At 35.4% G+C, this 131833-nt stretch overlaps 1 protein-coding gene across 1 annotated transcript; it reads right to left on the reverse strand.

Annotated features, from left to right (window-relative positions):
- Positions 1 to 13177: 13177 nt before the first annotated feature.
- On the reverse strand, positions 13178 to 110960 carry CALCRL (calcitonin receptor like receptor). Its single transcript, XM_004601213.2, has 16 exons — positions 110793 to 110960; positions 90727 to 90794; positions 51290 to 51380; positions 51024 to 51114; positions 49858 to 49943; positions 46887 to 47022; positions 45255 to 45365; positions 45043 to 45155; positions 43475 to 43566; positions 29012 to 29138; positions 25514 to 25667; positions 24071 to 24131; positions 23920 to 23986; positions 20511 to 20729; positions 20314 to 20355; positions 13178 to 16387 (listed from the first exon to the last, which is right to left on the reverse strand). Exons 5-16 carry the CDS (start codon positions 49909 to 49911, stop codon positions 16172 to 16174), a joined length of 1392 nt encoding a protein of 463 aa, XP_004601270.1. The 5' UTR covers positions 49912 to 49943; positions 51024 to 51114; positions 51290 to 51380; positions 90727 to 90794; positions 110793 to 110960; the 3' UTR covers positions 13178 to 16171.
- Between the last annotated feature and the right edge of the window lie 20873 nt (positions 110961 to 131833).

Here is a 131833-nt window from a genome sequence, read left to right on the forward strand (position 1 = left end):
ACCCGGGTCAGCCGCATGCAAGGCAAATGCCCTACCGGCTGTGCTATCACTCCAGCCCCAAAATTCTCAGAATTTTTGAAGTTTAACATAAGAACATGCTAGTATGTGGTAGGCTGGCCAACTGACTTACAGACAATTGTTTTCTGTCTATCCCTGACTGCTTCCTGCACTATGGGATTTCTAATGATTACATAAGTGCCCATTCCAACACGTGAATCTGTATTCTGTCCACTCCTCAGTGTAAACAATTATCATCCAGTTTATACCTATAATTAGGAGTGGACATAGAAGACACATCATCCCTCATTAGAATAGGGAATCCAGAAAAGTACATGCAATTTCTGAACATGATCTGACCCACTTAGAACCACTAGTACCACTTAGACTGCTAGCTCTGGGGCCCCACCACGCTCAGGGCAGAGTTAAAGGTAAAGATTAAGCACCAATTTGACATTTTTTATCTTTATTTACTTATATTTTTGAGTCACACACCTGGCCACACTCAGAGCTTACTCCTAGCTCTGTGCTCAGCCCTTCTAGCTGTGCTCAGGAAATATTATGATGTTCCAGGGATCAAACTTGAAGTTGGTCATGTGCAAAAGCATCATTTTATTCTCTCTGGCTCCTGGATATGTTTACTTGGCATAATTAATTCCTCTTCATGTGGAAGAAGATCTGGAGTAAAATAAGAGATTTTTTTTAGAGAAAATTAGTAGAGAAAAAAAAACTGGGGCTTCAAAAGTTCGGGGCCAAGGACATAGTCCAGGGACTGGAGAGCTAGTACAGGCGCTTAGGCTCTTGCATTTGATGTGACTGATCTAGTTTCATTCCCAGCACAACAGATGGTCCCCAGAACCTCCAGGAGTGATCACTGAGCACAGAGCCAGGAGCAAGTTCTGAGCATAAGCTGGTTATGGATTCCCCCTATCCACCCACTTCACATACACAAAATAGGGTGTATATATATTTTTTGTGGATCTGAGACAAGTACAGCAGTTGCTAAGCTGTAATTGATGCCAGAAGAAACAACAAAATCTACACTCTTAAGAAAACTGAAATATATAGCTACTCTAAATTTATGGAATCTCTGTGGAATGGAAACTGCAATCTGGAGAAGTGTCCTGCATGTGTAGAGGTGTCTAAACAGATCTTTGATGAAATAGAGCTCTTTGTATGTCCTTTGAAAATATAAAAAATATAAAAAATACTATATATATGTATATTTCTCTGAGAAATATAACAAACTAAGAACACTGTAAACTTCCTGGACACATAAATAAAAGGAGAAAATGAGGGACTGCATTTGCATTTGTTACATGAACATGAAGAAATGAAAGCTTAAAGTAATCCAAATGAACTTTTAAGGGGAAGAATCTTGAAGATATATTATAATGAAAGATCAAGAAAGGTCTTAATGCTTAAGCACTAAGATAAATTGTTTTTTTTCTTGGAGGGGGAAGAAATCTTATTTTAGAAAAGCAAATATCATTCTCAGGAAAAATATAAACTTTTATTTAAAAAAATTGCCTGGGCCACATCTCACAGTACTCGGGTCTCCAGAGTCACCCAGGAAATGCTACTTGACTCACACCCCAGATTCTAAATTTCAGTGTTATTGTTTTCTTTGTCTTATTATGAAGTCATGGGTAGAGAACATGAATTTTTATTTCTAATAAAATTGTCAGGAATTATGGATTAAACATTTATGTCTTCCTCATACACAGAAATCTAATCCCTGTGCAGTGTCTGTATATAGAAATGGGGTCTCTAAGAAACTAATCAAAGTTAAAAGAGATCTTCAAGTCAGGAACTTGATTCAGTAGGATTGGTGTCCTCATAAGAAGGGGGAGCAGACAGCTTGCATACTCTCTCCCTGTGCCCAGAGAGATCACAGGAACAACAGTGAGATAGAGGTTACCTATAAGCTGAGAGAAGAGGCAGAAGAACAAATCCTCAACATTTATCTTGGACTTTTCAGCTTCCAGTCCTGTGAGAAAAAATTTTTGAGCATAAGGCCAGCCAACCTATAGAATTTTTGTTATGGAGCTTGGGTAGATTGGCATGTAATTAGCAATGTGAGAACTAGGTATTGAATATAAAAATGTGGTTCTAGAGATTTTCAGGGGAAAATGCAACGGGATACAATACTATGGGATGAAATAAAGAGGTCAAATAAAGTTAAAATTTGTTAAGGTAGATAGAAATAAAAAATACAGAAGTAACATCTTAAAATAAAATTATATGATGAAAATATAATTTCATGAGTCTTTCAGGAGGCCAGATCCTAGAGAAGAGAATATAAATGGAGTTTAGAAACAACTGAATAGCCATTCAATTTTTGTTGGAAGCATAAGCTAAGTGTTTTTACTTGGGAATTACTTACTCTGAGATCAACCACAGGTGTGGTCATTTATGAATCTGTTAAAGCACTACAATAATATACAAATGTTTATATGCATATAGTTGAAACGTTAGAAACAAAATCACTGGATTTTCCAGGCCCCTCAGGCAAAAATTATTTAGTAGAACAACTCTTTCCCACTGACTTCTATTAACTTCACATTTGACAGTGCAATATGTTACTTTTATGGCCTAGAGAGTTACATGGCTTGAAAATAAAGCCTAGAGACTTACATAGACTTGTACACCCATTTCTTTCACCTGTTATCCAGCGTTGACACAGTTTTAAAGAGATAGAGAATTGATAATGTGATGGGTGATAAAGGTATTCCACTCTGTCCTGATTACCACTTTCTGCTCTATTTATAGCAAAATACTCTAGTCAACACACTGGTTCTTCCCCTCATGGCTCTTCGTTTCTTTTTAGTTATGTGCTCTCATTTCTATCTTATTCTTTAAAAACACTGTTTTAGAGACTGGGGATGTGATTCAGCATTTGCCCTGTGTATGGGAGAGCTTAAGTTTCCTTCCTGGATCTGTAATTAATAACAATAATTTGTAAAACCTTTAATGATTGAATTAAATAACATCAGGGCTTATCCTCCACCACCTGACTTACTGAGACCCTTTATGAAAATGAATGCAAATAACTCCATATAAAATTTAGAATCAGCATATAGCTTATAATATAATTTTTTTATAAAAAATATTTTCTTGAATCACCTTGAAAAAAATTACAAAGCTTTCAGGTTTAAGCCACAGTCATATACTGATTAAACCCCCATCCCTTCACCAGTGCACATGTTCCACCACCAAGAACCCCAATACACCTCCCTCCCACCCCACCCCCCACCTAAGTAGCTAATGATATTCCCTTTATTCTCTATATACTTTGAGTACATTCCATATTTCCATACAGAACTCTATTATTGTTTGAAAATTTTCCCCAACGATCAGGACTGCTGAATAGGCATCATCTAATAATTTCTCTTCATTGCTGAGAGTGAAGACTCTGAGTCCGTCGTGGCCGCGCGGTTTTGTGCTTCTAATATTTTAGCTCAGTTCACAGTCAAAATGCATGGCTGCAAGAAGCCGCTCTGGTGCCAAAATGGGTTAGGAGACCTCAGGATCACAGACTTTAGGAGCGGAGGGTCCGTTTCTCGGGCCGCAGCTCCGGATCATTTATAATATAATTTTAACATAATTATTTACTATTATATCTGCTTTATTATCAAAAGGAATAATGACCATATTTATTATTGTTCCTGTTAAATAAAATTGTGTGTATGTTCATGGTCTGATGTCTTCTGTTGAGATTGTTTATAGTGCTATAAATATAATTCATATAGATTCCCCCTTTTTAATTAATTTATTTATTTGCTTTTTGGGTCACACCTGGCAATGCACAGGGTTACTTCTGGCTCTGCACTCAGCTATTACTCCTGACAGTGCTCGGGGGACCATATGGGATGCTGGGAATCCAATCCGGGTCGACTGTGTGCAAGGCAAACGCCCTACCTGCTGGGCTATCGCCCCAGCCACTGGATTCCTTTATTTCTTAATTCATTATCCCCAATGCCACTAAGAATGTGCCAGTACTTTTATCACTAGTCACATCTTTTACCTGATTATTATAGGCATATCGAAAGAATACTGATTTGTGTACGTTTATGTTGCCTTTTACTCTTTCTGGTTTCTCACACTGCCGAGATCAGGCTTTTAGGTGCGTTCACATCTATTATCTTATTTTCTCCTTCCCAACTTTTATAATTCTGGGATGTGAGGGCGATCTAGCTGCGACATCTGTCACCCCATTGATCGCCAGGGTTGATTCGGCTATCTGGCTGGCTAGGCCGGTGTCTCCTTCCTCATTCACAGCTCGATGTGCGTCCCTCCTGAAGCTGCGCTCTCGGTGGAAGAGGACGGCGTTCCCCAAAAAGAGATGGACCAGTCTTCGGTCGAGGGTATACGAGTAGCTGCGCTCCCCCGCCAGAACCTCCAAACAAGCTCTCAAGGTCCAACTTTTGTAACTCTAGGTTATGTTTTTTGGTGGGGGCTCTCCCAAGTGGTGCTCAGAGAATGAGTGAACCACTTCTGGTTAAAGTACCAATCAGATCAAGGTTCAAAGTTAAGGCAGAGTATGGGATGCTGCAGTGACGTTGGTACCTCCAGGGCTAAAGGTCTGGACATATTCTGCTGTACTGACTCCCTGCCCCTTTTAAAGAAAAATAAGCAAACTCTTTTTATCTAATTATATTGACAGTTTTGTCCAGTTGGATATTAAATAATGATTGTATCATGTGAGAATTTACACCTTAGTCTTGACTATAGAACAAAGCACTAGGACTTCTCTATTGACATGAAGTTAACTTTTAGGGTTGAGGTATAGCAATGTAGTATCTGCAAATTTCTTGCTTATTTTTTAAATCAATCATATAGCAGAATTAAATAAAATGTTTTTTCATTACCATTAGAGTTGACTATTTGATTTTCCCCTTAATATTATTTATATGACACATTAAGTTAATTTTCCAATTATTTCATCCTTACATTACTTACTTGACCTTACTTGATCAACAAATAGATTTAATATTCATTGAACTCTTCTATTCAATACTTTCTTTCATTTTTATGAATTTAAGAAGTAATTTAGTTTTTGGTGAATTATCAAATTTTGAATTCGATGATTTTCCCATTTTATAAAAAAATTGGATAGTTTGCTTTTCTAAACAAATGAATAATGTATTTTGGTTTCTTTTATTTTGTCATTATTGGGAATGACAGTCTTCTACTATGCTTGTGTTTTTTAATTTACATAAAAATCATAATTAGGAGAATACTCATATTTTTGGGTTTTTTTGTAACTTACACTATTCAATTTTATGTGTCAGTGTTTTATTAATTAAATTCTATACTTAATTGATTCTTCCTAAAAGGATCTTTGGGGCTGGAGTAGTAGCACAGCAGTTAGGGCTTATGCCCTGCACACAGCAAACCCAATTTGATCCCTAGCATCCTAAACAGTCTCCTGAGCCTGCCAGGAGTGATCCCTGAGTACAGAGCCAGGAGAAAACGCTGAGCACTGCCAGGTATGTACCCCTCCTCCCACACACACAAATCAGAATATTTGCTTTTTTTCATTTTTGTTGGATTTTTCAAATAAACAAAGCCTCTTACTCTTATACATCCTTATATTTCCATTTTCTGAATTACATTATTATTAGGTTTGTCTGTCGTCTATTTTGGAGAAATGGGTTTACATGTAATCTAATTATAAAACCTGCTAATATGTAAAAATTACATTCTATGCTAATGTATTCCAAAAGCTTTAATTTAATTCTGCCATATCATTTCTATGTCAGGTGGTTTTTTATGGTTATTTATATAAGTATTTCTGTTAATATGATTTCTCTAAAACCTACTCTAATCAGGATTTTGTATCAACAATTCCATGGAAACTATTTTGTCAATGTCGCTAATGACTCCCTGGTGGCCAAAAACATTGATGAAATTCTCAGCTTCATTTTGGCTGAAAACTCAGGAGCATGTGATTATTCTGTCTTTCCAGAAACGGTTTCTTGTGTTGTCGTCTGAGGAAACATTTGATGTTCTTTTTACCATGATCGATGCTCTGTCCTAACCATCTTTGCTGCATTCCCTATTATATTCTATCTAGCTGGTAATAGAGAAAACCATCCTAGAACTTAGGTCCCACATTTCTTATTTTTCAGCAAAGGGAACCATGGCTATGATCAGTAGTTCTTAGGATGCCACGTGCTGCCAAGGATTGAACCCAAGAACCTCAACATACCAGGATGTACCTTGAAGGTATCTCCCCAGGCCAGGTCCTGATTTTTTCTCCCTTCTTCACTTGGATTATCTTAGTGAATTTATGTAATTTCAATATGTTCAATGTATTAGACATGATTTCTCCATCCAACACAACCGTTTTTTACTCTTCCTTCTTTTAGTAATGTAAGTAATTTTCCTCAGTGCTCCAGAGAAATTAAGCAATAAAAACCCAAATTATCACTTAGTTGTCATCCCGTTGTTCATTTGTTTGAGCGGATGCCAGTACTGTCTCCATTCATCCCTGTTGTGTGTTAGTGTAGCCCAGTGGCGTCTGCTCACTCCAGGAACACAAAGAGCTCAAATCACTCATTCAGGGTCTTGATGAAGAAATCTGACTATCTTGTAGGAGGGCGGCCATGCCGTCTTTTGACATCCCATAATATCCAGTTGGTAACAGCTCTAGTCCAGCGGGTGTCTCTAAATCGCATTACGTGTCCGGCCCATCTGATTTTTGATGCCTTGACAAAAGAGACAGCGTCCCTGATTCTTGATCATCAACGAAGGTCGAAACTCCAGATTCCTTCTCTCACTTGAGTGAAATGTGATACTCCGAGCATAGCTCTTTTGATTCCTCTTTGGGATACCCGAGTAGCGTTCTCATCCTATTTTCTTAGGGTCCAGGTCTCTGAGGCATATGTTTAGTGTAGGAAGAACGGTGGACTAAAAAAGATGTGCCTGGAGCAGGATGTTCTTTGTCCTCTTAACCACTTCTTCAACACTCTTGAAGGCATTCCACGCTGCTCTCTTCCTCCTGCGCAGTTAAGGTCCCAGGTCATTTGTCATGTTGAGTTCTCAACTGAGGTACACATAACTGTTGCATTTGGAGATGTTCATTCCATTGAGGGCAAATGGAACATCAGGAACTCATTCATTTCTTATGACCATTGTCTTGAACATTCTCATGAACATTGTCTTTGTGAGATTCAGCTGCAGTCCGACCTTTCCACACTCACTGTTGAAATCGGCCAGCTTGGCTGATATTTGGTGTTATGAGAACAATGTCATCAGCAAGGCAGATGTGGTGTAGTTGCTGATGGTCTACCTTCACTCTCATCCCTTCCCATTCTAGTCGTCGCATGATGTTCTCGAGACTGGCACTGAAGAGTTTCGGTGAAATGGTGTCACCCTGTCAAACCCCTCTCTTTATGTCAATGATCACTTCTTTGTAGAATGGTGAGATCATGGTGGTGAATGCGTAATACAGCTCACAGAGGATCCTGATGTATTGAGTTTGCACACCCTGTTTGGCTAGGGCTTTGATGACTGCTTCAGTCTCAACAGAATCAAGTCTCAACAATTCTTTAAGTCAATGAAAGTTAGACAGAGAGGCATCTTGAATTCTCGCAAAATATCAATGAGCTTGGTCACCATGTGGTCAATCATGCTGAATCCTTTTTGGAACCTGGCTTGCTCACATGGTTGTTCTTCATTTAGTGTTCTGCCAATCCTATTCAGGATGACTTGAGTGAATAACTTGTAGACGACGGACAACAGGCAGATTGGGCAATAGTTGCTGATGTCTTGGATATCTCCCTTCTTGGTGGTCCTGCTGGTCTTCCATTGGGACGGAACCTTGCATTCAGACAGGTAGCATGTGAAGAGCTGAGCCAGTGTACTGATGAGTACTGGTGGCAGATTCTTCAGTTGTTTATTCTGATCTTGTCTGGACCAGGTGCTGTACGCTTCTTTACCGAAGAAATGGTCAGAGTTCAAAAGGGAGAACACTGGGAATGACATATTCATCCTGAAATTTGGTATGTGGGCAGGTGGACGTGGCTATCAAAGAGATCCGAGTAGAAGTCGTGGATAACCTTTTCCATTGCCCTTCTGGAAGATGTGATAGATCCATCAGGATGTTGGAGGGCAGTCATCTTGGTCTTATAGTTGGCAAAGGACAGGCGGGTGTTGCGAATGCTTTTCCTGGCTTTTGCTGCATCAGCTGACACTGCTGCTCTTCTCTCTTTGAGGTCTTCCTTTATCGCATCTGCACAGATTTGCAAGCTCGGATGTTAGCTTGTGATTGCCTGAGGCTTGTACCAGACCACATTTCTGAATGAGCTCGAGAGTTTCCAAAGACAGGCGACTTTCTGTGGCTTTCTCTATCTCTGCATTTCTCACACAATCATGGAGGTACTGAACCAGTAAAATCCTAATGCCAAACATGCATATTAATACTTCCGCTTTCCAATAATCACACAAATCCAACATGTCCATGTTCATATATCACATCATACAAGAACTCTTTCTGATTTACCTTATCTAAAATAATACCTCTATATAATAAGAATTTCCTCCTGGGGCATCATGGGGCTGTAGCTTAGTTCACAGTCTAGAGGTATTTCTGCAAGAAGCCACTGGGTTCCGAACTTGGTTTGTGTGCATCTGGGGCTCTCTCTATAATTTTGGGCATTATATTTTGCTTGGATATTCAACACCACCATTCAAGCCTGGCTTCTAGGGGCAGATGGTAGATCATCTATTTTCCATTGCTCACTTTATATATCAAGAAAGGTTGCACAGTTTGGAGAAATGACATACCGGAGTCATGCTTGTTGAAGCTCATGGTTGCCAGGATTCCATCTGGAGAAGGCTGGAATACTGCACCTCCTCCATCTGCTGCACCTCAGTGTTATTGGCTCAGTTTAGGGCCTGGAGCATTATTTGATGTTGCGTTGCCTACCAGCCAGGATTCTTCACTGCTGAGTGCAACAAGATGGTGCCAGGGGCAGGTGGGGGGCGTGACTTCTGGGGTCAGAGGCAGGCTAGAGGCCGGGATGGAACTTCCTAGTTCCACTGCCCCCGTGTGGTTCAGAGAAATAGTCCTGGTCCCCACAAACCAGAACCATGTTTGTAGAAGCTCAGGGTTGCCAGGATTCCATCTGGAAAAGGCCAGGAAACTGCACCTCTTCCATCTGGGGCACCCCGGTGTTTTCGACTCGGTTTGGGGCCTGGAGCATTCTCCGGTGTTGCATTGCCCACCTGCCAGGATTCTTCCTCAGGCAATGTTTTTATCTATCAAATCCCACTACACTTTTTTAAAAAAAGGACCACTGTCGTCCCGTCCCGTTGCTCATCGATTTGCTCAAGTAGGCACCAGTAACATCTCCATTGTGAGACTTGTTGTTACTGTTTTTGGTATATCAAATATGCCACAGGTAGCTTGCCAGGCTCTGCCATGCAGACAGTATACTCTCGGTAGCTTGCTGGGCTTTCTGAGAGGGATGGAGGAATCGAACCCAGGTCGGCCACGTGCAAGGCAAACACCCTACCTGCTCTGCTATTGCTCCAGCCTTAACTTATTTTTTGAGAGCAGCCAAATATATAGTCTGTGAAAAATCTCTGAAGTGGGCAGAGATGTAGCTCTTACTATCTAGTTGGACACACATATACAGGCATAGTATGCGCACTGTGTGAGTCTTGGATGAGATTGGTGTAAATTTCAGTAATCCTATTTATACTTTTCAAAGTTTTATTTCTTGAACAAGGAAATCTGTGTTAAATGTTTTGAGTTATTCACCATAAAGTTTATAGCAGTTTTGAGTTTGCCTAAGAAATTTTGATCCAAGGGAGGTATTGTCTGAGTCAATGCTTAAAACTTTTTGGTATAACTTCCAAAATGACACATAGAAAATGTCATTTTGCATTTAGCAGCAATGATACCAATTTGATTAAGCTCATTTAGATTCTACATCTGTTATTATGAGCTACATAAGAAAAAGTATTGGTATAGTTTGAATTACAGCTTTCATAGGTTTAAAACAAATATGTATATTGCAAAAGTTCTAGTTTTGAAATGCCTGTTAGACAGTACACAGAATTGTATGGTTAAGTGGCAAAATATTATTAAGTTTAAAAAATCTCTATGAAGAAACATTTACTAGTTCAAAATTTCTACTATTTTGATTTTTTAAACAGTAGGTGATAAGTATGTGGATTTAAGTTCATTTACTATATGTTAATATCTATCAATAGGATCTTGGCTTTAAGACAATATTAATTCAATATTTTTAATTCAATGGCAGGATTTTTTTTGTTATGTTTTGGACTCAAACCCAGCAGTGCTCAGGGCTCACTACTTGCTCTGTACTCAGGGATCACTCCTAGCTGGCTTGGAGATCTCATGGATACCAGGGATCAAACCCAGGTCTGCTGCATGTAAGGCAAATGCCCTACCCACTGTTCTATTACTAAAGCCTTCAGTGCAGTTTTTAATATATCACTTAGTGACTTTTACTATGGTGTGAACTTTGAGAACTGATGGTAAATACAGAACAGTATCTGTTCTGATATTTCAAATTTATAATCATAAATTAGATCTCACACATATATAGTTTTCTTATTTTGAAAGTGGAATATTATATATTTTTTATTTTTGTTTACTTTTGCGGCGCCTAGGATCAAATCCCAGTCAAGTGCTCTAACACTGAGTAATGTCACTGGTTCCTAGATTTATTTAAGTCCTAAAGCATAACAAACTATTTGACTAATAAATCACAATAACTACTGAAAGATAATAGGCAGAATGAATAGGAGAAATAAATATGTAAATGATAAAAGTGCTAAATATTGCAGCATCACTTTCATATCCACAGAATAGTTCCTCTTTCTTTCTGTTTATACTTTTAAGTGAAACTTGAGAAAAGTTATACAATAGTTACAAATTTGAAGATTGAGCATAATTCTTCTCGTACAACCTTCCATATTACCTCTATTTTGTTGTGCTTTTGAGGACAGAGCTGCATTAACAAGCTAAAGTCAGCTTGAAAAAGACATTTTAATACAAATAATCCTGTAAAATTGGAAGTTCCTTATGTCTAGTGGAGTGCAATCGATTACAACCTTCAAATAAAGCTCCTTTTCATCTGTTTGTGAATTCATTTCATCATTTCTTCTCTGCTAATGCATGTAAAGAATTTTGAATTTTCTTTTGAATAATTGTAACGTCATGATGGTTCTTATTAACTCAGTCAAAAGCTCTGAAATTTGTTCACCTTGTGCTTATTTAAGTCATATCATATTTCAAAAGGTTAATACTGTCCCTGTTCTCTGCCATTAAAAAAAACACAGTAAAATCTATTATACTAAAACAGGAAGGAATCCTTGTACATTTTCATGTTTCTGGGCTTTTCTTCTCTTTGTTATACAAATATTAAGAGAATTTTTATACATTGTAATTGATTTGGATTTTAAAATTTGCAGAGGTTTTTCTGAAATCCCAGTGAATTCAGCAAACTCCTTTGCCCAAGAACTATCTCTTACGAATAGGCTAAGTCATACAAGCCTGGCAGTGCTCTGGAGGCCACAGGGTACAGGAGTTCTGAGTCTGGAACATGCATTTGAGCTATCTCCCCGACTTCTTACCATGAAGTTTTAAGACAGGGAATTTAAATGGCTGGAGAATCCCCAGCACCCATAGCCAGGAGTAAGCCCTGAGCACCAGCAGTAGAATCAAAACATATAAATATATACAATAAAGATTTTGTGATATTAAGCCGAACTTAATGGTTATTGAAAAAAATTCCATTGGTCTACACATAAATCTTGTATTATTTTATAATTAAAGATATATTAAATTTGTCTAATTCTTTTGTCTAATTTGTCTGATGACTTTTTTTTTTCTCATCAGTGAAATAACATTTGCCATGTACTTTGCTGTATGAACTCTCACTAGGTGTTTTGTTTTCAGGGGAGAGTCCTGGCTCTGTTGAGGGATGTGTTCTGGCAGTGCTGGGGTGGGGGGAGCATCAGCATGAAGTTCTGGGAATGGAACCCAGGCCTCCTGCCTGTACAGCATCTGTTCAACCCACTGAATCATCTTTCTGGCTCCCATGCGGGCTTCATTTTGGAAATCACAACTTATAAACTAACCACAGCCCTTCCACATCTATATCAGGTATAAAATATGGGCCCTTGAGGAAGTTTGACTGTTCTATGGATCCAGTGTCCACAAAGCTCTCCTCTTAAGAAAACTGGCCTGGTGTTTGACTCTAGATTCCACACAAGCTTATAGGTGGCAGAGAACGCTGATTCCTGGCAGGGAACAAATCACTTTACGGCTGATGGTGGGGGCTGGCAAAACATGAGAAAAATTCTCAAAAAATTTTTATTGAATCACTGTGACATACAGTTACATAGATCTTGTGTTTGAGTTTCAGTCATACAATGATCAAACACCTACCCCTCCACCAGTGCACATTGTCCACCACCAAGTCCCCAATATCTCTCCCTCCCCCTTTCCCATTCCTCCCTCTGACTCTACGGAAGACAATTTCCCCCATATTCTCTCTCTACTTTTGGGCATTCTGGTTTGCAAAATAGATACTGAGAGGCTATCATGTTTGGTCCTTATTCTACTTTCATCACTCATCTCCCACCCCAAATGATTGCTCCAGTTATCATTGACTTGGTGATCCCCTTCTCTATTTAAGCTGCCTTCTCCCCTAGCTCATGAGGCAGGCTTCCAACTATAGAACAATCCTCCTGGCCCTTGCATCTATAGTCCTTGGGTGTCAGTCTCATATTATGTTATTTATTACATAAGTGAGTGCAGTCATTCTGTGTTTGTCCCTGTCTTTCTGACTTATTTCACTTAGTGTGATACTCTCCACGACCATCCACTTATAAGTAAATTTCATGACTTCGTCTTTCCTAACAGCTGCATCGTATTCCATTGTGTAGATGTACCAAAGTTTCTTTAACCAGTAGTCTGTGCTCAAGCACTTGGGTTGTTTCCAGATTCTGGCTATTGTGGACAGTGCTGCAATGAACATACAGGTGTAGATATCATTTCTACTGTGATTTTTTGCACCCTCATTCTGTTTATTATCTTTAAAGAATCAACTTCATTAGCATGCTAGTAAACATGAGTTAACTCATTACTAACATTTTTATAAAAATTGCTGGAAAGAGATAATAAGGAGGCAAATCAAAATCATTTTAATTGATCAGATTATTTTGGATTTTCTTTACAGATAAAAGTAATGTATTTTTAAATTATATATATTTATTTACACAAAACATCTGTAAATATTTTACATATCGATATATTTATTTTTATCAAATCATCATGAGATAGAGCATTACAAAATTGTTCATGATTGTGTTTCAATCATACAACATTTCAACACCCATCCTTCCACCAGTGTAATTTCCCAGCATCAGTGTCCCCAGTTTCCCTTCCAACCCTTCAAGTCATCCCCCACCCAGGGCTGCCTCTATGGCAGGCACCTCTCTCCCTCTTAAAGGAAATGTTTTTTCCTGTTAGCAAATTAAAATTCGGATATATTCCCATCTTAAATGTAGTGATCAAAAAACAGTTACCACTGATGCAAACTAAATTTGAACAGACAATAAGTTCCATTAGATCCTTGATGAATAGATGCAATGAAAAATCACTTTAGAAAATAACACTGGGCAGATAACATTTTTTAATTGAAAGATGGTTTTAACAAACACTTTAAGAAAAATAACACATCTACATTTTAAAGTTAGAAATTTAAAACTTAGTTTTCAGATAATAAAAGAATTTGCTTTTAAAAGTATTTATTTTATTTTTTTCTTCAGAAGTAAGATACAAACAAGATTTAATTAGTACTTCAGCTTCAGAGAAGTCTAATATTTGAAAATAGTATTCCTAAAATATAGGTACAAAATTAACACTGATAAATCATGCACTGTCTAGACCCAAAGACAGGGCAAATTATGAATTCTGGCCATACAGAGAAACTTATTAAAGCACAATAAAACATACATAAAAAGTGCAATATAATTTTCATATCATACTAGTCGTAGGACATTGTCTACTGTCAGTTATGGTTGAGACTTGACAGTCTGTGAACTGTGTCAGCAGAGGATTTGAACCTGTGTCTTTGAGTAATAAATAGCTAAAAAAGTGAGTTTATTTAAAGGGATTTTTGTATAACTTATACAATCAAATGTCCAGAACAGCCTGCGTTCCTTTTTATTTTTGCTACAAAATGAATAAATTTGAAACCAACTTAATAAAATCTATATATTTAATTTATAAATTATCCATATATTTACCAGGCCATTAAGTATGCTAATTCATATAATTTATATAAATTTCATAGATAATGTCAGATGACTCCTAAACTCATCGTCCTTTGACAACTTAGGAAATAAAATATGATGACTAAGACACAAGATTATTGAATTCTAAGCAGAAATGACACACTCTAAAAGCACATACACATAATGACTTTTACTTCCCAAATCTACTTCTACTAATTAAGGATTTTTTTTGTTTTGCAGAAATTTAAATGGAAAAATAATCAAGAAAACTAAAAATTCCATTTTATGTCCTGATATTATATCAGTAAGATTTTTTCCATCTTGATGTAATTATTTTATGAATGTTCTGAGACCATCAATGATTGATCCATATTTCATTGATTTGTATGGTCACATATTTTAGATGTATTAAAATATAAATGTACTGTGTATAACCTATAAAACATTTCTCTAGTATTTCTTAAAGAATATCCCAGCACATTTCCAAAGTCATATATCTTACTATGGTAAAAGTCAGTATAGTAGTATTTATAATGGGATTAAAAAAACTTTTTTGTAGAGGACTTCTGCCTTAATCAGAGTAGGAGTCATATGTTTTCCAGGTTTGAATATAAATTCGTCGTCAAAATTAAAAAATATGACTACCATACCTATTATTTAGGTATCAATTACCAAAACTAACATATTCAATGAATAATGGCCTTGAGTTTTTTAAAATAAATATTGTATATCATAATATTTCTGTTCTTCTAGATCTTGAACTTCTGATTTTGGCATCTGGTTGTCTTTAAAATAGTTATAAAATATAGAATTCCAGACTCTATTTTGTTATAAAAGCAGCCCAGACACAGTATCAGATATTAGTATGCATACATTGTTACCTTATGTACTTGTTCCTGTTTTTTTTTAAAAAAACTAAATTGCATGTTTTTGATTTGAGACTATATAACAGAATAGCAAAATATTTACAAGCTCATTTTTCACAATTTTTACAAACTTCCCAAAAATAAGAAATCCTTCATTGATCTCCTTCATGTAAAATAGTTGCTTATTTGTCTACACAGTAGAAATGGAAGGACAAAGTTTCTATTTATAGATACAGGAAAACCTATTCCTCCCATTTGTGTAGCAAGATGGGAAAGTAGCTGACATGGCATTTTGTAGTATCAACTAAGATGTCTCCCTAAAACTAGTAAAATAGTATTGCATATAATAGAAACTATTCAAAGGTCTCAAAAACAGATAAGGCATCAGATATAAATGAAGTTTCAGTAAATGAGGACCGAGTAGCAATGTTTATGGGTTCTTTTTCTTGGGAAGAAGTGTACAAGCCAACAAGAATAATTAAATCTAATCCGGTCCATTTTAAAAGGTAAAAAAGAAACGTGAGGGCTAAAATACTTTCTGGACAGAAATAAAAATCATCTTCATCAATGAATAAAGGTTTTAAAAACAGACCAATTAATAGCTGGTTTTTACTGTAAGTTAGTAGGCCACTGTTAGATCCATTAAGGCAAAGAAAAAAATTTTGCCTTACTCCATATGAACTTCTGCAGTTTCATGCATTTGTGAAATGATGCAGTGCTGTATTGGAGCTGGCTCATACTAGCCTATTTAAGCTGGTTGTGTTCGTCTTTTCCCAATTCCACATTCAATGATGCTAAGTTGGAGGCTTAGAATCAGTCACGGTGCATTTCTTTACATCTTAGAAACTGACAAAATTATGAATGAAATGCCTTCCACCCATGAAGCTCTTGTTAAATGTCTATCAATACACTAATGAATTCATAGAAAGGTTATTTTGTATTATTCGAGAAACTTATCTAATACTGAAGTCTTCTTATAGTAAAGTCCTTGAGTTAGGAGTGTCACAAGATACTCCCCCTTATCATTCATATATATTTTCTGGTTTTAAAACAACATTTTCTATATCATGTAGGCTTTTTCCATTTAAGTGTTCACTAGGAAAGTCATAACTATGACCTGTACCATCACTGATTGTTGACACGGTATAAGATGCACTGCGGAGTGCATCTGAATGGGAAAAGCTATTTCCAAATTGGATTCTATATTGGTTCCAGTTTCTTCTGAGAATTGCCTGAACCTACAAATAAAAAAAAGTACAAAAGCAATTCATTAATTGAAAAGAAGCTATTGTCTTTAATAGTACAATAAAATGAACTATGTATAAAAGATTTTTGGAAAATACTGAGTGAATAGTATTGTTAAATTTTTAATTAAAATATTGTTTGAATAAACCTTTATTAGGAAATTGGTCATATTTCTCAGTACTTTTTAATTCCATGGATGATTTTCTATTTATTTTCATGGATGATAGAAAATTACTATATTGTGATCAAACTGTTAATCCACCTCCAAGTTTTCATGGACATCACTGGTATCATACCAAGAGCCTTGTTAATAAGAATGAGTAGGTAATTAATGAAAGAAAATAAGAGAAGAGACAAAATTAATAAAAGAGTGATACAAAGATTATAAGTGATCATTTAAAGCAGCAGGAAACAACTTTCCATTAAGTGATTATTTTTCTAAATTTGATCTGAGGCACTGTGATTTACAATACTGTTTCCATAGGCAATTTATCATACATTGCTTCAACACCACCAGAGCCTTTTCTTCCCATCACCATGGATAGAGGAAAATATTTCATGGGTATTTATAGATGGTATGAACACTGAAAAGTCCAGAAATACCAGCACTCCAACATTTTTGCAATTGGACCTCTCTCAGTCTGAAATAATTTGACTTTTATTTCCCTCTCTTTTTTTGTTGAGGGCTAGAGACCAAAGTTATATAAGTTTTTGGTATTCAGTGAACATAGGTGATTGTCTCTGTATTGAGCCAATGGGCATAAAACTAATTTTCAAGTACCACCTACAACTTGTTCACACGGATATTTCCAGAGGTCTGATCAGGGTACACTGATATGAGGTAGTCTGCTTCTAGGCTGCATTTCCCAATGACATGACCTGTTTTACAAAGCTTGTTTAGAATATGAAATTACAATGTTACATGCCCATAAGAAACCACATTTTAATCTAAATCAATTGAGATATTTAATAGAACTTAGTGTCTAACTTCTACCTAATCATCATTACAAAATGTGGGTCCAGATTTTTTGCAATACATCTTTTTATTCACTATTAAACAGCTATTCTCAGTGATTAAATATCACTAGGGAGGGCCCTTCTGATGACTGAAGTTTATAGCTAATGCTAATGGTGCACTTTTTTTTGTCTAAGGAGATAAGTAATGAGATTTTAAAAATCTGGTCTGAGCTTTTGTTAAACCACAGTTAACCAGTGAGAAATGCAAATAGGCATGTGTTGACTAAAAATTAAAATAGGATGTGATAAAAGGAACAGACACTACTCTAATGACTAGTTACTTGATCTAATGGAAAGGCAAGTAGGAAAGAAAGCCTGAACTTCAAAAGGACATGACATAGTTGGAACTGGAGAAGTGAATTTGGCAGCCTGAATCTTCAAATAATGAGAGTGGGGAAAAACTAAGTGGCAAAAAACAGAAGAGGAGGGATCATAGTATTTTTCAAGATGAGAAATGAATCATAAGTAAACAGGGTTTTCATCTCAAGAGATAAGAAAAGGGAACAGATATTGGAAATGCTGTGAAGAACAGTACTGTTTGGCAATCAATTGGCTAAAAGATTTTTGTATTATTGAAATTTTGCAATGCCAATATTTTCCCAGTTAGGGTACATGGCAGAAGTTCAAAATCTGTGTCTCTTTTGCTTACACAGATCGAGTACAACAAGAGAGTTAGATATTAGTTTAGATAATCTTGGTCAATCTTTCTCAATATAAAGGCCAATGAGGTTGGGTTTTAATATGATTAAAGTTCACAATTGTACTTTTTTTTTTTGCTTTTTGGGTCAAACCCAGCGATGCTCAGAGGTTACTTCTGGCTTTGCACTCAGGAATTACTCCTGGCGGTGCTTGGTGGACCATATGGGATGCCGGGGATCGAACCCGGGTCGGCCGCATGCAAGGCAAACGCCCTACCCGCTGTGCTATTGCTCCGGCCCCTGTACATTTTTTTTTAAAGAATGATTCGACAAATCAAAGATTTAAAATCTAATACTGAGTATGGAGTAGAAGAATCTGCTAAAAATGTGTTTTATCTCTTGCTTACATTAATTTATGTATGTCTTGTGTAAAGAACATGCTTTTATTTAATTTCATTAACAGTACACACTAAATCACTAAACTTTTGGGGGGTCCAGAGTATTGCCCAAGGATGCTGCAGTCCAGAATAAAGTGTTATCTTTAGAATTTAAAGGTGGCATGCTGTGCCAGGACTTTATTCAATAGTTCTTTATCAAAAAATATTTTGCTAGCGATTGTGTTTTGCATATTCAAAAGTTGTCCTTTATAATGTTTCTGCAGATTCAGAGATGTATCTTTCCTATTTTGTGCTTGTTCCTAATCATTGTATTTGTAACTGTCATTATATTTAATTATAAAATCTTCTATAGACAACAGAATTGTCTGATTCAGTTTTCACAATAAATTTGTAATAAAACACTATAATTGTATTTGATTATCAGAACAAATATTTTACTCTTTGTAACTGCTTTCTTTGACTTCAGAAAAATACTTGCCCTGTCCTCTGTATGGCAAAGAATCATGAAGGTATCATTTCAGTGTACCTATAAATGCTATATAAATATTCGATTTGTCTAACACAAAGCACTCTACCATTATATCTAAGCTTCTATCCTATAATGTATTCTGTGTCAGTTCTATGTACCAATTTATATATACATGTATATTTGTTTGTTTATGCTGTTTGTCTGTTTGCTTTTGGGCCACACCAATCTGTGTTAGGGGACCATATGTGGTGCCATGGATGGAACCTGGGCACGTTGTGTGAAACGTAAGTGCCTCACATACCATACTATCTCTATGCTCCAAGTACCCATGTTTTAAAATAAAGCATATTTTTACATAAAACTAGCATTAGGACTAAGAATGTGGCTTACTGGTAAAGCATCAGTCTTGTATGTAGTAGACTTCGGTTCGATCCCCAGCAAAATAAAAGAAAATAGTAATAATAATAATACAAAAGTGTCGTAAAGAAATATTATATATGAGAAAAAATAAAATGATAACAGAAAATAGCATTTTTGTTTATTCAAGGCATGGCTGCTAATGTTGAATGGTCTTCTAGTAATGGTTCTTATTCAATTATGCCAGTTGATTCCATCTGTTTTTTCCTGATGCTTTGTGTTAAGCTTCTCAATTACTAAGTCTCAGAGATGACTGATTTGCTCTTAGGATTTATAAACATTTCTGAATCTTGTAAAAATCTTCTGACAGGTCAATATTTGTCAAATAGATTAAAAAGGAAAAAGTGAAATCAATGTAGTGCATATCATGGAACTGTAGCGTGGTTTATATGCATTATATGGAATCAATTTCTAACATGTTTGAAATTTTCCAATTAGGAAAGCCTTGGATAAAAATCTTAAAAGACAAAGAATGCTATATCTTGGAATAGAACCATCTGTTTTCCTAAATTTTTAGCTCACTAATATCCTCTTTTTATAATGGAGAATTCACTTTTGAAAAAATTTTCTTGTATCCTCCATAGTTTCCAAACATCATATTAGGTCAAACAAAAGCAAACAGAACAAAGGAAAGAAATTTAAATCAGCCTTTTCTACTTTTTATTAGTGTGCAAGTTCTATTAGATTATGATTTTTCTAATACTGTGCCTTGGACACAAATCCAGATATAGATACTTCAAAATTAATATAAAAATACCCAGTGAATATGCCACTAATGAATGCAATGTTTTTAAGCCAGATTGAATTGTCTTTCAATCTGACCCAGGCTCTTGGGAAGAATTTCATTTAAAAAAAATCCTATGATTCTTTTTCCTAATGCAGATAAAATTTGAAATGGTTACTCCTGGGGAATTTCATCTTATTAGAAAAACTATATTGCATATATAAAATAGGAAAAAGAATAAAGTCAATCACCATACCTCTCCATTAAAGAAGCAGAAAATTGTAGAGACCAAAAGACCCTGTAAAAGAAGAATAGAATGTCTCATTTCAAATGAAAAGTATACATTAACTACCACCAATCTACCATATTCAGAGTAAAAAATAAAACCACAGCCATATATGTATACTTAATACTAAATCTAGTAAGTCGCCTTATTGAGGCAGGCATACCTACCTGATAATGCATTAGGATGTGCATGATGTAGTCATACACCTCTTCTGCAATCCTTCCCTCTGGGCGCCAGGGAATCAGCACAAACTCAATGCCCAGTAATGGCACTAGGATAAGTGTAGCTCTTACAGCCTTCATATAGAGATTGGATTCCGCTTGGTGGGTAACTTTTAACTTGGTAATGAGAACGCGAACGATATTTAATAGGAAAAAAAGATTCACCTATAAGAAAAAAATTCCAAATGAATGTCATTTTGTATTGAATATTAAGGAGGATTTAAAGGACCCTTGATTTTTAAAAAAAATTTTACTTTTTTTTTTTAATTGAATCACCATGAGATACACAGTTACAAAGCTGTTCATGGCTGGGTTTCAGTCATACATTGTTCCAACACCCATTCCTCCATCACTGTGCATTTCCAACCACCAGTGTCTCCAATTTCTCTCCTTCCACCAATCTCCGCTTCCCCCAGACCTACAATACAGGTACTGAGAAGTTATCATGTTTGTTCCTTTACCTACTTTCAATACACAGTTCTTATACAGAGCGATTATTTTCAACTATCATTAAGGACCCTTGATTTTATGAATTCTTGTAAATATTATTCCTGTGTACAAGAATATTCTCTTTCCTTTTTGTTTGTTTTTCACTCTGACTTCTAGCATGTGCTTTGTTTGACAATTTAAAGCTACATGCCAATATACAATTTAAATTTGCACAATTTATGAAACACTAAAATTGGGTTGGGGATGAGAGTCAGTTGTAAAATGCATGCTTTCCTTGAATACCAGAGTTAGAGCACTGGTACAGAAAAAAATGTCTCAAACAAATGTGTTCATTTAATATAGAAATAAATGTGCTAAATTAAATATAGTACCACTTAAAAATAATGTGTTCACTTAATATAGAAAACAATAAATAACACCGATTTGCTGACTTAAGACGTGCTATCAAAAATCTGAGCATAAAATTATCACACAACTATTCTTAGATAACTCAATGGAACATATGCTTCAAAATATACAGTAGCCACAATCCTGCTGGAAGCAAATCTATGAAAAGCAACATGGTTACAGACACAGGAATGTGTCTGCTAATGACAAAACAGAATAAGTCTTTGCAACAGGTGTAAGAATGAAATGGGAAAAGTCAACAGCTGTTAGTACACCCTTATTATATTCTTACTTCAGCATTCATTGTTGTAAGTTTTGACTAAATGAAAATTACAAAGCTCATAAGGAAAATAGTTCTTGCTTCAGCAGCACAAATACTACATAAAAGGAAATATAATGCACTTTTATATGTTCATAAATTAATAATAATATTTTTATAATTCCAGTATGCCACAACTGTATCACTGCACTGTTGTCCCATTTCATCGATTTGCTCGAGCGGGCACCAGTAACACCTCCATTGTGAGACTTGTTGTTACTGTTTTTGGCATATTGAATACTCCACTTGCCAGGCTCTGCCCTGCAGGTGGGATACTCTTGGTAGCTTGCGGGGCTCTCCAAGAGGGACGGAGGAATCGAACCCGGGTCAGCCGCATGAGTGCAAGGCAAACACCCTACTTGCTGTGCTATCTCTATTTTAAAAACAGAAATGCTGCAATTTGAACCCATTATATGAACATATCTAAATCCAAAGTGTTTCTCCAAAATGACATCTGGTTCAAATTATAAAATTAGAAACTCATCCTCTCTGTTCTGCAAATACTTCTATTTTTTTAAAAAGAAAATAGAGCAAGGATTTAAAATTTCACATGAACTGTATCTTAGTTTCATCTATCCTGAGGTAAAACTGATTGAGAAGGTAAGTAATTTGTTCTGATTCCAATGCTCAGAAAATTCAGATAGATCATAGGCAGGAAAGAACATCATATGGTCTTTAAAGCATTTTTAAAATCGTAGCACTATTCTAAATGCGTCACAGAATAAATTTCACTTAATTTTTATGGTACCTCTAGAAGTTATATCTTACTTATGAGACTATTTCAATATTGACTTAACAATTCACTCGAGTTATTAATAATTTGAACCTATTCTAACATACCTGCATTGGAACTTAGAGAATAGAATAAAATACATTTAGTTCAAAATTTTTCAAAAAATTCTAAATTATAGCTTAGGAAGTCTCAGATTTTGGTTACAAAACATATGACTCCCCTCTTTTCATATTTATTTCAATAGTAGCTATAATTGCAGAATGATAGACCACAATTGCATTCAGGTCTCTAATATTCTATGAAAGAAAGAATGTTACACTGTAGCACTGTTGTCCCATTGTTCACCCATTTGCTCTCATGGGTACCAGTAATGTCTCCATTGTGAGACTTGTTACTGTTTTTGGCATATTGAATACACTACAGGCAGCTTGCCAGGCTCTGCCCTGTGGGCAGGATATCTCAGTAGCTTGCTGGGCTCTCCAAGAGGGACGGAGGGACGGAGGAATTGAACCCGGGTCAGCCATGTGCAAGGCAAACTCGCCTTACCCACTGTGCTATCGCTTCAATCCGAGAGAAAGAATGTTAACTTGAATAAATTATTTCTCCCTATCTGCATAATAAGTCCTAAGTGTGGCTTCTGTTTCCTATGCAAACATTCTTAAAGATGTCCAACTGGTATTCTTGTGTTTGGTAATAGTTGTTATAATAGTAAACAATAGTAAAGTACCAATTTTCCAACTTAAAAGTCTTTTTTATTGGAATTTTCTTTTTTCGTGTGCTTTTTTGTGTCACACCCTGTGATGCACAGGGGTTACTCCTGGCTGTGCTCAGGGGACCAAATGGGATGCTGGGAATCCAACCTGGGTTGGACAGGTGCTAGGCAAACACCCTACCCGCTGTGCCATCACTCCAGCCCCTGGAATGTTTCTTTATTACCAAGATAGGTGTGTAGGTTTTCTTGTCTGTCAATCCCATGTAGTAAATTCATTCTTTGACCATGTCTATTCTGCTTTCTGTCATCACATGATTTTATTTCCAAGGACTACATCATCACCAAAACTTCCTTATCCTTTGACTTTGTCAATGGGAGGAAGTGAGAGATCAGAGCAGGGGAAGAGAAAGGCTGATATATTTCTTAGTCCTCCTCCTTGTTTTCAGACACTTTTTTTTTTTATCAGAAATTGTGTTCTTAAGGCCAGAGTTCTTATTGGTGAGCCCCTAACACTCACCCAAATCCAACGATATTGCTTTGTGCACTCATTTGGTCTAGCCATTTCATAGTTTTCCACTACTAGTCCCTGGGGTCTCTTATAAATTGATTTCTCTGCCAATATCTCAAGAAGTAATTTCATTAATGCTTTTTGAACAAATACTGTGAGTCAGTGTCTACTGGGATCATGAAGGATACCAATAACCAGATAATTTAGCAAATAATTGAAATTTAAAAAATAACTGTAATTACATACCAATAAAGCAGCACAAATTGGACCATGGATAATGTACAGAAGATGTGTATCAGAACTGATCCAGCAGCTAAGGGAAAGAAACAGGGACATGATAGTAAATATTTTTGTTTTACATTGTTCCAGTAGAAATCAAAAAGTAAGGTTATCTTACTTGTCATTATAATATAAACTTCTGGCAACAGCATGTATACAGGCAGGAATCAGTGGAAATCCTATAGATAACAAAGAAAAAGAAAATAAATTGCAACTTACTCAATAGATGGAAACTTTAAAATAGCTCATAAAATATGAGATTTATAAATACTATGAAAACAAAAATAGCTGATAACTACATTTATTGAGTAAATATTATCTATATAATCAAGCAATTAGTGTTGGCTATTAGGTATTTATATTTTCAAGTGTGTGCATGGTCCTTCCCCCCATATAAAGCATTTAAAATCAGTTATTTTGAAGTCAAGGCCATAAACATGATGCTAATATATTTTATATGAGATAATATTTGGTAGGTAATGAGATATGAGAAAAAGTTGAGACCATTGAGAAAAATGAAGGGGTATATATGGATCCAAAGCTTTGTATGTTTTGAGATTTCTACATAAAATACTTCAAAGATAAAATAAATATTTAAAATAACTCATAAAATATGAAATTTATAAATACTATGAAAACAAAAATAGCTGATCACATTTATTGAGTAAATATTATCTATATAGTCAAACAATTAGTGTTGGCTATTAGGCATTTGTATTTTCAAGTGTGTGCATAAGCCCCTTCATTTTTCGCAATGGTCTCAACTTTTTTTCATATCTCATTACTTAACAAATATCAGCTCACATAAAATATATAGCATCACGTTTATGGCCTTGATTTCAAAATCACTGATTTTAAATGCTTTATATGGGACAGGAAGGACCATGCACGTGTGTGTTTACATATCTTTATCACAGTTGTCTTACTGGATTGTTAAAGAAATAAAGATAGATAGATAGAAATAAACAAGTATAATCTAAATTATTTTTGGAAATTAATCCTATTTAGCTCATTTAAAGCATTTTATATTTCTATTATTCTGCATATTTTTGAATATGCCAGAAGTACACTATTAGTTATTTTCTGAATAATATCATAATATTAGGAAGTCAAGAAAAATATAGAACTTTTTTAATGCCTTAATTCATTTACTTATCCTTTCACTGTTACAATACAGAGTAAACTTTTAAAAAACATTTTTAGAATAAAACTTCAAAGCTATTGAAAATGAATTCTTTTTTGTTCATGAGGAAAAGATATTCCTACTAGTGCAAGCTTCATGATTGTAACTCTATTGTTTTTGTCATTATATTTTCAGCCAGATATACACTGGAATACTCAACAGAAAAAATATTGTAATATTAATTGTTCTGTGACTACTAAGATAATGAGGCAGTGGCATTTTGTTTAAATATTCTAAATTATCACAATAAGGAAAGAATAATCATCTGATATTGTTTAAAATGATTAATAATAAGCATATTTTCTATTACAAAGGAAATCTGTTTTCTTTAAAGCTTCTTATTAAGATTAATCGCCAGATGTCTGTAATAACACTTACCCCAACCAAGAAAGTAATACCACATCAAGTGCTGTTTCTCTGCAAACACAGCTACCACAATGAGTGTGTGCAGATAAATGCCTTCACAAAGCATCCAAAAGTAGTTACAGCCCATCAGGTAAAGATGAATGAACTGTGATATTTTACAACTAACCTGTGATGAAAAGAAATGACAACCATAGTCATTGGCCTATAAATCTATATTTGAAGGAACAATTTAAAAATTAAAATATTAAATATTTTAATCTAATAGAAAAACATGTATATTCTCTCTATACATATTCTTACTATTAATGCTGATTTGTAAAATGTAACTCTTCACCCTCATCAGATGATGCCTCTCAAGTTTGCAGTCACAAATTATTAATTAAAAAATATTTGTCTCAATAGACTCCAAGTACTTATAGTGATATTCTGCTGAAGAAATGTGTAAATTTTAAATCTGCTCCAGTTTAGTAGGCATAATTTTTTCCAGCAAGTTGAGTTATTGTGTAACTCTAAGTGCAAATCTTTCACATAGCACTGACATTTTATCTATTAAAAACTATTTTTATTACTCCATTAATGCTGACTATGGAATTCTATTTTCAAGAAAAAAAATCTAAAAAATTATCTTAATAGTTTTAAAAAATATTTATTAAGAATACCTAATACTTGGAAAGTCTTGAATACTAAATGCTAAAGTAGAAATCCATACTAAATAATAATCTAATAAAAACATGTTTTATCTTATTCAAACACAGTTTCATGAAGGTAAAAATTAGAGTTATGGATTTCCTTCCTCTTTTCCAGAGTAACTACTTTCTCTTCTCTACTCTCACAGAAACTGAAAGAAGGAGAGGTATATATAGGACTAAAAAAACACACACACAAAGGAGGAAGATGTACAGTTTCCTCTCTTAATATAGGGAATTTAAACCTCTCCTGGAAATACACCAATCATAATTTCTAATCTGTAACTCCATAAATAACTAAGTAGAAATTATCCTATATTTCTACTTATAACAAAAGTAGAAATTATCACAGTTTGTATTATTTACACACATAAATGTAAATGAAGTAGATTTAAAAATACTGTTATTTTATAGTAAAATACTATTTGAATATAATTTAATTTAAATATTTTAATTTATCATTTTATTTCTTTTAAAATGTTTTCAAGAGAGACTGGAGATATAGTATAGTAGCTAGAGGGTTTGTCTTGCATGCGATCAACCTGGGTTTGATCCCCAGTATATCATATGGTTCCCTGAACCCACCAAGAGTGACTTCTGAGTGTAGAACCAGGAGTAAATCCTGAGCAGAGGTTAGTTGGCTGTAGCCCCCAAGCAAACAAGCAATAAAAATATGTTTGTGATACATAAATTATCACTAGTCATATTTTTATAGATTAAAATTCAGTACTAGAAAAGTTAATTTTTATAATTTATATTTTAATTAAAACATTTGAAACACAAGTCTTATAGTTCAAATTTTGCTTTCACTACTATATTGTTCAGCTGTTTGACTGACAATATTTATAAAACCAACCTACTCATTAACTACATTTTGTAGAATGTAGTTAAAATCAGGGAACCACATTTTAAATAACACTGTTATTATCTACGCAATAGGACACTTCTCTCAAATATAAAAGTGAGTTATCCTGTTGTAGTATCAAGAAATGACAAATCTCAACTTAAAATTTTTGTCTATTATTATATAAGTATATCTACTTTGGCTTTTAATACCTGATTTAATTTGAAATATTAATATTTAAACAAAATTAAAATGGGGCAGGAGAGACAGCACAGGGGGTAGAGCAAATGCCTTGCATGCACCTAACCCTGGTTCCATCCTCTGCACCACATATAATCCTCTGAGATCCCCAAGCAGTAATCCCTGAGTGCAGAGCCAGGAGCAATCCCTGAGCACTGCAGAGAGTGCCCCCAATAAATAAATATGAAAAAATTAAAATGTCTTTAAGCATGCTTTAATAGGCATTTTTATACACTGGTATTATTGACTATACATTTTCCAAAAAATATATTGAAATAGCCATACTTCCCTTTTCAATTTGTTTGTTAAGCAAAATATCCTAATATATAAACAAAAGATTTTGAATCTCCTATTTAGCTGCTTCATGAAAAAGCTCTGAATTTCTTTAGAGATTCACTCTAACATGATAGAACAGTGACCAATTTTCCAAATACTTCCCTTTTCAATTTGTTTGTTAAGCAAAATATCCTAACATATAAACAAAAGATTTTGAATCTCCTATTTAGCTCCTTCATGAAAAAGCTCTGAATTTCTTTAGAGATTCACTTTAACATGATAGAACAGTGACCAATTTTCCAAATAATTATTCTGTGTCCTCTCTCAGACAAAAACTTTAGGGGAGACCATATACAAGACTGAGCAACCAGGAAGCAAATGTGTAAATAATGTAACGCATTTTCAAATTGAAATTATCCTAAATGTATAGATAAAGCATAGGCTTTATTGACCCATTAAGTAAAAATTCTTTGCTTTCCCTGGTTTGTAACTAGATAATTTTGCAAGTACTTTAATTTGTATAGAACTCATATTTATATTGAGCTTTATTATATATATGAAAGAAAATTTTAGCTTAAGTTCTAGTCTTTCTTCTTAATTTTGTATACCTTCTGATACTCATCCTAAATATTGTGCTTCCAAATGGATTATAAGTAAATAATGTGAGAGAATGAGAATGAGAATATGGATTTAATGACTGTCTGCTTGTTGGGGCTGGAGAAATAGAACAGCAGGGATGGTGCCAGCCTTGCATGAGTCCAACCTGGGTTTGATCCCTGGCATTTCATATGTTCTTCCAGGAATGATCTCTGAGAGTAGAGCCAAGAGTCAGTCCTGAGCAGAACTGGGTATGGACCCGAAACAAACAATCAAAAAAACTGTATGTTTACAAAGTTTAACATTATATAGAGAGGAATGCATAAAAATCACTTCTTCCAGCACTTTTTTAAAGTTTAAGTATCAAATGATATCATACAAAAACCCTATTTTTATGTATTTTCTTTCTATAACTGACTGATTATCTGATTTGATTAAGTTTTTATTTATTTTTGTCCAAATCTGTAGTACTCGGGGATTATTCCTGATTCTGTGCTCAGGTATCACTCTTGGTGATGATGTTCAGGGGACTATATGTGATGCCAAGAAACAACCTGGGGTTGACGACATGTAAAGCAAGTGCCTTACTGACTATCTCTTTTGCTCAAGTTGATTGATTTTTAGTTCAATTGAATAAATGTTATCTAGTGATTAGCCCTTAATGTACCACCAGAAACAAAAATCTAATAATAAAATAGGCAAAAATATGTGTAAAATATAAGAATAACTGAACCAAAGATATGTATTCCTCTTTCATATATGTAATCTCTATATGTCAGTCCTTAAAATATATGTATGTCAGGACTCCCAAACCTATTTCTCCATCACTAAACTTTCAGCCCTAAGGACACGCCTGGTTTTACTTACAGGATTTGTGGCCACTAAGGCCTGGTTGTTGGCCACTGCAGTGAGATGGATGATGGTTACAAGAGAATTACAAACAAATGAGAAGAACAGGTTTTTATGCAAAGTAATCCTCTGACAACTTAGGCTCCTAAAAGGAAAGGGAAATCAGTATGCTGACATCATATTTTTGTACAAATTGATAACAATATGATATTACTTAATGTGTCCTATTAAGTATTCATTTTAAATAAAATTGTACACTTTCAGAATTGAAAACAGTGGCTAATTTTTAAGAAGTTAACTTGTTTTGTTTAAATAATATCAATACAAACATCAAGTTTATTTTCAATTTTTGGTAAAATTACCCAAATAATATGATAGATATGACAATCTACCTTTATATAAATGTTTGGGAAACCCTGACATTCAGCTTATCCAAATTGCTATAATAAATTGAACAGCTGTAAAATCATTTCACTTATTAATGTATAAATATTTCCTGCTATTTATAATATTAATTTTTGTTATTGCTTTAGTTTCTTCTTTTTCTGTCACGCCATACTGTGTAACATAGATGCAGACAATACTATCTAACATATGCTTTCTATCAATGTCTAGTGGTAAAAATGACTTATATTTTTCTAGTTACACAAATTTATTTCTAAACATATTCATTAACACATGTTAGTACATTAGTACAAATAAAATTAGCTTATAAATGAAAACCAAACATGTATGTGGTAAACATGTTGATTTGTTCAAATGAAAGCCTAACCATATTGAATATTTTTTTCCAGTGTTAACCTGCATCCAATTTTACCTACTGTAAATTATTAAATGTGTTTATTCTATTCAAAACATTAAAGCAATTATTTTATAGACAGAAAGGAAGTGTTTGTAAAGAATGTTCTGCTTTCCTTAAGTTATAATGTCTTTGTCTATGCTAGCATAAACACAGAAGAATATAAAATGTTTATCTGGGGTCTTTAATTATATAAAATTTCCATTTTATAGACTATAATTATTTTGGAACATGATTTCAACATGCAATTCTCATAAGCAGAGTTAGAAAGTCAATTGGTGATGGTGTATCAACAAAACTATTGCTTTTCATTGTTTACCATGCCTGGTCAGTAAAGCATTGTTAGCCATGCCTCGATCCTCCTATTGAACAATTAAAAGCGCATAACATCAAGGCGGTACTTGATGACTTTTGGAAGTTGTTCAAAACTAATTCTCAGTTTTTTCCTCTGTTATAAAGAAATAGTAATCAATAGTACATCGTAGAATTGTCTTGAAGGTTAAATGATATAAACCATGTCTGTGATTGCATAATATTCGATTATTCCAAACATCCAATTTTAAGTTAGATATTTCAGCCCAGGACTAGAGCGATAGCACAGTGGGTAGGGCATTTGCCTTGGGCATGGCCAACGGGGGTTCGATTCCTCCGTCCCTCTCAAAGAACCCGGCAAGCTACCGAGAGTATCCCCCCCCCCCCCCCACACACACACACAGCAGAGCCTGGCAAGCTACCTGTGGCACATTTAATATGCCCAAAATAGTAACAACAAGTCTCACAATGGAGGTATTACTGGTGCCCGCTTGAACAAATCGATGAACAATGAGGATGAAAGTGCTACAGTGCTACATTTCAGCCAATTATCATATGGCTTATTTATTTATTTGTTTGGGTTTTGGAAGCACTCAAGGTTTACTCCTGGATCTGCCCTCAGGAATCACTCCAGGAGAGTGAGGGACCACGTGGGGTGCTGTTGGGTTATAGTTACAAGAATTTAAAGTTTAACACTGGATTGTCCTTTCCCCTACTGTAGAGAGCTTGTGTGAACTGAATTGCACTAACTACAGTGCTCCTGGGGGCACACCCAATTCACAGGGCTCTCCCAATCCTCTGTGTTTATCTTTAATCTCTCCTTTCTGTTCTCTTCCTCTACCAGTTAGTCACAAATACCTTCAGATTAGATGGGGTAACTTATAAAGTCAAACCTTCTGATGGCTCTGGATTTTATATCTGTAAGTGAAATATTTTCTTTTATTTTTCATTTTTGTCCTCTGAATATTTTTATTTTAGAGTAATGTCATTTTTGTATAGACATAGGAAGACAGTTAATGCTATGCTTTTGAGTATGGAAGTTGATTGACTCCGAAAAATATTAACTACTGGGCATCTGTCATATTTACTTAACCTAAGTCTCAATTGACCTCAGTTGACTAAGATTAACCTTCATTCTTTACACCCAAAATGGTGGGCCTCACAGACGGACTTGGATGGACTCAGGCAAGCTGTAAGCTACCCTGGCTTTGACATGGAACAGCCTAACGGTCATAAGAAGTATAATAGGCAAAAAACATGGTCATGGAACAAGCTATGTCATGACTCCAAAAGAAGTAACTGATAAAAGACCCTGTTGGGGTTAGGAAAAGCTAACTTAGCCTGAAGACCATAGTATGGGAAATATAGCAAGATATCTTTGGAATAAACACCCTTTACTTTGAGTCCAAAAAGACCATTTGAAGCTTGATCTTGTTATACTAGGACAAAATACTTGCCTCTGTTTTCCACTTGACTTTAAAGTAAGATACAAAGTTCTCTAAATTACTTTTCAATGCTAATATTAAGCAAAATTGATCATTATAGGAAAACAATGATTATGATAATGTTTATAAGAAAACTATGTCGCTTTCTTAGCCTATTTTATCTAAGTCTCAGATGCTGAGATATTTTCCTAAGAAAACACTAACCATGTAATCACACAAAACTGAACACTGTCCCAAGCAACAGGTACAGATCAAAAACATACAAAAGAATAAGAAATATGACTCTCCTTTGCCTAGGGAAAGGCATCTTAAATTGATGGAATAATTTGGTTATGTGACACAGAACGTAGATAGCTCTAACAACAAATGTCTGTTGGAGGATGCTAATGATTCATAGAGTCAAATAAGAAGACTACCCCAGTATTTAAACCAAGAAGCCCAGTGAAAGTCCTATTGGAGGGGAATGCTTGCACATGTACCTCCTCCCCTGGCCTTAGCTTTCAGGGATGTTAATTTAATATAACATATTTGTATGAGCTGCATAAGATATAAATATACTCATTGTGTGTGTTTTGTTCTTGTATGTGAACTGCCCCAATACAATTACTCTTCCTCAAGACCTTATGGATAGGAAACCAAGAGAAGAAATAATGGGCTTTTTGATGATCTCTGATTATTATATTATTATTAAGATGTAAAGTTCTTAATAAGGCTACTAGCTTTTATAAGGTCTTTAAAACATTCCAGACACAGAGATATGTTATATTCATTATCTCATTAAATAGTGTCTAAGTATCATTACCCTTTAAAGAATAGAAATAAATGTCATAAGGTCATGATCTTATTAAGCATCATACTGAATTTGAATATTGAACAGTTTTCTACTTTGGAAGTTTCTGGGAGTGAAGAGTACTTATATCAGTGCTGTGCTGGGAGCAGAGAGGTTATTTCTGGTAGTGGTTGGGATCAAACTGTGTGGGAATCAAACCTGAATCATCTGCTTGCAAAGGATGAGTTCCGACCTTCTGAGCGCTCTCCTTTTGGGAACAATAAGGCTATATCTCTGTTAGTATTCATCTATTTAGTTGCAGTCTTTATACATAGCAATATACTGGGAAACAGCTGTGTATAATACACAGCAAGGTCCTGATCTTATGCACATGTGGTAGAGAATAGTAGAGTCACTTAAGTTCTGTGATGTGATTCCAGAAAGTGTTGTATATATTTTAAAAAGAAAAATAGGATTAAGAGCTAAAGACTGGTCAGAGTGAGGGAAACACTCAAGAGAGAAATGAAACAAGGGAAAACTTAAAGACATGGATATGGCTCAATAGAAATGTGATGACTTGCATCCTTAAGACCTGGGTATGAGCCCAGTGGTAAAAAAAAAAAAGAAAGAAAGAGGGAAAGAAAGAAAGAGGGAAAGAAAGAAAGAAAGAAAGAAAGAAAGAAAGAAAGAAAGAAAGAAAGAAAGAAAGAAAGAAAGAAAGAAAGAAAGAAAGAAAGAGAGAAAGAAAGAGAGAAAGAAAGAAAGAAAGAAAGAAAGAAAGAAAGAAAGAAAGAAAGAAAGAAAGAAAGAAAGAGAGAAAGAGAGAAAGAGAGAAAGAAAGAAAGAAAGAAAGAAAGAAAGAAAGAAAGAAAGAAAGAAAGAAAGAAAGAAAGAAAGAAAGAAAGAAAGAAAGAAAGAAAGAAAGAAAGAGAGAAAGAAAGAAAGAAAGGAAGGAAGGAAGGAAGGAAGGAAGGAAGGAAGGAAGGAAGGAAGGAAGGAAGGAAGGAAGGAAGGAAGGAAGGAAGGGAGGGAGGGAGGGAGGGAAGGAGGGAAGGAGGGAGGGAGGGAGGAAGGCTGGCTGTCTAAGATGAGGTATCAGCCTGAGTCTATCTCCTGAGTTTAACATTTTTGAGGAGTAAGAAGACAATAATTACAGCATAAGGAAAAGTCCATGCTGGTTTTTTCATTTCCATTCCAAATTGAAAACAATTAAATTCAAAAACCATTATTTACTGAATAATTACTGAAACACTATTAGTGAAAAACCACTATTTACCAATTTTTTTTGATTCTGTGGTTCACATTCTTTTGTGTTATGTATTAATATTTCATAAGCAAATGAAATATTATTTCAGTAGACTTTTCTCTTTATGTAATATTTTTTCTTTACTTTTTCTACTAAAAGATGTTGGTACTTTGTCCACAGATATAATTCATGACATGTGACTATAGTCTAGGAAAATAAACTATGTCTGCAAGTGTGGACACTCAATAGAAGATTATAGTATCATTTTTGGGAGAAAAATATATTACCTAGCTTCTCTTTTCAAATTACAAAGATTAACTCCATTCACATGACTATATATGTATATATACCAAACAAAAGATCATTAATACTCAAATAATTTTTCATTCTATTTTCTTGAGAATGTAGATATGCTTAATAAGCCCTTATTTGAATTTGCTAATGTAAAATAAATACACATATAAAAAGTTGCATATTTATAAAAATCATTAATATGTAAGTGGTATCCTAATATTACAGAAATATGCAATCTTTACATTAAATTATGGCTTTATATACTAAATTTAGTCTTCAGAATAACTCAAAATTATTTAATTCAGTTATTTTATGTAGCCAAAACTCAAATTGTGCTCTGTATCAGTAATAGCAATTATACTTTTGTGGAACTGCTTTGAGTCAGAATAAATTCATTATTTCTTGCACAACTCTATCCTTCCTTAAATCTAATATTCCAACGTGGTAATCCAATGCTCTTATATACTATTACAAGAGACATATTTAAAAAGATTTCCAACCATGCCTCTCATTACTGAATAAATATGTTTTCAGTTTTCACGATGTTCAGTATATGGAGAAATATTCAGTACTGTAGCACTGTAGCACTGTCGTCCCATTGTTCATTGATTTGCTAGAGCAGGCACCAGTAACGTCTCCATTGTGAGACTTGTTGTTACTGTTTTTGGCATATTGAATACACCAGGAGTAGCTTGCCAGGCTCTCCGAGAGGGACAGAGGAATCAACCCAGGTCAGCCGTGTGCAAGGCAAATGCCCTACCCGCAGTGCTATTGCTCCAGAAATATTCAGTACAGTGATTAAAATTTATTAATTCAAATGTAGAACCCAGGATTAAGATCTAATTAAACATTATAAGAAAGACTTCTGTCAAGAAAAGAATTTGGAATGTTAAGCTACGATTATCCTGGAGTAGATAGAATTATATAGCATGTATCTTGGAAACATGAAGCATAGCACATTTTCAATGAATGAAATACATCCACAGGTTTTGACAGTAAAAGGATCCTGATAAGAAGTGAGAGGTATATTAACAGAGATCAGCATGTGGTCTGTTTTTGCACTCAGCTACCTGGAAAATTTTGAACCACGTATTTAAGTTAACATTTTAATGTGCTAACAGAGCTATATCAGAATATAATTAGTAGAATAATACTCTTTATTATCTGTATTTCAATGTAGGATATCCATAAGTAAATAGCTCTGTTTACAACTGATTTAAAACTTCAGATATGAACTATTTGGGAGGAAATATATTGTTTAAAAAAGGAAATCATATTTATCCGAATTCAAGAAAAATATGAATAAGTTAAACATGAAATCAAAGTCCACAATATTGATTTAATATAGTTAGATATGAGCAAAGAAGAAAAACGAGAATTTTTCTTGTTTTTTTCCTGAAAGAAACATAAGTACTGTGGATTATTTTGAAAAACTTGAAAAAGCTTTGGTCTAATAACTGGATTATATTTATTTTGCAGGATTGAGAATGGTATACCTTTTCTCAACTACCTAGAAACAATATCATCATGTGTACCACTGAAAACGGGCAACTTGGCTTTAAAATAATTTGGAATTCATGTCTGGGAAGTCAGAGAAATTAAGGTTAAAAAATACTCCTTCCCCCCACATAAGGCAGATGTTACATATGCTCTTTTGTGTGCAAGATGAAGCCCTCTGTCTCCGTTGAAGGTAAGAATACAATTTGCTGCATTGTCATCTTTTAGACAGTGAGATTAAAATATAATTTATAACTAATTCAAGTAAAATTTATCTATTTATTTAATCAAAGTGTTTTGTTTTGTTTTTCCAAGGATCATTATGAGTAAGAGTCACTGCCTCCCAGTGCTTGGCAATCCCTGAAATTCTGGCTGTCTCTTCCCCTCCCTTTCTGTTTTCTTTCTTTTTATCTCCCTCTCTGACTCCTTCCTTTAATTGACTCTAATATAAAACTGAAGTATATCTGGTAAATAGTGTTTCATATTCTCTGTTTCTAATTTAAAGTGTAGATGAGTGGTAGACTTTTGTTTTCTCTTAAAAAAAAATGATGTATGGTACCCTAAAGCAATTTCTTTGGTGTGATTCTTGTTCTTTGCTAGGATTGATCAGTGACTCTCAATTAACAAAAAGGAGGGGCGGGTGGGGGGGGGGAACTTTCTCTACCAAGGACTTAGTAAAAAAGACTTCAGTCTGAGAAGCTGGCATAAGAAACCAAAAGGAGGTATTGATAGATTTCTTTTGTACATAATGAATTTTGGGGGTAACTTCAGATCCTCTACAAATTGTTTCCAGGTTAATTGGAAGGAAATCAAAATTCTCATCGCTGCTGACTTTATCTGAACATATTTTTATTAACCACTGTGTCCAACATTTTGTAAAGTGGCCTTGCTCTTTCTTCCATCTCACTTGAAAGCCTATTGCACTGTTTTCCACAGATGCTTCTGTTGGTCAGAATTTTGAGGAGTCCTATCTAATGCCTTTCTTTGTTGGTAAAGACAGGAACTTCAGAAAAACAAAAGTGAAAAAAAAATCAAGGGATTTGTCTAAAGCATCATGGGAAAATGGCCCTAGAAATGAGCCTTTGAATCACTTCATTCTTAAAAAATAATTTTCAGTTGTGTATTGAGAAGATACTTCAAAGTGCTTGAACACATGCCTTATGTGTACTAGAACACAAATTTAATTCCTGGCATTGCACAGCTCCCTGGATACTGACAGATATGCCCTGATGGTCCCCACGTGCCATAGGGTAGCCTAAATAGCCCCCAGCACTGCTCAGCCAAGCACCGATTGATCAGGCCTGCATAGGCAAGCCGAGAATTTCCCAGCATGGTTCCTGGTCTGATGTCTACAGCACTGCTTGAGAGGCCCCCCACAAATTATTGAGGGCCTCCAGCTCTGTAAATTTCTGTGCCAAGCCAAGGGCCTGTAAAGTAACATAGCAAAGATGATTCCTCCTCTCATAGAACTAGCTTTGTGATATTCATCCTGTTTTTGCTTCCTGTTGCAGTGGACACTGGCACTGGCACTGTCATCCCCCTGCTCATCGGTTTGTTCGAGCGGGCACCAGTAACATCTCTCATTGTGAGCCTTATTTGTTACTGTTTTTGGCATATCCAATACGCCACGGGTAGCTTGCCAGGCTCTGCCGTGGGGGAGCGATACTCTCCAGTAGCTTGCCAGGCTCTCCAAGGGGGGGCGGCAGAATCGAGCACGGGTCAGCCGCGTGAAAGGCGAATGCCCTACCGCTGTGCTATAGCTGTGCTGGAGCGATAGCACATCGGTAGTGCAGCGGACACTGTTTTTGTTATATTGTGCCATTTCCTATTGTAGTTATATAGACATCCTTATTGTTTATTTGTCTTTTCGGCCACACCTAGCAGTGCTCAGGACTTACTCCCAGCTCTGTGTTCAGGGCATCACTTCTAGCAGTGCTCGGAGGACCATATGAGATGCCAGTGTTTGAACCTGGGTTGGTCATGTTTAAGGCAAACACCCAATCCACTATGCTATCGCTCTGGCCCCTGCTTCCTGTCTTAATAATTACTGTTGGGGCACACAGTAGAAGTATCTAAAAATCAAACAAAAAACTATTTATTCTGGATTTAATTACCAAGTAAGCAATGTGACATCTTATGGGCACGGAAAACTTTTACTGGATTCAACTATAAGAAAAGAGATTAAATTATTCATCTGATTACTATGTGCTTGGAACTGGAGATTATCATGCTGAGTGAAGATAGTCAGAAAAAGAGTGGCAGATACAGAGGGTTTTTCTCACCTGTGAGATATGAAGAAAAAGAGTAAGGGGTTTTAACACCTTTCAACACTTTTTTTTTAAAGTTGTGTGTTTTTATTTACTAATTTTGCTTTTTGGGTCACACCCAGCAATGCACTGGGGATACTCCTGGATCTGCACTCAGGAATTATTCCTGGTGGTGCTCGGGAGACCATATGGGATGCTGGGAATCAAACCCCGGTTGATTGCATGCAAGGCAAATGCCCTACCCGTTGTGCTCTATCGCTCCAGCCCCTCAACAACTTTTAAAATCATTTCAACAAAATGATCAAAGGCAACAGAACAATAAAATTGATTTACAGAACTGAGCTTATCATGGCATGGGGACAGGAGTTTGAAAGTGTGTGTGTGTGTGTGTGTGTGTGTGTGTGTTTCTCTGTGCGTGTGTGTGTGTCTGTGTGTCAGGGGTGGGGGGTGTTCCTCTGAGACAATGGTCAATGGCCGAGGGTAGCAGACACTGGTGGAGGGAATGATTTGGAAAGTTGTAACATAATGAAACCCTGTCATTAACAGTATATTTTTGCTTATCTGTTTTGGGGAGTCACACCCAGTATGCTTAGGGATTATTCCTGGTTTTGCACTCAGGGATTACTCCTGACAAGGCTCAAAGTACTACATGGAGTGCCAGGGATTGAACCCAGGTCAGTCTACATGAAAGGCAAGCGGACCTGCTTTACTGTGTGTTGTTAGCCACATACAATATTGTAAGTCAAAGTGTCTCAAATAGAATATGAAATTTTATATATATACATATGTATATACACGCTGATAATGAACATTATATTGTCTATGATGAGTTGTGTTTTTTAAATGGTGAGTTAGTATGGCAAGGGTGCTCTTGACTTCAAACAAAACTTAATGGGCAGTATAGCCATTTACAGCCTGGGAAATCTTTGCCATCGCCACTTACATAGGCTGATTCTGCTTTCAGCAAGCTTCAGTTTCTTTACAATGGTCATAGTGCTCAAAGTACTAGGCAAAGGTGACTGACAATGTACCTGACACATAGGAATTTCTCAATTGTTTCAAAGAATCATGTACCATAGTCATTTAACATTACCACTATATGATAGCAACATAATAGTAATGCACAGTAAAAAGAAAGGTAACAGAACATTAAAACTCATCTACGGAACTGAGTTTATCATGGTATGGGGACAGGAGTAAAAAAGAAAACAAATTATTGTGAACCTCCAAAGAGCTTTGGGAAGTCAGAGATAGGGAACAACAAATTCTGACTCATACAAGCAGATTTCTGATGTAATGCACTCATTGAAACATGAAGTATATAGAAATAGAAATTATATTTTTTAAATTTTGTTACTAAAGCATCTACTATATAACTTGCCTATCAGGAATAAGTATTAATATAAAATCTTTACTCTTTTGTTTAGCTTTTATTGGTTTTGGTTTTAGGCCACATCAAGCAATGCTCAGGGCTCACCCCTATCTCTCAGAGAAAAAATCCCCCAACCCCACATATTTGTTCTATGCAAGTAAGAACAGTGGGATCTGAAACCAGTATACCTTTTTAAAAAATGCACCTTTTGTAATGATGTCCAGTAGTAGTCTAGATGCAATCACTAGGTTTTATTTGAAGAATATTTTTATGTTTTGCCTAAAGTCTAGAATTGTCAATAAGGAAGAAATATAGTTGCAGTTTTGTTTCATCCTGTTCAAATTTTCCATTTTTAAAAGTCAGAAATCATCATCATCATCATCATCCCGTTGATCATCCATTTTCTCAGTAAAGTCTCCATTCATCCTAACCCTGAGACTTTAGCAGCTTCTCTTTATTTGTCCTTCTTAATGGTGCAGTATTGGAGGCTCTTTCAGGGTCAGCGGTATGAGACCCATCATTGTTACTGGTTTTGGCATATGAATGGGGAGCCATGGGGAGCTTGCCAGGCTCTGCCATGTGGTCAGAAACTCTCGGTACTTGCTAGGTTCTCCAAGAGGGAGAACTAGGCTATAAGATGCCGCTTCCAGAGGCTTGGTTTTATAATCTCTGGATGTTGGCCGTTGATGGGATTATATGGCACCAGGGGCAGTTTCTGGGTGTGACCACTTAGCTACTGGAAAATGGGGGATCTGGGCGGAAGAGGTCCAGTCCTGATCTGAGCAGGCTTGGAGATCTCAGCCCCGGGTCCCGCACACCTGGGTTCCTCTACCAGTTCCTCAGCATAGTCCAATAAAAATTTACAAATATTTCCCAGTGTAATCATTTGGTTCAATGATTGACTCTGACAGATCTATATTTTTTTGATGATCCAATTCGCTATTTTGTTGTAACAAGCATTATGCAGCACATTTATTTTGTGTCTGCTAATGGAGCAGGCAGGGGGGAGTGGAAAGCTGGGGACATTGGTGGGGGAACGTTATACTGGTGGGTGGGACTGGTTGTTGGAGCACTTAATGCTTCAAATAATTGTATTATAAATAACTTTGTAAACCATGGTGTTTAAAGAAAATACATATATTAATTATATGCATTTAATATATTTGTGTATATATTTAATATATATTGTGTATGTATATATTTAATATATATTGTGTATTCTATATATGTGTATATAGAATAAATTAGGGTTGTATTTATATTTACTTATCAAATATACATTAAACCTACATGTTTATTATATATTATATAAATATATTACATGTAATATATTTGGACTGGAGCAATAGTACAGCAGATAGGGTGTTTGCCTTGCATAATACTAACTCAAATAAAAAGAAGAAAAGTCAGGAGGAATTTCACATAAATATGCTAACTACTTAGCATAAGTATGAGTACAATATTTCAAACAAACAAAATTTTACCATTTTATTGAAATAAAAATGAGTCTATAGATATTTTATTTAAAGCTAACATATTTAGCATATTATATAAAAGTTAAACTTTTTCCTTTTAAAACATTATTTTCAAAAATAAACTTTTAATAAAGAAAAATCAATTTTTAAGTTTTAAATTTTAAGTTTTCCATTTTCATTTAAAACCAGTTAGTATTTGTTGAACAACTTTTCTTTAAAAAAATAATAGGCAAAACAGAACCAGATTTTCCTTCAATTCTTAATTAACAAAATAGCTTACCTCTGTGTTTATCTTACATAATATTTTCACAACTGACAACTTCCTTGATAATAAAATATGTGCTTTGATTTAAAAACTCATTCTTTCTGATCCTCTGTACTTATTACTGCTTATTCAGAACTCTTGGACTTGGAATCAATATTAGTAATCATTAAGTCTAGCAGAAACCTTATAAAATAATTATTCAATTCAAAATTTATAATGGACTAACATCTAATTTCTGCCTGGAAACCTTGAGTAATTGAAGGCTAATGGTCAATTGTAGTCATTCCATGTTTTAAGCTGTTAGTAATTCTTTACTGAGTCAAATATTTTTTCTCTGCATGTTATTATACAATCTTTATTTTCGGCTATAGTCATTTGGTTTCTGTAATCATTTATCATTTGTCTGAAGATTGTGCCTTTATGCCTTAACATTCATGGTGCCTTTACTTCCTTGATTATTAAGCCAGTACTATGACGTTCTCTTTTTTTAAAAAAATATTTGTATTGATTGAGATTCTGTGGTTTGCAATACTGCTCTTAATGGTCCCTCATTTATTTTCTTCTTTTATAAAGTAGTTAACAGGATGAATGGTCAAGTTTGAGACTTGGAATTGCACAGTTTGCATTTCTTTGTATAATCTGGCTTTCAATATTGTTTTCACAAAGAATTGTTCAATTAGATCATGTGCATTTCACATAAAATTTTGTTAGTGACTTTATAGAAAACATAAAGTTTTCATGTAACTTTATAGAACTAATGCAAGGCTATGTTTATGTCTCTGCTAAATTTAAATTTGTTTAGAACTTGAAATTTGGGGAGGCTGGAATTCCTCTCTTTGACTAACTACTAGTTTAGCAAAGCAATATAACTGAAATACTTTCTAACTTCAGAAATTTAGTGAGGTTAAATATTCCAATTTGTTTCTTGCAAAATAAAAAAGAGCCACTAATCGAAAGAGTGCTGTTATACTAGTTTTAAATCTACAGAAAAGGGTGTCTCTTAAATATGAGTTAAAATTTTGCCCATTTTTGACTTCAAGAAGCTGTAGTTTCAGAAATACCACAAGAACCTCAATAAGGAAGAGTTCATTGAGGAAGCGAAGCTAAAGTCAACATCTAAAAAGTGAACCTGTTAACTAGAGTAGGGAAGCATGATAGAATTAAAAGGATATTTGACTATAGGAAACATTGATTGTTTTGATTTAGGATGAATTGCAATAGGAAGATAAATTCTTTAAACAAAAAGATACCATATATATACATATATATAAATTATTAAAAAATTATAGTCTGGCTGCACTATTTAAAATTGAATGGAGATTGTGAAAACATACAAAGTTTTATACACACATCTGATAATAGTGCCAGATAAGATGAAAAGAAGCAGATAGATTATAGGGGGGATTATGAACTAATATGTATAATATATAAGAAAAGGAAAATGAGATGTCAGATTACTCCTGAATTTCTGGCTAAGGAAACTAAAAAAATTGCTTGTGTCACTCCTAAGGATTGCCATTTTGGAAGAAAATCTGCTTTGGATTCAAAAAACTTAGATATTATGGATTGGGTTTGAATATGTTGATTTTAAAATACTTTTGATGTGATGTAGTTCAAGAGCCATAAAAAGATGAATACCCTTTGCCCAAGAAATCTCAAGTCTCTGGAACATTGCCTAAAAATAGTGTAAAATATGGAAAAAGCTTTGGCTGAAAAGGTCTATCACGTTGGTTTTCATAATACAAAAATTTGGGCAGTGTTGATTTTCATAAGTGGGGCTATTTGATTTTATTTGGTTTGGGGACTATACAGATATTTTGGTTTTCACTTGATGGACACTCCTGACAGTGGGGACCATATGATGCTGGAGATCAGCCCTGAGTCTCCCAAATGAAATGAATCCTTTTCAATAGCTGAGCTCTTTCTCCAGACCAAGAGGACTATTTTAATTTGAATAAACTTAAATTTTACAAAACAGATTGTTATTTAACCAATGTAGTGGCTTTTTAAAACTTCTTCAGTGACATGGGAAGTATTCATTAAATAACAATGTCATGAAAATGATACTAAGGGTCAGTAAGACACCCAACAGTCTGAGAACATGCTTTACCTATAAAAAGAACCATCCCCAGTACTATACGGTCCCCTGAACACTCAACAGTGCCCAGGATTTACCTGGTTCTGGGCTCAGGGATCACTCCTGGAGGAGATAGATAAGTTGGCTATATGAGGTGCTGGGGATCGAACTGGGTCTGACACTTGTAAAATGCTATCTGTATCCTCTGTACCCTGTCCAGCCCTTGATCATTATTTTTAATAGGTTATTTTGGATAATGTCACTAATGCACAAAATTATGCTTCTTATAATTAATCATGTGTACTGACACGAAAATCATAAAGATGTAGAAAATTCACTTGAGATCTATAATAATTAACAGTATCATGGCAAATATACATGTTTGCATATTCATTTTAGTATCCTACAGATGAACTGATTTCATTCTTATATGCTTACTAACATTGTAAAGTTAATTCAAAGGCATTTCACCACTCTCTGCTCTCTACATTTTATAAAGGCAGATGAGGTCAACATATTTCAGTTTATTTTGAGCAATACATTTATTTAAAATGTCATGAATAATCTATATTTGGTATGTTTTATCAGCATAGAATATGTACATACATATTGCACTCATCAAAGGAAAATCATAAACTTAAAAAATATTTTGTATATACTTACTTAAAGTAAAAGAATATGCCAAGTGAGATAAGCAGTGATGCAATAGATAATCCATGTCCAATTATAGTCAGGTAAAACAAATTCAGTGCAGTCTATATTTGTATAAACAGGAAATAAATTAGGCTTAAATAAATATTACAATTTTATATGTGTAGAAGCTCAAATTCAATCAAATAAATGTTATACTTAAAAATGAGCAAAAGGTTAATAAAAATAAAAACATATAACCTGACTTATCATTCAGTTGACAAACCAATGAGTACTTAAATATATTCAGAAATAAATATTTCTGAAAAAAGTACCAATTCACATCCAAATTTATAATTATATGATTTGTATTCAAGAAATTTCCAAAATAGGAATAAAAGAAAGAAGTAGAAAGATAATACAGCAGGCAAGGATTTGCTGTCCTGGCCTTAGTTATGGTCCCTTGAACATTGCCGGGTGCAACCCCTGAGAACAGTGCTAGGAGTAAGGCATTAGAGGAGGAAGCAGAGGATCACTCCTGGCAGGACTCAGAGACCACATGGGGTACTAAGGATTGAACCTGGGTCAGCATACGCAAGACAAAAGACCTACCCACTATATTATCACTCTAACCCATAAACCAGCATTTTCATTAATTTTTATTGATAATATTCACTCCGCCACTAAATACATATTCCATCAAATAATATTTGATGATCATATATATTAAATTAAATACTAGTTACACATTTCAGAATCAGAGATAAATCTTAATAATAACTGATAAGAATTAATAATCTACGCTTTCTAACTTTCTCTTGATTTGAATTTTTGTCTTTGAAATTCACTTGTATATATATTTATGGCATTTTAAATGAATTTTTACAATTGTCTTCAAATTATTTTGTGAATAAGCAAAGAACACGTGATTCAAAAACAAAATTATATCTGCCACCATTAGTTTTATAGATAGTATATTTATAATAAGTAAATTCTTATAATACATTGCTGAAAACGTGTTTATTATCACTTCATATTACAAATCAGTGGACTGAGAGAGATAAAGGTTATATTTTGCTCAGGACCACAAAGAAATAGGAAATCAAATATTAGATTCAATTTTAATCAACTGTGACAAGCTTATATACATATTAAATATATGCAGGCACTTCTTCTCAAAGATATTTTGCTGTGAAAAACTGTGTTGTTAAAAATGTTAATGTGAGTGTAAGTGATAAGTTGTTCAGAATAGTTTAACCTAGGTATTAAACACTTACCATGTTCATTGTGCACTGAAGATAACTCTAGATAGATTTGATTAAGAATTTTTTTTTATATTCTTGCACTTATAAAGTATGCTTTCCTTGGTAAACTTAACTCCAATATGAAAATACTGGCTTATAAATATACTAGTACATAATAGTTTCTTTTGATTTAATGACTGAATTAATAAATCTAAAAATACATTTTTCTTCATTGTTCTGCTCAAAGTATGTTATGAAAACACTTTACAATGAAATAGAACTCTAGGAAATTTTCAAAGAAGATTGCATAGTTTACTTGTTAATGAAAATTAAATTTTAATCTATAGTTAAACATACCTTCACTTTCTCATATGTATTGACATTGCACTGGGTATAATTTGTCCACGTTTTGTTGCTTTCTGGGTGTCTAAACCAGTTTCCATCTTGGTCACAGATTTTTGTAACTTTTTCTTAGAAAAGGAAAAAAAGAAAAGAAGTTAGTGGTTTAGTCTATCCAGCATTTATTAAATTAATATCAAAGATATCGGTATGTAAATTTCTGCTTGTACCTGAAGGATCAAAGTCCTGAAAGTAATCAGGGCAGTGCTGCATTGATTCAGTTCCAGCAGCAACATCATTCCAACATAACCATCCGTCCCAGGTTCTGTTGCAGTAAATACCTTAAAGGGAGAGAAATCATCAGGAAAAACCAGTATCATATTGTCACATGTAAAGAAATAAAGTCTTAGTTGTGGGATCAAATCAATAGTGAGTAAATTCTGTTTGCTGAAAGTGAAGACATTGTATAAAATCTCTAGCAATTACATGGAAATTCTATCAGACATAAAATAGCCCAGTTGTGTATACCTTTTTATTTTAAAAAACGGGATAGAGATAAAGATCATTCTACAGCCTGCGCCATGTAAATGGAGCAGTAACTTCATAACTTCACAATTAATCCAATGGGGCATGCCAAGCCCAGGCCATGAAACTCACAGGTACACCAGTCTTGGGGCTGAGAACTCAGGGGCTCCCATGGAAAGAGGGCAGGTCAAGTCCACGCCCTGTTGAAGCCCCAGCAGTCACACCCACACCTCACAGCCATGTAAATAGCCCAGCTTCTCTGCTACGGAACTAATCTCTGAAGAGGTGCCACTCGAAGAAACTTCCAGATACACCAGTTCTTAAATTGAAAACTCTAGGGCCTTCATGAAGTGAGGGCAGGTGGTCCTCCCTACCTCCCATTCCCCACTACTGCTGGAAGCGTTAGCCTAGCAGCCACAACCACAGCCAAATAAACAATGACCCAGCTTCACAGCCTCAAAACTAATCTCAGAAGAGATGCAAAACTAAGCCAGTGAAATTGATGGAAACACTGGTCCCTTAGACGAAAAATTGGAAGCTCCCTCAGGAGGTGGGAACTCCTGCAACAGCTCCAAATTCCACCTCTCTAACAGCCCAGTAGGAGCACAGCATATTAGATAGGAAAGTAGCACAGAAGCCCATTAAGCTCACCAGCAAAATCTATACAGACGGTGCAACTAGCAAAAAAGAAGCTGAGTAAATCCTCAAATACTTTAACAACATCATTGTGAGATATAACAAACTTCTCAAGTTGTTTTTGTTTTGGGGTGACTATTGCACCTGGTGAGGCTCAGGACTTACTCCTGGCAGTGCCTCGGGGACCAGATGGGATGCCAGAGATTGAACCCAGGTTGGCCATGCCAAGGCAAGCACCCTAGATGTTCTACTGTCATTCTGGCCCCAATTTTTACAAACTCTTTTACTGAAATATTTGTTGATAACTTCACTTACTACTTTGTTGTGATAGAAAATAAATTATTTTGTCCCTGCTAAGGGAGGAGGCTTGCAGCGTGGGTGGGAAACTGGAGGAAATGGTGGAAGGAATGCCACACGGGTGGTGGGATTGGTGCTGGAACACTGAATGCCCCAAACAACTGTATCAAAAAACTGTAGAAAACGACTCCGTGTATCACAGAGTTTAAATAAAATCAGAAAAAAATGGTAGAGTATACATTAAGATGTTCTACATCAATGGTTATTAAAATAGATGTATACCAGAAAAACTAGCAATGAGTCCCATTTTAAATAATGAACCTACAGACTGATAATGGTAATGACTGGGTGGTTTTCTTTGGAAAAGATACCAAATGCATTCAAAATAAAATAGTTCGGTTTACCTTCTGTTTGTTGAATAGGGTATTGCATAATTTTTTGATAGCACTCATATTGAGCAGTCATGATTTTATTCCTGGTAACACCCAATGGAATTAAGACACCAGAGCTCACTTCTTCCGATTCTGCTTTGACAAGATTCTAAGGGATTAAAAAGAGAAAACTTTAGGATGGTAAAAATTGCCTACTGAAGGCAATCTGTCACAGTGGAAAGCAGTAAACAATAAGTGTAGTGACGTGCTACATAGTCATCTGGCTTTGAGAGGAAATCCTTGATAGCTAACGTTTGCCAATTTCCACGGTATAAATATCCACACATGTCCATTTATGAGAGAGCAACAGAATGTTGCCAATAGCAGATTTTGGAAGCCTGTGGGAACCTGGATGTGAGATCTAAAATGCAAACAGGGATGTATTCAAAGCCCTTCTTTAATTTTGCTAGCTACCCTGTCAAATTACACAATATAACTCACCCCTTGAAGATATATTTCTGTTGTAAAAATAGAAAATAATAGTATCAAGAGCAAATGGAAGTAGCTGACTAATTTGAAATTATTGTCATTTTGTCATTTTATTTTGATAGATTATCCACAAGTTCACTTATGATGTTGGTAAATAGAATTACTACTGCATTCACATTAGCATAGTTTTCACAAAGTGTACATATATGTATATAATATGTATGTATAAATTATAAATAAATATATTTTCCCAATTTAGTGGCAATATTTTAAATTTCACTTTTATTTACATTTTGCAATATGAAGTCTCGAACATTATTTCTTTATTTTTTACATAATTTTTACTTGCTATTCTCAGAAGCAGCTATCTCTCTACTCTCATTTTGTCTCATTATTCTTGATTTTCTCTTCTCTAGCAAGACGTTGAATATACTAGAGTCTAAAGATTACCATTTCCTTAGATTGTAACATTATGACTTCCAAACAAAAATCTGTGCAGTAATTGTGGTACAAAATAAATAGATAAAAATTTTATATTTTCTCAAAGTTCACAAATGTGTTTAAATTCAAATGTTTGACGATACTTAAGAGATCTAACCCAGGTCAGCCTCGAGCAAGGCAAATGCCCTACCTGCCACTCAAGCAAATTGATGGACAACAGGACGAGAGTGCTATGCCAGTGCTACAGTGCAACTTGAGAGATCAGACTCACATTGCACTGCACTGCACTGCCATCCCATTGTTCACTGATTTGCTAGAGCGGGCATCAGTAACATCTCATCGTGAGACTTGCTGTTACTGTTTTTGGCATATTGAATACCACACGGGTAGCTTGCCAGGCTCTTCTGTGAGGGCAGGATACTCTCGGTAGCTTGCCAGGCTCTCTGACAAGGACAGAGAAAGCAAACCCGGGTTGGCCGTGTGCAAGGCAAACCCCTACCCACTGTGCTATCCTTCCAGTCCCAGACTCACATAATGTTTGAAATAAATTTAACCGAAACTGTTAAAACTCCCTAAAGTATTATAGTCAGAGAGGTGATTTACTATGGGATTACTTGTAGGGAATCAATACTTGTAGAGAACTCAGTGGAGGGTGCAAAAAGAAAACTGAAGAGACTAAAATCTGTTTACTAAAGATAACATCTAAGAAGTGCAGATTCAGGACTTGGAGACCTAAAAATGTTTTCAAACACAACTAACAAAAATGTAGCCTTGCCTTTGTTCTTACTTAACTTTTCTATATTTTTCTAGACTTTCTTAGCTTTGTGGCCTTTTCTTAGAAATAATACAGAGAAATTTTTGACACATTTTTAGACAATAGTATTCTTTCAGTTTTCATTCATACAGTGATAGTGCACTTATTGTTGTAACGCAGAGAAAATTTGAATAAAATATTTGAGTAAAAGTAAATGTATGACACATAGCACCTCCAATATAAAAATTACTATGCAGTCATCCTTAGTCTGCCTTCTACATCCAGTCTCAAATCCCCAGGGCCCAAATGTAAAGATGTGTCCAAGTAAACATACGCATTTTTTAGGTATGTCAATCCGTTGGCAGAATGAGAGAAAAATAAGAAGCTAAAACTGTCTTTTAAATAGAGCCAACACAGAATCAAGGATCATATTCTTTATATCTCCCAATTCTGATCATTATTTCCACTGCTGTGCACATTATGTCTATTGATGTTCCTCCACTGATTATCCTCCTAGTCTCTACTGCATCATTCTAGAGTATCGGTTATTAGATTAAAGTTAAAAAAGACACAGAAAATAACCATATTGACTTGGCTGGCCATTAAATTGTAATTAATGTAAACATTGGGGTAAGGAGGGAAGCTAGAGCCCATCCCCTCCTAGGGGCCCTGGGGAAGACAGCCAGGCGTGCGGGCAAGAGACTCTGCATCACTCTCTTCTGAGAGCTTGCTTTTAGGTCTCCCAGAGAAGAGCTCCCAGCAGCCGAAGACCACCAGAACCTAGCTACAGCCATGCTCGAGGCCCCTCTCCACACGTTCGGACAGGCCTCATGCATGAAGGAACCGGCAGAGGAACCCAGGTGTGTGTAATCCCATCAACCGCCAACATCCAGAGAGAGACTTAAAAGCAAGCTCCCAGAAGCGATATATTATAACCTACTTCTCCCTCTGGGGAGAAACTAGCAAGCAAACTTCTGAAAGTTTCCTGCCCACATGGGACAGCCTTGCAAGCTCCCCATGGTGTATTCATATGCTAAATCCAGTAACAAGCTGGATCTCATTCCCCTGACCCTGAAAGAGCCCCCAGTGCGACATCCTTGGGAGGGCCAAGTCCAGATAGACTTCTAAGATCTCAGGGAAAGGACGAAATGAGAGGTTACTGAGTCCACCCGAGAAATCCGTGATTAACGGGATTTAGTGATCGTGAATGTAAACATTACATAGTTGGATTTGCTATTATTAACCACTATCACTAATAGGTATGTTAAAATATAAAACAGAAGTAAGAATAAAAAGCATATTAGAAGAATTTATACTTACCATAAAAAAGGGCCAGAGAAACAGAAAACACAGGACATACTTTTTCTCCATCATTAATGCCAAAATGAGATATTATATAAAACCAACTGCAATAGAAAATTATAAAATAAAGATAATTTTTAATAAGCTATTTTAAAACCTTCTTAAAACTGCACGGCATATTTTTCTTTAAGGATCTGATTAATAGTTTTATGTGTAACAAATGTCAAGACATTAAAGAATAAAATTATATATCAAAATTAAGATTTTCCCAAGAAGATAGAATCAAATATTTTGGTAGTATATTTCATTATAAAATGTTTCTTTACTGTTATTAATATTGACTTTATTTTAAATTTGCAAACTCCAATATTTGAGAGGAAAATTGTTCCTGATCAATTTCTTGAGAATCACTGTTGAATAGACTGTTACTTAAAATGATCTTATAATTTAGTAAAAAAGTTATTCTCTGCAGAATTCAACTGTTATTTTTAATCAAGAAATTAGAGACTTCATTGTCAATCATTGTCATTGGAGTAATAGTACAGGAGATAGACAATATTAAATAAAAGTATCTCTTGAAATATTTCTGTAGATACTGAGCTAACTGCCTCAAATATCACCCACTTTCTTTTTAGCACTAATAGATCATTATTGCTAGTGTACAATAAGTAACACATTTTATAACATTCATGAGCAAACAAATCTTACTATACACATATAATATAAATTATTATGGCTATGATAAAGTACAGTTAATTGTAAGTGCAAAAAATATCCCTCAAAGGAGTTAAAAATTCAATGGGTATATTTTTTCCAGTGAACTATGAATTTTGATTTCAGTTTACTAGGAAACTTGGAATGATTGTTATCATAGGAAAAATATTAGATTGAAATAAAATCTTTGGGCTGGAGAAATAATACAGGGAGTAATATGCCTGATTTGTGATGCATCTGAACCTGGTTCAATCCCTGGCAGTACATTTAGTCATCCAAGCGCCGCCAGAAGTCACTCTTGAGCAGAAGTTCACACTGGTTCTTGGGCAATGCTGGATATGGTTAACCCTCCACACCCTAACTATAAAATTTTGTCCATGCATTCTGCTTATTGTTTACATTATTCAATGAAATGAAAACATGTTATTAATTAGAACATAGAAGCTATGCCATTGCTTGCCTAAACTCACCTAGAAGCAGCTTTGCTTTGTAAGGGTAGTAATTGTCTGTGTAATGTTTTGACTTCTATCAGCTTTACAGGATTTTTTATTATTAGTTGATCTGAAAGAAAAATAAAACCAAAATCAGTAAATATTATATTAATTCTAGACATATAAAAATGTGTTGTAACAGAAGAAAGTAATGAGTCAGTGTTTATTCAATGTAGTAATTAACAAGTTAATATTTTAGTTTTATTACATTTAATCACAAGAAAATCTAATTTTCCAATACTTACATACACAGTTGTCTCCAGATGCCAAATCACATTTTCTCTTGTATCATACTGACATTGTCTTGAAGAATTTCTTAAAACCAGGGGTCATGACCTAAAACATTGATTGTTATATAATTTAAAATGCTTTTTTAAGTCAGTGTCATTATCAGGACATATTCAGAAAACTTTCCTCCGAAATACTGCTATTAAAATTATATCTTTACTAAGTATTTTTAGTTTTTAACAATTCTATTGCTTATGACATAACATACAAGTGTTATTTTTATCATACCAGAAAACTTTGCATAAATTTATGCAAAAATTGTATATATCAATTTTCATTTTTACAAGTTATCTGGAACCTGAGCAAAACATACTATTGTACTTGAGTAAATGAAAAAGAAATAGAAAACAGGAAAGTACTTTAAATTAAACTCTAGTTTAACTTTCTCTAATTTACTTAAATAGAGTAAATTAGAGAAAATTAAACTTGAAATGTGTTATCGTTTAGTTTTACATTCCTATTTGCCTAACTTGAACAGTTTCTCAAAGCTTAAACCATATCTGATTGATCTTTGTATCCCTTATTACTGGTAATTAATTTACAATTGCTAAATATATGAGTGAATATACCAATTAAACATTAAGCTATTTTAGAATCTTATTCAAAAATGCTAATTCTATTAAAAACTTTTTTATTAGAAGTTTATAGTGTTCAAATTTGAACTAAAAGCAATTGGAAAAAATCTTATACCAGTTGGTTTACATTCTTACAAAATAAAGTTCTGAAAAATGGTTCAGTTTTAAAATTCCGTGGTCTTTTGACAGTAATTTATTTATACATTCACTTTGCAAGCCAGAAAGGTTAAGCCAAATGTAAAACATTAACTCATATTTAAAACTTTGATGGTTCTCATTCTTCTGAATTAAATAAACTGATGTACATTTATATCAGTACATATTTATACCAGTATAAAATAAAATGTATGTAAATGTGAATCTATTTGGAAATCAGACACAATTTTACAAATATATGATGATTTTTATGAGTCCTGATTAAAATACCTTTTAAAAAAATGTAGTTATTTTCAGGTTTTGGGGCCACACTCTGCTGTGTGCTTGGGGCTTACTCCTGGTTCTATGCTTAGGAATCACTCTTGGGTCACTCTGGGGACAATATGGAACACCAGGGATGAAACCCAGGTGTGTCATGTGCAAGGCAAATGTCTTTCTGTTGTATTATCACTTAGGCCCAAAACTGCATTTAATAAATATAGGCTTAACATTCTAAGGGGAAACTCTTTTCAAACTAGAGTTTTACCAAATCTAGTTTTAAAACTTTTCACCCAATTCTATTCTAGAGATTATTTTATTTCTTATCAAATAAATTTTATAATTTAGTAGATTTCAAAAAGTATGCTCACTAGATAATACGATCACTAACGATTCAGAAGGAGCAAGAGTACAGGGAGTAGATCATTTGCCTTGTGCACAGCCAATCGGGGTACAATTTCCGGCACCCCATATGTTCTCTTGAGCCCCGCCAGGATTGACCTTTGAGCACAGAACCAAGAATAAGCCTTGATCACCTCTGGTTATGACCCCCAACCGCCTGCCAAAAATGAACACTAACAATGCAAATAATAACATGTTTATTGTTTTCCTATTTCACCATTCCCTACGGCATTGGAAAAATGAGCTACAATTTTTCACTGGGTAATAACTGCACCCATAATAAAGGAGATAGTTGTTTTGTCACCGAATTTATCCAGGACTTAGCAAAAGATGTGCATTTTTTTGGTAGGTCACATTCAGCTGTCCTCAAGGATGACCCTTTTCTCTGAGGGTATTTTAGGAAAATAATGGAGAGAACAAGACTGATCATATAAATATTGCTCTTTGGATCCATCTGAGAGTAAGTTTATATCAGTTCTCTTAATGTTATATGTATCAGCAAGATAGCCCTCGGAAGTAGGTGAATTTTTTCTAGACGTTTTTATTGGTTCTTTGCATCATGCCATTTCTAATATATGTTTCTCTCAATCTCTCATAGATTTAGCTTAGCTATATACCAAACACAGAGGTGCTCAAAACTTAATCTTGGCTCTGTGCTCTGGGATCCAACAAGGCCAGCAATCAACCTGCTAGTACTCTCTTTCTGCCTCCTGTTTTGCCATGTTTCTTCTTTTATAGTTTCTACATTTTTATAAAAATGTCTATTCTTTTCAAGATTTGTTTTTTCTTTTGAAAAACTTATTTCTAATTGATTGAGAAAAATGATTTAATTTAACTAATACTATTAGTGATGGTTCCCCATATACAATTTCTCAAAAACCACACCATCACCCACATGCCCACCTCCTTCCCTCAATGTTCACAATGCCCACCAAAACTCAGTTTGGTGAACCAGTTCTCCCACTGTGTTGCCGTTTGCTTCTGTTGCTATGCTGCTATGCATCTTCAAGTCCCACATATTTATCTTTGCTAAAATGTATTTTATATTAACCGACCAAATCTATAATTATGAAAGATATTCCTATTCAATTTTCAAAAGACAGTGAGTTAAGTAACTCAGATTTGCCAGTGGATTCCTCCAAGAATATTCAAGCTTGTTCGTTAGGAAATGGATTGTTCAAAACAGAAAAAGCTCTAATTTAGACTTAGTAAATTTGCAATCCCTGTCACTGTCACTGTCATCTCATTGATCATCCATTAGTTCGAGCGGGCACCAGTAACGTCTCTCATTGTTAGACTTATTGTTACTGTTTTTGGCATATCCAATACACCATGGGTAGCTAGCCAGGCTCTTCCATGCGGGCACAATACTCTTGGTAGCTTGCCGGGCTCTCTGAGAGGAGCGAAGGAATTGAACACAGGTCGGCCGTGTGAAAGGTGAATGCCCTACCACTGTGCTATCGCTCTAGCCCTGTAATTAATCCCTGTAGTGCATAATAGGATAATTTTCTTTTTCTAACTCATGGATCCTTTAACTACTTTATTTTTACTTCTCAAAATTATACAAACTAAATTGGTTCTATTAGAAATTAAACAATTTTCTTTAGTGTACTAACAGAATAAAACAGTACCTTATTTCAAAATAGGTTTGAAGCTTCTTTGCCAGAAACTCTGACAATGTGGGGCTGGAGCAATAGTACAATGGGGAGGGCATTTGCCTTGCATGCAGCCAACCTGGGTTCGATTCCCAGCATCTCCTATGGTCCCCTGAGCACCACCAGGAGTAATTCCTGAGTGCATCACTGGGTGTGACCCAAAAAGCAAAAAACAACCAAAAAAAACCCTCTGACAATGTAAAAATATTTGTTGAATCACAGAAAGAATCTGAAAAAAGTATAAAAAGTGCTAAGACCGCAATTAATCTAAATATAGCTTTCTTGAGATCTATGAATTTATATTCCATTATTTTGGTTTCATTCCTTAAACTCACCATAGATTTGAATCACAAGATAATTTTTCTTTTTTTGCATTTTAAATTCATAAATTTAAAGAGATACAACTTTTGGTGTAGGTCAGTGAGAAAGCATATTCTATGCTATATAAAAATTCTGGATTAGAGCAAGAGAGAAACTCACTGGTTGAAGCACATGTTTTGCATGCAGGAGACGCAGGTCCATGCCTGGTACCCCAAGAGCCCTTGAGCAACACCAGGTGTGACTCCTCTCCCACCCAAGCACAAAGCCACAAATAATACCAGAGTATTGCTGTTGTGGCTCAGAAACAAACTATACAGTAATATGACACACTCAAGACTAATTAGAGCATAAATCAAGTTTTGTAAATGCATATAAATGTTTTGCAAACCTTGTATTTATTTGCCCAATTTTTTAAATTATTTTGAAGCACACTTTCCATTCATTTTATTTTCTATATTACTCTTAATTTTGCTTGATTCACCTATCCTAATAAGAAAAATGTGTTTTTGCAAGAGTAAGGGGGGAAAGTAAACAACTTTCATCTTCTACTCCACTTCCAAAGGATCTTGGATTTTAAAGGTCCTAACCCATATTATTTTCTTCATTTATTTATCCAGGCACTATAAAGTTGGCTAACAGAAGCATTTCCCACAGATATCTAATTTGCCATTAAGTATCCTGAACCTTTGTGTAAGCAAAGTCAGGCTATTTCCTCTTTAGTACATGACTTCCCTTATGGCATATTCTACAGGCTACATTTGGCTTGAATTGGACAAGGAATAAGCATCCTGCTCCAATCTCAATAGTCTTCATTTGTGTGGCAAATTCTCTCATTCTACACTACATAAAATAGATCGAGCTACTGAGGAATGACAATGTATAAGGGGGCTGGTTACCTTATCATGACACAACTTTTGACAGAATCTGCCTTTACTGTTTCAACAGAATCTTTAAGAAAAAAAAATTCTTGAGTGAAGTTGTAATTTTCCATCCTCACCTTGATCTGAGATTTCCCCAAGGCTTTCAGTCCACAAAGAGGTCAGAACCTTAAAACACAGGGTTCAGGGATAGCTCATGGTAGAGTAGCTGCCTTGCAAACCAGAGGCTGAAGAAGCTGCACATTCAACCTCTAGCACCAAGTAGCTGGCCCTGGTGTAATTCCTGTGGCTGTACTCTTTGGACTTCCTGGGGCCACAACCTAAGTACAAGATTTCTAGAACACTGCAGTGAGACATGTGTTGGTTCAGTAGCTAACATGTAGGGACCCCACATCAATGACAAAAGGAAGGAAGAAATTAAGAAAGTTAAAATATAAGGAGACTTCTCTTCATTAAAGATCTGTTATTGCTTCAAGTATCTCAAACTATAATATCATCTAGGATTTGCATTATTATTACTATTATCATTATTATTGTTATTATTATTATTATTATTATTATTATTATTATTATTTTGGTGTTTTGGGTCACACCCGGCAATGCTCAGGGTTTACTCCTGGCTCTGCACCCAGGAATTGCTCCTGATGGTTCTCGGGAAGGCAAACACCCTACCCACTGTACTATCACTCCAGCCCCCTACTTTTTAAAGTTACTGAGTGGACAGGTACCAAATCACTAATGCAACATAAACCACTGTACCTCAAAATGTATCAGAATTACCATCAGAAAATTGTTGAACATGTTTGGACATCTAGGTTCTACAACAGATGCTCTAAATCAGAAACTGGGAGATAGAATAGAGAGAAAGAATAGTAGGTAAGATACTTGTTATTCACACAGCCAACTTGGGTTTGAGCCCCAGTATCATCAAAGATCGCCCAAGTCCTGTAAGGAGTAAGCTACAAGCACTGCTGGGAGTGTTCCAAAATTCTTTTAAAAATTTAGAAAGGAAACTTGGAGAATAATTTACATTTGTAGGAGTCACTGTGGGAATTCTTGGCCTGTTACTTTTGGGGAAGTACAATACAAATACCCTCACTAAGTCATGCTGAAAATTGGAGATAAATATCTCTCTGTCTCTACTGGCAAGGCTATTTTAAAACCATCAAGTATAAATCAAGAAATATATTCTTCCATTTTCCCAGTACAATTAGTGTTTCAGAACTCCCAGAGCAAATTATTCGAAAATCTATTTTAAAAATACCATGTAGTATTGTAATTATTTCTGTTTATCAGTGCTACTGGATGATCAGAATAGTAAGAAAATGACCTGAATTATATCCATCTCTGTGAGTGCAAACTGTTGCAAAATGGGGGCATAAAGAGGGTTTGCAGAAAGTGTGCTTTCAGTGTAATTTTACTAAATAAATGTAATCAAGTTGAACAAACGTGGGATTTGGGAGGGTACTTAAATCCCTGTAGAGATTATTACAATTTTCTGAGAACCTTAAAACAACAACAATAAAATCATTGTTGGATGCAAATTAAAAAAAAAATCTGAGTGAGTTCATCTTGACTCGGACCCACATAAGAAGGCTTTGAAACATTTATGTGATTCTAAAATATACAAAATTGTTAAAAACCAGTAGTACCTGTGGATGGATACTGTCATAGGATGAATAATGAATCACCAAGTTCTTATGACCAAATTACTATAAGTTGTGATTTCAAAGATATGGACCTCAGAATAGAAAGATTATACTATAATATGCTAAATTACTTAGGTAGGCCCAAACTAATCACTTGAACATTTTAAAGTGGAAGCAGGTGGTTGAAGATTCTGTTGGAGAGATGGAAACAGAAAAGAGGACCCAGAAGAGGTATGACAACAAATAGCTGAAGCCTGTGGCTGGATTTCCCAGTTTAGGGACAACAAAACCAGGAAGAAATTTCCAGGAAATAGATATAGCCCTCCAAGAGAATGTCACAGGAAATGGGATCAATTTTACAAACAGAGACTTAGATTATTTTTTGTTCTTTTGTTTTGGGGCTACACTCAGCGATACTCAGGGCTTACTCCTGTCTCTGCACTTAGGCTTTACACCTGGTTGTGCTCAGGGGACCATACGGAATGCCAGGAATTGAATCTGGGGCAGCTCAAAAAAGGACTAATACCCTACCCACTGTATTATTGTTCAAGCCCTCAAGGACTTGAATTCTTCCAGAAACCCAAAGGAGTCGAGAAGTTGATCCTCTCCAGGAAATCCAGAAGATTGCACAACTCTACCTAAATATTGGCCTTATGAGATTTGAAATAAAGAAGCTAAAGAAGTCCACAGAAATTCTGACCTATAGAACTGTCAAATAATAGATGCATGGTGTTGCAAACTACTAAATATATGGAATTTACAAATCGCTGTGATGGAAAACTAATAGAAAATCTTTACCTGATAAAAGTTTTTCATTTTCCTATCAAATTTACATGGTTACTAAATGTTTCCCAATCAACCAATTTTTTCCTCCCAACTACAATACACAATTCTCACTACAATACATTAACCAGAAAACTTCCCTCCAGCTGCTCTTAAATTGCTGTGTGTGTGTTTAAAGAAAATCGATTCAACACTTTTATGCTTTGTTTATCTAAGTAGAAGATGAATACTGAGTTTGATCTTTAGTTCCCTAGTCTTTACTCCAAATTTGTTAGATGCATATTGGAGTTAAAAACATAGCTACAAATTACAGTCCTTCCAATGCTTAAACTCATAAGTCACCCTTCTCCCAGAAAAAAAAATAATACATATATATATATTATGCACATACACACAAATAACTCAATGCTGCTAGAATTTTTATCATAATTTAGTTTATCTTTTGCAATATGTTATGTGATGAATACAAATAACTTATAGTAAATACCCAATAATCATCAAATATTGCTATTATTTTTAGCACTCTACGATTACAATTAGTTGCAATAATAATAACCTCAACTGAATGATTCAGTGAAGCTGTGCATACATAGTTTTGTGATTTGGCAATGATTTCATAGATTATTTAGAGCTTAAGTTATTTAGAGTCAAGTTAAGGACTCAAATTATTTATCGCTAAATCCATGACCCACTGCCCTACGCCACACTCAGTTCAGAGACTCAGGTGATTTATTTGAATAATTAAAGTCTAAAAACTGCAAGATTCTTTTCTGTTTGTTATTTAATTGTCTTACCTAACCATCAATTTTTGCCATTAATTTTTTTTTTGTCAAACATATTATTTTTTTCTTTCACACTTTCTTTTCTGATTCCTATTGTTAGTGATGTGTAGCATTTGATTTTATTTTAAAGTCACATAAATTAAAAACTTGAATACTTAAACTTGCTAATTTGGTAAGACATCAAAATAAAATACTCACACGTGCTGTCTCACATATAAAAACTTTTAAATACATTTAAAATTAATAAATGCATCTATAAATTAAATTATTTTGTGACCCTATTCACTGATTACTTTCATTTAGTTCTATAGACATGTAAAAATGAATGTAAGTTATCTTTCTGCCTACAGCAAAAATATTTTAAAATTGAAAAGGAATAATCTGACAATGATTGCAAAGACTCAATTAGTTTTTAGCACGCCATGGGACTCATTTCATGAGGCATTCACAGATATGATTTTCACCAAGATTTAAGGTAGATAGTGTTTGGCTATAGTCAATATGCTGTTGTACAATGAGATTGAGCCAATTACATGCCTTCTCAGGTGTCTTGTTTCTAAAGCAAAGGAGTGTGATAAGATAAATTTCAGTCTTGTGCAGAGGCTCAAATTTACATAAAAAGAAAAAAATAGATGATTAGTATTTAGGTACAGTTTTGTTTAAAGTGACCCAAAGCCAAAATATCCTTAAAACCTAGTCTTTTCTGATACTCTATTCTGGCTATGGAAGGCATTCTTTATGTCTCCTAATACCAATAGTCCATAGGATTTGAAGTTGGATTTTTAAGACAAAGAAAGAGAACTTTTTGGCTAGATGATTTTTATTTTTTTATATGGTCATTCAGGGAAAAGGTATCAAGTTGCAGAAAAGCACATTTTGGATTCTACCTCTATATATGGACTGGAGTGATAGCACTACAGGTAGGGCTTTTGTCTTGTACACAGTCAACCTGGGTTTGATTCCTCCATTTCTCTCAGAGAGCCTGGCAAGCTACCCATGGCATATTTGATATGCCAAAAATAGTAACAATGGAGACTTACTGGTGCCCGCTCAAGCAAATCGATGAACAACAGGAAAACAGTGCTACCTCTATATTTACCACTTTTTTTTTACTGTTCTTACTTTCAGACCATTTTGGGAGAGTCTAGTTCTCTTCTTTACTGCAGAAAATGTAAATGGGAAGAACAATCATACGTCTTCAAACTCATGCTAGACTTCTTAGGACAGAATCTGATTATTTTATCTATTCAAGCTAAACATCGCTAACTTTGGGCAAATAGGCCTAATTCTCCTCAGACTGAAAAACAAGAATTTTGGTTATGTTGAATGTATATCTTTTTGTACCTTACAGAAGATGATCAACACAAAAATTGAAAAATTATAGTAAGAAATATAGAATTTGTTAAGGAATGATTTAATAATGCTTAAGATACTCTGCAAGGTAAGCAATAAACAACAAATTATGTTTATAAAAAATCTTATGAATAATCTAATATGTAAAGTCATAACTAAAAGACAATTTATTTATTTTGATTTGGGGGGACACCTGGTGATGCTCAGGGGTTACTCCTGACTTTGTGCTCAGAAATTAATCTTGTTGGTGCTCGGGGACCATATGATACTGGGAATTGAACCTGGGTCAGCACCTTGCAAGGCAAGTAGCCTACCTGCTGTACACTTTAGCCCCACTCTGAGCTAATTAAAAAAGTCAGTTAAATTCTCCAGAAAATATTTTGCTTTTGAAGGAACACTTGAGTTTAATTATAATTATTAATCTTTGCAAACTATGTAAATATCACTGTCATCATTGTCATCCCATTGTTCATCGATTTACTCGAGCGGGCACCAGAAATGTCTACATTCTTTCTAGCCCTGAGATTTTAGCAGTCTCTCCTTACTCATCTTTCCCAATGATTGGAGATTCTTTCAGGGTCAAAGGAATGAGACCTGTTATTGTTACTGTATTTGGCATATTGAATACGCCAGGAGGGGCTTGCCAGGCTCTTCCATGTGAGCGAAGATACTCTTGGTAGCTTGTCGGGCTCTCAACATGAGTTTATTTGGGGGCTTTCTCTTCCATTGGTTTATTGTGGTTATGACAGTACTACACTATTATAATGCCTAAGGCTCAAAACTATAAAAATTCTGAAAGAAACAGAGGGAAATCTTCATGGTTCTGGTCTTCACAATGACTTGTTGGATATAAAAGTCAAAAAAGAAAAAAATAGACATATGGGACTATAATGAACTTAAAAATCTTGTGCCAGGAGTAAGCCCTAAGCACTGTTGGGTGTGACCCAAAAACATAAACAAAAAATTCCTTTGGGTTAGAGAGACAGTATAATCAAATTCGATCCACAGCCATCACATATGGTCCCCAAAGCACCAGTAGGGATCATTTGGAAGCACAGAAGCAGGAATATCCTTGTTATTAGCACCACCAGGGTATGGCCCCACACCCCAAAAGCTTGAAAGCTGTTGTGCACTACAAGACAACATTTTTTCAAAAATAATATAAGAAAGCCAAAAAGAATATGAAAATTTGATTTGCTCAACGTCACTCATCATCAAAAAAATGCAAAGTCAGAGAAATAGTACATCCAGTAGGGCAGTTGAATTGTGGTTGCCTTGTATGTAGCCAACCTGGGTTCGATCCTTGGCATCCCATATAATCCAGAACATGGCCAGGAGTGATTCCTGAATGCAGAGCCAGGACTAAGCCCTGAGCAACACCCAGTGTGGCCCAAAAAACAAATAAAAGAAGCAAATGAAAACCATAATGATACCTACCCATAGATACCAGAAAAACAAAACCAGCATGGGGGTGAAAGAGAGTACAGCAGGTAGCCAGCTTGACTTTCATGTAAGAAATCTGGGTTTAGAGCTAGAAGCCCTGAACACTACCAAGTGAGACCCCAAAAAACACAAATAATTTAAATTTTCATAATTCAAAGTTGAGGAGCTTGAGTGATAAAAGTTTGATAATTATTCAAGTTTAGGGGAAGAGTGCTTTCTCTTGCACACCACTAATCTGGGTTCTATTCTGAGCATCCCTTATGGTCCCCAGAGCCCTGCTAGGAATATTTTCATGTCATTTTCTGGACACTAGAGACATCAGATCTGCACTAGCATACATACTGCAGCATGGTAGCACTGTCGCCCCATTGTTCATTGATTTGTTCAAGCAGGCACCAGTAACGTCTCCATTGTGAGACTTGTTATTTTTTTTGGCATATCAAATATGCCACAGGCAGCCAGGCTCTGCCATGTGGGCAGGATATTCTTGGTAGCTTGCTGGGCTCTCCGAGAGGGACGGAGGAATCGAACCTGGGTCGGCCACATGCAAGGCAAACACCCTACCCGCTGTGCTATCGCTCCAGTCCAGCATACATACACAGCACTGAAATCTTTTCCAGCCTATGGCCATACCACCCTGAACGCGCCTGATCTTGTCTGAAATGTTTTTCATTCTGTTCAGTTTGCTTGTGAGGATTAGGAAATCTGAAGAAGTTAGGTGTGGCATTGAATGGAGTGTTTCTCATTTTACATCTGAAGCAATTTTGTATGTGATTTTTTTTCATTTTTAAGTTTTCAAAGTATTTTATTTTGCATATATGTTATATGTACCTTCTTAAGTTACTTCTAAAAATGGAAGGTTTTTTTTGTTTTGTTTTGGATCACACCCAGAGATGCTCATGGCTTACTTTGTAAATATACTTGTAATATTGTACCACAGCGGTAGGGTGTCTGCCTTGCACACAGCTGACCCAGGTTCAATTCCTCTGTCCCTCTCAGAGAGCCCAATAAGCTACCGAGAGTATCTTGCCTGCACAGCAGAGCCTGGCAAGCTACCTGTGGCGTACTCAATATGCCAAAACCAGTAACAACAAATCTCACAATGGAGATGTTACTGGTGTCTGCTCAAGCAAATTGATGAGCAATGGGATGACAGTGATAGTGACAGAAATATTGTCTGATTGACTAATAATATAAATTCTGGCTTCCAAAGAAATATTTGAATAAGAATCAATTTCTATTTAAAAATTAGCAAGTACAATAACAATAATGGCAACAAGCAGTAGTCAAAATGGTTGTAAATATCAGTTAAACTAACTATGTTAAATTGCAACTCCACTTTGTCCTTGTAAGTTAAAACTTTAGTAACACATGCTAGAGAGATAACACAGCAAGCGAGGCACTTGCTTTGCAAGCAGGCAACCTTTATTCTGCACCCGGCACATTTCATGGTCCCCTGAGCACCACCAGAAGTGATCCCTGAGCACCTAGCCAGAAGTAAGCCCTGAGCACTTTTGGGTGTGGCCCCCAAACCAATAAACTAATCCAACCAAGAATCTCATTTGCAGAACAGTACTAAAACAGAAGGCTATTATGACATGAAGTTTTTAGAACTCAGATAAATTTTAGTTATTAACAATACTATGTCAAATTTTAAGTCAGACACAAAAATATCCAATAAAGTCAATTATAAGTACATTCCCAAATATTATGTCAGTGAATTATAACTATATTTTCTAGTGCTGAGTTAACATAATCTAGAACTAAAGCAAGTTGTTGATAATATTACAATTCAATGGTGATGTTTAAAGTATGCTGCATGCTAATCAACAAACAACATATAAAACCTCACAAACTTGACTTTAATTTTAGGTAATTTCAATGGCCTTTATTATCACTTTGTGGGGACAAAAAAAATATATTGACTCTATGCCTACTTGCTTATCTAATGAACATTCCAGGTTGAATAGCTGAATAACTATTAAAGAGATAATATAGTGATTAAATTTGGGACTTTTATTTTACTCTCTGAAGTACTTACTCACGGGAATAATTTTCCCATTGTGGGCATAATTAGCCTTTTTCCGGTGATTTTGACCACCCTCTTTTTATTTGAAAGAGGCAAGTGGCCAAATCTTAGTCCAATTACTAAAAGGTGGGAGGGACCCTGAATAAAAATGCTTTGTAGTTGGTAGAATACCTTCTCTTCAGTAGAGCTAATGTGGAAAGAATTGCTTGTTTAAAGATCATAGGCACAAACCACATCTTTCCAGCAATTTGGCTTGCAATCTTTATACCTATTTCCCTCCCACAAAATCAGGAGTCAAATTCTACTGAAAACATGTTTTCATCCAAAAGAAATATTCAATTCTGCTAGAAATTTAATTTAGTTCATGTAGTAGTCTCTCAATAAAGATGTGTATTTTTGTTTTCCAGAGTTTTCAATCTTTCTAAATTTTTTTTCTGCATCTACTGACTTGTTTCAGCATTTGGGAAGCATAAAGACACTTTGATAATATCAGTGTAACATATCTTCCCACCATCTAACACACCCCAAACATCATAAAATAAATTTCCTTTCCAATAGAGAATCTATTCTCTCTGATTCATGTGAAGCTACTTTCCTGGTTACCTAGGAAGAATAGGAGGAAAGTTTGGTCAGAAAAACATCCTCTGATTTAGTTTGGTTTAGATTTGAAAATGTGAACACAGCCATTGATGTATTCATGAATACTCACTGGTGTGCTCATGAATATTCATGATGTACTTGTTGCTGCACTTATTCAAGCCTTTAATTAAAATTTTTAGCTATTCCAAAGCTTTGAAATTGATAGCTCCTCAAGGGGCTGAGAGCATGCTCCGAATTCTGAAGGACTGGATTCAAACCTTACCTAAGTACTTCCAGAAATTCAGAATACAGAGCTGGGAGTAAACACTAAGCACTGCTGCATGTGGCCCTCAAAATTCATTAATTTATTAGCCAATTAAAGGCAATTAGAGGCCGCCCCAAAAACCTCCGTCCCTCTCAGAGAGGCTGGCAAGCTACCAAGAGTACCCCCACACACACAGCAGAGCCTGGCAAGCTACCTGTGGTGTACTCGATATGCCAAAAACAGTAACAAAGACGGTCCTCATTCCTCATTCCCCTGATCCTGAAAGAGCCCCCAATCATCACTGGGCTACACTAGCACGCGATACGGATGAATGGTGACATCACTGGCGCCCGCTTGAGCAAGTCCATGAACAATGGGATGACATGATGCAGTGATACAGTGATTAGCCTGTAATCAAATTATTGATTAGAATCAATAATTTGGATGTGTTAGGAGCTTGAAAGTTGCAGGTATTCAATATAGTTAAAGTCATCTACCACAAACCCACGGCAAGCATCATTCTCAATGGGAATAAACTAAAAGATTTCCCTCTAAGATCAGGAACAAGACAAAGTTGCCACTCTCACCACTCCTGTTAAATATAGTACTGGAAGGTCTTGCCATAGCAGTTAGGCAAGAAAAAGCTATCAAAGGCATATAGATAGGAAAGGAAGAGATCAGTCATTATTTACAGATAATATGATACTAAGAATATACTAAAGAAAATCCTCTACAAAAAAGCTCCTAGAAACAGTAAGTTTCTATAATAAAGTGGCAGACTAAAAAATGAATACCCCAAAGTCCATGACTTTCCTATATCGAAATAATTAAAGAGAAGAAATAACACTGTCCTCCTGTTGTTCATCAATTTGCTCGAGTGGGCACCAGTAATGTCTCCATTATGAGACTTGTAGTTACTGTTTTTGGCATATCGAATATACCACGGGAAGCTTGCCAGGCTCTGCCATGTGGGTGGGGTACTCTCAGTAGCTTGCCAGGCTCTCTTCTGTGTGAGCTCATTATTATTATCATTATTATTATTTTAAAAATAATGGGTTGGTCCAATTTATTTTTAACCCTTTCTTGTTTTCTGGCCACATCCAACAGCACTCTGGTGGTGCTTCCAGCCTGTGCTGGGGGTGGGGGGTGACTTGACACTGAGTGGGGGACTAGGCAGTGCTGGGATCGAACCTGGGACTCTGGCATGCAGAATACTCACTGGGCTCTAAACTAATTTCTTAACAATGCAAACTGGCAGGTCTGCCCAGAGTGAAACACAGGAGCATGCGCAGGGCTGAAGGACTCTTCCTGCTGCTGGGACATCTTCAGGATAGAGTGAGGGAGGTGCAGACTCGCACCCGCACCCCGTAGTGAGTATACAATCTCTCAGACACAGAGGGGGGAATGACAAATGCACATTTACGTTAGCATGAAGGAACATAGCAAAGAGACTAAAGTGATGAACTCTAGGGGAAGCACAGGACAAGGAAGATCAAAGGACTGGGGACGACCTCGGTACTGTGTTGCCACACTTCTAAAGAGGAGGCACTTTCTGCAGAGGTCTGTACCTTAGGAAGTCCAAAGAAAAGGAGAAGAAATAGATATTTTAAAATATTCCATTCACAATAGTGTCTCAGAAAATCAAGTACCTCTCAATCAGCTTAACTAAAGAGGTGAGGGACCGATACAAAGGAAATTACAAAACACTACTTCAAGAAATAAGAGAGGGCACTAGGAAATGGAGATACATCCCTTGCTCAGGGATAGGGAGGATTAACATTATTAAAATGGCAATATACCCTGAAGCACTATACAGATTCAATGAGGTCCCTGTAAAAGTCCTCATGACATTCTTCAAAGAAGAAATTTATATGGAACAATAAACATAGCTAAAGCAATCCTTAGGAAAAAGACGGTGGGTAGCATCACCTTCCCTAACTTCAAACTGTACTACAAAGCAGTAGTAATTAAAACAGCATGGTATTGGGTTAGAAATAGACCCACAGACCAATGGGACAGAGTTGAATATTTTGTCACAGACTCTCAAATAATGGTCACTTAATCTTTGATAAAGGAGCAAAAAATGTGAAGTGGAAGAAGTAAAACCTCTTCAATAAGTGGTGCTGGTAAAACTGGACAGCTACCTGTAAAAAAAAAAAAAAAAGAACCCTGACCTCTGTATAACACCAGGCACAAAAGTCAGATCAAAGTGGATTAAAGACCTCCATATAAGACCTGAATCCATAAGGTCCATGTAGGTAGAAACTTCCTTGATATAGAAGCTAAAAGCATCTTTAAGAATAAAACACCACTGACCAAGCAAGTGGAAACAAACATAAACAAATGTGTCTACATTAAACTAAGAAGCTTCTGCATCTCAAAAGAAACAGTGACCAAAATACAGAGAGAGCCCACAGAATGGGCAAGAATATTTACTTAATACCCATCGGATAAGGGGTTAATATCCAGGATATACAAGACACTAGTAGAATTGTACAAGAAAAAAACGCTCCAACCCCATCAAAAAATGTGAAAAAATGCTCTACATCATTAGTCACCAGGGAGATGGAAATCAAAACAACAATGAGTATCATCTCATATCACAGAGACTGGTACACATCAAAAAGAATAAGAAAAATCAGTGCTGGTTCCGATGGAGGAATAGAGGAACTCTCCTTGATTGTTGGTGGGAATGCCGACTGGTCCAGCCTTTTTGGAAAACAAAATGGGCATTCTTTCAAAAACAATAAAATGAGCTTCCATATGACCCAGAAATACTATTGCTGGAAATACATCCCAAAGGTGCAAAAAAGCACAGTAGAAATGACATCTGCACCTATATTTTCATTGCAGCACTGTTCACAATAGCCAGAATCTGGAAACTACCTAAGTATCCGAGAACAGATAACTGGTTAAAGAAATTTTGGTACATCTGCACAATGGAATACTATGCAGCTGTTAGAAAAGATGAAGTCATGAAATTTGCTTATAAGTGGATGGTCATGGAGCCATGACCAGTCATGAACAGTGGATGGTCATTTCATGCTAAGTGAAATGAGTCAGAAAGAGAGGGACAGATATAGAAGGACTGCACTCATTTATGGAGTATAGAATAATATAAAACAAGACTGATACCCAAGGACAGTAGATATAAGGCTCAGGAAGACTGCTCCCATAGTTGGAAGATTGCCTCATGAGCAGGCAAGGAGAAGACAGCTGGAATAGAGAAGGTATCACTAAGAAAATAATGGTTGGAGGAATCAGTCGGGATGGGAAATGTGTGCCGAAAGTAGATAAAGAGGGATACTGAGATCACTGGTGGTGGAGAACGGGCACTGGTGGAGGGATGGATACTCAAACACTGTATGACCGAAACGCAAATACAAAAGTTTGTAAGTATGTAACTGTACCTCACAGTGATTCACTATTAAAAAAATAAATAAATTTTTTAAAAAAGAAAAAGGACCAAACGTGATAGCCTGTCAGTATCTGTATTGCAAAGCATAATGCCCAAAGTAGAGAGAGAGTATGGGGGAAATTGTCTGCCAAAGAGATAGGGGGAGGAGTGGGAAGGGGGGACACTGGGGACATTGGTGGTGGAAAATATACGTTAGTGGTGGGATGGGTGTTCATGACTGAAACTCATACATGAAAACCATAACTGTAATTCATGGTGATTTTACTTTTTTTTTTAAAAAAAGTTGCAAGTATATAAGAGATGAAAATTTCCAGGTAGAAAAAGATATTAATGATGGAAAATCATTAAATATATCATTAAATATCATTAAAGATGTCATATTTAAAAGTTGTGATTCAATGCTCTAGCCTACAGATTTTTATTTGGTGTGTGGGGGGGTGCACAACCAGCCTATGTTCAAGGCTTAGTCCTGGCTCTTCACTCAGGGAACACTCTTGGCAGTGATCAGGAGTCAAGCCAGATTGGCTGCATTCAAGGCAAGCTCCCTACTCTATACCATCTCCCTAGCCTCAGAGGCTAGAGGGTTTTATGCAGATTTCTAATTCTGGATTACAAGTGGTGGCTAATAAACTGCTGTGTGGAGCAGTGTAAAAGTTAAGTCTAGGTTAAGAGTTATGACTCATTGGTGGTCTGTGAGAACTATGTTAAGAAGTAATGATGTAGTCTAAATATTTCTATCTTTCTGCACAAGAGAATTGATAGTCATAAGGAACAATCATTAGAACCACTATGGTAAGATTCTCACTTTAGGAAGTGGGAGATTTAATTCAAATATTCAAAGACAAAGACACCCATAGAGACACAGAACAGAATACTGCAGTCACTTCTAAGAGACGCAAAAATGAAATAAAATGAAAGCTGGAGTTCAGAATAATAAAAATGATGTACATGGAAAGGAATATTTAAAAGTCAAGCATACTAAAATGTTTAGTCTTTAGTCTACAAGCATATGAGATCTTAGTAGAAGAAACTAACCAAATTCCCCAAATTCTGACACAAGTATTTGGGTCAATTCCAGTTACTAAAACACCAGAGGCGGCAGAAGAAAGTGGGGAGTGAGAAAATACCTGAATATGATGAAACTCTGAAGAAGTGTCTGGACTGTTTGTCTAAATATTTCTAGAAACCAAGCGCAGAGGGTTTGTAATATAAAGTGTCTGCCCAACATCAGTAATAGTAGGTCATTATAGTAGGTCATACTGACCTTTTGTACAGAGAGGCTACATAATGAAAGACCAGAAAGTATATTCTAAGAAAATTGTTTCTGAATTATCCTATAGCACATTACAAAACGTGAATGTTTAAGGAATTCAAAATAAGAGCGAATGTGTGTTGATAGAGGACAGAGGTAGTGCTTTCTAGGGAACAAGCTGCCAGAAATAGAAAGGCATGAGGACAAAGTGAGCAAGGCTTTTGTGAGTAAAGGTAAAGATGCAGGCCTGCAAGTAACTTGAGCTTCTTTGGGGGGTTTAATGAGTTGCAAACTTGATATGTGACATGAGACATTTGCTAGGCATGTAACCCCATGATGCACTAAATGACTGGGATTGTGCACACAGCAAACACAACTTATTTTTAATTATTTGCTCCTATGACTAAGTCTAGGTTGCAATTTAAAAATAGATTTTCCAGTGCAAAAGAAGTTGCACAGGAAGAAGCTCCTTGCTGAATTAAGCTACGCTTAAGTGAGAACTGCTGCTTAAGAACAACACGTTCCCTGTGAAAAAAAGATGGCAAATCCATTTCGGTGAGTCTAACCTTTGCAGAGCGCTATTATCAACTCAATTGTATGTTTTTTCCTGTTTCACAAACATGTTCCCCAAAGACTTTTAAAATAGCTTTCTTTCCTGCTAAATTGTTGTGCCAAGCACTTTTTCTGAATCTCTGCCCTAACTGGACCAGGATGCATTAAAGAAAAAAAATGCCCTGTCACGATTGACATGGTGTAAAGGGCCTTTACAACAGTAAAACATTTTCCTCACCTAATTGCCCTCTCTCACTTGAGATAGTGCCTTCCCTGTAAATGTCAACTACCTTGAAGAAACGGAAGATACTTCCAAAAGCCACCATTCTAAATTAAGCAAGAAATCTGTTCACTAAAGTGGGCTTTTTATCTCCCTATAATGTCAGTAGAGAAGATGCCAAGAGAGAAAATCATGACTTTTTTAAAAGCTAGCTTAAAAGAAAATAAAAAAGAAATTAGTCATATGAAGTGATTTTTAAGGTACCTAATACGTAGATTGTTTGTTGTTGTTGCTTTTAAAAAGAATCACAAACACAACAGGGGCCAAAGAAACAGTTTAAAGGGCTAATGCTCGTGCTTCCCATAAGGAAGGGTTGAGCTTGGGCCCTAACACTGCATGATAGAACCCCCAGAACATAGCTGGTCCTCACCCCCCCAAACCAGTGCAGGGTGTGGCTTCAAACAAAACAAAACCAAAATGAAATAGCAATAACCACAACAACATTCTGTGGTCTGATTTGGTCACTTCAAAATGAATCCCACACAGTATCTAGACATGTTTTTCAAATTAAAATTGAGGTTGTGGTCCTCAATACATTTGTCCAGAGGGAAGCAGATAAGATTTCCTCACCAGAAGCCTTTGTGGGCAATAGACATTTGCCCCCATCCTTCAGCCCCACAAAATAAAAAATAAGAAATAAAAAAGAAGATAAAAGATAAACACTCTGACTAGCATCGATGAAGAAACACATTCAGCTTTCTGGGCAAGAATGAATACCTCATTTTAATTGGCAGGCTGCTTTTTGTAATAGAAAACAATTTTTTTTAATTTTTATTCTTGTTATTATATTATGGAAAAATTATTTGGGAACCACACCAAAAATACTCAGGGGCTACTCTTGAATCCTTGCTCAGGCTTTGCTGCCAGTGGTGCTCCAGTATCAGTACTCAAACTAGATCTCCTATATCCAAAGCATGTGTTTCAGCCCTGACAATCTTATTTTTTTTTTATTATTACAGAAGACTTGTGTTGAAGAAAAAATTAAAACAGAAAAACAGTGGTAATAAAGATCACTGTTTAATCTTTCATTTTTTAAACAAAATGCAGGGCAGAGAATGCTCTGGTTCAGATATCAGATATTACTCTGGTATTTACTAACTGCGAAGGTTCACAGAATCATATACTGCAGGCTTTACCTGGGTTTCTATAGCTCTTAGATAGGATAGATGTAACAAACCACATCATCACATAGCACAGTGTCTGTGAAGTGACATATACTCTTAAAGTCCTAGCAGCAGAAAGGGAAGAACTTGGTTTGCTTTAATGGGTCCCAAGTGCAAGAATGAAATTTTGAGTATAATTATATGTAAACATTTAAGAGAGGCAACTCTGTCAACCTTCAGTAAAGGAAGATTTTGTCAGCTACAAAGACAGTGGGATTTAACATGGATACTGTCTCCAGACTAACTTGTTTTATCCAACAACTTTTCTCTCTGTAAAATTTTTCTACTGCTTACAGTGTCTGAATTGGTACACATACATATGCATTAAGCTTTTCTGTTGAGTGGTAATAAAGATCAGGATTTAATCTTTGATCTTTTCTTTAAATCTTAAGGACATTATTATTATTATTATTATTATTATCATTATTATTATTATTTGCTTTTTGTGTCACACCTGGCAATGCACAGGGGTTATCCTGGCTGTGCACTCAAGAATTTCTCCTGGTGGTGCTCAGGGGACCATATAGGATGCTGGGAATCGAACCCGGGTCGGCCACATGCAAGGCAAATGCCCTACCTGCTGTGCTATCACTCCAGCCCCTTAAGAACAATATTACTGAGGAAGTGGAGTTTTATCTATTTCATCAAAAACATAGCCTATGAAAACTTTTACATTTGTGTTAGTTTTTATTTGTTTAGTACATTTAGAAGAAAGCTAGTAAATAAAAAATGCCAGACATTATCTGAAAGTAACAAAGATGTTAATTGAAAAAATAATGGTATGAATGAGACTATAAAATTAGGACTACAAACGCAGTTCAGAGATGAAACACTGCCTTCCATGTATAAGTCTTGGGTTCAGTCCCTAGCACCACACACTCAAAAGTATATCACTGTATCACTATATCACTGTTGTCCAGTTGCTCATCGATTTGCTCAAGCTGGCACCAGTAACATCTCATTCGTCCCTGTCTCGTTCAGGGTCAGGGGAATGAGGCCCATAATTGTTACTTGTTTTTGGCATATCAAATATGCCATGGGTAGCTTGCCAATCTCTTCCATGGGAGATTCTGCATCGCTCTCTTAATGATACAAGAAAAATAAATACAGTAGTTATTATGTTTATCTATTCAAATAATTAAATAATATATATACACAATATAAAATAATCCAAAATTGCTTTACGTTGATTTAATTAAATAAAATTATTATTCCAATTTTAAACCTAATTTTGCCCTTTAACATACAATAGAAACCATAAGGGCTGTGAAACAATTGGGATTTATCATTTCATTCATGTTGCCAAAACTTGATCTGGACCAAAACAAGAAAAGGTAATAGCTTTGTATACTGCAAAGGAAACATAAATTATCATCTAAAATTGCCATTGAGCTATAAAAAAATGTTTGCATGTACTTTGATTATATTGAAATATTTTCAATTTAATTTTGAAAAATTTTGTTTATTGCACTCAGTGGTTGTGAAAATAATTATATTGGAATTAATTTTGAAATTACTTTTTTGTTCTTTAATGCTATTGTTCTAAGGAAATAATATTAGAATTTTATGATACATATTCATTAATGCAAGTACATTATGTATTGAAAGTAAAACTGAAAAAATATGAAACATTTCTCTCTTTTCCTTTCTTCTTCTGATTTTTTGGGCCACACACCTCATGATGCTCCCCAGTGGTACTTCAGGAATTACTCCTGGACTCCGAGGTATTCAGAGGACCTTATGGGATGCTGGGGATCAATCATGGGTCAGCCCCGTGCAAGGCAAATACCTTACTCATTGTACTATCTCTCCTAGCCCGAACCCCCACCAAGAACCCTTTAAATACTTTAAATTCAGTTCAGATATGCATGTAACAAAATAGCAAAGCTCATAACGTTATCTATTATGATATATATCTGGATTTTTAAAAGATTTTTTTCCTACCCAATGTTTGACTTGAGTTTTATGTCATTTGGTACTTAGGATCTCATACTGGCAAAACTTATACTGTACCATGTAGCTATATCCCCATTCCTGTATGCATTAAAAATGAGAATGCAACATTGCTAAGAAGTATGGCATGTTAGTTTTTGTTGTGGTCATTGTCATGTTTGGTTTTGGTTTGGGGGCCACACCTGGACATACTGAGCATCTGGGGCTCACTCCCAGTGGTGATTCAGGGCCAGATGGTGTTGGGGTCAAAGCCAGAACTCCATACAAAGCATGAGTTCCTGCCCTTTGAACGATCTTATGAGACCATGACTATATATGGTTTTGAGTTTATTCAAAGGACTATTAAGACACAGAGACTCTAAAACTAAAACTCAGATATCAAATGCAATATTCACAAAATTATGTTATATAAAATTGTATTTTAGGAATATACAATATTCATAAATATATATTCATCAAAGAGATCTGCCATGCTTCTTTCTGTTAAAAAGTTAAACAGCAGTCTAAAAGCCTGCTTTAGAAATAAATGATTGTTGTACAGTTTTGTGCTAGAATCCTAATTCTCTGCTCTGTACAAATAAAATGATGAATTCCCAAGCTGGGGCAAAAACTCAGGACATGTGCATATTCTTCGGATGCAGGAATCTTGGATCCCCAGCAGCCCAGGTGTCCCCCCAAGAAATCCCTTAGACCTCTGGGTAGGAACTCTTTCTGGGCCCCCAAATTCAAAACTCTCTTTTATGCTTAATTTTTTGTTTGTTTTAAAACCACAGAAGGCTGTACTCAGGGTGTGCTCAGGCTCTGTGCTCAGGGATCACTCCTGGAGGTGCCCAGGGAACCAGATGCAGTGCTCAGGATCCAACCTAGGTCTGCTGCATATACAGCGAGTATTTTACCCACTGTACTATCTCTCTGTCTTTGCTGCTAGCTTTGGTTTGCTCTCGTAAATGTTTTGCAATATTGTAATTATAAATTTCATTAACACAAATATAATTAATATATAACTATAGTATATTGACAATTATAACATATTAACGCCGGCAAAGAAACGCTATCAGCAGAATTTTACAAAAAGAAATTAGTTTCATGACTATGGTGGTGTGAAACAGTAAGACTATAATCCAGTAATAACTGTTGCAGACAGGTTAGATAGGGTGGCCCTAGTAATGAGTTTTAGGAAAACAATTTAAGATTTAAAATTTAAGTAGAAATTCCCTGGCTTTAAAATAGCCCAAAGGAATAAGAAACAGCTCCTTAGGTGAAGCAAATACTGAATTGAGAGAGAAGCTGAGGAACCACCCAGAGAAAGGTAGATCCTTTAGGCAAGGAGAATCAGAAGGTCCTGATAAGAATATAAAAGGAGGGGCTGGAGCGATAGCACTGCCGGTAGGACCTTTGCCTTGCACAGGAGCCCCATTCGATTCCCAGCATCCCATATGGTCCCCTGAGCACCGCCAGGAGTAATTCCTGAGTGCAGAGCCCAGAGTAATCCCTGTGCATTGCCACGTGTGACTCCCGGCGTTCCCCATGGCATAACCCAGGTGAACTTTCATGCATGCAGAAAACTCCAGGCCAAGATCATTTTTCTCCCACTAAATACTACTGAGCGACCCAGAGATAAAAAGGGTTCAGTCCTCCACTGAATGATCCCTGAGCTTAGAGTCAGGGGCAAGCCGGGTATGGCTTCAGAACAGCCACAAAAATAGAAACAAAACCTAATTTAGCTTCACTGTTTCGGCCGCCTCCTGAAATTCTTTTCTGCAAGACTACATTCTACCGCCTTGTAACAAGTGAGCGTCAGGTGTTGTGTGACAGTTGCCTGGCGGGACAGGTGCGGCTGGAGCATCCGTGCTGCTTAGGTTCTTGGACAGGATCTTATCAGTCCTGACACACGCCTGGCATTTTCTCGGGTGGTAAAATGGGTCGGCAGAGAAGTGGAAACTCTTTTCTCCGGGCTTCCTCCCTTGCTCCCCACTTCACCAGATTCCCCGGCTATGATAGCTAAATAGCTACTAGACCAAGAAAAATAGGGCAGACTTTTAACATTCTATTCGCTTTTTCTATGTTTAACTAATAATAATTTTTTTTATGAAAACAGAATTTCCCTTTAAGATTAAATGGTAATCATATTTTAAAGAAAACACAGTTAATTCGGAACACATGAAACGCTTACAATTACTCTGGTGGAGGTCGTAAGTCTTCTCTTCTCTCCTGCCTTTTCCTCCACACTCACAGTCACTGAGAGCTCTTTGTAAAGGAATGTTTTACATGTGAATGCCTTTAATTGACTCTGTTTACCAGTGAATGATGGATAATAGCCTTGACTTCCCTGGGAAACTGTTTATGGCATTAAACTCTTTTACCATCCATTAACTCAGCTTTTCAGGCTTATCTGTTTTAATTCAGAAAATAAGCCGAGTGTTATGATTTTTTTCCCTCTGGACCAATAAAGGGAATACTAATAATGGAGATCTAACTATCTGTCAGAAAAAAAAAATTCTCTAGTATTTTCCTTTAAAGTACTGACGTAAAAACTGTAAGCAGTTTTGCTTAAAGTTCTTTAAAGCAAATAAATGGCAAATATTTTTATTTCATAGTAGTGAAGTGTAGTTAGCAATGATTGCAAACATAGCTGGAAACAACTGTCGCAAATAAAATCTAAGTCCAATTATTGAGATATTTTGAGTATGTTAGAAGAATCTCACTATTTTCATTTATTCACTATGTTGTTTATTTATTTATTTATTTATTGTTTGGGACCATACATAGTGGTCTCGGCTCTCAGGGATCACTCTTGATGTTTCTCATAGAACCATATGGGGTGCTGAGATACAGAACCAGGTCGCCTTCATGCAAGACAAGCATCTTACCAGCTGCACCATGTCTCAGGTGTCATACATGTTTATTGAACCTCTTAAGACTAAATATCTAACACTTGGCCAGAAAAAAATAATGTAAATAAATGTGTACAAAATTATAAAGGCTAAGAATTAACATTAAAGTATTCATATATATTTGAAATGACAAAATAAGCAAAATTCTATGTAGGAAAGTGATCCTTTCTTTTGTATTATCAGATAGAAGTGATCTAATGTGGAGGATCTTGATGAGTTCTTGTAGTAAGTGACATTTCACTTGCTATCTGAAACTTGAGTTTCTCTTAAGAAGGAAAAGAGAGTTGTAAACTATGTATGGAAAATCATATAAAAACATCTGTCAGAAAGAAGAGACAGTGGTAAAGGAGAAAGTTGTAGATGTTGTCGAAGATCATCCTAAACTGGCTGGTAGACTTGTTAAAAATTCCAGACTGTACACTTTAACACTGGTTGACTCCTTTTCAGTGATTGGTTGACAAGAAAAGATTTGGGAGCAGAAGTCAGATTGGAATTGGTTGAAAAGTGAGCAAAAATGTCTTTGGAAAAAAAAATGGCTTTTTAAATTTGTTTTGTTGGGTCCCTGTCTGGAACACCCAAAGCATTCAGGGCTCACTTCTGGCTCTATGTTCAGGACTTACTCCTGGCAATGCTCAGTAGACCATGTATGGTGCCCAGTTTGGCTTTGTAAATTAAGTAGAGGAATATAATGGTGAATGTGGAAGTGTCAATAGAGAGAAAAGTTTTAGATGAGAGTGACTTGAAGCTTTAAAAATATTAAAGATAGAATCCATTGAATAGATAAACTTGAATATGTAAAGAGTGCCTGCCATAGAGCCAGGATGAGGAGGGAAGAGGGATGGAGGAGGCAGATGTGGATATTGGTGGTGGGAAATGGACACTGGAGGAGGGATGGGTGTTGGGACATTGTATGACTGAAACCCGATCATGAAAGCTTTGTAACTGTATCTCAAGGCGATTTAATTAAAAATAATAATCATTTTTTTTAAAAAGAAGAGAAAAAATATCCATCTACTTTGCTTTAAAAGTTGTGGGACACAGTGTGATTATGTGGTAAGATGAAGGGAAGTTTTATTCTGTTTTCTCTGTAGAACTCTAGTTGTTGAGAGGAGCCTGCAAAAAGTTCATAAAAACTTTTGTTAACGAAACAAAATACTGATTAAGTAACAAGGCACTATGTCTTTGTAAGAAAGAATCTGGTTTGACCTAAAAAAAGTCAAAGTTTGCTGACAGTAGATAGAAATCAAATTCCAAATTACAGAGAATAAATTTCGGAGTGAAATAAGTTGAGGGTTGTGTGAGAGGATGACAGGTAACATAGACCGGAGGCAGCGGGTCCAAGTGAGCCATGGCACATTGGGTCTTTGTGCTGTGAATTGAGTACTGCAGATGTAGTCTAGAGGTTTTTCTCTTTGTTTTTGTGAAAGGTGACCAGAGACTAAATGACATATAATTATTTTTCCAATGTTTCATTCTTCAAATGTCTAGTAAGAGAATAAAATATTTTTTTAAAATTTGTGCTAAAGAGACAAATGGCGGAAGTACTGTAAACTTCAAATACTGATGTAAGTGTAAAGAACATAGTATCTAAAAGTTTGAAATTTTGATAATTCTTTTTTTCCCTTTTCTAAATTTTTTTTTTTTTTTTTTACTCTTTGGGTCACACTTGGCAATGCTCTGGGTCTACTCCTGGTTCTGCACTCAGGAATTACTCCTGGCAGTGCTCGATGGACCATATGGGATGCCAGAGATTAGTGCATGCAAGGCAAATGCCCTCCTCTCTGTACTATCACTCAGGCCTGAGATTTTGATCATTTCTTTGCTTTTTTTGAAGATGTTCTTTTGTGTTCAGGAGAAATAGTATTAAGTCACTTGCTTTGCATGCGGCTGACCCTGTTTTGCTCCCTGGCCCCACATGTAACTCCTAAATACCATCATTAGTGATTCCTGAACACAACTAGGTTGCCTGCCACCAGGTAATAAATAAATAAATAAATATAAAAATACCCTTTTAATTTTATAAAATCAGACATCCTTAGAAAACAATGTCCCAATTCACATAAGGGTAATCTTGTAATGTTAAAATAATGTAGTTCTATAAAAATTTGTGATGGCTTAACATTGTGTAATATATATAAATAAAACATTGCTATAAATGCTCTATAAATGCTATGAAATTGATTCTCATGAATGAATGTAGTAGCAAGGGATTTCAAGGAATTGTCCTTAACCAGTACCAGAGATGTCTGTCAAGCAGTGTGACTAATCCAAGGGCATCAATCCAAAAGGTAGCAAGTGACCCAGGAACTATGAATGCCAAACATTTGAAAGTCAATGTTCACAGGAAAGTGGTGGGCTTGGGAGATTATTTAGCCTTAAAGAATAGGTGGGGAAGACAGAGAGAAAGAGAAAAATAATAGGTGGTTATTGATGATTGTTGAATTTTAAACCATATATGATAGTTTTCTGTCTACTGATTGGTCTACTATAATATTTTGTATAATATCCAGTTAATAAATTATATATATTTTCTCTCCCATATAAGGAAAGCAAGAGATATAGGAATATGATATCTAAGGCATTTTTATTGACAAAGGGCTGGGGAGACAGTTCAGTGTGTAGGGTCTTGCCTTGCACACAGCTGATTGGGGTTTCAATTCCTGACATCCTATCTGATTCCCAAGCCCTGCCAGGAATGCTTCCTAAGACAGAGTCTGAGATAAGACCTGAGCATCACAGCCTGTGGTCAAAAAAATCAAAAATAGAAATTAAGAACGACACTATTATTGGCATATCAAAAAGGTAAGATTGGACCTGAGACAGACTAGATTTTCAAAACAGAAAAAAAAATTCTTCTTTCAACAATTCTGATAAGAAAAACTCCACAATGATCATTGACAATAGGAAGTTATTTTTCAATTCAAACTGCCTACAATTTCTCAGTTGTCAACACACAGGCTGTCTGAAAAAATTTTTTTTCTCAATAGATATGCTTGAAGGAGTAACCTAAAGTTTTGCTTTAATTTAACACCTGTGAACATAATTTTACATTTGTATAAACTGATTATCCTCATATAATTATGCAGTTGAACTTTGAGCCCTGTTATGAATTTCACACTATGTGTGAATCCAACTAATTTAGGCAAATTAATTTAGCTAACTAATCTCAATATCTCAAGCAAATGTGAGATAGTTGATGTTAGTGATACTATATTATTTAGAAACTTGATAATTACATGAAAAATTAGTATTAATGATATTTTCTGGCACATAGTAAAGCACTAATTATTAGCAATTATAATGGGTATTTTATGCTGGGCATGACTGTAGCCCAACACCTGGAATAGACCCTATAATATTTAAATTGAAACATCAAATTAGCAAATATTTTATTTCTGTAATATTAATTATAGGAGCTAAGCTTTTTCTATCATGTTATTACAGTGTCATGACATGCCACTGTAATTATTAATATAATCATTCTAATGAGAAAGTTATTTAATCATAACTGCCTAAGAAATAAACATTTTTATCCAAGAATAAAACTGAATTCATCAGTTCTAGTCGATAATATTTTATTCTTAAACATTACTGTCATCTTGTTGCTCATTGATTTGCTCGAGCAACACCAGTAACGTCTCCATTTTGAGACTTGTTGTTACTACTTTTGACATATCGAATACGCAACAGGTAGCTTGCCAGGCTCTGCCGTGTGGGCAAGATATTCTCATAGCTTGCTGGGCTATTCTTAAATATAAAGCAACTTTAAATTATAAATATAAATCACATTAGGAAAAAATGAAAAGCTAAAACCAATACAAAGATCCTAGACATAGTAATTTAAAAATTCCAAACAGAAGTAGTTTGTTAAATAAAAACTTACTAAACCAATTAATAAAATGTGTCACATTAACTTTGATGTACATTTCTCTTTGTGTCTTCTTTTGAAACATAGTTCATTATAACAATTTTTTCCTATAATATATACTTATGTATGAGATTTCCTTTTTTTTTTTTTTTTTTTTAGGCACCAATTGCCAATTGCTACTCATGACTTTGTCTCAGTGATCTCTCTTAGTGGTGTTCAGGGGACCATAAACCATGCCAGGGTCAAAGTGGAGTCTACCTTATACAAGTCAAATAACTTAAGAGCTGGGCTATTTCTCCAGTTCCTCACTCCAAAGTTTATTCAGAGAAATAAATACTTATATTATACTGAGTCTTATACATATATATACAAAATTGCTTCTCATGTATTTATATAAGTTGGATTTTATGTTTATCCCTTTAGTTTGTATTTACTGGGCTTTTCCTTTTCTTTGGAGTATTTTTTATGATTTTTCTGGTGTGAGAGAGGGTACTAGATTTTTTTTGACAGAAAAAAAATTCTTATGTATACAAAGTTTTCAGCCTAATATTTTATAGAGATCTCATATAATTAAAATCCCCTTCAAGGCTTAGCATCAAATAAATATCAAATTATCATCATCAACAACTATCATCAACACTATTAGCTGTCAAAATCACATATAAAGTTTCCATATAAAGTTTCCATATATATACAGATTTTTTTCCATATACTTGGACTTATACAAAGTTTTCATATACAAGGACTTCTAGAAATACATTGTCTTTCTCAGATATCTGAAAAGGATGTATTTTTGTTTGTTCATTTCCTTTTTGTGCTTGAATATTCTTCAAGGATGCAACTTTAAAAAAATGTTGACATATGGGCTGGAGCGATAGCACAGAGGGTAGGGCGTTTGCCTTGCACGTGGCTGACCCGGGTTCGATTCCCCTGGCTCCCGAGAGTATCTTGTCTTCATGGCAGAGCTTGGCAAGCTTCCCGTGGTGTATTCAATATGCCGAAAACAGTAATAACAAGTCTCAGAATGGAGACGTTACTGGTGCCTGCTCAAGCAAATCGATGAGCAACGGGATGACAGTGATACAGTGATGCAGTCATATAAGGCCAGAGCGATGTTAAAAATGGGAGGGCATTTATTTACCTCTCATGCAACTGACCCAGGTTTAATCCTTTGTACTCCAAATGGGTCCTCAAGCCCTGATGGGCATGATCCCTTAGGGTAAATTCAGCAGCAAGTCTTGAGCATAAACTGAGTGTGGCCCCAAAGCAAACAAAAAATGTTGCCTGGTTTTGACAGTTCCTCACAACCTAAAGAGAGATCTGTGTGCCCACAGTGTTTTACATTGGAGTTCTGGTCATCAACAAACAAACAAATAAAAAAGCTGCAGTAGTTTGCCACTCATTGATTAATTCATTATTTTTCACATCAATATTTATAGCAGGAGAAAACAATAATCATCTGGAGCTAACAATTTTCTATTGGATATGTGATTTCATAAACAAAGAATTGTAAATGGGAGACTGAAGAATAGTAAAATTCATAACATTTTTCTGGGACTAAGTGCCCATATGAAACCTTTGTTTTCCATGTATATTCCTATCTACCTATTTAATGACGTTTTATCCTGCTGATTTTGACTTTCCCTTTTCTTGGTCTGTATGTTTCCTTATGAGAACGTACGTAAAGCTAATCATCTCTTATAGGTCACTCTATTGCTATATTAAATCTTTCATTTAGTCTTATTTTCTCTTGCATTTGAGGCTGGTCATATTAACCTATTAGAAAATTGGTGAAATCTTTTTTAATTGAGCTGAAATAAAGCTGTTTCAGAAAATATATCAACCTATGGAGAGTTTAATTATATTTGTGGTCTTACAGTAGTGTATAAGCTTCACATTTAGAGATATGCTGTTTTATTTATCTTAATTTATCAATTTTTCATGTTCTAAAAATTGCTTATTTATTTCATAGCTAATAACAACTTTAGCATTTCAACCTACAAAATGATGCATCTTAATCTAGGAAGAAATTTATAGTTTCTGCAGTCTATTGCTAAATCTCATTGATTAAAGGAAAAGGACAAAAGAAAAATATTTAAAATAAGATCATAGCTTTTTATCTATTAAAAAAAATTTCCAAATCACTTGAATTATAGTTCAGGCCAGGGATATCTGCTGCCATATAACATCTCTATTCTTGATCTGCGCCATTAACTTGATGAAAATGCACTAGAATATTTAACCTACCCAATTCTTTATTCAGTAAATATTTATTGAGCTCATAGTATGGTAAAATGTAAAGTAAAACATCAAGTGAAAACCCTATTCTTAGGGCAAGTGAAAAATCCCTATTCTTAGGGCCAGAGTGATCTTCCATAGGCTAGGGGTTTGTCTTGCAAATGTGTGATCTGGGTTTGATTCCTGGAACCACATATAGTCACCCTGATTACAGAGTCAGGAGCAGGCCCTGAGCAGCACTGTGTAAAAGCAAAGAAAGAAACAAAAAATCCCTATTGTCATTGTCTCAAAGCATTAATTCTAGAAAAAAGCTCAGGTAATAAAATGATACTAAATGCTGACAAGTTATATGTATTAAAACAATAGACAATTACTATAAATCTGACAATACTTTGGTAGTAAAGTAAGCTTCTTTGGGGTAAGGGGGTATTTCTGGCCATACCTAGTAGTTTTCCTGACTTACTTCTGGCCCTATGTTTAGGCGTTACTCCTGGTTTTGCTTAGGGGATTGTATGTAGTGCCAAGGATCAAACCCCTGTGGACCACGTGTAAAGCAAGTGCCCTACCGACTATACTATTGCTCTGTACTACTCTATTGTAAGCCTTTTAAAGAGAGTGAAACTTTACGAAAACCCTAAAATGAGAAGGAATTTTATATGTGAATCTGATAGTTGAGTGTTCCAGAAAGTGGTAAAAGTAAGGACTCATGACTGGAGCAAGCTCAAGACATCAGCGGATGAATAAATGCTACACATACTTTGAAAAAGACAGAAGTTAGCTTATTAAAACATATAATTTTATTCAAAGTATAATGTGAAATCTAAGTGAGGTTTTAAAGACAATAGGATAGTTTTATTTTATATACTGTTAGAATGTTACATCTTAAAATATTTGTGTAGGGGATAGGCAATGGGGAGAAGAAAGAAGAAAGGTAATTCAGGAGGTCATTACAATAAACACCAAAAAGATGATTGGAAAATCATAAAAATGAATTTAGTGGAGTGGTCAGACTTAGAATATCTTGGCGTGATATAACTAGATTCGAGAAAGAACCCTATACTAGGTGTGGGACACAAGAAAAAGAGAAAATTAAATCTGTCTCAGGAATTGAACCTGAATGAGTGATCAGTCTAAATTACTTAGCAGGAAATACTTACTTAGGAGACTATATATTTTGTGTAATAAACAGATAATTACTCTGGCAATGTTAGATACTTAAAAAAATAAACATATTAGGTAGTTCTTCTAGATGGACAAAAAGTTCCAAGAAGGATATTTAGTTAGTTTTTAAACTAGATTATAATATTAAATCCTCAAAGGAAAAGTGAAGTTCTAGAGATTAGAAAGGGAGAAAATCTAGGGTGATTGCTTGAGTTTTAACTCAAGTGATGGGTGACCATTTGGGCCACTTGCTGAGACAGGAACAGGAACAGGTGTGGAAAGTCAAAAATGCAAGTTAATGAAATAAAGGAATCATAGATAATGGAGTTTTACTTAAGAAATCAACTTGGGGCTGGAGTAAGGGGGATAAGGTGCTTGCCTTGCAGAGGTCAACCTAGGCTTGATTCCCAACACAGCAGATGGTCCCCCAGACCTCTGCAAGAGTTATCTCTGAGCAGAGAGACAGGAGTAAGCCCCGAGAACTTACCAGGTATGACCCCAAATAAACAAAAATAAAATCAATTTAGATATTTATGAGTAAGTCTGGGCTGGAGCTATAGCACAGCCAGTAGGGCGTTTACGCAGCCAAGCTGGGTTTGATTTATTTGTCTCTCTCAGAGAGCCCAGCCAGCTACCGAGAGTATCCCACCCTCAAGGCAGAACCTGGCAAGCTACCTGTGGCATATTCGATATGTCAAAAACAGTAACAAGAAGTCTCACAATGGAGACGTTACTGGTGACCGCTCAGGCAAATCAATGAACAATGGGAAGACAGTGCTCCAGTGCTACATGAGTAAGTCTATGTGATGCTGAAGTTAAACCCAGAGCCTCATGTATACAAAGCATGTGCTCTGCAGAGCACTAAACATCATTTTTCCACCCTATTCTGCAAATTAATTACCAAGGCATTATTTAGGAAGTAGGTCTTCTTATTCTATTTTCTTCTTTGAAATAATTTCTTAGTGGATGTGAAGTGTGTGGAGAAGGATATGGGAACACAGGTCCAGGGAAGTGGACACTGGTGGTGGCAGTGGTGTTGACATATCAGATGCCTAAAACAACTATTAAAAACTTTGTCAATTATGATTCTTTAATTAAACAAAAAAAATGTAAAGAACTAATTTCTAGGAACTGCTGGCATTACAAACTAAACTCCACCCTCTATCTGCCATAGCTAGTGCTGAAAATCTAACTCCATTGTATCTATATTTGGTGACAGACCCTTTGAGGAGGTGATAAAGAAGGATGGGATGTGACCACATGCAAAAAAGGACATGTGAAGACACAGAAGGAAATACAATGATCAGCTTCCAGTAAAGGAAAATGGTAAAAGAACAAACAAAACTGCCAGCTCTTTGATCTTAACTATCTAGAAAATTATTTGTTTAAATCTCCCAATCTGATTTCTGACTTTCTTTCTTTATTTCTGAAAGAAAGAAAATGAAATTTTTTTTATGGCAGTCCTAGTAGTGGGTTGAGTTCATTCTCAAAGCTTAATACTTAAGTGAAATTTGGAGAAAATAATTCAACTAGTTTATAAATATAAAAAATCTCATTTAAAATAGCTTCTTGTAAGTTAATACTCTAATTTTTCAAAACTAGAATAAAGACAAATTTAAATGGACAATTTGAATTACAAAATGGAGAAAAAATTATTGTATGTAATGCAATAATTTTCAGAACAAATGCAACAAATAAATATGCATCTAAGGGGTTCTCCTTAGATTATTTTAACCAGAGTATAAATTTACTTTTAAAGTACTGATAATAACTGACTGAAGGCATTAAGAAGATGAATAACATAACCTAAGTCATTAAATATAGGAGCTTAAAAAATAATTGTGACTGTTACATTTTAATTCTAATGTGACATATTAATCTCTTTGGAAGCAGAGACTAACTTATATGCCAATGTAACTATTGCGAGTCCTATGAATAATTGAACCTTCAATTACAGCTGTCACAGAGAACTGTATATTCTTAATAGAAATTATTTTAAAAATATACAAAATGGAACATGCCAAATATTTCTAAGAAAGTCTTTAGAATGAGAATGTTAAAATGATTTCCATACAGCAGCCAAGCTGAATTAATTCTGTTGATGTTTCATGTTTTTAAAAGACAAATACTCTCACAAAATGAGTATTAAGAGAGGTTTTATTTTTTGTTCAAGATTTTTTTTTTTAATTTTAGGTCACATGTAGCTGTACTCATGGCTTAGTCCTAGCTCTGTGCTTAGATGTTACTCTGAGGAACCTCAGGGCACCATATGGGGTACTAAAGACTGAATTCAGGTCAGCCATGCTCAAGAATTATTTTTGCCGGACCAGAGATATATATAGTACATGATCTATGCAACTGTCTTGCATGCATCCAATCTGTTGTGATTGTTGGCACCACGTGGCCCCAGAAATAGTGGGCTGCAGCCCTGGAGGCCCCCAAGGACCACCAGATGTGGTCATGGAAACCCCTGGCCTCCACCAGAGTAGCTTTGGTCAGCTTCATCATTACTGAGCCTGAGCAAGGCTGCCAGGAGGGTCCCTGGAGAGCCCGAGGAGAGATTCTCCTGCTGTGGACATCACTAATGAAGAAGGAGCCTTGGCCAAGTTTCATGAATTTGTCTCTGGCTACAAAAAACCTCATGAGACGCCAAAAAAAATTTTTTTTTTTAAGAAAGTCTATTAAAACAATACATTGAAATTACTGACAGGAAGAGATAAATTATTAAATGTCACATGTAACAGAATTGAGAATCTTTACTCAGCAGCATAAATTTAAATTTCAGGAATACCTGTGTTTGAGTGGCTTTTTGCGTTAAAAACAAAAGTCCAAAAACTACATCTAAGCGCTTCAAGAGTAGAGATGTGGGGAAAGCTAGAGTTCATAAAAGAAAATAAGGAAGAAAATTTCTACTATATGCTCTTGGAATATCACATAGAAAAACCATAACAATACATTAATTTTAAAAGAGATTTAGAATATTGAATACTTTGTATGGGTTTTGAATAAAGATGGAGTTAAGAATTTAAAGTCATTTCACAATTTTTTCTAGATACATGAAAAAGTATCTGTAAATATTGCTTTACAAGAATGTACATGTTGCCTTTCTTAGGCAGAAATACTTAAGCCATGAATTATTAATCCTTAAGGTTTCATAGACCAGCAGCAAGACCTCCCGTGTGGAAATAAGTCATTCTTTCCCATCTAAAAATAACTTTATGAGGAAATATAACATCACGTATTGCCAGGTGAGTAATGAAAGCACAAGACCAATACTTTAAATCAGATATACTGTATTTTTTCTTAATTACATCTACATAAATGCTTCCATGTTATTATTCCTGTGACTTAAATCTTATTAGGACCTGCTAAAAAGACTTTGGATATAAAATCAATTTCAATAACATACATGTCGTGATTTTATCTGTACCTTAGCATCCTGTTAAGCCCCATCCAGCTGTCTCTTAAAGTCTCAGAGAGGATTCACATGTCCCTGTTTTTGGAGGACCACCACAAACTCTTTTCTACCACTCTGACCTCTTTTGTCTATATCCTCTGTCCTTGGAATCATTAAATTTATCCATTCTCCTGCCCTTACTTTCATCCTGAAGATGATAACACAAAGGCACTATTTCCTCATCCCATACGTTCAATGCCCTCCCCTGTTGGGGTGTGAGAGTCCAACTCTCAGAATCCCACCCTGATAACTTGGTGTAAGATGGCCTTTAACTTTTTCCTTTGCTCTGTGGCCACGTAAGCCCTAAGATAACACAACATCTGTCCAGGGTTTCACTAAATCTCTTGTGAAATACCCCCTTGATCTTCAATGTCTTAGAAATTTCATTCCAGGTCACTAAGCCTCCTGCTGAGGCTTTATGGCCTCACCTTTGTCAGTTAGGTACCAGACAATGAAACAAAAAGGCCTTTCTTTCTTCAACACAGAAAGTTTATTTGCATGCTATTTCAAGTATACCAATGCTATATGCATGGGAAAAGTTTAAGAAGCCCTGAAGTAGATAATATATTTGATAGAAGTTTTTTTTTTTTCTCTTTGGGTCACACCCAGCGATGCTCAGGGGTTACTCCTGGCTTTGCACTCAGGAATTACTCCTGGCGGTGCTTGGGGGACCAAATGGGATGCTGGGGATCGAACCCGGGTCAGCCGCGTGCAAGGCAAACGCCCTACCCGCTGTGCTATCGCTCGGTCCCATTGACAGAAGTTTTTAATTTTTCATTTTGTGGTTTTCCTGTGATGTAAAAAAATGTCTGAAAGAAAAAGAATGGTTCTAATGAATTGCTTTAGTTAACTAATTTTGCTAGGTTTACTTGCCAAGCTTATTGATTCATACTTTTTTGTTTCCTTTAAATCCAGAATCTGTTTTTCATTGGCAGGATTGTTTTATATTCAGTAAATTAAAAGCTACAAGTATGTATGTTGGGTTTCCATTGTCTTACATGTACAGCAATCTGAGCAAAGAATATTTAACCACAGCAGGAACTCGCTGTTGAAAATATAGTAAATTACTCTATTTTCATTGTAAGATGTATTTCTTCTGTTTTTCTAAACTTCTCTTCACTAATTTAGGTAGAAATTCTCACTGTAATAAGAATCAGTAAATAAAACTCAGTTTTTATTAATTACCTGTAGACATTTAAAGAATATAATGTTGAATGTTTTTGCAATATTGTACTCAAAAATGGAACAAACCACAAATACATGGTTTATCCATATGACTATTTATAAGTGTAATTAAATGATGATATAACAGAAAAAATAGACAATACTGGGAATATATACTAAATACACATAGTTTAAAGAAGAGCTGGCTGAAAGTTAAAAGCTAGCCCCTTTATAACCATGGGAAGGATAGTTTAATGGCTAATTTCACATAGTGATATTCCTACTAAAGTATAGTTATTGGGGAAAGAAGAAATAATTTGTCTGAATAAGTTCCACTTAAAAAAAACCTTAATTTGCATGGAATGCTTGAGAAAAGATGCTTCAGAAAAGCCCAAGATAGGTTGGAAAATAAGTAAAACTATAATAAAATATCTGAGAAACTAGGTCAATATTATACTTCTCCTAGGTGCCCTCATCCTCTTATCAGATAACATATAGTTACCTCGCTGACAGTTTGGGAAATTATCTGTGTGGTCCTGGATTAGAGAAAACTAATATAAAACAGAAACTTCCAAGGAAATGACCATAAAATTAAGATATAAAGGTAAATATAAGACCCCTGGATCTTAGACAAAAAAATCCTAGACTTTGAATTTCATTGGTTTAATGAAAAGTGTACATTTTTTTCCAGATTGGTCCTAATTTATGCCCCACTGTTCTAACTAAATCGATACACATTTGAATCTGTAAATAATGTATATTGTTTTCTTAGCCAACCATCTTGCTCTATTGTGAAAGTTTAATTCAGTTTTTAAAACGTAAGCACCTTCCTTATGTGGATACATTTCTTCCATTTACTTTGGGTTTTTTGATGTTGTTTGTTTGTTTGTTTGTTTGTTTTGGGCTTCCCATAAGTGCTCAGGAGGCCCTGGGATGCACCAAAAATTGTCAGCCAAATGGGTCAGCAGTTCAATGCAAGAGCATGAGCACATATGTGATTCTGCTTGGACCCAGCAGGGCTGGGGATACCTGGGGCACTTGCCTAGGGGTGCTAAGAGGACCGTGTTGGGAATTGAACCTTGTGCTTTACAGAATCAAATGACCTAGGTTAATATTAGTGACTCGAACTAATTACTGCAAAATACAACTCTGGATCTCAGATACATTTTTCAATCTTCTTTTGCATTAGTTTTCAATCTCTTGCTGTAATTTCACTAAAAACTGTATTTGTTAGAAATAGAGACTTCAAAATTATAGAAGAGACAATTAACTTCTCACAAAAACATTTTTTACTAATATCCAGTAAACCTTATAAGATCAATCTGAGTTAGCTTACATTTATATCATTCATTTTGAAGTCAAATCTATCTCCTTCAAATTATTAATTAAATAAGAATTAAAAAATTGTGAAGATACTTAGTCCTCTTAGTTTTCCTCTGAATTTCCTCTTATTTCCTCTGAAGATGGACTATGTAGAGAATGAAGTCGAAAATAAATAATTTTCCTAATAGAACTTCTTGCACCTTATGATTTTTTCTACATGCCTTCATTAAGCAAAACTGAAATTCTTCAAAATTTGATTTGGCATCACTTCACATAAAAAAGTTCAGAGAAAAAGTCAAGCAGTGAGGTATAAATTGGTATTTTGAGTATTCAATCCTTGCTCTTAAGAACAATGAGTCACATAAAATATAATGTGCAAAGGAAACTGACACATAAAAGGATAAGACAACAATGATGAGTTCTCAAAGAAATGTTGTAGGGGAATAATTACAGAAGATCTATTTTTGGGTTCAGCAGCATAACTTGGGAATTTAAAAATCCCAATTTAAGTACAGAAGATATTATGTCACTCAGCTTTGAACTTTAAGTTAGCAACCTTAATATTTACTAACACTGTTAGAGTTTATTATGATGGCACATGATTAAACTGTAAAATCATTTGACGGCGGCTAGAAATACATTAGAACAGGAAAGGAATTTCATAGGTAAAGAGAGCTATCGGTTAGAATAATAATTGTACATTAATGTATTATCTGACATGGAATTATAATGGAAAATATAAATAACACACACTGCTATCTACAAGAGTAATCTCTTTGGAAGCACCAAAGGCTGCTGAAATTTGTCATTATGCCCAGGCTTGAAACTGAAACTGGTTAGGATGCCAGTCTTGTCTAAAAATAGTTTTTAGAGCAATTTAAAGTTTTAGAATCACCCAACCTCCGTTTTAATGTTCCCTTATTTACAAAGTATATCCTGTTCTAATTGTGGGAAAGTTTTACAAGCATTTATAGGAATATAACTGTGACAAGTGAATTAAAAACCAAAATACTTTAAGGAGGACATGAATTTAGTTCGAGCAAACAACCTAGACCTACCATATCATAACATAAAGAATTATTTATTTTACAGATATAAATCATCTGCTCGAGCAAATTGAAGATCAACGGGATGACAAGTGATTCAAGTGATATATATAAATATATATAGTTATAGTAATATTAGTCACATGTGTGAGATTGTCTGTGGTTACTACTCCTAAATTAATAGCATTACTAAATCTTATAGAATTAATTTAAATTAGTTTAAAACACACCTTGTTCTCTGTCATAAGAAATCAAAACATGAATGAGAGCCCTATGTTAGAAAGTTTCAAAAGAACCATATTTCAAATTTTATAGATGTGCATAATTCATCTTTATATTTGGTTTAGTCACTCTTCAAAATGCTTCTCAGGTGTTATTTTTTTATTGCTTTATATCTTTCTGTGAATCTCTCTATTGCTAACACAGCCATATTACCCTCAAGATCTTTGGAAATGCAGCATATCAATTTGATCCTTCTTTGAAAATGTATGCAGTACCTGAGAGTAAGATCATCCAAAGTCTTGACAGGTGGCAGCACAAGTGGTTGCTGTATCATCGTAGGACCCTGGGTGACAAGAGAACACTCCTGTGAATTTTGTATGGTTATCCGTGGATAGGAAGTCTTCATCAAACTTAAAGTTACATAACAACGTGTTTCTTTGTTAAGTCATCAATGTTTATTTTTAATAGTTCATTTTAATGAGAAGTTGGGACAAGAAACATTCATTATGTTTAGGTGACCACAAAGCTAATCTGCAAGGAACCAAGAACACTGTTGCCAGCATCTTATTTCTTAAGAATGAGAACATTAAGAAGCACACACAAACAACAATGGGAGAAGATGACTGCTCATTTTCAAGAATTCTGTTGTATAAACTGTTGGATGTCCTGATATATTTGGGAGAAAGCTTCTTCTGGAAAGATGGAATGACTCAATCAATGGCTTTACAGTGAGACCAAAGTTAACAGTTACAAAATGCGGAAAGAGGGTCAAGTGATCAAATTGGAGTAAACTATAGGAAAGAGTGACATAGACCTTGTAAAAGGGGGAAATTAAAGGCTACATCATGTCAGTTATATGATTTAACTCTCACTGAACATAGAATATTACTAACAAGTTCGATTTGCCCACTATTAAACAGATATTTTTATATACACAAATGTGGTTTATGTAGTCTTTCAGAGTAAAACTAATGTTAAAAGCCAGATACAGTATAAACCCATTTATTTTGATTTACATTTAACAAATTGTCTACATTATAAAACTTCAAATTTGTTAAATCCACTTTTGCAAATTATTAATGCTATAATAAGAGAGGGTTTTATTGGTATCACATTTATAGATTGTTAATTTTCTTCTATTCCTAATAATGATCTTTGAATTATTGACAATGGTTTCTGTGAGATCAATAATTGTCATGCAATAATATATACACAATAGTGTTCCCATGGTGAAGCATAAGAAGTTGAAAAAAATATACCTAATATAAAGAAAGAAACAAAGAGGAAATCAGAGCTTTGAAGAAGTATTATGTAAATGAAACAATGAAACAAATTCTAGTGCCTTTTATGGTTATATATGTGAGATATATATTTCTTATATATATCTCATATATCTCATATATATATGTAAAATAAGTTTTGGGGTAGGGTCATAACCAATGGTAAGGGGCTGTTCCCAGTGATGCTTGGGAGAGCAGAACATCAGTGGGATTAAACTGCAGAGCATCCAGCCCTCTGAGCTGCCCCCTAGAGCTCCAGTAAATAATTTCTAAGACAGCAGAAAAGCACTATTAAATCACTGTCACTGTAATCCCATTGCTCATCGATTTGTTTGAGTGGGCACCAGTAACGTCTCTCAGAGACTTATTGTTACTGTTTTTGGCATATCCAATAAGCACGGGTTGCTTGCCAGGCTCTGCCGCTTGGGCTCGATACTCTCGGTAGCTTGCCGGGCTCTCCGAAAGGGGAGGTATCGAACTTGGGTTGGCCGCGTGAAAGGCGAATGCCCAACCGCTCTGCTATCACTCCAGCCCCAGGATTCCTGGTTTTCACCCAGGCGGCCCGGGTTCGACACTACTAAATATAACAGGATAATTTTTATCTACATAAATAATATTTAATATTCAAAATATGAAGGAAAACACACAATAGATCCAGGAAGATAGTCTACAAATCTGGTAATAATACTTTCTGTGCGCAAGGCTGTGAGTTTGACCTCTGCCCCTCATAGCACCACTGAATGTCACCCTGGTGGCCACCAACATCACTGGGTCAAAAAAGCATCTTACCAATGGGTCTGAAGAACACCTGATCAACAAACTTGAGCCAGTATACTAGTTGGTAAATTATTGCCAGAAGTGACCCAACTACCTTGATCACTGCTTAATGAAGGCCATTATACATGTATTCAAACTTATAGAATTTATCCACTTAGAATGAAACTAAGGAAAATTTATGCATTTGGAGTAATCACGGACAATGTATATTTATCAATCATAATAAATTGTCTACTCTGATAGATGTGGGGTGGAGGTATATGGTGGAAGAGTGAGACAGGAGAGTATGAAAAATCTTTTGGACTTCCTGCTTAATTCTACTGCAAATCAAAAACTTCTCTAAAATATTGTCTACTTAAAAATACACAGACATCGGAATATAATTGTTTGTATTCTTCCTTTATTTAAAAAGGGGTTTTGATGGGATTTCTTGAGGTTTTTGAAAGGGAAGTGAAAAGTCAGAGATTTGATTCTAGGCTTCATCATTCTGTCTCCTAGTATGTGAAAAGAAATGCTACTCTGCCTTTGAAAGAAATGCTACTCACTTTTAAAGCAGTAAGACCTATTTCCTTTCTCTGAACCATCTAACTGAAGTGAGTTAGTCCCTCTCTTAAATGAATACAAGTAAAAAATGGGTTAACCATAGTTTTAAAATGTCAAGTCATTGTTACCCAATTAGAAACAAATGTTTGAGAGGAAGGAAAATTTTAATTCATTTTACATACAAATTTTTTGTGATTCATAATCAGGCTAATGCAAATTAAAACCACAATGAGGTACTATGTTCCACCCACCAGACTGGCAAAAATTAAAAAAATCTCAACAATAGAAAAACATAGTAGAAAAGACTTGGTGCAATGAAAACCTAATACACTGTTTATAGGAGTGAGTATAAATTGGTGTAATCACTTTGAATTGTAAGGACCCTGAAATCAGTTTGCAAGTATGTTTTCTTTTTTAAAATTTAATTTCTGGGAAGATGTGGGTACACACCTGGTAGTGCTCAGGGTTTACTCCTTGCTCTGCACTCAGGAATCACTCCTGGCAAGCTCGGGAGACCATATATGGTGCCGGGATTAAACCTGGCTTGCCCGCAAGTAAGTCAAATGCCCTACCTGCTGTACTATTACTCTGTCCCCTGCAAGTAGGTTTCTTAAGAAAACAGATGTATGTACATTAATTTGTATGTAATAAGCTATTTTCATTTCTTCTCTATTTGTAATAGTAAAACATAGGACAAAGCCTTCCAAATGGCTCTCAGCATGTATAATATATTCATATTATAATATATTGTAACAGTGAAAAGAACCTAAGCAATACAATAACTCTGAAACATCTTCAAAACAAAAAGTAACTAAAAGAAATAAAGATTCAAAGATTGTATTCAGAATAATTCCTCTTTCACAGAAAGAAAAATAAACACAGCAAAATTAGACAATATATTGTTGAGAAACAAAGATATATGTAGTAGAGTCATAAAGCAAAGCAAGACAGTGATTGGTGCAAATTGGATACTTTTTTTTTACTTTAGTGGACATATGTAAGGCTGCATTAAGGAAGGAAATCATTGACAAACTGGGTTGGGTCTATGTATCTATTTTGAAAGTATATTTATGCTGTCAATAACCTCATATGAGATTGTTAAACGTTATATATAAGTTTTTTTGTAGAACTATTTGAGAAGTATGGCTCTATATTCTGGGATCATGTAATGCTTGTGAATTTTTAAGAACAAAAAGTGTAAATGCAATGTATTTGGAATAGATGAGTGCAATGGTTTAGAGAGAGAGTTGTCCTACACAGTACTGATCCAATTAGAAATGTTACTTTCCTTGGCAAATATTGTGAAGATTAAACTCTTTAATATTTTATGTTGTCATAATTTTATGTACAACTTAAACACTTAACATTTTACAATTGCAGTTCAGGAAATTCTAGAAGAATTAAATAAAACACCATGTAAGTCCTCCATATGTATGCATGTGTATGTATGTGTTTTTGTTTACCCCAGAACCCTATGAAAGAGTAACGGTCAATAAAATAGTGTTTGTGATTTTAGCATGTTCTTAAGACTTGTAAAGTAGGATGATTCAATAGGAAAAATGTGCCTCAAAGTAATAAAATTAAGGTTTCCCCAAATAAAAAAAGAAACTAACATATTTGTCTTGTTCTTTATGTATAACTCAGTGCTAATTTATGCATATTAGCTCATTATTTAGAAAGAAAAATCTCTTGCTTTAAACATATGCCTTGTTTACTGCTTTATTATTTTAAATATTAACTTGTATTATGATGTTTTATTTATACAATATCCCGAGTCCAATAAAGAGAAGTCCTTTTCTTTAGGGCAGGGGTCATTTATACATCACCCTCTGTATGGTGAGTCATCCCTAGACTAAGCTTAATAGTTTGATTTGTACTACACAGTTTTTCTGCTTTAAATACAACATAACTAAGAAAGGCCAACTTTGGAGCTATATTTTGAGATTCTGTCTCAAATTGATAAAGACTTTCCAGTAAGTTATACTTTGTGAACCCTGCTCTGAAAGTAGTCATTATTGTGACTAAAGAACTATTTACCACCCTGGAGATAGTGTTTGTCCCCTATAGTTTCTTCACATACACTCCTCACCTCTGATAAACTATCAAAGAATACCCCCTGTTTGCTTAACAACCAACCCCATTTTCTCAAACAAAAGAGCAAATTGTGTTTTTCCTAGCCTGAATTTTAGACCAAGCAGCTGGAAGACATTTGCATACCAACTTTTGTACATGACCACGTATGCAAAATACCTTCACATCTCAATTAAGCTGATTCCGTGCTGAATGTTTATTTCCTAACCATTCTGGCAAATAAAATGTGTCTTGTTGAATCAGAGTATCTTCTTTATAACCTATTCTATTATTTATTTTTTATCGAATCACCATGAGATACAGTTACAAAGCTGTCATGACTGAGTACCAGTCATACAATGATCTAACACTCATCCCTCCACCAGTGTACACTTTCCACCACCAAGGCCACCAATGTTCCCAGTATCCCTCCCGCCATCCCTACCCTACCTCACCCCTGCACTTTCCTTTTTAACTCTCTCTCTACTTCTGAGCATTATGGTTTGCAGTAGAGATACTGAGAGGCCATCATGTTTGGTCCTTAGTCTATACTCAGCACAACTCCCATCCTGAGCAATTCCTACAACCATCATTGACTTATTGGCTACTCCTTTATCTCAGCTGCCTTCTCCCCCAGCACATGAGACAGATAGCTTCTTCTTTTATTTTTGCTCTATTCTCTTTATTCTCTTCACTCCCCTTTTCTTTTTCTGGTTTCCTCTACTGTCAATGTCATCTCTCTCTCTGCTTTATAGTGGTTCTTTTTAACTTAGTAAGCAAAATTTACTACATAAATTACATTCTTGAAGTTATATATATATATGTATTCTATAAATGAGAATTTTTGAATTTTCTTTATTCTCTTCTGATTGCACTTCATATTTAAACATACTTCTTTCTTTTTCAGTTTTATGTAAGAGTGAACACTAAACTCTGCCATATACCAGTCACTAGACCTGTAAAAAATATGGTATTATGTTTTACAACCAAGCCCATATCTCAAAAAAAAAAAGATCAGATACTATTTTCCTATACTGAATTTGCTCCTTGGAAGCAGAGTTTATAATCTACAAAAGTGTTGAATTTTGTATCTTAAAATACACAATCAAGGGCTGGAGCGATAGCACAGTGGGTAGGGCATTTGCCTTGCATGTTGGCCGACCCGGGTTCAATTCCCAGCATCCCATATGGTCCCCTAAGCACCGCCAGGAGTAATTCCTGAGTGCAAAGCCAGGAGTAACCCCTGTGCATCACAGGGTGAGACACAAAAAGCAAAAAACAAAAATACACAATCAAAATATGTGATACACGTAAACATGAAAAGCACATTCACTCTTTTAAGAACACCTGAGATGAAGGCTTGATTACAAAGAGAAATTAATTTAAATAGAACTAATTAGAGGATTATTGAGAGCATTTGCTTGTGGGCAGCATCATGAATTATAAACTAGATTACAGCTATGTTTTATTCAATGGGCTAACTAGTAATGCCCCTAACATTATGAGTCAGAATAGATAGATACTTATTGTCAAGTTAACCAAGCCTACAAAAGAATAGTTGCAAAGATAGAAATTTTATGTTATATTTTTAATTCACTACCTGATAGTCAATTGTAGTGAATGACTTTTACAATTTCTGAAACTCTTTAATTGACAGCAATTTTTTTTACTTAACACTAGATAATTAATGAACTTCAAAATAACTCTTCATCCTACAAGTACACTTGATTAGAAAGGCTCAAGTATAGGTGATACCTCTGTTGAATCTAGATGAGAGTGAACAAATATTTTGGCATTGCTTTTTTCTAAATAGGACTCCAGGGAATATCCATTTGTCACTGTAGAGACTAGTACCAGTTTGAATAAATGTGAAGAGTCTGCTCACTGTGAGAAATTAGTTATTGTTTGCACTCAGATTTTAAGTGCAGAGTAACAATTCAAAATTCCATAATCTTTTTCTTATGAAGTTTATCAATTTTGATAAATTTGAGATCATCTAGTTTGGAAATTGTCATTCTTTTGACTTTTGGAAAAGTACTTTTGGTCTCAGTTTATTATCATCATCATCATCTATTGCAAGTAATCAAAAACAAAGATAATATGCTATATTGTGTTGGGTTTTCATGCTACATATAAAAATACCAAAAGTAATTTGAATTCAGGTAATTTTTAAAACACAGTTCATTGATAGGGCATTATTATCATTTATGTTTTACAATGGGACTTTCATTATGAATAAACTTTTTGAAAACTATCAGATCAAATAGAGGAAAAACAAAGTCAAGAGCAAAGGCATAGTAAAGGATGGCAATAAGAAACACCTACTTTAAATTTGTTTTTGTGCTTTGAGAAATCTTTCATTTAGAATAGAGCATTGTTTGAGCCAACTAGATTATTTCTTATGGTTTAAAGACCAGTCAGTGTTTTATTAGATGATATGTTGGAAAATACACCACTGGTAAGAATGAGTAAAGAGAGGCTGCGAAAATCTCAGGGCTAGGACGAATGGAGATATTACTGGTGCCAGCTCGAGCAAATCGATGATCAATGGGATGACAGTGATACAGTGATACAGTGATGTTGGAAGATAGTAAAATTACAACTTTGACACATTTTATATACATATTTTCTCTAATATATTTGAAAAAATACTGAAAAAAATCAGTATTTTTTCAAGGAAAAGATATTTGTCTAAGTATAACACATATCCAGGCTTTAAAAATTCAACTATGATATTTTTAGGTAAGCAGAAAGTTAGAAAATGTTTATTTTAAAATATAACTATGTGAGCCTCAAATGCAAAGAGAAAATCCAATAACTTGCAAGCTTCATCAATTTAGTGGTCATATTTTGTGAAATTCCATTGTATGTCTTATAAATGTATCATTGTTTAGTGCAAAAACATCATCATCATCATCAACATCATCCCATTGATCGTCGAATTTCTCGAGCAGTCTCAGTAATGTCTCCATTTGTCCTAGCCCTGAGATTTTAGAAGCCTCTCTCTACTCGTACTTCCAAACAATGCATCATTGGAGGCTCTTTTAGGGTCAGGAGAATGAGACCCAGCTTGTTACTGGTTTTGGCATATTAATACACCATGGGGACCTTTCGAGCCTCTCCCACGTGGACAGGAAACTCCCGGTTGTTTGCCAGGTTCTCCCAGAGGGACAAGTGGGCTATAAGATATAGCACAGCCACCTCTGGGAGCTCGCTTTTAAGTCTCTGGAAAAACATCATGTTTAAAAAAATATTCTTTGCCTTTAATATGAGAAAACTTCTAAAACTGTGCAATGGTGAAAAACTGTATCAACAAAGATATATCCTTTTTTTGTAAAAATAAAATGAAAATCCAATGACAGTTGGCTTTCTTTTGGAATTATCTATGAATATTTACAATCAACATAAAATTTTAATAATTATAAATAAACAAATAAGTACCTTATCAGTTATCAAACAGATTCATATTGGAATACAAAAATTGTAGGGGCTGGAGTAATAGACAAGGCAATGCCAGTTAATCTGTATCCCCCCAAAAAAGGGACTTAGGGAACACATGCTTGTATGTCAGTATTTGTATTCTGTAAATTTTCTCTATGCCATTTTAAAACATTAATCTACTCTAAAATCCAGTTATAAGCTTTTGTTTTCTTCATAGGCAGACTTTTTCAGAGCTGTTGTCTAGGAAGGAAATAAGTAATAGAGTAAGACTTTTGTTGGGAGACAAGAGTTGGAAAATTTGCCAGTTTCAACAGTAAGTCCTGCCAACTTCACCAGAGGTTGGTCATTTGGGGGAATGCTTCAACATTTTGTGTTAAAATTCTGATCAACTTTCTCATTTATTCTGGTCTGAAAAGTCACCCTAGGAATTTAGTGAAACCTGAATACTAGTACATTTTAAAAAGTATTTTTATTAATTTATTTTCCTTACAAAAGCAGTGAAGGAATAAATATTTGGTTGACCTAAGAATAACAAAATGTTAATTCGTTTCTGATTATTTTCTCTTTGGCTAAGTACAGCAATTCTAACACCTTGAGAATTTCAACTCCAACTTCTATTGCACACTACCTAGGAAATGAATAGCTGGTATTTATCTGTGAATTGTGGACTGCTATAAAGAAACATGTTTGCTCATTTAATCATTTGTTAAGCTAGTTTCAAGTGCCTATTATGTCTGGGTGTTCATCTGGAGTCCCAGGATATTTTGTGAAAAAATAAAATGACAAAAATGATCATACATACAAAGCTTAGACAATATGAACAGATAATAAGCAGTTACATGGAAAATCGGTGAATTATAGTAGATGGTTTGGTACAAGACTATTGATGTGATAGGAAGAAGCAAGGAAAAAATGAAATCAAGACAGACAAAAGGGTTGAGGTAGTGCCACTGTGGGCTGATTTTAACTAAAGGTTAGGGAAAGACCCTAAATGGATTATATCTGAATAGATACTACAGTGGACTAAAGGACTTATATGGATAACTGAAAGAACATTCCCTGTTCATTGAAAGGAACCCATGGATAAGTTGCTGGTGGGCAGTTTCCCGGTAGCATTCTGGTCTATGGAGAACACTGATAGTAAGACCTGTTGGCTCAATGGTAGTGCCTAATTATTTGCTGCTTGAGCCAGGTAAAGTTGGTGCCACCAAGGCTACATACAGTCAATGATGTTTGGGGGAGCCTATGGTAACGTGGTTGAAACCTACAGCCTCCCACATGCAAGACGTCTGATCCATGGGCTGGTGTGGTAGCATAGTGGGTAAAGCCTTTGTCTTAAACACCGCAGATCCAGATTCTATCTATCCCCAGTATCCCATACGGTTGCTGAAGCCCCGGCGGGAGTAATTCCTGAGCTCAGAGCCAGGAGTAACTTCTGAGCATCAGCAGGTGTGGCCCACACTGTAAATTGTCTCCCAGATGATAAAGACAATTGTAATCCTCTTTTAAACCGTGTGCTTACTTTCCTTTAAGTTTATTCAGACTGCTATAAAAGATACTAGCAAGAAATAAACCTTTCTGGGCTGGAGAGATAGTACACAGAAAGGCACCTATCCTGACACTGCATATGACGGCCTGAAAACCACCAGAAGTGAGGCCTAAGCAGAGATCTAGGTGTAACTCTTGAGCACTGCAGAGTGTGGTCCATCCCTCTGCCCTCTCAAAAGAAATAAGCTTGTCTGAAGGTAAAAGATCCAGAAAACAGACAGTGAAATCTAAACTCCAGGAAGTTGGGCCCCAAATAAAGATTACAGCACTCTGATAAAAATGATAAAAATTCAAAAGAGGATAGAGGTAGAAAATTACTTAGTTAACAAGTTCAAACAAGCATATCTTCTTTAATTTTGTAATCTAGAATCAAGAAGTTAACATGAATTGTAAATTATATTCATTATTGAAACTTAATTTTATTATAAATGATTTAAATTAGAATTACTATACTGTGGCAACTCAACTATCCCGACATAAAAGCTTATACATTATATCTATAGGTAATTCTCTTTCTGTAGTCATAAATTATGCAATCATATACAGGAGAAAATAAACACTAAGATATAAAACAATCCTTAAAGTCTAAATAATTTGGATAATTTGGAATAGAGTAATATACATAAAAATTACTTTTAAAAATAAAGTTTATGCAGGTCAGTGAGATTTCTCAATGGATTGAACACAAGTTTTGCATGCAAGATTCCTGTGTTCAATCCCTGACACCACATCTCTCTTCAAACACCTTTGGAAATCACCACCCTAACACAGAGCTAGGGGTAACCCCTGAGTTCTGCTGAGTATGCCCCCAAGCAATCAAATAAACATACATGCTGTTTCAAGACCCACATCATAATTAGACTTAATAAAACCGTCTTCATCACACTGAGCTGAGTCTCCTATGAACTAGACTTATATAATCAAGTCTCTTGCTTCACAAACTACATGCAACATTTAAAAACGTTTTTTTTGTTTTGTTTTGTTTTCTGGGGGAGCGGGGGAGATCCCACACCTGGTGATGCTCAGGGATTAGTCCTGGCTCTGCACTCAGGAACCACTTCACCAGAGGTTGGGGATATGGTTCCCCAAATCCCACCAAGAACCACTTCTGGTGGGATTTTGGGGACCATATGGGATTAGTTAGATCAAACCCAGGTCTGTCACAAGGTGCCTTACCTACAGTACTATCTTTTTGGCCTCAGCAAGATTCAAAGTTTTAAACATAAAATCTTCTAAGGTACTAGAATCCAGAGGGTTTTAAACCTAAATATGTAGTCTTTAATGGTTCTGGATTTGTAACACTTGAGAACTTGAAGAACAAACTCAGTTTTCAGAGTTGCTCTAAAAACATGCACTTAGTGAATTTTTGGAGGATGTTTAAGTTATAAAATACTCTAGTACAAACTCTATTAATCTTGATATGTTTATCTTGAAGATAAGAAACAGAATCTGTTTCATGAAATGGATAACTATTGAATATGAAAAACAGACTCTTATCTATTTATGATAAGACACCTTTAATAGCATGCAAAGAAATTAATTTCCTTAAAAAAGTAGTAATTGTGAGGCAATTAATTAAGTATTGAACATAATTTATAAAAACTGTTTGTAGGTTTTACTCCCCCTGGTTTGTTTAAGACCTAAATATTAGCCTATTGAAAGGTCTTTCCACTCAAATTAATAAAACCAAATACACTTTAGAGCTGTATTCCTAAAGCATAATTTTCTTTTCATCCTGAAAATAAAAAAAGTTCTGATATATAACTGGGATCTTGACAACAGGCGAAGGTGTGAGTAAATCTTTCTTTTAAAGTACAAAAATGTCAGAGATATTAGCAGCTGAAAGAAGGTATTTTATAATATGTTAAGCAAAACATATAAAATTGTCAATTATGTAGAATCCATTAGATTGTTCTTTATTTCAAGTTATTTTTCTGTTTTCTTTCCAACACTAGGCTTCCAAATATAAAAACAAAAACCAATCTGATTTATCAGGTTTTGTCACTTTAGTGGGACAAAAAAACTTCCTTAAGATATTCCAGTCTAAATTTTGTGACAAGACAAAAATCAGAGTGGCAGAGAGCAGTATAGGCTGAATTCTTAAATCTGCACTGGCTCACACTGGATTGAGTGGAACTGATATTATCCAGAAAAGGGGGATTGCTGTCTTGCTTATCTTTATCTTTATCTTATCTTTAAGGACCAAGCCCATTCTGAGTCCTTACTAAATGGGGGATTATGCTATTTAGGCCTTGGAACCACCCCAATACATAATAGCAATAACAGCACAGGCATATGAGTTCAAATATAACTGTACTCAACATGTATTTTTGTATAAATAGATTTCCCATACAAAATATACTGCAATGAAAACAGATTTTGTTTGTTTAGTTTGGTTTTGTGGCAACACCCCTGGTGGAGCTAAGAGTTTACTTCTGGCTCTAAGCTCAGAGATTCAGAGATCATTCCTGGCAGTGCTCAGGGAACCATATATGGTAGATGCCATACTGGAAAACAAGCTGCTTTTAGCCACTTGAGTCCAGAAAGCATTTCTATGGCACATGGGTTAAAGTACTATGTGAATTAGGCAGGCGTGTGTGAGGAACCCAGCATAAGTAAAGAGAGAAGAGCAAATGGGAGCTCACCAATTATAGATTCTACCTGTTAATTATCTTATTTATTAGAGTCATACAGACTTGTTTAATCAAGATACAATCTTATTAGCCATTTGTTTTGAAGTCTATGCCAGATTTTTGAATGCTCAAACACTTATAAAAATCTGAGGTGATTAAAATATATGCATATAATATTTCATCACACAAGATAATTTTCATTTGAATTAATTAGTGCAGGATTGTAAATGAATATTTAAGAGCTCTTAAATTTTAAGAGCTTAGCATTCTCATCATGGAAATGGGAAAGTTCATAAAACTCATCAAATACATAAAAATTTTAAATATATAAAAATATATAAAAATTCAAGCTCCTAAGAAAGTAGACTAGTTTTTATTTATCTCGTGATACAAGCTTTACTGTTTATATTTTAATTACATTCTCTATATAGGTCATCATTCACAAAATTTAAAGTAACAAATCATTTTTAGAAAAAGTTATCTTAAACCAAACCAACATGGGAATACCTATTTAGGAATAGCATCCTAATTCATAGGTTCCTTTGCATAAAATTAAAAAAAAAATAATACTTAAGAAAAATAAAGGGGCCGGAGCGATAGCACAGCGGGTAGGGCGCTTGCCTTGCACACGGCCGACCTGGGTTCGATCCCTGGCATCCCATATGGTCCCCCAAGCACTGCCAGGAGCAATTCCTGAGTGCAAAGCCAGGAGTAACCCCTGAGCATCGCTGGGTGTGACCCAAAAAGCAAAAAAAAAAAAAAAAAAGTAAAATAGTAAGATGGCCACCTAAAAATTATAAATTTGCAAACCGAGTTTAGTTCTGTCATTGTTAAAGTTTATCTATTTTTGAGGCTTTGCAGTTAGTCTAATAGATAGTGTTAGAAATTTGTTGATAGACATTTAAATTTATCTCTAATACACTATAGTCTACAAAATATATTTAAATATGTTAAATTTGCTTTAATAAAAGTGAAATAGGAAAATTATCTTGTGTCTGAAGAGATTGAGTTTAAATTTAATTTTGTACAATATCAATAAGAGGTCTAATAATATACTGTGCACAATTACACACTGAAGAAGAAACCAATACATAAGTTAAATCAAAGATTATGTTAATGAAGATTCTTTGAACATACCATGTGCTTTGCTGAATAGCCTGTGTAAAAGTAAAGAAATACAATGTGTTTCTAGCTAATATGCTTATGGAAATTGTTAATATTGAAAACACCTTTCAGCACTCAATTTCCATAAGAATGTGATTTAAGCTTTTTTTAAAATCAGGCATATTTCATATGATGGCAAAAGTATGATTTGTCTGAAAACTAAAATAATACTTGTTTACGTTTTCAGTATTATAAAAATGTTGTACTCATATTTCTGTATATACATTGATTGGAATGAGCTTTTGTATAGAAACATGTCTTCAGCTCAGTTCAAAACAATATTTATTATGGACACTCATATTTGTTGAACACCTATTAGTGTCAAACAGTGAAATGAATTTCTAACTATTGTTTTATGATTTTGCACAAAACCCTATCAGGTAATATGAGTATCACTTTTATTTTATACATGAAAAGAAACTGTAAGCACTTAATAATATATTCATATGAGGTGAGTCAAAATCCTTTAAATGATATTTGTACAATATAGCTTATATTTTACTGTGGCTTTTCTGTCTTTATGTTTTTGCCATTGATATGTAAATAAGACACAAAACCAGAATGGAATCATTTTTTACTGAGCACATAAACTAATGGACTAAATTGAAAACCTGAGACTGTTTAATCTATAGCTGAGAAGAATAGTACTAGGGTTTAGAATACCTGACTTGCTAGTGAGTTCCAGTGGTCCAGGTGTGTCAAGTATGGTTGTTTTTTTTTTTCTTTTTGGGTCACGCCTGATGATGCACAGGGGTTACTCCTGGCTTTGCACTCAGGAATTACCCCTGGCGGTGCTCAGGGGACCATACGGGATGCTGGGATTCGAACCTGGGTCGGCCGCGTGCAAGGCAAACACCCTACCTGCTGTGCTATTGCTCCAGCCCCCAGGTGTGTCAAGTATGATTCCTGGAACCCTGATGGAGCTTTGCAGCCACGCAGTCTGCAACCCTTACTACCACAAGTGGTTTCTGGTAAATCCACACCAAGGTGTGTATAAGCAACACAGAGATGAATGCAACCCTTGGCAAACCACTCAACTGACTCATACTTCAACAGAAGTATGTGTCCCATGGACAGGAAGAACATGTGTGAGAATTCACCATAGTGATTTATTTGCCTAAATTAAGATTGCTTATCCTAGTGAGCCCATATGAAGCAAAGTGTGTTCCACATGATATGTGACTTCCATCAGCAACACAACTATAATTGTGCAAATACCACGGTCAGGTGTGTGTGCAAACTCCAGTCATTGGGATAAAAATGCAAGGGATAAAAAAAGTTATTTACTCCACCTCTGTTTCAACCAAAGAGTAGCACTCTCATCCCACTGTTCATCAATTTGCTCGAGCGGGCACCAGTAACATCTCCATTGTGAGACTTGTTGTTACTGTTTTTGGCATGCCGAATACGCCACAGGGAACTTGCCAGGCTCTGCTGTGTGGGCGGGATACTCTCAGTAGCTTGCTGGGCTCTCCGAGAGGGATAGAGGAATCAAACCCGGGTCAGCCGCGTGCAAGGCAAACACCCTACCTGCTGTGCTATCGCTTATTCTCATAATTAAACCCATGGTTCTGGGAGCAGCACAGTTTCCAGGAGGCTTATCAGGCACAAGACATCAACTGGCACAAATCACTGGGCACAAAGTCTAGTGAGGAAGGCAGAATAGTTATGGGTCTGGAGCTGATAAATCAAAATTCAAGTCTGACTCTGTCACTTAGCAGTGGGGGAACATTTAGGAATTACTGAGAACCTGTAAGCTCCATATATGGAATTTCTTATCTACAAAGATAGTGTTTCCTAAATAGTAATGTTTAATCCTTCGGGGAAATAAAATATGCTTGTATATGAGAAAATAATGATCATGGTGCATGGTAAATCTTCAAGGAAATTAGGTGAATAATTTAAGGAGCAGAAAGCCACATTTTTAAATAGTGGTGTTCTTGTGATCATGCAGTGTGGAAAGGTCCTCCCAAGGCTAAATTTGAAGGAAGCACTGCAGCAAAGGAGGGACACCTGCTTCATACACACACACTCACACATATACACACACACACACACACAAACACACATGTTATTTGTTTTTTAGGACATTCGGGGACTTATCCAATAATGCAGATTTCATCTAATAAGATCAAGGTACAGGGTAAGGCTGGAGATAAATGTGTATGTGTGTATAGATATGTTTTATTTTATATATGAAATATATAATTTAATATACACTTAAATAAAATGTTCCAAAATATTTTAATCAACAGGAGTTGAATGAAACTTTGTTGAACAATTTAATTCACTACTCATGTCATGAAGCTATCTAAACTGTACTTCATCCCAGGAAATACTTCAAACAATTTGTTAAACATTTATGAAAAACATAAATTATATTAAATTATATTTTATCTTACATAATAAGATACATGGGTATATTTAATACATAATGCCAAAATATTTCATTGAAAGAAATTTTTTAAGACATTGATTATTGCAACATTTCAATTTGTTACATTTATATCAGATTTTTATTAGCTAAGCAAAAATACCCATCAATGGCCAACATCCAGAGTCTATAAAACTAAACTCCCGGAAGCGACATCTTATAGCCTAGTTCTCCCTCTCAGAGAACTTGGCAAGCTACAGAGAGTTTCCTGCTTACATGGGAGAGCCTGGCAAGCTCCCCGTGGTTGTATTCATATGCCAAAACCAGTAACAAAAATGGGTCTCATTCCCCTGACCCTGAAAGAGCCTCCAATGAGGCACAATTGGGAAGGACAAGTACAGAGAGGCTTCTAAAATCTCAGGGCTAGGACAAATGGAGGTGTTACTGAGACCACTTGAGAAAATCGACAATTAATGGGATGATGATGAAGCAAAAAAAAGTTCAATTTATTTCGTATTAAGTGAAATCATGAGTTTGTATTTATGACCTGATTTTACCTTAATCTTAATACATTGTCCCATCCATCCAACATCAATAAAGCATAGAAGCATAGCTTCAAAATCATGGGCATCAGTAGTCTATTTACACTTATTTGGGGATTAAATTGAGATATTTTTCTTTCTATCATATTAGAATAGAAAAATACATTCAATTATACAATGAGTTAAATAATAAATCTACTTTTGAATTTTTAAAACATATACACTATTGTGACCACTTTTACAAATCATAATATATTGGTGTGTTAATTTAAATGCTATTTTTTTCAAAAATAAAATTAAGTTAATGTAACAAAAAAAGAGAAACTGGCAAAATATTAAGTTCTTATCTGATAATAATTCTAAGAGCCCAAAAAACACAGACCCCCAACTCATAGTCAGTGATTCTTTTTTTAATATTTTAATGAAAAGAGATGAGGTTTATATTATGTCTTTAAGATTTTTTTCAGAAAAAATTTACCAAACAAAACTGTCAATTTGATGTTAAGATTACCAATACATGGATAAATGCATATTTTTGATCCAATCTGATGAATAGCAATATAAGAAAAAGTAGAGATAAAAATAATAATCTGGATTCATTAGAGACCATTTTGTTTCAATGAAACATACAAATACCTATTTCTAGCACTTACATCTTTTTTATTTAATTACTCAAATCTAATAAGTTTTATGACTAAATCACTCTAAATCCATATTGCGTACCAAATTTGACTATAAAGTGATTTCTCTTGATCATGTCTTTAATTTTACACTTCATGTAAACCAATTAAGTAGGTAAAAGAAAATTAAAGTATGCAAAATATTCAAATACTCTGTTGCATAAGTGCTAATGATGAAAGATTGGGTGGACTTGTTTGTCTTTGTAAAAATATAAGAAAATTGAGATACTTGGTTATCATGCAGCACTGATTTTTTTTTTTTGGTGAATGTTAATTTTCCACTAATTTAAACACAATATTTTTGGATATTACATGAGAGGATGTCTAGAAATATCATCCAACATCTAAATTGTGCAACTACAGAAAAGAAATTGCCTGAAAAATAACAAACATTAATAGTATGTGCATGTACTTAAAATAAAGCACAAGCACAAACAATTTAAAGAGATTGTGTACTAATTTTCTATCTTTAGTGAATATGCTGATGGTTTTTCTGAATCAAGAACAAAGAAGTGTTATATACTTGCTATCTTTCACTAATTCCGTTGCAATGATAAATTGTGTTAATGAGTTAAAATCACTGAATTCCAAACAAAGATAAGGACTAAAGCAATAATTTCAAATAAAGTTCTTTAAAGATATGTCTTCTGAAAAGTTGACACCCGTCAACTTTTTTTCTGAAAACAGAATTAGATTTTCAAGCTGCATTTGAATACGTCTTGGAGTATGAAATAAATCTGTAAGTTTGACTCTTTGGAAATTATTTTCTTAATTTTCTATTAAATGAGAACATAATTATTAAATTTTAAGTTATTATTAAATTTTAGCCATAGAGATAAAAATTAAAAGCAAAATATTTTTGTAATGATTCCAAAATGTAATCTAAGTTACAAGCATAAAATAACACTATTACTTGGTTTGATTAGTTTCTATGTCATCAAAGAATGTTTCTAAAAGAGATGAAGTTATCTTTTCATTTGAATAGTATTTCCATATTTTTACTGACTGAAATTTGCTGTGAAAATATTAGTGGCAATAACTGTAGAAGTAAGTGTGAAGACTCAAAATTTCATATCCATGACTTCATTTAAACCTCATGGTATCACAGGTATCAAAAGAAATATAGACGTTGGTAATTCACCCAATAATTTTAGAATGATAAATAGATTTCTAATAGCATTTTTTACATCTCATTTTTTCTAAATTAGGTGAATAGTTCATATATTCTAAAAATTACAACATAGTAAAATAATATTGTTAGTGTTAAGATATATTAGGGAAAAAATAACAGTATAACCAAAGGCATATTTGGTTTCTTAAAGTTAACTGATTAACTTAAAGTTCTTCTTAAAGTTGCTGATTAACACCTTTCTGTTCAGATAATAATAATTACTTATTTTTATATTCCATTCCACATTACTTATAATTGACTTTGAACTCTGTGCATTGATTTTTAAGATGTTATAGTGAAATTTCTAGAAAAAGAAATGATTCTTCTTTGCTGAACTCATGCATGGATGCTCCAGCACTAGCTTAGCATTAGACAAACAATGTTTTACAAATTCCTTTCAAACATTTAATTACTTTGTTAAAAGGTCTTTTCTTGTGAATCTTTAATATTCATTATCTCTCATTTTTCCAACTTGCAAACCAACTATTAGTACAGTATTAATACACTATTATAAACATTTAATTAAATGATGAAAGAAAAGTATGAGGTTTGGGTTAGTATTTAAGTAAATTGGGGGTTTCTTATTAAAAATTTAATATAACACATCCTCTTAGGAAATAGTCTATGATAAAAATAAGACTCCTTTTATTGTTACTAACCAATGGTATTGGGTTAGACATTTAATATGTTCTTTCCATTTCCTCCTCTAATTAAAGACTATTTACAAAGTCATAGCCTAAAAACACATTTTCCGTTTTACACACATGTCAGGGAATTCAATATAATTAAAGACTAAAAAGAGATAGAAAAATCATCCAAGTTTTTTCAATCATATTAATAAAGTTTAGTTGAAACTTCCAGACAAGTTTAAATATTTAGGAAATTTGAGCAGAAAATTACCAAGTTACTCAGAATGAGTTAGTTAGTTAGTTAGTTAGTTAGTTAGTTACTCAGTCCACTATTAACGTACTTGATTATGTATGACTAAATACAGTATTTCTTCACTGAAGGACATTTTCTAGAGTGGAATTTCATTAGGTCAGAAAATATATAATGTAAATTATGTTAACCAACATAATTTGAACCTAAATTGATACTTAAATTTTTTAGCCACAAATTTGTTATATTTCTATGCCAAAAAAATTATTAAATAGATGCTGGTTTCTTAAATTGTCAAGGACAGTCTGTACTATTGAAAGAAGCACTAACAGATGTTTTATCACAGCATTTCAGAAAGTTTTATCCTGGAAATTATTTTAATACACACTTAAATTTTTATGTTTAATAACCTGATTCGCTTGTTTAGAAAATCTGTTACTTTTCTTTATCCACAGTTCTCTAATGTTGTACCGCCCCCTAAAACCTTGCAGAGAGATACCAAATTAAGACATTCTCTAGTTAAATAGTTTAAAACTCAAAGTTAAAGTAAGAATGTCTCAATCTTTGATGATGCTTCTTGTTTTTATTGTTTTCATTTTAGGCCAACCCATGATCAAATACAAAGGAAATCGTTCAGGGTTGTAAAAAAAAAAAAGCATCTTAAACACATCTGGAAAACAACAAACAATGAATTGTCCATTAGTTCAATAGTTAGAAATATTTGTGTGAATAGAGGTGAAAGGCAAACAGAAGGCAAACATAGTATTCAAGCGATTGCTTTTAATTTTCTACTTTATTCAACGGAGAGTGAGATTCTAAGACCACCAAGTAGTTTCACCCTGTTCTTAGAATGCTGATTATATGTAAGATTTAAAGACCCTTCCTGGGAAAAATGTTTTCCAGCTGTCAAAATTCAAGCTTAGCTAATAGTGGATCTGATGTTAAAAGGCATTGTTCCCTGATTGAGATATTTTCCCTAAGTATGCCTTGGATTCTGTTTAGATTTTTATTGCTTGCCTTATTTATTTTCTAGAACAGCATTATACATAATGCTGCCCAGCAAAAAAAGATTTTATAAATGTCTTGGGCTAATACACTGTAGTTTCTCTGATATGTGAAATAACTGAGACTCTGTCTCAACATTATTTCAATGTCAGTAAACCCTATATAGAATTATTGTCAAACTACAAAGAGACTACTACTCAGAACAAACACGTTTAGGTTGAGTAATGTACTTACCCAACACAGCTCCTAAGAAATTGTGGATGAAATATTCTTAGGATGTAGTTTGATTTTCTGAGAGACCGCAGAAGAGACTTACTCCCAGGCAAGGTGGGGAAGAGTGAAAGCCTTGCAATGTGATCCTGCCGGCGGGCTGAGGTCCAGTTAGCAGCGCTCCGTGATCCTGAAGCAGGAGGTGACACTCTCTGCTGGAGGGAGAAGGTTGTTCTGAATAGATTGGAAGTGTTGTCACATTGTATGTGCTCAGCAGCAGAAGGGAAACATCAGAGCTTCCTGTTACATCACTCTGACCCCGCCTGCAGTTAGTGTTAGGTTACTTTCTTTCTCAAATAGCATACCCCAGGAAAGCAGAACTCTTTTCCCGAGGTCTGAGATTAGAGCAAGAAGCAGCCTGAAGAGAAATCATATAATACATGAATACATTGTTAGCAGCCAAAACTGGCTAGCTTTCACCTTGACTGAGTTATGTTATAACTTGCCAGAGTTTCCTGCAATTTGAGAGAAGCATGAATACAACTGCTCAAAGAAGTAAAGGAGTTAAGGGAGTGTATGTATGTGAGTGAGTGAGTGTGAGTGTGAGTGTGTGTGTGTGTGTGTGTGTGTGTGTGTTTAATCTTACTTGAAAAGCATTTAGAAGATTTTATAGTTAATGTGCTTTTCTTCATAAAATAAAGAAAACAATAGCTGCTGCCATTGATTAAGTCTATGAGCAAGCTGTTATTTGTAGAATTGTGATAAATAAAGCTGGTCCCTAATGAGATTCTCACAGTTACTGATTAAATGAGTACATCTTATCTTGTAGGTTTTGCTATTGTTGTTGTTTTGAGGGCATGTCCAGTGGTGCTCAGGGCTTACCCCTGACTCTGTACTCAGGAATCACTCCTAGTTGTGCTGGGGGACCATATTGGATGCCAGGGATCCAACCTGTGTTGGCTATGTGCAAGGCAAGCACCCTACTCACTCTGCTATCTCTCTAGCCCTCTTGCAGCTTTTAAAATAATTTTATTTGGTATATGACATAATTGTGTGTATGTATGTATATATGTACATATATACATACGTATACACAATTATTTTTAGTAAGTACATATAAGTGTTATAATTATGAACTAAAAACTATACTGCATTTAGAGTTCAACTGCTGACAATCTGTAGAGTAATAAATACTATAAAAAGCATAAAAACTTGCATCCTATTTTAATTTTAATTTTAGAAAGAGGCTTTCTCAATTGTATGATAAATGTGTTTAGAAAATCATCACAAATGATCAGAGAAGAAAGTTTTAATTGTGGTATGCATGTGGATTGACAGTATGGTAAATGCATGAGATATATCAGTAATTAAAGTTTCTGAAATCTAGGCAACAACAACAAAAGATACTTAACCTTTTGGGACACCAGTTCACAAGTCAGCAACCTAGAAAAAAATTAATAGCTAAAGAAACCTCATGTTCTTTAAACTTAAAAAAATTAATAATTAATAATTTATGTAACATGTAGAACTAAATTTGATATCAGAGGCACTAGTAAGCAAACTATTGACTGCAATTTGGGGATAAAAATGCATGCTCAGACACTTTATAGACTTACAATGGAGAACAATATGACACAAATTAAATGGATATCATGTTTTTCAACTATGTTCTATTTTGTTAGCATTTTTCACTTAAATCTGTTGAAGAAAACTGTACAGTCTGACTTTAAGAGCAATAAGACCACGATTGATAAAAATTCATACGTATACAAATAGGATATGTATGAATCACAATCAATTAAGTTAGAAGATGTAAGAAACATACCAATATATATTTGGTGTTTGAGATTAAATAAGAGGGAGTTTTTATATTTAGATTATAGAACATTGTGTTCATAGTCAAAGAATTGGTTTTTCTTTGCTTTGGGAAGCAGCTGAGCTATACTTAATTTTGAGCTATTTCTTTCAACCTATGAGAAGAAAGGTCACTATTTTGGATTATTTTTTTCCCCTGCTTGATTCTTTCATCAGAAAAACTACATGAACATTCATAGAAAACATCTTCCTAAATTTCACTGTTGAGGTTGCACACTGCTCAAGGAATAACTAAGAGAGTTGTAAGAAGTACTGGAATTGAATAAACATGCATAGATCTGAGGCCTTTTAGTAGATCCTTTAACAAAACTTTTTAGGTGCTGGTATTCCTATCTTACAAGTCAAGAAAAATCAAATATTAAATATTGTCTGGGTCATCACTATCTGTGTCTTCTCTTCTACTAGGCTTGCTGGCTATAAAATCTGACTCCTCCATAGTGTGTCATTTGGGAAAAATAATGCTGACCACTAAGAAGACAAAAATATATACAATTTTTGCAATGTAAGTTATGACAAAATACATTTTTTACAAATTTTCAAAGATCACAAACTTCTTTTTTCAGATTCTCTTATTGCATTTGGCTACTACAGTCAATTCTAGTGAGTGAAAAAATGTGATTTTATCTTATAGTCACACATCTCTAACTCAAAATCATTTCTTCTCTACTGTACATTAAGTGTATTGCTAAATGAGAAAGCTGAATTATCTGTATTCATAATACCATTAAGTATAGTCTATAGACTTTTATATAATTTATGTCTGCATCATCTTTTTATAAATTTTTTTTAATTCTTTTATTGAATCACCATGTGGAAAGTTACAAAGCTTTCAGGTTTAAGCCTCAGTTATACAATGCTCAAACACCCATCCCTTCACCAGTGCACATATTCCACCACCAAGAATCACGGTATACCTCCCCTCCTTCCCCCACCTCCCCAGCCCCCCACCCCGCATGGCTCTGCCCTCATTTATTACTCCTGGTGGTGCTTAGGGGACTATATGGAATACCGAAGATTGAACCCAGGTCTGCCACATGTAAGACAAACTTTTAACTCCTGTCTTATCACTCCAGCACCTCTGCATCATCTGCTTTCCTTAGAAATGAGAAGCAAAATGCGTCCTACTAATCATATCCTTAACAGTTGCTCATTCCAGATTACACCAGTATCATGAGGGCTTATAGAGAACTATTCTGGATACACATAGGTAAAAAGATGAAAAATGTGTACTTTTCAAGGGCATACTGGAACATGGTGACAAATATTTTAAAAAATACAGTGAAACATAAGAAAAGTTTTAAATCATCAATGAAGTGATTGGTTAATGTGTGACACTAATCAAATTAATTCAGAGCAAGTATTAACTTAATGTTTCAAGTTTTATATGCATATGTACATATAAAATATCTTAATAAAACAGACTGAAAACTGACACTTGCAATCATTGAGTAAGCAGCAATCAAGTCCATATTTTGAGATGAACTGTACTAGTTGCACTGAGAGTGAAGGAAAACTAGGATGCTCTGATCTCTAGTTGTTCACAGTACCAGTTTACTAGCACAAGAGAATCCAGGAGCAAATTCTCTGTAATTAGGAAGTATTGCCCCCCCAGCAGAATATTGGTAACTATACAGTGAACCATCAACAGGTTTTCCATAGGACTAATGAATGATGTTCAAAGAAGGGTGCATGTAGTGTTAATAATTATATTGGCTCATTTCAGAATTTTACACAGGGTTATTTAGGATTGCACTCATATTTGTGATTCCATGTAGGCTCACCAAAGCACTATAGTTCTCCGACAGAGTTCTATTTATTGTGTGATATTCACTTGGACCCTCCCTGAGGAGGAATAAACTTAAAATTTCTAGTGTTTTATGTTTTTATTATATGTATGTTATATATGATATGCTGTTTATATTATTTGACTAAATTAGTCAAAATAAAATGTGGTTTGATAAATTCTAACTGTCTAAAATTGAACTGATTACTTGAGTTTGTGTGGAGCTAACTTCAGAGCTCTATAGTTCTATCAGAAAACAAAATACTTTAACATGAAACACATTGTGGAAGGATAGTCCCTAATGAGAGTGCAAGAAATCACATTGAAAGTGGCATCTGTGAAGTTTTTCAGGTATGTTGCATAGAATAATTTATCTGCATTATTCTATACAAAGTCTGAAGATCATTACTTACAGTTAAATTGTGCCATCAACTAAAGTATGCATACTATTGTTTGTTAAAAAGTCAGTGATAATCTGAAGGAAATGTATTTTTTTATAATGTAAATTATTTCAGTAAGGAAATAGTTTGACCAGCTTATATTATTTCACTTAAAAGTTGTTTAGCAACTTCATGTTATTTTATTACTAGATTAATTGCATTTAGTAAAAGGATCTTAATCAAATGTCTGGGCAATTGAGAATATATATGTTATCTTCTAATATTAATAAACAAAGGACCATGCACAAAAATCATTTTTAGGGAAATAATTATAGTATCTTGAAAATATATAAATAAGAATTTTAAAGGAACAGAAAATTATGTTTGACATAAGTAATATTACATTAGGCCCACATATGGTTAAATAAGTTATTTTGTGGACCAACATTTAGTTCTTTCAGAATTTTTCAATGTTTGCCTAGAAGTGTAACACATGCTAAAAATTGATTTAAAATCAACCCGTTATTTTCAGTGGTTCAGATTAAGTTCTAATGGACTTAGATCTTTCAATGAACTGGATATTTTTTAAAGAATAGTATTTAATTGAGCCTAACTCCAAACTAACACTGGCAAATGAGGTATACCATAGATCAAATTAAAAATTAGTTTTTAGATATGTCAAAATTAAAGGCTTACTGCTATGAGGTTGCAAAATGAACTCCCTACAGGGTGAACACACTTACACGGTGATCTTATGTCCAATTTGCTAAGGTAGTATCAATTTATAGTCACTCAGAAGACTGCCAGATTAGATGAAAAATTACATATGGTGACTTTGTCATATTTTTCCATATTGCATTGAGAAATGCTACATAAATATTAAGAGTGAGTAACTCAATTTGAAAACTCACATATCTTTTCCCAGAAGGGTTTTAAATAGTTCTCCCTATTTCTAAAATAGTTTTAGTTGACATTGAAAAAAATGCACTTTTCATTTCTGGATATACATTTACTAAAAAATTTGTTCTAAAAGACTTGCTATATATATGTGTATGTATATATATATATATGTAAACCCCATCTTTAAGTGAAAAGAAATTACTTATTTAAATTTTTATTTATGAATGTTGATCTAAGTAACATTTGTTTAAATAACTATAGCACTGTAGCACTGTCGTCCCATTGTTCATTGATTTGCTCGAGCGGGCACCAGTAATGTGTCCTTTGTGAAACTTGTTGTTACTGTTTCTGGCATATCGAATATGCCACGGGTAGCTTGCCAGGCTCTGCCATGTGGGCGGGATACTCTCAGTAGCTTGCCGGGCTCTCCGAGAGGGATGGACGAATCAAACCCAGGTCGGAAGCATGCAAGGCAAAGGCCCTACCCTCTGTGCTATCGGTCCAGTCCTACATACCATATTTTTCTTAAATATTTAATCATTAAATTTTAATTATGTTATGTAGCACATTCTGTTTTTGCCATTTATTGCCATATTTATATAATTTTTAACATTATCTGCTATGTAATTTCCCCTACTTAATATATTAGTACTTATTATCAGTTTATTAAACAAAATTTTTCAGCACAAAATAATGTAGAGCTACATATAATACACATATGAAAGGAAAACACAATGTATTTATCTAAAAATACTTGATATCTTTGAGAAAGTAAATCTATTTTTTAAAGCAGTTTTAAAGAGTTGGGTATCTAAAGTCTCATTCTGCCATCTAGTGTTAAGTTTTTTCAAAATACAAAAAAAATTTGCTCTAACTGAAATACTAATAAAATTCTATCTGTATCTCCAAAACTTGTGAAATTGCAAAGAACCTCACAGAAGCTCAGTTAATATATATTTTTTAAAGTTTTAGGGGCTGGATCATAAACAAAGGAACTATCGTAAACTATCGCACAGCGGGTAAGGCGTTTGCGTTGCACGTGGCCAACCTGGGCTCGATTCCTAGCATCCCATATGGTCCCCTGAGCACGGACAGGAGTAATTCCTGAGTGCATGAGCCAGGAGTAGCCCCTGTGCATTGCCGGGTATGACCCAAAAGCCAAAAAAAAGAAATTAAAAAAAGTAAATTGCAAAGAACACTTTTTTATGTACCTATCATAACTAGAATTATTGTAGGTATATACTTGTGAAATATACTATCAAAAAATTAGTTTACATGCCAGTCTCCAATGAAAATAAACTCTGAAATAGTGCCAACAGAAAAGCAAAATGTGCTGGAAAAGCAGGCCAGAGAGAAAGAATTGGGCAACAGTAGGGTGGGATGGTGAAGTAGAATTGCAAATATGAAATCATATGGATGCTCTTTTAAACCATGTTGCCAAATTTAAAAATTAAAATAAATTTAAAAATTAAGTATAACTTCAAGTGAAAGAGTATGTGCTACATAAAATAATTAGAATCAAAATGATTATTGTATAAATGGCAATTAAAAATTACAGATTGAAATGTCATGTTCAATGACAAACCACATTGGCGAATGAACTTGAGAGTTCTAGAAGACAGGCGTCTTTTTATGACTTTCTCACTCTCAGCATTCCTCGCATGGTCATCGAGGTGCTGAATCAGTTGATCGTATTCCTCATCGATGTGGTCAACGACGGCATCTTCCCATATTGCCGCAACAGTGCCAAAGAGCTCCCAGTTGGTGGTCATTCTGGGAGTTCTCTTCTTAAACTTTGCAGCCCTTTCTTGCCGCTCTGTGAAGTAGAATTTCACACAAGGACATGGTAGTCTGATCCTGTTTGGAATTTTGGGACAATAGTGAAATTGGTCAGGCAAAACCAAAGATTGAATATGATGTGGTCAATTTTGTTGTGGAACTGTCCACCAGTAGACTCCCATGTCCAACATTTAGATTCGGCCTTCTGGAACTGCAAGTTACCAATGTCTTGGTTGACATGATGAACTCAGATGGTCTTTCACCCTGTTCATTCTATTCTAGGCCGTGGGTCCCGATGTGGAGTTCTTTGGGTACCCTTCTCAGTACTATCTTGGGATTAAAATCACCAACAATGATCTTGTAGAAGGTGTGGTCTTTACAGACTTCTTCAGCTCCATGTAGAACTTCTCAATTTCTTCTTCGTCGTAGTTGGATGTTGGTGCGTAGACGATGAAGATCAAAACTTTTGACAATGAGCCACATCTATTTACATGTAAGCATCCGATTTGGGTTGTTAGGCATTTGAACGAATCAATGCTCATGGCCAATTTTGTGTTGACGAGGACACCGACACCACCGATACCTCTGCTGTAGCATGTTCCAAGGAACAGTTCTTCTCCAGTGTCGAAAAAGGTGTGATATGATCAATGCCTTCTCTTCTCATTAAACCTGCTATGGTCTAATATAGATAATATTTGGAAATATATGTATTATCTTAAAGATCAATTTCTGCAACCATTTGGATAATCTTGAAGTAAATTTTCTAAAAAATTTAGAATAGATTAATCATATTCTAACTATCAAGATTTTAATCTATTCAAAATTTAGAATAGATTAATCATATTCTAACTATCAAGATTTTATAGCTAAGAGTAAAGTTTGGTAATAGAGAGTTAGACCCTTTGCTCAAGGAATTTACTGTCCACCCTCAGGTAGACATTTAGAAAAACACTTATTTTTGCATATATTGCCCACATAAGTGCATGTTGTTAAGAAGCAGTATACCCAATGACTGAAGAATTTAGTAGACAAAAAGGTAGAATGAATAACTAAATTTTTGTTTTGTTTTTGTTTTTGTTCTTTGGGTCATATCCAGCAGTGCTCAGACCCTGCTCTGTGTTTGGGAGTTGTTCTTGGCAGTGCTCAGGGGACCGTATGTGCTGGGATTTGGATACAAGCATGCCCTCCAAACTACTGAGCTATGTCTCCAAGAACTTAGTTCTTATAGAAAAGCTTCATCTCGCAAGCTCTGGCACTTAAAGTCAAGAACAATATGAAGTTATCTAAATTAAAAAGTTTGTTCACTGTAAGGGCTCTCATAGCAGAATTTGTTATTTTATTGAGGAGGACTCTTCATTTTTTTAAAAAAAAATTATTGAATCACCATGAAAAAAGTTACAAAGCTTTCAAGTTCGAGTCTCAGTCACTCAATGATCAGATCCCCATCCCTTCACCAGTGCACATGTTCCACCACCAAGAACTCCAGTATATCCCCTATAGCCCCCTCCCAACCCCTTACCTCTGTGGCTAATGATCTTCACTTTATTCTCTCTATACTTTGAATACATTCAATATTTCAACAGAATACTATTATTATTTAGAATTTTCCCCCAACAATCAAACCTGCTGAAAAGGTATCATTTGATAATTTGTTTTTCATTGCTGAGGATGAAGAGTATATGAGCTCATGCGGCCGCAACAGCAGCCACGTGGTTTTGGATTTCTGATATTTTAGCTCAGCTCACGGTTTTGTGTGTGGCTGCTCCGGATCTCATCTGGGCGGAGATTGTGCCGGTAACACCCCCATCCCAAGATCTCCTGAGCTCCACGTCACTGCAAACTCATACCTCTGGGTAGTGGGCTCTAGAAGATGGAGGTCACTACGTGGGTGCTGCCGCCGTAGCTGCCGCTACCCCTGCTGAAAGAAACGGTTGAGAGAGAAAAATCCTTTCCCTCACGAGGCAGCATAGGGTTGTAACTCGCTTCACAGTCTAGATGCATTTCTATAAGAAGCCGCTGGGTGCCCAAAGTGATTAGTCGCCCTCCAGGATCATAGTCTTTAAGGAGCAGAGGAGCTGTTTCGTGCACGGTTGCTCCAGATCTCGTCTGGGCAGAGAGTGTGCCGGTAACAGCCCCATCCCAAGATCAAGGAAGGAGTCCTCTTTAGACATTAGGGAATACATTGAGAGGGAATGAAAATGAATTGGAAAGAATGAAGTGGGAAAGTATGGCAAGTGAAACCTGGGTTTGGCTAAAACAATGAGGTAGGATTGTATTGTATAAATTAAAATTCTGACTTGTCCTTTCAACAGGCAAGGGACCTCTTTGACAGGAACATAATTTCTAGGAAAAGTAACACCTTTAGCAGAGGATAATCCGTGGAAGTGTTATACCTAGATTACTACTAGAGTCTAGAGACCAAGAAGCAAAAAGAGAAACCCACGTGAACACACCAAGAAAGACGAAGGAGGATGCATAGAAATTGGTTGAAATTTTGGACTGGAATCTCTCTCTCTCTCTCTCTCTCTCTGTCTCTGTCTCTCTCTCTCTCTCTTCCCCACGCCTCCCCCAACACACACCCTTGGTTCACATTATTATATGTTTCAGATGTGTTTTGCTTTACATATGTTTAAAAGCAAATATTTTTTCTTCCACTGATAACTATTGAAATGAGTCCACTAACATCTATTAGTTTCTACCCCCGATCCTTTGTAATTCTTACCTCTTCCCACATCTCTCTCCACAAACCCTCCTGACAATTTCAAATGTTCCATCTGAATCCATGGGTCGTTTGGAGCATGACTTTATTTGTTCCTTTGCTTTGTTTCTTTGAATTCCACACAAGATTAGGTAATCTGAACTATGTGTTATGTGTGTTCCAGTGTGGAGGTTAAGTGACACTGAGGTGAAGCATTGAGCACAAAAATTTTCCCTGCCAGAGTGGTAGTACAGTGGGTAGGGTACTTCACTTGCATGTGACCAACTTGCATGTGATACATGGGTTGGATCTCTGACATCCTATATGGTCTCCTAAGCCCACCAGGTGTGATACTTGAGCTCAGAGCCAGGAGTAAGCACTGAGCACCACAGCACGTGTGGCTCCAAAACAGAAACAAAAGCAAACAAACAAAAAACTGTCCGAAATGAATATCTTTCTGTCAAGATATTAGTTGAAGTAAATGTTGATAGTAATCCTTTATATTTCTTATAAAGTATCCTTATAAGGTATCCTTAATATTTATTTCTCAGTGTACTTGTAGATACTCTGAAAATAAAAATGCTACAACAGGATATTTGTTTTCTGATTAAATAATAAGGATGCACTAAATCAAATTAAATTGTACATTGTAATAATTCAACTTACGAATACTTAAGAATATCAAATGCTGTTGCTCTCTCTCTTCTGTCTTAGAGGAAGATGAGATAAACAGGCCCACTGTAGATGGTTGGCATTTTCCTAGAAATATGATATGTACAGATATGCGGTGGATATTTTAAAAATTCTGTGAAAATTATATTTTCAGTTATGAAATGTGGAACAAAATCATAATAAGCTTGCATAATTGAAAATGGTAAAAACTGTGGTCATCCATATTTAGGTTGTTGGATTATTTTGCAACGTTATTTGCAAAATATTAAACTGATACTCTATTTTTGACATTTTTGGAAGAAAATTGTATAGACTATAAGTAAAACACTGTCTTCTGATGTCTCTGTTGATAAATACACATCGAGAAAAAAGAAAATAGTGAATACTATCAACAGAGGAAAACAGAATACACTGGTGAGTTTACTTTGAATAATCACCACAGAATTGCTTTTTTCTTTTAAATATATATGTATTCTGATTTTTATCTCTTCTTTCACAAGTTATTGAGGTTTTTATATTGATCACTTCTCAGCATTTTGGCTAAGGTCAAGCTTAGAAGTTTCCATATTAGAAATATTTTAGCATTTCTGACAGTTATCTCAAATATTAATTTTAAAACTGAGAGAAAGAGAGAGAGAAGGAAAGTGCCTGCCATAGAGAATGGCTGGGTGGTAGGTGGTGGGAGGAAAACTGGGGACTTTGGTGGTGGGAAATGTACACTGGTGGAGGAGTAGGAGTTGGAACACTGTATGACTGAAACAACTATAAACAGCTTTGTAACTCTGTAGCTCACAGTTTTTCAACACAATTAAAAATATAAATAAATAAAAACAAATAATTCTAATTTTTCAATTAATCTTGACATTATTAGCAAACACTTCAAATTTAGGGTGCTCATTTATCATTTTATGATATTATGGCTTTCGCAGTTTACCTGAAAATGTCTTCTTTAATTATGTTTTAAGATGATAAAATTTTGAAAGTTCAAGTAGTCTTCAATTTCTAACATCAATAGTTACTGCATTGTTCAATACTCAGGGGTTTAAAACTACACTAAGTGCTTTTTGTGTGTGCATCCATTAATCTTCACAGTTACTTCACATATATGTAGAGAGCAGCAGGAATGCCAAAGCTGATTGAACTGAAATCTAGGTAGATTTGAATTGAAAGTCCTTCATTTATACTATCATATACATTATTGCTTTGTTTTTGAGGCATGCCTGGCAGTGCTCAGGGGTCAGTGCTCAGGGCTTACTCCTTGGTATGTGCACAGGGATCACTCCTGGTAGGACTCAAAGTACCATTTGTTGTGCCTGGGACTGAACTCTGGTCTGGTAGGCCACATATAAAGCAAGCACCTTGCCAGCAGTACTATCTCTCTGACCCCTAAATGTAATTTATTCTTTTACTATTTATTTTGGTTCTTTCACCAAACCCAGTGGTGTTCAGCAGAGATTCCTGAGTCACAGCTTGGGGTGGCTCCTGATGGAGCTCCAAGGACCATGTGATGCTGGGATTAAGCACAGGGATCCTGCATACAAAATGAGTTTCTGTCCTTTCAGCTACCTCACTGGCCTTATCATTATATTTTACTTGGTGTTTCATATTTTATTTCCACAATGTTAAAATATTTGTTCCTGTTTAACAGTTTACTTATATCCAGTGGAGAGGTAAGATAAGTTAGAGATATACTAGCTTTGAGGGTCTTCTACTCCTTTTCCTTTTCCTCCTTTTCCTCCAACTCCTTCTTCTCTTCCTTTTGCTACTTCCTTTTCTTTTCTTTCTTTATTTTTTTGTTTTTGGGGCCATACCCAGAGGTACTAAAGTCTTAATCTTCTTGCTCTGTGCTCAGGGAGCACTCCTGGCAGGGCTTGGGGGACCACATGCAATGTTGGGGATCAAAGAAGGGGCCATAGCATATACTTTACAAATTAACATGTTTATTGAACAGTGACAAATATTTTAATTTAAAAGTGCTATTTTTTATTTCTTCATCTCTAGGGTAACAACTTCTTGGCATGTTGAATCATTTAGGTAGCACACAGCTGTTCACATTTTTAAACTCTTGGGAAATTTCCCTAGAGTGATTTACAAATTTTGTAGAACATTCTGTTGAGAGTGAAGAACATGTTTAAAAAATAAAAAAAGTGATTGGTAAGTAAAAATTCTTACTTTCTGATTCCCAAAATTGACTTAGAAGACAAAAGTAGCACTTTCCTTTAAAATTCAGTATGAGAGCATCTGCGAGTTAGAGTTTCCTACTTATAAGAAAAACTGAAACTTGCCTTTTGGCACAATGTGGATAAAACTGGATAAACTTTTGCTAAGTAAAAGAAGTTGAAAGAGAAATAAATATTATTTCATATGTACATGGGATTAAAAATAAGAAAGAATAGGAACAAACCCTAATGAGACAAACCAGTAGATTCTGACTGTAGAAGTGAAGTGAGCAAAGGAGAAGGGGGTCTCCTGAGACAAAGTTTGTGAGGGGTTTCAATGGAATATGATGTTATGCTGTTTGGAGTATGGGGAAATATACATTTGAAAAAATATGAATTTGTGCTCCCAAAACGTGTAAAGTGCAACTAATTATTTTTAAATTGTGTAATTATAAAAAGTGTTTAATACATTAAAGTGACATCCTCTATGAAAATACAGATTAAATATGCAAATAAATAAAACCTCAGAGATGTATGGTTCCCTGGGCCCCTCCAGGAGTGATTACTGAGCATAGTACCAGGAATAAGTCCTGAGCACTGTTGAGTGTAGTCTTCAAATCAAAATGCAACATATTTGGTGTAATCCCCAAATCAAAACCCAATACCAAATTAAAAAGTCCTAGAAAATCATTACTGAAATGTTGACTGGAATGGACTAATCTGGGCTACAGCTAGGAGCCACTTGAAAATGTCTTATAATAAATTCTAGATTGAAATAGAAGTTTAGAGCACTAGAAATAATTTATTCTTCATTCAATTTTATTAGCTCTTTTAGGAATAATAATGAATGCAAGTTAAACACATTCAAAATTGATTCAAAGTTTTAAAATTCATTGATAACTTGGAAACATGCACTTCATTTTATGTGTTATATATATATTTTTGAGGTATCTGAAATATTTACCATAAGCAAAAGCCAAAATGAGTGAGGGTATTGGTTAAAGTAAATCGAAGGTTCTTATAAAATCTTTCGGTGTTTAGTCATCAATTGGACACTGAGAATATTAATTATGTTGTAGATAAGTTCTTAGAGAATATAATAGACTTTGAGAAATGACTACTTCATACTACAGCACAGAGATATTACTAAAAGAAGAGAATGTGAATTGTTGGTTTCTTTGAAATCATGGAATATCTTAACTTTGGGGGGGTGGGCATACTGGGTGATGTTCAGGAGTTACTTCTGGCTCTGCACTCAAAAATTCGTGCTGGAGGTATGCATATGGGACATATGGGATATCAGGGATGGAACCTGAGATGGCCAGGTGAAAGTCAAATGCTCTATCCATTGTACTCTCTCTCCAGCCCCACATCTCTACATATTTAACGTTACTGATACTAGATGCTCTTGACCAGTAAACATTCTCATACAATCCTAAAATGTTAAAACTAGAATTCTTATAGGGAGTTAACATTCATTCTAAAGTGATTACTTGGCTTATTTTCCTATGAATATTTTTATTTTAACTATCTTTTGCATATATCTTCACCTCATCTGTGGCTTGTCTTTTGATAGCTATTATGTTTTGCAAGTCAGAATTATTTTATTTTATTTTATTAAAGTTTAGCTTAATTTATTTTTTTGATGGATTGTGCCTGAGACAAACCTATAAATTCTTTGAAGAGAGTTCAAGGTGTTCTAGTAATCTTTAACCTGAGAGGGGGTTAGCTATTTTTAAAGCTATCTTTAAACACTGTGGTATTAGAAAATATGGGCCAAATTGTCAGACAGTAGAATCAGGGATAAAGATAGTTTGGGTGAGAACTTGCGACCTAAATCATCCACACTGAAATCAGTAAACTCTAGTCTTTTCAATTTTGTGATCAAATGTATCCCTGTTTTGGATCAAACTTCTTGGGCCAGATTATTTTCTCATCTCTGAAGAAATTGATGAGGTAATCATTATATTGTTCTAATGTTGCATTTATTTACTGTGTTACATGATGAAATGCCTGTAAAATTCTTTTTTCTCTCCTTCTCACTACGATTTAATGAATAACGATCAGGACTCTCTTTGAAACTGATCTGAATAATTCTAGCTAAGACACAACTTAAGAAGCTATAGAAGTTGAGACTGGGTCTAAGTAAATGACAAGATCAAAGGTCTCTGATCTGAATAGGAAAATCTACATAAAGTTGTCCGAAGACATCTGAAAGTCAAAAGTCAGTGTGTGTGTGTGTGTGTGAGAGAGAGGGGGGGGGACAGTAAATAAAAATGTTAATTTTAAAGGAAAAAGACAAATGAAACCAAAGAGATAGCATTATTAGGGCACTTTCTTTGCATGTACCTGACCTGAGTTCAATCATTGATATCCCATATGGTCCCCACAGAACCACCAGGAGTGATTTCTGAGTGCACAGCCAGAAATAACCCTGAGCATTGCCAGATGTGAAGAAAGGAAGGGTTGGGGAGAAAGGAAGGGGAGGGTGAAAGGGAGGAAGAGAGGAATGGAGAAAGGGAAGAAGGGAGGAAGGAAGGAAGACCAAACCAGATAAAAAATAAAGTAGATGAAAAAACTCAAGAAGCTGATGGGGCAGGCTGGAATATAGTAGAGGTTAGGCATTTGTTATACACACAGTCAATCCCAGTCAGACCACCAGTACTAGTTGCATAAATAATTAGTGTGTATCATTTCCTTTGTTCCTTGATATTCTGCAGGTACAGGAAGGCAAACTTCAATATTCAGAATTGACTTTTTATTTAATGTATATTTTTCTATATTTTATATGTATGGCAAATTTTTTTTGCAGGGGCTTTTGGGTCACACCTGGCAATGCTCACGGCTGACTCCTGGCTCTGCACTCAGGAATCACTCCTGGCGGTGCTCGGGGGACCATATGGGATGCCAGGAATGGAACCCGGGTTGGCCGAGTGCAAGGCAAATGCCCTACCCACTGTACTATCCCTCCAGACCCAAATATATACGGAAAATTTATATAGTTATGTTAGAAATGGAATATGTTCCTTCATGATCCTGCCTGAACCCCTCACGCTCTCCCAACTCTCCCAGCTCAACATCTCGCCTTAGACAACGTGTGGCTCAGCACACCATGCATGGAACTCTATGCGTGATCCCTGCTAAAACTCTATGAGTAATTCCTGATGGACATCAATGGCAGTTTTGCAAGATTCGGACAGAATGACATCGGTGGGGCATGTAGAAACTGAAATTGTGTCAGAGGCCGAAGTGTCACAGCCTGTCCTGGTCTGGCTGAGTCACAGCGCCCTCAGACATAGAGCCATGGCAGCAGTGCATGCAGTGGCTCATCCATTGTGGGGTGCTGTCAGCCAACCACCAGGTGACCTGGGACTTGGCGCAAGTGTTTGACCTGGCACAGACCCTTTGCAATAAGGTTCTGCTCTGCCAGCTGTTCAACTACCTCTGTGCGCACTCCATCAACCTCAAGGTGATCAACCTAAGGCCACAGATGTCCCAGGTGCTGCACAGAGATGCAGGCAGGTGCATGTTTGTCAGTGTGCAGATCATTATAACATGCCAATTGACCAAAAGCTTACATTCGGTAGACTGGGAACACCTGTAAAGGTGATTAGAGGCCGCCCCAAATGTCTCCGTCCCTCTCAGAGAGCCCGGCAAGCTACCGAAAGTATCCCACCCGCATTGGGAGAGCTTGGCAAGCTATCCGAGGCATACTTGACATGCCAAAAACAGTAACAATGATGTTCCTCATTCCCCTGATCCTGAAAGAGCCCCAAATATGCCGTCAGGCACACTAGCATGAGACAGGGACGAATGGAGATGTTACTGGTGCCTGCTCCAGCAAATTGATGAACAACAGGATGACAGTAACAGTGACGGTGAAAGTGATGTTAGAAATGATTGCTAGATATATGCATAATATTGAACATATGTCTAACATACTGATTATGAGATACATATGTTAGAATAGTTTGGCAAATATCATTTCATACCACAGAGACTGGCCCACATCCAAAAGAACTAAAACAATCGGTGTTGGCATGGATGTGGGGAGGAAGGGACTCTCCTTTACTGCTGGTGGGAATGCCGACTGGTTCAGCCCTTTTGGAAAACAATATGGACGATTCTCAAAAAGTTAGAAATTGAGCTCCCATTTGACCTAGCAATACCACTCCTGGGAATATATCCCAGAGAGGCAAAAAGGTATAGTAGAAATGACATCTGCATTTGTATTCTCATTGCAGCACTGTTTACAATAGCAGAAATACGGAAAAAAAAACTGGAGTGCCCAAAAACAGATGACTGGTTAAAGAAACTTTGGTACATCTACAAAATGGAATACTATGCAGCTGTTAGAAAAGATGAAGTCATGAAATTTGCATATAAGTGGATCAACATGGAAAGTATGTTAAGTGAAATGAGTCAGAAAGAAAGAGACAGACATAGAAATATTGCACTCATCTGTGGAATATAAAATAACAGAGTGGGAGACTAACACCCAAGAGTAAAAGACCTGGAGGTCTGTCCCACAGCTTGGAAACTGGCCTCACATGCTGGGGGAAAGGCAGCTGAGATAAAGAAGGAAACACCAAGTAGAGGACATTGGGAGGACCCATTCAGGTTGAAAGATGTATGCTGAAAATAGACTATAGACCGAGCATGAAGGCCACTCAATACCTCTATTGCAAACTACAACACCCAAGAGGAAAGAGAAAAAAAAGGGAATGCCCTGCTGCAGAGGCACGGTAGGGTGATGGGGGATGGAGTGGGGGTCATGGGAGGGATTCTGGGAATATTGGTGGAGGAGAACGGGCACTGGTGGAGGGATGGGTAAACGATAACTGTATGAGTGAAATGCAAACACAAAAGTTTCTAAGTTTGTGACTGTACCTCATGGTGATTCACTGATAAAAAAATTTAAAAAATAAAAATAAATAAAATAAAATAGCCAATGTTTTTTTAAAAAAGAAATCTTATACATGCACACACATTAGAATTTTGAAAGATCTCAAATTCCGACTAAAGGAGGCAAAATTCTACCTGAGCTTATGGTGCTTTCTTTGTTTTAGGACTCTATTTCTGATATGTGAAAAGCACTAAATTTTTCTGAATGTAAAATACTGAATGAAGGCAACAGTCATGTTATTATTTATAGTCATTTTTATTTCTTACACTGTGAAAAATTAAATTATTTGAGCAGCTTTATCATGAATTGCTAATTCAAACATAAAATGAACATGTATGTGGAATGCTATAAGATTCAGAGTTGTATCAAGTAGGTTTATTTGATTATGCAAAACAAAGAAAGATAATGCCACCAGAAGTCTTTTTATTTTATAAAGACAGTAAAAATTACATTTACATGTATTAAATGTTGTAAACTATTTCAGGCTATCTTCATTAATGAATTTATGAATGGTTGCTTGGAAAAACAATTAGCTTGCTGATATGCTATTTTTATGTCTTTGGTAAAGTAACAACAAGTCTCACAATGGATACATTACTGGTGCCCGATGGAGCAAATTAATGAACAACAGGACAACAGAGCTACATATCTTTGGTGGCCACTTGCAACTCCATCTAAAGTATTTTTGATGATCTATGTATGAAAAGGCATATTTTCATACTAAGGCATATTTTCATACTAAGGCATATTTCAGGGGATTTTTATTTCCAAAAGTCTATAAATTTTGATTTTCCAAAAGTCTCTAATTCCATGGTAAAGATCCATTTATGAGTTACTTGTGTAATAAATATATATAATCAAGATATAAAAGTTTTAAATGAATAGATTTATGCTATTCTGTAATGATGTAATTTTTATTTATGCCATGGAATTAAAAATGATTTGCAGTGCCGAGGATATTTAAGCACAGAGCCATGTGGGTACGCTCCTTTGTGCCGCCACGTGAGATTGACCCCGGAGGCAACTGAACCACTTTGGACACGAGCGGCGCCCCCAAAATGCCTCCAAACTGTGTGCTCGGAGCTACTGGCCCAGGCGCCGCCAGCGAGTGATGCGATTACCAAAAGAATTTTCTCTGACCTTCATATAGAAATCCAAAACTGCGATAGCAGCCACGCGACCTAATATCTCTTGATTGTCAGCAACGTGTAAATGTTCCTTTTTAGCAGGGCTTACCATGGGGGGAAAACTCCAAACAATAGTACTGAGTTTTTTGTTGAAGGATAAAAGATTGTAGCGATAGAATTTTAGGCAGAATTTTCCCTGGACTTTATATAGAAACCCAAAACCACGTGGCCGTGGCACCCTAATGTCATCTAATCATCAGCAATATGAAATGGTTCCTTTGTAACAGGTTGGACTTTGGGGGGACCATAATAGGGTTAAAGTTTGTAGTGACGTATAATTTCTGGCTGTACTTTCCCTGGGCTTTATACAGAAATTCAAAGCCGCGGGGCCGCTGCCATGGCCGCGCGATCTAATGTCACTTAATCATAACCAATATGAAATGGTTCCTTTTTAACTGGTCGGACTTTGGTGGGAAATCCTAACAAGAATAGTAAGTCTTTTGCTGAAATATTGAAGGCAATCAAAGTGGTAGCCATCTCTATAGACTGAACTAAGCCATATCCCCACGCCAGCTGAGAAGAAATATCCTTCTTTGTCGGGAAGAAACGCGGCATGGCGTTAACCATAGTATGATGTCCATTAAGCTGACACGGACCTGGTGGCGTGGGAATGGGATACAAGGGAATAAATTATTATGTACTTGGAACAGCGGGACGCTGGTGGAATCTTGAGCCGGGGCCAATACCAGCGTATTACTTTTGGTTCCAGAAACTGCTTGCAGACATTCTACCAGACTATCAACTAAGCCAGAGCCCCATGCTGGCTGATGATGGTAAATAACCATCTTTTTCGTTTTTTTTTTTCCCTTTGTCAGGCAGCGTGGTGATTACTAAACAGACGTGAACTCCATGGCGAGGGACGAGGGGGGGATAAAAATAGAAAAGTTATGTAACAAACAGCGGGACTTAATATCTCTACATTCTCAGCAATGGAGAGCTATCAAATGCTTCCTTGACAGTAGGACTGTCTTTTCTTTTTTGGGGGGAAACCCTATCAACAGTAGTGAGTTATATGTTGAAACATGGAATGTAACCAAGATAAAGTGTAAACGAAGTGAAATTTATCACTTTCAAGGGCGGGGACTGGGGAGGCGGGAGGGGGCGGGAGGTATAATGGGGTGGTTGGTGATGGAATATGGGCACTGGTGAAGGGAAGGGTGTTTGAGTATTGTATAACTGACATAATCCTGAGAACTATATAACCCTCCACATGGTGATTCAATAAAATTTATTTAAAAAAATGATTTCCAACTGTACCAGTAGACTTTTCATATTATAAATTGAAAATTTAGTGGTCTTATAGATAAATTCATTAGGCAGTTTTTTGACAAACTTGAACTATCCAAAAGAAAAGAGTAGGTAAATATGGCATAGGTTTTGGAGGTGGGATTAAGTGCCAACTAATTAGTTCTTGAAGGATTTTGAATGGTGAAAAATACAGCAAATTCTTAGTATTTAAAATAATAGCCATGAAGAATGCAGTATTGTTTAAAAAACAGGGAGTTCAATGTGCTGTATTAAAAAAAAAAAAACAGTTGCTCAGAGAAGGGATCACCAACTATAATGTAGTCGAAGGCCATGTGGGGGAAGGGAGTTGTGGGCTGAATGAGGGCTAGAGACTGAGCACAGTGGCCACTCAACACCTTTATTTAAAACCTCAACAGCTAATTAGAGAGAGAGAACAGAAGGGAATGCCCTGCCACAGTGGCAGGGTGGGGTGGGGGGAGATGGGATTGGGGAGGGTGGGAGGGATGCTGGGTTTACTGGTGGTGGAGAATGGGCACTGGTGAAGGGATGGGTTCCCGAACTTTGTATGAGGGAAGCATAAGCACAAAAGTGTATAAATCTGTAACTGTACCCTCACGGTGGTTCACTAATTAAAAATAAATAAATTTCAAAAAAAACAGTTGCATTTAGAGACGCATTAGATGTGGTATATGAGGGAAATAAAACGTTTGGTTCAAGCAATCAACTCAGAAACAAACATGAGTATATTATTGCTTGAGAGACCATTAAGTTAAATTAAATGATTAAAGCGATTAGTTTCTAGATGACAAGTTCAAATTTAAACGTGAAATTTGAGGTAAGCATTATAGACTGCAGATAGACTATTGAGATGTCAGAATAAACACGCTTGTGTAGTATGATAGATATAAATAAAGTTAATTAGTTCCAGAGGAAAGTTAGTCAAAACCCTGAGAGTGAATAGTACATAAATCTTCAGTAGTGTCTTCCTTGTTAAAAATCTTCTTTAACTGTTACAGAAATAACATGTGTTGTCTTTTAGGAGTTTTTGTTTGTTGGTTGGTCTGGTTTTGTTGTGGCTTTATGGGCCACACTTGGTGGTGCTGAAAGGTTACTCCTGGCCTTGTGCTCAGGAATTACTCCTAGCGGTGCTCAGGGACTGACCATGTGGAGTGCCAGGGATCAAACCCAGGTTGGCTGTGTGTAAGGCAAGTACCCTAACCCACTGCAGTATCATTCGGAAGCCAATGTGCTTTATCTTTTTAAAGCATGAATTACTGGTTGCATTATATAGCACAGCAGTAGGGTGTTCACCTTTCACGTGGCCAACCTGGGTTCTATTCCTCCGCTCCTCTTGGAGAGCCCTACAAGCTACCGAGACTATCGCGCCCGCACTGCAGAGCCTGGCAAGCTACCTGTGGCATATTCGATATGCCAAAAACCAGTAACAATAAGTCTCACAATGAGAGACATTACTCGTG

This window comes from Sorex araneus, chromosome X (assembly GCF_027595985.1).
Source record: "Sorex araneus isolate mSorAra2 chromosome X, mSorAra2.pri, whole genome shotgun sequence".
NCBI lineage: Eukaryota > Metazoa > Chordata > Mammalia > Eulipotyphla > Soricidae > Sorex > Sorex araneus.

Bases quoted from the DNA above. Each gene is read 5' to 3' on its own strand.
- CALCRL (XM_004601213.2), bottom strand. From the start codon at position 49,911: ATGATGGAGAAAAAGTATGTCCTGTGTTTTCTGTTTCTCTGGCCCTTT. The intron at 23,987-24,070 runs GTAAGATAACCT...TCTTTCCCTTAG, and splicing joins AGTTTATATTATAATGACAA to CTGCTGGATCAGTTCTGATA. The intron at 20,730-23,919 runs GTATGTAATTAC...TTTTTCTTATAG, and splicing joins CAATTTGTGCTGCTTTATTG to GTGAATCTTTTTTTCCTATT.